We start from the raw sequence: 126,342 nt of genomic DNA, 5'->3' as shown, positions 1-126,342 counted from the left end.
TGCATCATCATACAGTTTAGACATTCGGCTATAATGGACTTTCGGCATTAACAGACCCCCCTTCCCCCATTAGTTTGGTAAGTCGAGCGTTTATGACTGTATGCGGCACACAGAGGATGTTTCAGTGATTGTGCTGCCAACCTTCATGTGCCACCAAGCCTCGAAATGACCCACAAACAGTTGGCAGGCAGAGGTAAACTGAGGCTGCTTTCTCACAGGAAAACTCTGTTTGGACATCTGCAGGTGAAACATTATGGAGCACATCCAGCCCTACTATAACTGGGCTCAACCAGCATTCCCCATAAGCTGAGCACTTTGGGCAGCAGCCCAGCTGATTATCAGAGTGCTCACAGCTACCCACAGAATGGGTTTCTATGAGTGGTGCACATCTTCACATGGCTTGGGGCACATAAAACTTATTCTGCCCATGAATGGAAAAAGTAGAGGAAACACTAGGTACAACTCTGCTGAAATCAATGCCTTTGCTTGTGCTTAGACCGGCCTCTGAACTGGGTCTCAACTCACCAGTATGGAGCAAGCCAAGAGCAAAGCACTTCGGTCAAGTTGGAGAATTTCACTGTCCTCTGGGGGTGTAGCAAGAACACCATGTGGTTAATTCAGAGGGACTGGGAAAGGAAATAGCCTCTCACACCAAGCCAGGAAAGAATTTGAGGATGGAAAAATGAGCCTATTGTAGAGAAGACTATGGTGAAGTGGTACCATACATAACCTCCGTATGTGTCTGAGTTACTGGAAGCCCAGTGAAAATCACTGTGCAAGTCACAGTTGAGCCCAGCTCCCTTATGGGATGTCCAGCTGCATGGGAGTGACAATGTGAGGAAACTGGGCGACTTAGTGGGCCGTTAGTGGAGCCAGCTCATGCTAAGGAGATTCAGTGGAAAACCTTCCCCTTGCCAATGACAAGCAAACGTGGGCTTTGGGGCCTCTCACAGTCGTGCAACAGAATCCAGTGGAGGATTACAAAACGGCAAAAGTGAAAAATGCCTGAAAGCAGCTGAGTGGGAAGGAGAACCGGGCACATAACAGCAACTGCAACAATATACTGTGGCCAGGCCTACCTGACGCCGAAAAATCAATTCCAGGTACGCGACTCCAGCTATGTGACTTGCGTGGCTGGAGTCGACGTATTGGAAATCAGTTTGTCCTGCCAGCCCCACAGTGGGAGGCGGGCATGAGAAACTCTTCCCCTTGGCTCCCCTTACTCCTCGTGACAGTGAGTACCACCCGGGTCGACGATGGAGCCCTGATGGTTTGATTTAGTCCAGACTCACTAGGCATGCCAAATTGAACCCTGAAAGATCGACCCCCACTGCATCAATCTTCTGGTAGTGTAGTCGTTCCCTGTGTCTGCAGCACCGAACATCTGTGGCTGTGTGCTTAGCAAACATTAGTGAGTTCAAATGCCCCTATTATGCCCCTAATTTTACAAATGGGGAAACTGAGGCTTGGGTGGTTAAGAGGCTCACCCAAGCCAGTGGCAGAGGTAAGACTTCACCCCCAAATACCGATCCAGGTTTTAAACACTAGTCCTAGCATCCATCTTGGACATATGCATGATGGATTATGGCACAGGTTCCAGAGACTCTCGCAGGGGGAACAGTCACCCACTGCTTGGTTCCTTTTCTTTTCAGAGGTAGAGAAGCTGTGAAAACCAAGGCTGTGTTGTACCAAATCAGCCTGGCTTATTAACCCTCTATTGCCCCCAAATCACTTGAAAGGCACATGAGCCACTGTGTTCACCAAGGAGTGTGTTCATCAAAAAATCCAGAGCCTCTGCCTCTTTCATCCTGCAACACAGGGCTTTCGGTTAAGACTTAAATCACCTGCAACAGCAACTTGTGTTCGAAACAGGATGCTCTTGATCTGCTGAGTCAAAAACTGGAATTCCTGCTAGCAGAAAACACCGGCCTCTCAGGCACTTTTGTAGCCCAGAACTGCTCTGCTTTTCAGCACAGCTATAGCTAGGAGATCTTTGCCTGTCCCTTCATCACAACACCTCTAGCGCTTCACCCTCCAGTTTACACTGTCTATGGTTTTGAGTGATTGTGAAAATCTGGGGGGTGGGCTGGGGTTAAGACACTTACTGTAAAAGGCAAGGACATTCTGCAGACATGATGGTGCTCTATAATTAAACAGATCCCAGCCTGGCACAGTTCCTCCCCTTTGGCATTGCTCAGATGGCTGGTTGAGCACTTACTGGTGAAAGGGGATCTCTGACTAGATGGCTCAGCGGATTGGCAAGGATTCAGTCACTTAGAATCACAGAACATTAGAACTGGAATGGACCTTGAGACATCATTGAGTCCAATCCCCTACCCTCACAATAGGACCGAGCACCATCTAGACCATCCCTGATAGACGTCTCTCTAACCTGCTCTTAAATATCTCCAGTGAAGGAGCATCCACAACCTCCCTAGGCAATATATTCCCACATTTAACCACCCTGACAGTTACGAAGTTTCTCCTAATGTCCAGCCTAAACCTCCTTTACTGCAGTTTAAGCTCATTGCTCCTTGTCCTATCCTCAGAGGCCAAGAAGAACAATTTTTCTCCCTCTTCCTTGAAACCCTCTTTGAGGAACTTGAGAACCGCTATCATGTCCCTTGAAGTCTTCTCTTTTCTAAACTGAACAAGCCCAATTCTTTCAGTCTTCCCTCATAGCTCCAGTTCTCTAGACCTTTAATCATTCTTGTGGCTCTTCTCTGGACCTTCTCCAATTTCTCCACATTTTTCTTGAAATGTGGTGCCTAGAACTGGACACAATATTCCAGCTGAGGCCTAATGAGCATTGAGCAGAGCGGAAGGATGATTTCTTGTACCTTGCTCATGACAGTCCTGTTAATACATCCCAGAATCCTGTTTGCTTTTTTGCCAACAGCATCACAATGTTGACTCTTTTTTAGCTTGTGGTCTGCTATGACCCCTAAGTCCCTTGCCGCAGTAGTCCTTCCTAGACAGTCACTTCCCAGTCTATATGTATGAAGCTGATTGTTCCTTCCTTAGTGGACCACTTGGCATTTGTCCTTATTGAACGTCATCCTGTTTACCTCAGACCATTTCTCCAGTTTGTCCAGATCATTCTGAATTATGACCCTATCCTCCAAAGCAGTTGCAACCCCTTCCAGCTTGGTATCATCTGCAGACTTAATAAGCATACTCTGTGTGCCAATGTCTAAACTGTTGATGAAGATATTGAATAGAACCGTTTCCAAAACAGATCACGCGGAACCCTCTTGTTATGCCCTTCCAGCATGACTGCAAACCATTAATAACTACTCTCTGAGAATGGTTCTCCAGCCAGTTATGCACCCACCTTAGAGTAGCCCCATCTAAGTTGTATTTGCCTAGTTTATTGATAAAAAGATCATGTGAGATTGTATCAAATGCAGCAACTAAGGGTCCTGTGGCACCTTATAGACTAACAGAAAAGTTTTGAGCATGAGCTTTCGTGAGCAAAAACTCACTTCATCAGATGCTGGTCATGGAAATCTGCAGGGCCAGGTATAAATAAGCCAGAGCAAGGCTGGGTTAGCTCAGTCAGGATGGATGAGGCTTACTATCAGAAGTTGATCCGGCGGTGTGAACACCAAGGGAGGGGAAGCTGCTTTTGTATTTAGCCAGCCATTCCCCTTCCTTGGTGTTCACACCTCCAGATCAACTGCTGGTAGTAAGCCTCACCCTTCCTGACTGAGCTAACCTTGTTATCCCCAGCCTTGCTCTGGCTTATTTATACCTGACCCTGCAGATTTCCATGACCAGCATCTGATGAAGTGAGTCTTTGCTCACAAATGCTCATGCTCAAAACTTTTCTGTTAGTCTATAAGGTGCCACAGGACCCTTTGTTGCTGTTACAGATCCAGACTAACACGGCTACCCCTCTGATACTTGTATCAAATGCATTACTAAACTCTAGGTATTCCACATCTACCGCTTCTCACTTACCCACAAGACTTGTTATCCTGTCAAAAAAGATTGGTCTGGCATGATTTGTTCTTTACAAATCCATGCTGGCTGTTACCTATCACCTTTATTTTCTTTCAGATGTTTGCAGATGAATTCCTTAATTACTTGCTCCATTATCTTTTCTGGCACAGAAGTTAAACAGACTGATCTGTAATTTCCTGGGTTGTTCTTTTCCCCCTTTTTATAGATCGGCACGATATTTGCCCTTTTCCAGTCTTCTGGAATCTCTCCTGACCTCCAGGACTTTTCAAAGAGGATAGCTAAAGGCTCAGAAATCTCAATCAGCTCCTTAACTATTCTAGGATGCATTTCATCAGGCCCTGGTGACTTGAAGACATCTAATTTTTCTAAGTCATTTTAATTTGTTCTTTTTTTATTTTATCCTCTAAACCTATCCCCTTCCCCCTAGCCTTTACCATGTTAGGAATTTCTTCTTGGTGAAGATCAAAACAAAGAATCAAGCGCCTCTGCCATTTCCAAGTTTCCTGATATTGTTCCTTCTCCTTACTGGGTAGTGGACCTACCCTGTTGGTCTTCCTCTTGCTTCTAATGCATTTATAGAGTGTCTTCTTGTTACTCTTCATGTCTAGCTGGGTTGAGCTTCTTTTATGCCTTTGCCTTTATAATCTTGCCCCTGCATCTATGTACTATTTGCTTATATTCATCTTTTGTAATTTCTCCTAATTTGCACTTTTTATATGACTCCTTTTTGATTTTGAGATCATGCAAGATCTCCTGGCTAAGCCAAGGTGGTCTTTTACTATACTTTCTATCTTTCCTATGCTGCGGTAGAACTTGCTTTTGGGTCCTTAATAATGTCCTTTTGAAAAACTGCCAACTCTCTTCAGTTGTTTTTCCTCTTAGTCCTGCTTCCCATGGAACCTTACCTACCAGGTCTCTGAGTTTACCAAAATCTGCCTTCCTGAAATCCAGAATCACGGGCACATGCTCATGTTCCTCAACTAACATCATATATGCCATCATGTGTCAACAATGCCCAGATGCTTTGTATATTGGACACACTCCAAACTCTCTTAGACAAGGAGTTAATGGGCACAAAACAGACATAAAAACACTCCTGATCCACAAACCGGTCAGCCAACATTTTAATGGAGTTGGGCCATTCTGTTAATGACTTAAGAATATGTGTCTTACTGAAGAAGAATTTTCACATTACTTTGGAAAGAGAGGCTGCTGAACTTTGTTTTATATTCAGATTCGACACAATACGTGGTTTGAACCGGGATGCGAATTTTCTGGGTCATGAAAGGGGCTCTTTTGCATACTTGGCTTAATCTAATTGTTGACTCTCCAACCCCCACCCCGCCCCTCTACTCTCTGATTTGCTCACCTTGATCAATTTTTTTCTGATTTGTCAACCTTGATTACTATTTTTGGTTCTCTGTGCCTTAAATATTGAGTCTGTTCTGGTATGGCTATGGGCTGAAGAAGTGGGTCTGTCCCACGGAAGCTCACCTAATAAATTATTTTGCTAGTCTTTAAAGTGCTACTTTACTGCTTTTTTGTTTTGTTTCAATTTTGCTATTCTCCTTTTCACCATTTCTTAGAATCAGGAACTCTTTGGTTTCATGTTTACTTTCTTCCAAGCTGCCTTCCATTTTCAAATTCTCAACCAGCTCCTCTTTGTTTGTTCAAATCCAATCAAGAACTGCTTCCCTCAGTAGCTTTTTCCACCTTCTGAAATAAAAAAAATTGTCATTAATGTAGTACAAGAACTTGCTGCAGTCCAAGTGATTGGTGCCACAAAGCTGCCATCTACTGGTAGTTTAGGTGTCTGGCAGAGTTCCTGACCTCACCCCAGACCCTCTCTCACATACAAATCTGACCACAGTGGTCCCCCTTGTCATTGTCTTGGCAGAGCAGACAAGGATCGAATGGGCGGGGCCACTGAGCACCTCACTCTAGAGGCACTGCGTTCAGACAGGGTGGGAGATATGTGCATTTGCTGTCTGGACTGTTACTGTTTTCGGGTAAACTTAGGCTGTAACTCTCCAGGGCTGTCCATCTGGCACCACTAACCAGCATTAAAAAACGGGAAATAAAAGAACACACGCAAGTACTATTTTTAGCACATAAAAAACATTTTCCCATCTTCATTTTGCATCTTGTGGTTCCTATCTGTCACCCTTGGTCTTTTATTGTTAGTGAAGCCAATACGAATATGAAGTATCTTGGTGTATTTCCTCAGCAGTGAACCCCCATTAACTGAGCCAGATTAGCCCAGAGAGCCACGTTCAGCAGATGGTGGCTGCATGGCGGATGGGCACGCCCACATCTTATGATATGATAGAGGTATATAAAATCATGAATGGTGTGGAGAAAGTGAATATAGAAAAATTATTTACCTTTTCCCATAATACAAGAACTAGGGGACACCAAATGAAATTGATGGGTAGTAGGTTCAAAACTAATAAAAGGAAATTTTTCTTCACACAGCGCACAGTCAACCTGTGGAACTCCTTGCCGAAGGAGGCTGTGAAGGCCAGGACTCTATTAGGGTTTAAAAAAGAGCTCAATAAATTTTTGCAGGTTAGGTCCATAAATGGCTATTAGCCAGGGATAAAGTATGGTGCCCTGGCCTTCAGTACAGGGGCAGGAGATGGATGGCAGGAGATAAATCACTTGATCATTGTCTTCTGTTCTCCTTCTCTGGGGCACCTGGCATTGGCCACTGTCGGCAGATGGGATACTGGGCTGGATGGACCTTTGGTCTGACCCAGTATGGCCATTCTTATGTTCTTATGTTCTTATTCTTTGCTCAGGTTCGACAGACACTTCAATTATTGATTTCTGTTGTGCCTCAGGGCTTGTCTCTCTCTTCTTCTTGGACTGTGCTGTCGATCAACACATCTCATCTTCTCTGCTTCCGCTGGTGAGCGACTAAACTGATTACAGAGCCGATTACAGATGTCACATAAAAAACCACCAACTGCAAGTGCTGTATGTTCTTTTCAGGTCCTACGCTTTCCTGTAATGCCTGGGTACTGTGGAAGTATAACATTGTATAAGTATAACGTTGTATAAGGGGACATGCTGGATACATTGTATATGAGAGGGCATGCCAAAACATGTTACAAACTATCTGAGGGAGCACACGTAGGGACAGTTAGCTTTTGAAAGGAGAAGCAATTAAGATGGAGCCAGCACGTCTAAGAAGCAGGCATCAGAATGGAAGGTGTGAAGGGCAATTAGTTAAGTTAACTGGAAGCTGTTAAAGGAGATTGTTAAGGGTGGCAGGTAATTGAAGATACGTGACTGGTCTCAGGGATCTCGAAGGGTGGTGACTAAAATCTTTTTCTTCTTTTGTCTGTAACTTGTCTGTAACTTGTTCTCCAAAAAACTGTATAAATTAAGAGACACAAGCCCCACTCGGGGGGCTCACTTCTAAATGTATTAGCAGAGCGGCTTCGCTAATAAAACAGGGTGGTCTGATAAATTGTGAGTCTGCGTCAAACTTTGACAATTTGGAGGTCCCACCGAGATGGCAAGCGGCTTCGCTGAGGCTGTGTGATCCCTGACTGCCTTGCAGGACGATCGTGGCAGCCGGCGCCTGGACGCTTAGTCCAAGCGATCCTCCACAAGACAGAAAGGTACACAGCAGCAGCGCAGTCTACGCCATTGAACTTGTTGGTTCCCACTCTGTTCGGGTAGGGGTCTTTGGATCCAGCTTCTGGAATCAGACGTCTCAGGTAATTATTATTTTTGTGCTTTAACCGGTTTGAGGAGTGTCTTGTCTTTGTGTCTATCCGTCTTCCCTGTGGTGTGTGTGTGAATCTGGGAGCCATCTCTGTCCGGAGACTGGCTGACCAAGGGGTCCCCATCCCCACAGTCTGAATAAGTGGAATCTGCACGGCTGCAGCCGCACCACGCCTTGGGTATAACCCCTGGTGTGAAAGCAAGGGCAGTTGAGGCAGTAGCCTGTGGGCTCCTTTCTGTGTGTTGCACCAGGTACCGCTCTGCCGAGCCCGAATTTCCTTCTTGTGTGAGTGCTGTGTGAAGTCCTCCTGGATGGGTAATCAGAAGTCTAAGGTAGAACAGTTCCCTAAGGGAACTCCGGCTTATTTTATGTATTTTAGGAGGGGTCCGGACTCTTGTAGGTTTCTTGAAAAATGGTCCAAATTAGCTCTAGAGAACCCCAAATTACAGTGGCCACTGTTAGGTTCTTGGGACAAGGATTGAGTGGATGCTTTAAAGAGCAAACTCGTCCTCCCAAAAACCAAATTGGAGAGAGGAGAAGTAGACTGCTTCATGCAGTGGTGGGAAGAGGCAAATCGTAGATGGACTGAGTCAAAACTCACCTCTCTTAAAAATTCTAGCAAAAAACTAAAAGTTCAATTGGATGCAGTCTCTCCCACCACTAGTCCGAGCGCTCCCCTTTGCCCAGTCCTGTGCAATGATCCAGATCAAACCCGACCCCCACCATACTCCTGCCCAAATAAGAAATCAGAAAAAGAAAAATCTTCAGTGACTACAGATAATGAAAGTGAAGAAGATACCTTCATTGGCCTCGCAGCTCTGCAAAATATTATGAAGAAGAAATCCAAAGCAGACTGCAAAGATTCTCTTGACATCTCTTCTTGGAGAAGAGAACCTGATGGGAGGTTAATGAGAGACTCTGATCAAACTGTTGTGGCACCCTTACGAGTCCTTAAGATGGGAGAAAGTGAGTCCATATGGGATTATAAGCCCTGGACTCGTACGGAACTTTTATCTATAGTTAAAAGTTTTCCCAAACCACAGGAAAACTCTATCAAATTTGCTGAGGAGTTTCTGTTAATCTGTGAAACCTATGAACCCTCTGAGACAGATCTCCTCCAACTGTGCAAATTGTTAGCTCCTGCCAGTTATTATGAAAAATGGTTGGCTGCTGCAGACTGGCCAGCTGAGGCACGCCACTCAACCATAAAAAGTACTGGCCCAGATTCGGCGTACAGAGACCGGTGTATGGCTCTTTGGAAGCGCCTGCATCAAGCCATTCCCAAAGTGTGGTCTGCTAAAACAAACTGGACAGCAATACATTGCTGTAAGCAAGGGCACGGAGAAAGCCCAGGCGACTATAGGTCCCGGCTAACTGATATTTTCCTACAACATTCAGGAATACAAGAGCCCGATGTAAACGGGCAGGGGGCCTTGGCACATGCATTTGTTGATGGTCTTCTCCCTGCCACAGGCAGCATGTTAAAACGAATAAGTGTAGGATGGGAGACTGAAACCATGGACAAATTGCTGGCAGTAGCAGAGCATTGCCACCGCACTTTAAAAGGAAAGGAGGAACAGTCCTCCCAAAAGTTAATGGCTCTGCAGATACAGCATTATTCAGGGCTAAGCAGACCACACCGGGGACAGGGATGGGGTTGCGGAAGGGGGCGGGGGGCTGGATTAACTGGGGTTTGTAACTACTGTAAACAGCCTGGACACTGGAAAAGAGAGTGTCCAAGACGACCTAATAATCGTATGGGAAACCAAGTGAACCCCCCGCTGGTTCCTCCAGCTGATCCCCAACCCTATTTTTCACCCCAACAATGACAGGATGCTGGGGAACCTCAGAAAGTTTTAGCTCCCTGATTACCTCTGTCCCCTACTGGAGAACGTGTCATGACTGTAAATGATCTCTCTCTCCCTTTCCTTGTTGATACTGGCGCTTCTCTTTCTACAATCCGCACCACTGACTTGCCTGTGGTTTCCCGATCTGGAAAATCTGTGTCTGCTGTTGGCATTACAGGGATCCCTACCTCTTTTCCCCTCTCAAAACCTTTGTCTGTTCAGGTCGGTCCCCTCTCTGAGGAGCACGCATTCCTCCTCTCTGATTCCACCCCTGCAAACCTTCTGGGACGGGACTTGCTATGCAAACTTGGCTGTTCTATTTACTGCTCCCCAGATGGTGTCTATCTGCAAATCCCTCAGTCTTCCTTATGTGATTCTGTAGCCTCCCTGCTGTCTGAAACTTCCCTCTCCACTCCGGTCCCTTGCTGTCCCTTAACTCCGTCCCTAGAGCACCTAATCTCTCAGGTTCCTTCCTCCTTATGGCCATCTCACCCATCTGAAGTGGGCCGATTAAATACTGACCCAGTTCGGATTACTGTAGACAGTTCCAAACCTCTGCCTCGCCTGTCTCAGTATCCTTTGAATCCTGAGGCAGAGGCTGGGATTGCTCCAGTTATATCTGCATTAAAAGAACAAGGAATTATTGTCCCTTGTTCCAGCCCCTGTAACACCCCTATCCTCCCAGTTCAAAAGGCTGATGGCAAATCGTGGCGATTTGTTCAAGACCTTCGAGCTATTAACTGTATTGTCATACCTTCTTTTCCAGTGGTCCCTAACCCCGCTACAATACTAGCGTCTATTCCTCCAAATGCAACCCACTTTACTGTTGTAGATTTGTGCTCCGCTTTCTTCTCTGTCCCAGTTCACTCTGAATCCCAGTATCTCTTTGCCTTCTCCTACAAGGGTCAGCAATATACATGGACTACCCTTCCCCAGGGGTATACAGAGAGTCCATCCTATTTTTCTCAAGCCCTAGCCAGGGATCTCGCTGATCTGGTTTTCCCATCAGGATCCACACTGATCCAATATGTGGACGACTTACTCCTGTGCTCCCCCTCTCTGTCTGCCTCAGAAACTGATTCACTAACACTTCTCACAGCTTTAGCGAACAAGGGTCATAAGGCTTCTCACACAAAATTGCAGCTCTGCCAAACCTCTGTCACATACCTAGGCTTCCTTCTCTCCCAGGGCTCCTGTACACTCTCTCCAGCCCGGGTACAAGCCATCCTTAGCTTTCCCCAGCCTTGCTGTCCACGCCAGGTCAGAAAATTCTTAGGCATGACAGGGTTCTGTAGGCAATGGATTCCCCAATACGCTTCTCTGGCTAAACCACTCCAAGAACTCACTCGATCCTCTGTACCTAACCCCATGCCATGGCCACTTGAAGCAAATGCTGCTTTCATCTCCCTTAAGCAGAATTTAGCCTCTGCCCCTGCCTTAGGGTTACCTAACTATGACAAGCCTTTTACCCTTTTCTGTCACGAACAATCTGCTTGTGCCCTTGGGGTTCTTACTCAGGAGCACGGTGACAGAAATCGCCCGGTGGCTTATTTTTCTGCAACCTTGGACCCTGTAGCCCAGGGTTTACCCCCTTGCCTACGCGCTGTAGCTGCTGCAGCGCGCCTGGTCGAGATGTCTGAGTCCCTTGTCCTCCGCTCTCCTCTCACTCTCATGGTTCCCCATTCTGTGGAAACTCTCCTTCTGCAATGCAACACTGCTCACCTCTCCTCTGCTCGCCTCACTAGGTATGAACTTTTGCTGCTTTCAGCCTCACATATCACTATTAAGCGCTGCTCCCGGTTAAACCCTGCTACCCTCCTTCCTTTACCTAGTGATGGTGAACCCCATGACTGCCTTGCAACAGTCTCTGCTATCACTGTCCCGCGCCCCGACCTTTCAGATGTACCTCTCCCTAACTCTGACTTGGTATTATTCACTGATGGGTCCTGTTATAGAAATGACCAAGGCCACCTTCTTGCAGGGTATGCTGTGGTCTCTCTCTCTGAAACCATAGAAGCTGCGCCTTTACCCTCTGCGACCTCTGCCCAGGTGGCTGAACTGATTGCCCTAACCCGTGCCTGCTTTCTAGCCGAGGGGCTCTCTACCACTATTTTTACTGATTCTCGGTATGCCTTTGGGGTTGTGCACGACCTTGGCACCCTCTGGCAGGCTCGAGGTTTTCTTACCTCTACTGGTACCCCTATCAAGAATGGCCCCTACATTGCCGCCCTCCTGTATGCAGTTTTACTACTGTCTCCCTTGGCAATTGTTAAGTGTACTGGCCACTCAGCGGCAGACACCGAGGTGGCAAAAGGTAATGCACTTGCTGATGCTGCTGCAAAACATGCCGCCACTATAAAACCTTCACCAGAAGCGTTTCTTGGTCCCCTCTCTGTCTCTGTAACGCCACCATCCCTGTCTCATCTCGCTCAGCTCCAGGATTCTGCCCCAGAAACAGAGAAAGACTCCTGGAGTGCTTTGGGTTGCTCTTTGCATTCTGATTCCCTTTGGCGATTGCCCACCGGTACCTTTGTAGCCCCCCTCTCACTCTACCTGTCTCTAGCCGCCCTGCTACATGGTGTTTCGCATGTCGGCAAGGAGGGGATGGTCTCTGCTATGAGTAAGGCGGGGTGGTGGGCTCCCCATTTCAGCTCCTTTGCAACCCGCCACTGTGCCGTCACACCTGGGCCACCTGTGTGCAGGTTTGTGACTAAATGCTTCCAGTGGTATCTCCACCTGCCTCCACCATCAAGCTCTTCACTGTAGGAGTTTCATCAAGAGGTAAGCCTTTCGCATCGAGAGAGAGACCTTCACATATGAATGGATTGACGTGAGGCTGGCGTGTAAGTTCCAGCCCCACGCTCTCCGCTCACATCAACCATCGTGCACAGCCACAAGAACTGTGACGTGCACTGGCAGGAGAGAGCATGGGTTTGAGATCAGAGATTCATTCTCCTCATATGATGCACTTAAAAAGGAGTAGCAAGCTCAGCCTGCCCCAGTTTGGAATCAGAGTTTCCTTCTCCTAGATACTGTTGGTCCAAGGCACCTTATTCTGAGCAACCCCTTAAGATGACTTCACAGAGGGCTTCATCAATCTGTCACCCTCAGGACGTGCCGCACTGCTGTAGAACCCCAGTGCAAGTGTTTGTCTATACTACATGGAAGATTGACCAGGGCAGGGTTGAGCTTCCAGAGTTTGATTTTGCGCAATCGTGAGGAGTAAGGGAGGTCAATGGGAGAAACGCTCCTGTCAAACTTCCTTAGTGAAGACAGTTGGGTAAGTCAATTTCAGACACATTGATCCCAGCTACACCATTGCCATAGCTAGAATTATGTATGTGAAATCAACTTATTCCCTTCCTGCACATCTGGCCTTAGTTACAAAGGGATCTCACAAAAAACAGGCAACAAACTAGCGCCGAACATTCAATGTTAAGGGCTAAGTACTGCACTTTGGAGAATATAATCCCAACAACACATACAAATGACGGGGTCTAAATTCCCCATTACCTCTCAAGAGAGGTCTTTGGAGTCATTGTGGGTAATTCTCTGAAAACATCCACTCAATGTGCTGCAGCTGTCAAAAAAGGTGGGAGGGGAGCAGCTAATGTTGTTAAGAAAGGACTAGATCAGACACAACATATAGTGCCTCTGTATAAAACCATAGTAGGTCCGCCCGTTGAATAGATATCATTCTGTACTAGTTGCTCCATATCAACACACACACATAAGACCTGGAAAAGGTCAACACATGGAACACAAGTGGAGAAGCAAATGGCCCAGCTTCCATAGGAAGCGACTGAAAGGAGCAGAGCTACTTAGCTTTGACAAGTGAGGCCTAATTGGGGGATATGAAATGCATGTACAAAGGTGTGAGTGGTGTGCAGAAAGTGACCATGGAAGTGTGATTTACCCTGTCACCTATCACAAGAGCCAAGGGTCACTGAAAAAAGTAGCAGGTTTAAAACAGACAGAAGGAAGTGCTTGTACACACAGCCAACCTGTGGAACTCCTTGCCTGTGGAGGTTGTAAAGGTATAATTGTGTTAAAAAAAAAAAGAAAAAGTGCTCACAGGGAAAGGTCCATTAATAACTATTAGCCAAGATGAGGAGAAATCAAGCCCATGTGGTTGGTGCCCCTGTGCCTCAGACAGCCAGATACTGGGACCAGATGGATGGATTACTTGATAACTGACTTTTTGTAGTCATTCCTTCTGAAGCATCTGGCTCCGGCCTTTGTCAGAAGAGGGGCTGTGGGCTACATGAATCAATGAGCTGACACAGCCTGGGCACAGGCACAGACTTCTCCAATAGCTGGGGGGTGCTTGCCCTTCACTCCTTCCTCCAAGAGCCCACCCCTGATCTGCCTCCACTCTTTCTCCCAAGCCTTCGTTTCTTCCCCCAAGCACATAGCCTCCATACTCCTTCCCCTCCTCATCCCAGAGCATCCAAAACCAAAGAACTGCAGCAGACGGGAGGCACTTGGATGGGGCAGAGTTGGTCAGTGGGGCCACCGACAGGTGAGGCATGCTGCAGAGGGTTGGGGGGACTTGCCCGACAGTGCATGCTGAACATGCCAACCCTGGACCACCCCCCGAGTCAAACCCTATGGGTGCGTCTACACTAGGAACTAACTTCAAAGTTATGCACTACCTCAAAGTAGCCAGAAGAGAGTCTATATGCATCTTCCCTTACTTTGAAGTAGGGAGCCCAACTTCCAAGTCCTTACTCCATTCCCGGGAATGGACTAGTGCCCTACTTCAAAGTTTAACTTCAAAGCAGGGTGTGTGTAAACACTCTACTTCAAAACTGCTTACCTCAAAGTTGTACTTCAAAAATAAGCAACTTCAAAGTTATTTTTGTAGTGTAGACCCAGCCTGTGTGATACAGCAGGGACATTCTTCTGTTCTTACCTTCAAGATCAAAGCGTGGCAACCTCAATATTCCCTTTACAATTAAGGAAAAAAAGTATTTCCCACCAAAATCTTCAGTAAACTGGGGCTAAAGCTGAAGCTGTGTATCTGTTAAACAGGTATGTCTTGATGCCCTTAGCTTTAGCAGAATTCTACTGAGGTAAGAAATTTTAAGGCACATTTTGAAAAGAGCGACTGAGGGAACCAGCTTAACTCTGCTTTTGTCCATCACAGACTTGCTTCTAAATGATCTCTTGATCTTTACCGTTTTGATCAAACGACAGGCCCATAGGAACTTAATGCTGGTGTCCTCTCGCCATCCATTGGATGGCATGTGCATGGCCAGCTCATTCTAAAGCTGCAGACATTTTTAACCCCATTTGACTCAACATCTAATAAATCCTATTTTCAGTTGATAGCTCTATGAATTTAATGGCTAAGATCCGTGAGAGATATGAATGTTTCATGGATAGTGTAGAGGTGCAAACAGAGTGGGACAGTAAATGGAGTCCAACCAGTAGCCACTGCTATAGCAAACTAGCCACATTACTCTGAAAATGGAAATTAGTTGTGAAACACTCTAACAGTGCTTCAATATTGGTTTTAAACAACAGAAATAATCACATTTTTTTAATGCAATGATTTTTGAGATTGCCTCATGTGGCTAGTGGCTACTGGTTGGACACCAATTTGACACCAGTTTAAACTGGTCTGCAAATACAAGTTGTACCTCTCTAACCCATAACTCTCATCTGCCAACATCCATGATCCCGTATGATCTTAGCCAGATGACCCCTTATCATGGGTGTGGCCAAGTTTCCTGTGGTCCCGTAAGGTTTGTTTACAGGCCCCAGTCCTGGCTCTCAATGTTCTGTGCTATTATTTTGCTGTAATTTACCTCTAAATGTCTTCTAAGAGCACAGTTAGCAGTGGAAGTGTTGGTAATGCTGCTAGACAACATTGCCCTCCCATGGTCTGGCAAATTCTCTCGTCAAGCACCAGTGGGGCCCTGAAGGTGCTGTATTAGAGAGGTTCAATCTGTAGCTCATTTGAAAAAATACTGAACTCCATTACAAACAGCAGAGTGACAGCATAATCCAGTACCAAGCACGGGGTATGCAGTCACAAGCACTTCGTTCCAGCTCCTGTTGACACTTTCACAGCTTTTGAAACATCACTCAACCCCAGTGGTAGAGATGTAGCCCCCATGTAACTGATGAAGGGAATAATCTCTACCTCATGCATACATTGAACATTAATATTCACACGGGACATTAAGTATTATTATTGCACAAGATAAAAAAGCCAGCTTTATCTGCTTTATTTATTTCAAGTTCACTACATAAATTAAGCTATAAGGCAACACAATAATCTGTCATTAATGGAGTTAACAGTGACAAAGGCAGAATGCTTCATTGTTCTCCAAGGGAACAAGTGAGATGTTTTTGCAGAAATATCCATGGAAAACAGCTAAAGTTATTCCTATTTCCTACAAGCTTTCAAAAGGAAAAGAAATTCACTGGACTAGTTAAGCCATTCAAAGCCAAAGTGACCTTCATTTTTGCACGCACCAAAGTGTATCTGATTTTCCGGTGGCACTAACTAGGTGCTAAAGAGCCTTTCTTGTCTAGTTCAGTAGAGCAACAAACCAACTCTAAACTCAGCTACACACGAACCAGTTTTCACAACTCCATTTGAAAAGATCAGCCAGCCAAAAATTAGCTTGGAAAAGAGGGCTTTGTTAGTGTTGGTAACTTGCTAGTCACTTTGGCTCCTGAAGAAAATGCAGCCAAAGCTTCAGTGTTGTTATCTGGTTACATAAGACACTAGCAGACACTTATTAACACTATACATTTATGAATAAATACTGGCTACACTTAAGCTCATGCTGTACATCTGTGTATCATCTAGGCAAATTTGTAAACATTACACCCCTCTCTGCTGCAATACCCACTGAACAAACTAGCAGACAAGGGTGCAGCTTCTTCCCAAAGGTTGTCAAACAGGAGGCAGGTGGATTTGACGGGTAGCAGTTCCTGCATGTCAAGGCACCCCAATCTAGTCATTACATTAAACTTCACTAGCATAAAGCTTTGTGTTTTTCTCCTTTCCCTGGTGTCCCACATTTTGCACTACAGAACAGCAGAGTCATCTATAGTACACGTTCCTTATTTAACCAAAAAGAACACATCTGGAAGGGCTTTAAGGCCACTTGGTTATCACCAGCTTGTGTGTCAAAGCCCCGCAATTAAGATTTTTCTAGCTTGTGTTTGCTGCTCAGTTGAGGAGATGCTTCATAAAGGCCACTGCTTTTAACTAAAAGCAACTGAAAACAAATCTCTGTAGGAAGAGAAATCCTGTGTTGGCTGCACTGTAATACTGTAAGTAGTGACAACGGTGGCACATTAGAACCAGATTCATAGACATGCTGTTTGTAACTGGTTTTAGATCTGATTTGTAGCCAAAATAACCCTAATGATAGCACATGCTATGCGAGGGATATACTCCTCAGGTGCGGAGGGTTGGGATAAGCCTTTCTTCCTTACAATTTTTTTCTGCTCAAGAAACCCCCAGCTTTATTTTGTCAAGTCAATGGTAAACACACAACACACACTCCTGAACCCTTTAAAGTTGGGCGTCCATTGAAATGATCTGAGTTGTCACATCCTTTGGTTGATTTCACCATTAAAAACAAATGACAATGCAAAATTGTCCTCAGTAGTGTCTTAGCCTCAATCAAAAAAGGAAAGCGGCAACATTTTCACTTCAGTGACCCACCGGCCCTGGGTCCCCGCAAATCCTAGATTACCAAGCATCAGAACCTACATTTTCCAACAAAAAAAGGTTTAAAATGAACAGACATTTTGGATCCTTTAGATACAAATTATAAACCAATCCCCCAAGAGCTCCATCATACTGTATTTCAATGTAAGAGGCAAATAAATCTTTAAGATCCATTTTCTCCCAAAAAAGGTGTATAGAGCAAAGCATTCTTTTTTCCTACACAGGGAAAAAAAAACCCAAACAATAACACTTGTGAGTGCCTCAGGCCAAAGAAAATTTTAAACTAATGAGATTCTAATAGGAGACAAAGCAAATGTGAATGTAACATGCTGCTGTAATAGATGACTATTGTAACAGAAGAAACAGGGCCTCTGGAATGTTTATTCATTAGCAGCTGGCTCTGAGGACCAGAGAAAGGATTTGTTTTGCTGAGTATTTAATATTGGCTTGATGGGACTGATACGGAAAAGGGGAAAAATCACTGTAAGGGGTTGGGAGATTTTTGCTGACAATGCTAATATGACTTCAGCTAGGGCTAACTCTGGTCTAGAGATGGCCTCCTCTGTGCTGAGCTTTGTGTGGCCAGTGGGACAAGCATGTGGTGTGGTGACAGAGCCACAGAGTCACACGGTGGACATTACAGAGAGCAGAACAAAACAACACATTTCCCTTCCCTCCACCTTTGCAACCACCTCCTCTTTTCTTGGCTGGAATCTGTGGTGTGTGCCCACATTGCAAAGGAGGTTTCCCAAACCATTTCAACAGGACGCATTCTGTCATGGCAAGAGTCCAGCCCATGGTGACCTTTAGGGATCCAGCTGTTGGAAGCCATTAAGGGAGCAGCGGGCCAAGGCTGAGCTCTACATGATGGGTGAGCCAGATGACTTCAGAACTCTGATCGCCCTCTTCTGTGGGCCGGATGGGAGCAGCAAGGTTTTTAAACTCATGCTTCATCTTAAAGCTCACGGTTACTTCACTCTCTTCTTTCTGGGGAGTGACCTTGATGAAAACTCCCACCTTGTTGGCCTTTCTAAAGGCTACAATGCTGCAAAGAAAGAAGCTGAGTGTCAGAACCACTAAGTCTCAAGCAACCTCCACTCTTAATGAGACTGATCTGGACAGATATCAGCATTATTCTAATACTAACTCGCAGGGAGACCATTTTCCAAGTGTTACTAGTCATAAACACTATTCGAAAAGTTAGCATGATTCTCTAGAGCAAGTATCAGAGGGGTAGCTGACTTAGTCTGTATCATCAAAAGTAACAAGATGACCTGTGGCACCTTGTAGACTAACAGATATTTTGGAGCATAAACTGCTGTGGGCAAAGACCCGCTTTGGCAGAGGCATGAGTGGGGGGTTTCCAGAGGAGGGTTTAAAGAGGGGGTCAAGGGGAAGGCTAGAGTTGACAAGGTCTGCATAGTCATGGAGGACGTGGCCCGTTATCAGGAGCTAAAGTGAAGGTGTGAACATCAAGAGTGGGGAGTTTGTCCTCCAACGAGAAACTGCGAAGCTGCAACGCCTTTGCAAATTTGATACCATCGACCAAGGGTTGAACAGAGATTGTGAGCGGTCGGCCAACTACAAAAGCAGTTTCGCCACTCTTGAGGTTCACACCTCCACATTAGCTACTTATAATGGGCCACATCCTCCCTGACTGAACTGACCTAATTTCTCCTCTCTTGATGTTCACAACTCCACATTAACTGCTGATAACAGGCCACAGCCTCTGGGAGTGAATAGACCTTGTCAACTCTGGCACTCCCCTTGACTGAGGTTCCCTCTTTAAACCCTCCTCTGGAAACCCCCACTCACGCATCTGATGAAGCGGGTCTTGCGCAGGAAAGCTTATGCTCCAAAATATCTGTTCATCTATAAGGTGCCACTGTACGTCTTGCTGCTTCTCTAGAGCAGTGTTTCTCAACTTGTTCTTTTGTAAAGCACTCCTTCAGAAACAAATAAATAAATACCCCCAGACTTCTCTCACGTACCCCAAGGGCACGCTCGTCCCCGGTTGAGAAATATGGTCCTAAGGTAATGTGAGGTCTTGGAACCAGTGCTATTCAACCTGTTAGCATACTGTATCCTTTTCAGGAGTCTGATTTGTTTTGCATACCACCAATTTACACCTCCCTTGAAAACTATTTGCTTACAAACACACCTAAAAATATCACAGAAGACGACTACTGAAAACTTACTGATTCACTACCACCTTATCATCAAGTAAATTAACTGGAATGGAAATATTGCACTTATATTTCACCATTAGGTGGGTGAGGCAATAGAAACAAGTCATTGTACTGACCGTACTAGTGTTTTATGTAGCCTGCTGTAAAACTAGGCAAATATCTAAGCAAGTTGATGTACCCCCTGGAAGAGCTCAGAGCACCCCCAAAGGTACTTATACCTCTGGTTGAGAAACACTGATCTGCAGACCTGACACCTGGCAAAGCTGCTTTCAATCTGAAAACTAACAAGGCAAAACACAACCTACAGAGAACTGAATGTTTTCAGAACAAGCCCTAAAGTGGACAGAAAAAACAGAATCTCTACATCCCTCAAGCCTGATAAAAGCCTATGTGCTGACAAGAAAATGAAGAGGAAGTTGTTAAATATAAGCAAGTACCATGTGTCAAGTTATCCCATACGTATGAAAGATGGACTACTCACTCAGGGTCATCTTGAAAATCCTGAGGTTCTGCCAACTCATCATATTCTGCAGCAGCATCTTTGCCAGCTAGGATAAGCTCCTTGGGAGGAACCACCACCTGCAAAATCATATGGAGAAGGGCAGTACTGAAACACATCCCATCACTGCACACCCAGCATCAGACATATGCACTCCCTTCTGAAGGCTAGTCAAGCCAACAGGGAGCACAAAGGCAGGAGAGAGTCCTCTGGTTTTCCTCCCCATCAAATGGTCCCTACCACACTTTTCCCTTGATTTCAAAAGGTACTTCTTCTGAGTTATGGATGCTGACAATAAACACACTGAAGGTGATTTATAACTGTTCTCAAATTGTACTATGGTGATATTGATGTAGCAGGTTTAAAGTCTGAACCTCCCAAAAAAGGAGAACATAAGAACAGCCACACTGGGTCAGCCCAATGTTCCATCTAACCCAGTGTCCTGTCTTCAACCAGGACCAATGCCAGATGCCCAAGAGGGAATGAACAGAAGAGGTAATCATCAAGTGATCCCTCCTCTGTCACCCATTCTCAGATTTTGACAGAGTCTAGGGACACCATTCGTACCCATCCTGGCTCATAGCCATTGACGGACCTAACCTCCATGAATTTAGCTCTAGCTCTTTTTTGAACCCTGTTAAAGTGCTGGCCTTCACAGCATCCTCTGGCAAAGAGTTCCACAAGGAGTGTGAAATATGGCTCAGATTGATGTGCTCGATTCCTCCTGTAGCTTACGAGCAGTTGGGTGCGCTCATATGAAAGCTCAGTGCACTGGGATAGGTTTTTGAGCTTCAAATTGTACAGCAAAAAGGCACAATACCTTAGCAGTACTGTTGATGTCATCAGGGTCTCCCTCCTCACACTCCATCAGGGTGACATGGGTGAGGTTTTCCACTGGATTGGTCAGAGTCAGAAGAACTTGGCTCTCCTGGTGAGACGCACAGGCAGGGCACGCAGTTTAGGAATTACCCTCAGAAAGCAGGTTTGACCTTTGGCGTTCTGCTTTACAGAGCAGACCTCAGGCTGGCTAATGTAGCGTTCCAAACTGCCTCACACTAATGCCATGAAGCTCTTCAGAAGGCTCCACTGACCTACACCGTCCACCATCCACATGGGACATAGGTACACTAAAAAGGATGCTATGCCGTGCTACTTATGAAGGGCACTTCCACCTCCCTCTTACATTCTTACAGAGAGAAAATATATGCTAGGAATTTACTCCAATTCTCATTCCCAACACATGGGTACATGTGTGACAGTCACCAGTAGCATAATCTACAGCAGTCCAGTCATTCACAGCGCAAAGATCCTAATCCCATACCAAGATAAGGCAAACCAGTGGCAGATCTCACCATCCCTTAGTTATGCTGCCTTCTCTGGATGGCACCAGTTGCTATTTAAGTCCATTCCATTTAGCTATATGACACAGGAAGTTTAAGCCATCAGCAAGCCTATTCCCTCATCCTGCCAAAGAATCTTTTAAAACACCAGGGAACCAACGTGCACGCTCTGCTTCTACTCTCAGGGAATCACAAAAGAGGAGCACTGACCTTCATGTAGCGAAGGTTGGGAATAGACATGATCCTGACCTCCGGGATATAGTTGCTGCAAAGGAAAGACACAAACATGAGCTGCGTCTCACTCTGTCCAGAGACCATCTACAGCAGAAGATACTCATCTGACTTGTTTAGACTATAGGCTTCAGTTTGTTTAAAAATGTACATTTCAATCGAACAGATTATACAGAACAGACAAATCCAGGGCTCTCTAAACAATGACCAACTACAACTTAATTTTTTTTAAAAGAAACCAGAGTGGAGTTTTTCAGACTGTTCAAACTCTTAGTGAATTTCTGTTTACTTTTTAGATTAGATTGGGGAAGTGGAATTTCAAAGAACTAACTTAATATTGTTCTACAACATTTGAAAGGGAATTAACAAACATTAAGATCACATACTTTAAAGAGATATTGTACACTAAAGTTCCAAGGAAGCCCCTCCTGATACTGCATTGAGAAGAACTTTGTAATATGAAGCCTCCAGGTAATTTAAAAAAACCCTAAGTGTGCTGAAATTGTCCCGGAAAACAACAGATTCTACCTGACACCTGTTAACATTGACCACTTTTGTGCTCCTTTCATGATGCTACCTCGATGGCATCTCAATACAGAAGCATGAAAGATCACAACGTTTGCTTAAGTTTTAAATTAAAAAGACACAGTTTTTCAGAGCTGGTGCATGTAAATCTTTGGCAACAATCTATCCACTATTGCAAACAATCTTCTGCTAGATAAACTTACAGGATTTTTTTGGTTGGGTTACTCAGCGAAACACTGCATGAGCACCTGTGTGCCCACAGTCAGTGGTAGTTACCGTGTTACTTTTTATACCCCTAGTTATTTCTGAATTTTTGACAAGATCATTGCTAGGCCCAAAAGAAGACAGGGTTTTAACTAGATACAATACAAAGCAAGATACTGCTCCCCTGTACCCTGCCCCATTCCCACCATACTCACACAGCAACCAGCTGGATTTTGAATTTGATTGATGTAGGATTAAATTCTGGTTTACTAAGATTATGTTCACATTTCTAAAACAGATGAAAAGATATTTTAAACATCATAAGCATCATGTACAACCACACAAGAAAGAATAAGAACTGCAAGCACCACTGTTCGGCTATTCCAGTTACAAATTCTGTCAGCCTAATCTAGACCAGAAGTTCTGAAGAACTGAAAAGGTCCCTTTCTGATGCTATCTTGAAAACCTAAGAATTTGTATTCTCTCCCCTCTCCCACTTCCCCACTTTGAAAAAACGTAATGGAGAAGCAACTACACCAGTGACTCAGACCTCAGTGGTTCAGGAGCCAAAATAGCATAACCCAAAAGACCCACGCTCATGTGAAATCATTGTTTCATTTACTCTCACGTTATACATTCACACTCGGCATGACAGGGGAAATATTTCGTTTATGTAAATACATGATTCTCACAGCAAAATAACTGGACAAGTACTATTAATCAATTACAATTGATAAAATAATAACATCATAAAAGCATCGTGATAGGTTAATAATTTAATTAAATAACAGAGGCTACATCTACACTACAGCACTTTTTCGAAAAAAGTTCTTCCAGGAGATCCCTTCCAAAAAGGCTTCTTTTGAAAGAGGGTGTCCACACACAGAAAAGTGGATCGAAAGATGGATCTGCTCTTTCAATAGTGTCCACACAGCCCCGGCTCTTTCGAAAGAACAGGCCAGGGGTCAAAAAATCTGGTGCCATGAAGACTTCTCATTTGAAAAGAGGGCCTATGGAGCATTTACATGAGCCTTTTCTCAAAAGAGAGCTTCCTGATCGGGGAGCAGAAGAGGGCTTCTGGAAGAAGAGCCATTTGCTTTGGAAGTCGGATCAAAAGAGCACATTTTGTGTGTAGACGCTCCGCTTGTTCTTTTGGGAAAGGGCCAGGTTTTTCAAAAGAACTTGCTAGTGCAGACGCAGCCATCATGTTTTAATAACACGTTCTGCAAAGAGCTGCAGGAGACTCATTAAAGAGCCGCTTGCAGCCTGAGAACCTCAGTCTGCATATCACTGAACTACACAGAGCGAGACTACAACCTCATCACAACTCTGCACCGGAATTACTGCAATCCCTTTCTTCCAAGGAAATTGAATTGTACTCTTGTTCATAATATGTAGCACTTGGATATCATTCTACATCTTCAAAATACCATCCAAATATTAACTAAGTAATCCTCAGCTCCTCTAGAAGTTAAGGATTATTCCCCTTTGCCAGATGGAAAAGCAGGTGTGTTGCCCAGGTCATATAGTGATTCATCAGCAGAAGCAATATAAGAATTCAAGGCTTCCAGGTTTCGAAGCCCATGCTCAGTCCTCTGCTTTTCTGGTGGGACATTCATTGAAATAGCCGCTTGCAGTCCATGTACTACAGGAATCGGTACTCTGCAGTTTCAGTGCTAACTAACATTCCATTTGGCGCCTATGTTTGTTTTTTAAAAACAAAGGACCAGCCACATAAGGCATTCCCCCAAGTAGGGTTACAATACCATCACACAACTACTTACAACATTTAAGACCAGATTTTCAAAGATATTTAAGCCCATAAAGATGCAAAGTGATACCTAGTGGGATTTTCAGAGGTGCCTAAGAAAGATATCACCAGGTATTAAGTGCCTATCTGCATTTTTAAGTGCATTTTTTATGCACCTAAACACCCTCAGAAATCTGGCCCTCAGTCTCCAGCCCTTGCCACATGCTGTCCCACAGGTGTATGCTTCACCAGGCCCTGATCTAGTTGGTTGTTGGGCATTTTCTTATTCATGATCCTTTAACTATTGTAGACTGGAAATTTCAGAGACAAAACACAGTTGTGAGTTATTTTCCAGCTGGGTCCTCATAGTTTAGGATTTCAAACCATAGGGAACTATACTCTCTGTCTCCTGTTACGTACCCGACAGCGTAGTGAGCGTTTGATCAGAAGGTGCTTATGGCGTGGGTAGAGCTGAGAAGCACAGATTGGCTGAAAGTCAGGCTGCAGAAGACGTTGGTGAAGGGTAGTCACTGTGCACACATATGAAAACAAAAAATCCAAATTCTCAGCTGCTGATAAACTAGAGACATACTAAATCAGGCAGCGTGTTTGAGATTACCACATACTTTTGCTACATTAAGAAATTTACATCACTCGTCCAGTAATTCAGTAGTCGTCCTGACCAAAAAAAATTAATGGTTCCATTAGTGCATGAATTCAAAGACTGTAAAATTACTTGAAGAAAGAGCAAAGATCTGGCATTAAAGACACAGGTATGATATCAATAACAGCCTCCTATAAAGCTAGGGACTTTTAAAGCCACTTTGTGATTATTCAAAATGTATTATGCATGAACAGGAAATAGCACATGATTACAACCTTGAAGAATTGTATTCCCCTCAGGGCAAATATAATTTTCTTAGCCTTTTCATTATCAAAGCAGTTAAGCAGTGCAGTGTACAAGACTAAGTAGACTCTGATCCAAGGAGTTTGCCCAGTTCAGTCTCATGTAAAAGATTACATAAAAGGTGTCTTCTTAAAGCAGTGCAGATTTCTTCAAGATTTCTTTTGTGGGTTTGAAAGAAGAGAGAGGGATACCTGGCACACAGTGTAAACAGCAGAATCAATACTCAAAAGAGACTATCTAGATTGTTCTGCTTTGACAGTTCCTCAAAAACTTCCCAACTGAGGTGGAATCCCCAAGAGCGTAACTGAACGATTTCAAACAGATGCCAAAATTTTTACTTTAAAGATCAGTGTGCAAGTCTACTTCTTATCAGCACAGCTATTTCCCTCATTTCCTGTTATTACTAACAAGGACGTCAGATCTTTTGCTCCTCCAAAGGCTGATGGTTTTCCAAAGCAAATAAAGTCATTAACAAAATGAAATCACAAGCATGCAAGGGGATGGTCCTGACTTTTCAGACTCTCACTTCAACTTCTCTTATGAGACAACAAAGTCTGATCTCAACCAATTAAACTTGCAGTTGAAAAAGCCAAAAATTCCATCATTTTTCGCTAAGTTGTACTGCTGTATCATCTCCAGCAATACAATGTTTAAAACCAGGCAAACAATAGAAACCCCCTAAGGATCACCTAATGTGGACAAAGTCCAGGCTGTTCTTGGTAGTTAGCTGGTGAAGAGCTCCCACATGAAATTAAATTGAATGTTCCGCCATTACCCTCTGTTAGATTTATTGGCCTTGTGTAATAATCCTCAGGAAGGGGTTCCACTTCTTCAACAGCATCAGCAGGTTCAATCTTTATCTCCTTCTGGTCCTCTCCTTCTTTCAGGCTGAAGTGAAAAAGTGAAGACAAGTTAGGGAGTCACCAAGCATCATATATATTCAATGACTGAAAATATTATGCCATAATAAACTGCCGGAATACACATAAAAAAACCCAACCAACGCTGCAGCTGAAACTCCCTCTTAAATCATGCCGTCATATGAAATCACTGCATTTCATTAGCTTCCATTCAGAGATCTCTGCAATATCTAGGAATAACAGAGCAGCACACAGAATTTCCAGGACCCAGGGCAAGCTGTGTGTGTGGGTGATGGGGCTCCATGCTCCAGGAAGGGGTAGGGCCTCAGGCACAAGGCCTAGGGTTGGAACTAGCCTCCCTCTGCCTGCCCTTTACTGCCACTTGGAGGGTGCCAGCCAGTGGCTAGTTAAAAGACTCCAGGTGGCATTCAGGAGTCCCAGGCCCTTTTGAATTACTAGTCCTTGGGGCAGCTGGCCCTTTGCCCTGTCGGCAGGCCTGCAGGAGGGTGAATTAATGGACGAGTGACAAGAGAGAGATTCATCAGAGATTCCACATTCTCTGCCATGACATTTAATATTTCTCCATCTACTCTAGAGATGAAGCCCTTTTCCAATACTATTGGACAACTTATCCAGCTCTCTGAATTCATATCTTTACTTTCCCATTTATCCCCTTTATTCCTCCTGCTGGTAACGAACCAAACCCCAAAACTCACGAGAGTCCAGCAAGAGCACTGAGGGGCGCCCCAGGCCTCTGACGCTGGAGTCTGGTTCCAAGGCCGTATTTGTCCTACAAAGAGGAAAATAATACCAACTAATCCAGATCTGCTATCTGTGAGGACACGCCCAACAGCAAACTTGAGCCTTCAGCAGCATGATGAGCACAGGGCGCCAAAGCAAATGAAAGCAAACTGAAAGAGTGCACAATTTGCGATTTTTCTCCACTAATCTTATTAGTAAAATATAAATAACTTTGCCCGTCGGGAGGGCCAGAAGTATATTGTGAAATACATCAAGCTTTAATTCTGTGCTGAACTTGGTTATATGCTTGAAGGTAACAGTTTATAGTTAATGCAGAACATGGCTGCTCGCTTACCTTAAAAATGTGGGTTAAAGTGAGGATATTACAAACTGAAACACTCTGCACTGCCATCAGAAGTAGACAGAGAAAGCGGAATATACACTAAAACTCTGTATGGTATGGAACCCGGCTACTTAAAGATAGGTCTGCACAAGTTTTTTCAAAATAAGACTTCTTTTTGAAATAACTATGCTAGCGTCTATACAATGAAACCGTTATTTTGAAATATTTTCGAAATGGTGGTTGTCACATTTCAAAATTGGTAATCCTCATTGCTATTTCGAAATAAGCACCGTTTAGGTAGGGAATAGACCCTATTTTAAAATAAGCCATAATGTGCTCAATGGCTCTGTTTCAAAATAGGTTCTGTGTGCGTAAATGCTATATTTCGAAATAGCTAAGGACTGTATCAAAATGTATTTTGTGTGTAGCAGCATTATTTCAAAATAAACTATTCCAGATTAGCTCTTCTGGAATAGTTTATTTCACAAGCAGGCTGCTGGGTAGACACACCCTAAATCTATCTATCAAGGCATGACTACAATGGGCAAGGACAACTGGAGGTGCTCATTGATTTACTAGCTCTCAGCTGGAGATAGGGTGTTAAAGGTGGAGGACTTGCAATTTTGGGCCTACAGAACCCGACTTCTCAGACCTTCAGGGAAATGCTGCAAGGCTCATCCTATCAGGTCAGAATTTGTTTCACCTGAAGCTAAAGGGAGAGGGTTTCAGCTGATGGGTTGGGCTGATTGGTGGGAAGCCGATTATTATTGATACCCATATTATTGATACCCACACCCGTAGCCCTGTTAGCCTATGCAGGGACTGTGTCTTACGCAGTGTGTCAGAAAGTGCTATTTTTCAAACATATCTTATGTCTGATGCTCCCTGCCCCCACCCCCCTCCAAAACAAACAAGTTATTGAAATACAAGCTTTATGATGAACCTCATAATGATGCTAAAATGAAACTCTACTGGTCTTCAGAGCCATCATAGTATGTGAGTGGTTTCTAGGTGCACTACAAGAGCGTTAATACCAGCAGAACCTGTGAAGCGACTTACCACTACGTGTATTGTGTGTTGCTGGGAAGAGCGCCCAAAAAAGCAGCAGGTAGCAACGGAGACAAAAAAATGCAGCCGTAAGACAAGAGCAAATGCACAGAGCAGGCTGGTTACACAGTTAACCAAAAGGCAGCAAGCATATAGAGTGTTATTTTGCTAAACAAATTAAGCTTCTCTCTAGCAATTGCAGTAAATGCACCATTCAGGTTTTAATAAACTCTTAAGCCCAGCTTCAGTTATGACTTGGAGCAGATAACACATGTCAATCCTGCATTAGGAGGGTATTTGGAGAACTATCTTGTGAACCTCTGGCCAGTTGTACAGAACCTGATAAAGAAGGATTAACTCTGGAATCCTGGCTAAATTCCAACTCCAGCATTTGTGTTTTATCTAACCACCCCTTAGACAGTTTCAATATAGATTCTTCCTATCCTTTAAAAAACATTGTTATGTTACATGGCGCAGAGCTGTAACCATGTCCTTACACGAGAAACGGCTGCATTTCAGAGCCGGCTGAACTGACCCCTTAACGCACAGTCTGTGCAGTACATTTTGAGATTCTCCATGGATCAGTGGCTGGAGCAGTTGGGAACTAGTGAAATATGTGGATGGAAGATTATTGATCCTACCACTGTCCAGACAGCCCTGAGTATAGGTTCTTTACATGAAATCCTTCTTGACAGATGTCCCTTTTTTAGGCAGGCATTACTATTCATCTAATCTTCAAAACTGAGGCATTTAGGAAGCCCTGCCTCTGTGCTTCACTGTTCCTACTGTTGGAGCAGCACCAACCCAGCTCACCGAAAAGGCCAGAGGCATGTAGTTTCGGCGTCGCACTAGCTTCTTACGGTCTCGCTCAATCTTCTCTCTCTGAGCCAGTTGCTGGTAATACTCAACTAGTTTGTTAATCTGAAGGGGCAAAAAAAGGACCAGTTAGGTATGGGGCAAAACACTATGGCACACAGGCCATCTATAGAACGTTCCTTCCCGTAAAGTATTTTCTTCCATTGCCAATACTGGTTTTATTCTGAAGGACGTACGCCGAGGATATGTAGCTGTCTTACAGTCTTATGACGCAATGAGCAACAGGAGCAGACATTTCATTGTTTCTCTAAAAAGCTCTACAATGACTCATCTCAAGACCAAGTCTACCAGGTAACATTACCCAAATTTCACTTCCCTGCTACCACGGTGACTGAGACTTGGCGCAAGCTATTGGGTGCAACCCCCGGCACTCTCCAAAGTCACAGACAGCACTGCCTGGCCAGTGGAGAAAAATTTGGTTGAAGTACAACTCGCAGCCTCCTTCTCAGTTTAGCGGAGGATGAGGCTAGTAAGATGTATTATGCTGAAGACCAGACGAACTCCAGGTCTAGAGAAAGGGATGATCAGAAAATCAATTCTGTTCAAACAAATGTTTTCTTTAAGACTCTGCAAGTTAATTAAAATAAAGGTGTTCCTGCCAAGTTCAAATCAGCCTGCAATCCATCCAATGTGTATTAAACTGTTTGGAACTTAATAAAATGACACACAGAAACTATGAAGCCCATGAAAGCAAAATCACACCCACTCTCTGCCATTAAAAATTCATGGTTGCAATGGCCTTGTAACCATTGGTCCCAAAACATTAGAGAAATAAGGTGAGTGAGGTACACATCTTTTACTGGGCCAACTTCTCTTGGTAAAAGAGAAAAGCTTTTGAGCTCATGCGGAGAATTTCTTCAGCTCAGGGGCAGCTGCTCAGAGTATCCCACCTAAATACAAGGTGGAACAGATTATTACCATACATAGTCAACATACCCTGTGAGAGACCAATCAAGGTAAAGTGGTCCATGAACATCTCTGTAGTCACGGCACTGAAAAAGGAGTTCATGGGTCACAGTCTGCTGTAGGAAGCCACATCCAGTGTCTTCATTAAGACCATGCCATTTAGCGTGTAGTAAAGTTATGAATTTAAGCTACCAGGCTCATCTTTTGAAGGTGTAGTGCAGGTTTCCTTTGAGGATGAGGACTAAGAGGTCACATATGGAGTGATCACTGTGTGAAAAGTGTCCATCCACAGGAAATAGGATGTTTCTGTCTTTTACCTTTTTTTGGTGTGAGTTCATTCAGAAGCATAGTAATTTTATTGTTTCACCTAGCTAGTTGCTGCACGGCCATTCAGTGCTTTAGAGGCGGTACACCCATATGGTGATAGGCATACGTAGGACTCATGGATCCTGAATGTGGCTTCTTCTGATATGGTCCTTGAAAGGTATATTGTGAGGAGGTATTGATAACTGTAGCAGTGGAGGAGCTGTGTCAATGGGTTTTGCATCTGTTGTGTTAAATATTCATGGTGTGTTTCATGAGGGTAGTGGTTTGGCCCTATCACTTCCCTCACTACAAGTTCCTTGTGCCAGCTGGTGGCATTTCAACACTGTCATTTGCACAGCACTTTGGAATCTTTCAGGAGAAGGATCTCGATAGAAAATGTTACAGCTATAGTTGGATTTGACAGTCTCCAAAAGACTTTCCTTCTGCTGAATTGAGCCAAGACTCTGCCCTCGTGACTACGTGCAACAGATGCTTTCTCAGACGTAACTGAGATGAAGAAAGTTGTTGATCTAAGAAAGCAAGACCAGAGTCTTTCTGTCGTATGTGACCTCCCTTAAGAGATTTATGCTCTCCCCTTCACTTACCCTCTGTGTATGCGGATTCTCTGGTTCCTGCCAACCACCGCTGGCTGAAAGAAAACAAAAAGGCAATAGTCCTGAGAAGAAAAAGAGTCTCATATTCCTTGTGCTTGGAACTAGAACAATTGGACCTAAGTCAACATCCGGCAAGATTTAACAGTAAAACCCCATGCCAGGGGGCTGCTACCAACAGCAGCACAGATGCTGTGAAACGTTACACAGAAATCTTGGAAGGATTCATGAGGATCCTCTATTTGGAAGGTGATGCATATGGAACTTCATGAAGAAGTAGCTTACTTGATCAGTTTTTAGATAACATTTAAAAACAATCTGCTTGTAAAGAATCACGTTCTCTACAGCAAAAGGAGCCTCAATTACTGCTATTTACACAGTAGACAGGAGAGGTCATTACTTTATAAGTCAAAATTTTTGGCAGTCTCAGCATCCTTCCAGATGAATTAATGTACGCTAGTTTGCATCTCTTCCCAACACATCCCTTAAGATATCTGAGAGTGAACAAGAGCCACTGATTACCACTTTCAAAATCGTTCCATGAATGAGTCCCAGATTTGTACATCACCTGCCAGTTTACATAAGATCACTAAAGAATCATAACTGATTTTGAACCTTTCACAGCATTATTAAATTTTCTTAGTCTAATCACGCAGTATTAAAACAATCATCTACAGTTCTCTAATCATGAAATGACACATGGGGAAATTAAATGACAGGGAAAAAAAAAGTAAATCCCAGGAAGGAGAAAGAGTGTGGTATTGATTTAGTTACATGAGAGCCAAACCCTACAGAAAAATAATACAAAAGATAGTTTAAATTATTGTTGGATGGTAAGACAGAGATACAAAAACAAAAAGTTTCCATTGCAAGACAAACTCAGCATAGCTTGTCCACCACTATAACATCCAGTATTTTAAAATGTAACACTCATATATGCTAGGCTATTCAATACAAGACAGTATCCCTGACTTCAGAATTTGCAGCTGGACTCATTCTAAACAACAGTCGCAGGAGCTTCGCATAGACACAGGGATCTGTCTGTGTAAAGTCATCTGCAGCATTGTGGCATAACAGTCTGACCTAACCTGTAAGACTGTGCAGATTCTGTATTTGTTATATTCCAGGCTGGGTAGGAGATTTAATTTATAAAATTGAAAAATGCCTTGAAGGGAAAAAACTAAATTCAAATACTGACCCCAAAAAAGGCTTCAAAATATTCATATTTTATCTTTTTTAATAAAAGTATCAGAATTATCAGTTTACAATAGTGACAGAGTCCTAATAAAGTACATTCCACATTTGCACTGTCAAGATGATCAGCTCACAAATCTGATTTAATACTACTGTTGTTTGCTATACAGAGAAATGTTCTTATTAAGAAAAAAAAGCGTTTTTAATTTGCCTGGATTTTTATTAAGCACGTGATGTTACTATAGAAGAAAACGAAAAGTACCATTTAACTAATCTTAACACTTCTCAATCCCGAGAATTCTTAAGTGGTAAGATCACTTTTTTACCAGCAGGATGAAGTATCTAGCTCAGACCCTGTGCTTAAATTTTACTGGGGTTACATGCACAACAAACCTGGGAATGATTTTTGTCATTCAATATCTGTGAACAAATATTCCCTTCCAACATTACTCACAGTCTTGTCTTTAATACCTACTTACTCACCAACAGATTTATCTGCCATTCCCACATCTCTGGAAGTCCAGCGGCAAAATCCACAGGCCAAGTAATATGCTTTCTTCATTGTAGTCTTGGCTGGGTCATCAGGAAGTGGAGCTGGAATGCTTGTTGCCCTGGTGGAAAGCGTGTGCATGCAGCATGGGCAGTCAAAACAGTTAGCACACCTATCAAAGACAAGGGGAAGTTATGAGATACGAGGGTACTGGTAGCATTTTAGAGAAATGTTCCTAAAGAACATCTTGCAGCATCTTTGAGAAACATTCTTCAAGGACAGCAGTTCAGAATTAAAAGGTGCCTTTTTGGTCTCACAGCAGTTTGGGAAAATACTCTGCTCGTGTAGATTGACTAAGGAAAGGAACAGAACTGGAAAAAGTCAGCCAAAGCATGGACAGAATGAGTTAGTAACGGGATATGTAAATTCACAACATGGAAACATGACAGAAGATGAACAAAACATTTACATTCCATTTCCACAACATTTACATTCCATTTCCACAAGGGATCACTACTAAGTAAGACAAAACCTAACACAGCAGTTCAGGAGAGGGAGATGAGAAACTTGGACATTATGGTGATGGTGCTGAACAGTACATACATATGGTAAGAGGATTATTAATGTTAGAGAAAAAATTGCTCAAAGTAAAGTGCTTTAAAAAGGACGCATTTGAAAAACATTGCAGACGTTGAAGTACTGGAGCAGCCAATCATACCTATTCTTCTTTAGCTTAGCTTCTGCTGATGGCATATTTTCCAGGCAACTGGGACAATAGTGAGAGTCCACCTGGTGAACAACAGACAAAGAAGTCAATGCATCCCCTCATGTTGTGTATATTTCTGGATAGGACAGGACAGCAGCAGCAGCTAAAACACTTTGCTGTATGATTTCAAGAAGAGAGCATCCATACACACCCCACTCTTTTGAAAGAATAGGCCATGGATTGAAAAATCAGCTCCATTGAAAAATCAGCTCCATGACTGTTCTTTCGAAAAAAAGGGCCTGTGGAAAATCTATATGTTCTCTTTTGAAAAAGTTTTCAAAAGGGGGTGTTCTTCTGCGGGAAAGGAAGAGCGATTTCGAAAGGAGCACAGCATTCTTTTGATTTACTTTTGACAGAATGCTTTCTGTGTGTAGATGCTCCCTGGCATCTTTTGAAAGAGCACCCTTCTTTCGAAAAAATCTTTTAAAAGAACTTGCCAGTGTAGACCCAGCCTTCCTGTTTTCCCATCTGAATGTGATGATTAGCCCAGTCACCATGTAGAGAAACACAACATATTCAGATAGTTTACTATCCCCTTTACATCATTAATATATGCTTAAAGATTTTAAAAAGCAGATGTTTTACTTACAAGTCTTTAGCTATTTCAGAATACAACCAAATCAGTAGCCTGACTTCTGGCAGAGAATCATTTTATGATTATATCTCTGCAATGCTCAAACTAGCAACCTTGAGACTGAGACCTCACTAATTAAAATAACTCATACAGGCTTCTAAACACATCTCTCTTGTGTTTTGTTTGATACAACTGTGATGATCAATGACGTGTTAGTAGTCTCTAGGCATACTCTCTATTCATCACCTCAGCTGATCACTATTTAGACCTTAAGTGTGAAAAACCCTTGATCTTGAATGAACGTTTCCACCCCTGAAAAACAAATTCTTACATGCAGAATCTATGCTGATTTCAAATACAAGAAGAAATCTCTAGTCCAGATGAAACTAAAGATGTTCCTTAAAAAAAAAAAAAAAATCTACAAAACTGCACCTCTGAATATGGACTCTGACCAAATCAGTGGTTTTCAGATGCCAATGACAGTTTAATGATGACCGAAAATTCATACCACTACCTTCTGTAAGTGCTTAGCATTCATTGCTTGGTGTTCGGAGGAAGTTTTATACCAGATAACTCCCTACTATCCCCCTGAGATCCTGGGGGACTATCAAGCCTCTTGCCAGCTTCACAACAAGGAAACCAGCCACAAAAGGCCTCACCCAGGGCCAGGGAGTGAGTCAGTGGCAGTCAAGACTCCTAGACCAGTGTAGTCAGACTACAGTGGATCTCTGTGGGGTGCCCACCTACCAAAGGGTACCCGGGAATTGTCCCGGGGTGCAGGGGGAACAACAGGGAAGGGGCAGCCCCTCATGGGGGAGGGGAGCAGAAAAAAACACTTCTGGACAGCTCAAACCAGGGGTGGGGGCCACCCTGGGCAAAGTGTGGGGGGAGACTGCACAGCCGCTGGCGAGAGGCTTGTTGGGGACTGATCCCTGCATACATATCCGGCAGAGGGAGGGGCACCCCACGTAGAACGCCAGGCTGTCAAGGGAGGCCACCTACTTACAGCCCAGAGAGAGCCAAGTAGCTTCCACCCCACGGGGCCTACTCCAGCCAATCAGGAGATGACAGACAGAGACATAAGCCAATCGATAAGCCAAACATGGCAGAAACCCACCCACACATGTATTCAAACCAATCGCAGAGGGCTCTAGGGCTACTTCGGCCTCTCGCAATCATAGGGAGTTAGCCAATGGGAAGAATAGAAGACTTGAGTGGCAGGCGCTGCGGCCAATAAACTTTAGGGACCTGCCCCGCTCGCGGGCCTCCTGCTCGGCAGGCGGCGGCCCGGCCGCTGGGGGTTACCTCGTGGGAGACGCATTCCAGGGATCGGAGTTCGCTGCAGTAGCGGCAGAAGTAGAGCTGGGAGAGCGGCGCGCGGATCTCCTTTTCTCCGCGCACCAGGTACGAGACCCGCTCCGACTGCAGCAACGACGCCATCTTGGCAGCCGGGGCCCGAACCACCGCGCCTCGCCCCGCCTCACGGGACGTGACCACTCAGCGCCCACGTGACCTGGAATACGCTTCCGGCGGAAGGAGGGAGGAACGAGGGGGTTTCCGGTTCCGGTCCGTGGTGCTGGGGCTGGTTCGAAGATGGCGACGTCTCTGGGCTCCAACACTTACAACCGGCAGAACTGGGAGGACGCGGTAAGGGCTGGGTCTAGGGGCCGGTCTGCTGTGGGGCTGAAGGGCCTGTGCTCCCTCCCGAGTGTCCGTGGGGAGCGGGGCCTCCCGCCGTGTGGTTTTAGCCTCCCTGTGCGGCAGGGCCCGGCCGAGGGAGACCTGAGCCGCTCGCCCTGCCCCGGGGCTGAGGTGGGCGTCCTCAGCAGGGGGCCACAGGATAGGTGTGTGAAATCCCGTGTAACTGTTGAGCTGATTAAATGAGATGGGGGCAGCTGGGGAGGCCTCTGCAGCTCGTCTGGGCTGGAGCAGCCCCCCGCCCTCTGGCCGGGCTGGAGTGCCCCGTTTGCGGCGGGTGGAGGCTGCTCCGGCACCACCGGACCAACCCCTGTCCGCAGGGGCCTGTCCTGGGATAGCCGCGTGCAGGGGTGTTCCAGCCGGGCCAAAGCAGTCACGGTCTCGGCTCACCATAGGTGAGGGCGCTCTGACCCAGCCAGAGCAGCTGTTGTCCATGGCGCGTAAGGGGACTGCTTTAGCCCGTATTGGGTAACCTTCAGCGTCCTTTGTGGGTGGCCTTGTGTGGCTCTGTGTGCTGTGAGGTTCCTAGCCCGGGCCCCTCTTCTGTGTGGAATACAAGGCTTTGTAGGGCAGTTCTTTTTTCTGCCTCTTAAATTTTAGCCCTGTGACAGAGATGAATACTGCCTGAGACCATGGGTGCCCTGACCTTGCTAGTGTCTGACCTGGACACGTTGTAATGTGGGATCTTAACGTATATTGGGAAGAGTGTTTATTAGTTAAAAATAACTGGCAGCCAGGGGCTCTTCACATGTCTTCAGCTAGTAACTGGGTGGGACATTGTGGGGGCCCCCACTTTGGGTAATCAGATCTTCGAATTAGTAATCTCTAGTCCACCCTTTAATCTGTGAGAAGGAGACAGCAGAAGTGTTGCTGTTGGTTAGAGATGTAATCTAAAGTGAGCTCTAAACTGTTTTTTCTGTCCTTGATGCAGGACTTCCCCATTCTGTGTCAGACATGCCTTGGTGAAAACCCCTATATCCGAATGGTATGTGATTATTTAAGTTATATGGTGAGATTAGCACTGAATTGCTGGTTTAGGGGACAAAAATGAGATCAGACAAATGAGGTATTAGAGAGATGCCAAAATCCATGCCAGCTTCTGTGTGCTGCTTCTTGAGCAGCAAATGCACTCATAAGGGAAGAAGGCTAGATCTTGGGATTAGCCAAGGGAATGGGCAACATGATCAAAACAAATCAATCTGTCAAAACCTTGAACAGACATTAAGACTACTTCTCTAATAGCCAAAGCATAAAAGATGGCAAAAACATGGCTTCTGTAATAACGTTGATGCTGATTCTCTTCTTGATTTAGAGACGCATGAGATATTGAAAGATTAATGATTTCCCTGGTTTTTGAAATGTGGTTTGACATGTTCGTTGACATATTTTCATGAAGGGTGCTTGAATGTCCTTTATATTCATGTTCTTTATTGAGTACATTGACCTATTCAGTGGCAGACGGTGTACCTGTCACCAGTCCGATTTGTACCTGGGGTTGGAAAAGATAAAGCAATCACACAATATATTGTCATTCTAAACATCCACTTTCCTCCACTCGTCTCCCTAAATATGCTTTAGTCTTTGTGAAATTCTGTTTAGCTATAGAGCATTTATTTTTGTATATGATAGACCTCTGACTGTTTTGTCATTGTTTAGAAAAGAGATATTAAAAGTCAAAGCTGAGGGTTTCTTTGAAGGATTTTATACTGAATATTTTGCCATCATAAAAATTGGAAAGGTTTGGAACAAAATTCTCTCCAAGGTGCAGGGCCTAATGGGAGCCTGTCAAGTGCCGCACGGGTGCTTGGGGCTGCAGTGGGGTGAGATGCCTCTCTCCCAGCCCTGCTGCAGTGAGAGGAGAGGTGCCTGAATCCAGTCCTGGTCATGACCTGCTGTGTCTGGCTCTCCAACCTTGGCCTGAGTCTGCTGCAGCTGTGGGAGAGGTGTCTATCCCAATGTCCTAGCCTTGGACCTGGACTGGAGGAGAGTCACCCACTATCCATGTGTTGCTGCAGGGAGAGAGGGAGATTGGAGAGCATCCTTTCTCTCTGCCATAGCCCTGAGGTAGCTTGCACCGCAGATCCCTTATTCCTGGCTCTGCCCCAGAGCCTGGACCCCCAACCAAAGCCTTCATTCCTCACGCTCCAATTCTTTGTCTCAGCCTTGAGCCCCTGATCATCTTCCTCGCCCCACCACTCACACCCTTCTGTCTCAACCTTCTTTCTCAGCCCTGAGCCCCTTCGCACGCTATGACCCCCTTGACCTCACCCCTACCACATATGTGTGGGAAATTAGAGGGAAAGCTAGTTCCAAGTGATTTCCTCCCATTTATTGTCCAAAGGCTCTCAAGAATAAATCAAAGCCATGGAGCATATTTCTCCAAATGCAACCACCACAGAGAGAAATTATGCAAAAGCTGTGATGGTGAAGCATGTGGACATTTGGGTGAAAGAAATGAAATCAAGTATTCCCTAAGGGATGTAATGCAGGAGATCATAGTGTTGACTGTTATTCTGTGGCTTTTTTATGGTAACTCTCATTTGATTTTATTTCAGACCAAAGAGAAATATGGAAAAGAATGCAAGGTATGTTTGTCTTCAGTAGAAGAGTTGACTTCGGGACTAACTCATAAGTTTCCATTTTGTTTTAAGATATAATGCTGAAAATAGCAGTTATCAATCCAATAGATAGTGTCCAACACTTACTTACTCATTTTAACACTTTTAAGAGTTGGATTTTGCGAACCCTTGAGCATGTGAATGCCATGATGCCTTTGAAAACTTGACAACAGTTAAGGTATTAGTATGCTCTCTGCTTCTCATGCTGACCAATATTGTTTCATTGTTTCTTTGTATACCCTCCCATCTCTTTCTATCTGTAGTCTTTTATCTAACACTCTTGTCTTAGCGTAGCTTATTGTTACTCTCCAGCACTTAGCACAGTGGTCCTTGACTAGAGTTTGTAGGCCCTACAGTAATACAAGAAATTAATAACTCTTGTGACTTATTCATTAAATCAGCAGTGCTGTTCATGTGAATGAAGTAACTGATGATTGTACATCTTTTTGGGATTGGACCCTTAACTATTAATTCTGATAAATGTTCAGGTTTATTAACCTTATTTAACTATTTAGTTGGTTATTCATTTTAAAAAACTGGTTTGGGATTGTTCAGGTTCTCTTATTCCACTCATTTTCACTCAGTCCCTTACAAGAGAGCAGCATTCTAAAATTTATATTTCAGACCCCACGAGAGAATAATTGCATCTGAAAAAAACAGTAACTAGACATAATTAGTATATATCATGAAAACAGTTCAGTAAGAACACTGACTTTATAAAATCATCTTTTGCGTGTACTAAACCCAAAATTTGGAGTGTACTTTTCTGTGTTACTTTTGTAATATGTACAGGTTGAACCTCTCTAGTCCAGCACTTTCTCATCCAGCAACATCCATAATCCAGTATGATTTTTACTTAGCCAGACAACCAGGCACTAGTCCTGCCTCTCAATGCTCTGTGCTATTATTTAGCTGTATTTTATCTCTAAATGTCTTCTAATAGCCCAGTAAGCAGTGGAAATGTTGGTAATACTCCTAGGCAGTGTTGACTTCCCATGGTCTGGCAAATTCTCTTGTTCAGCACCAGTCAGGTCCCAAGGGTGCCAGACTAGAGAGGTTCAAGCTGTATTAGTGGCTCCTAATAATGTAGTTGTCCAAGCTCCTTTCCTCTCGTCCCAGGATAGCGTGGTATTGCTCTTCAAACCCATCCCTTTTTTTGGTTCAGGGGCCACTGACCCGCAGAAAAATCAGTTGGGGGCTACACAAGTGAGAAGCAAAAGCAAAATCCACACTGTATGGTCTTGGGTCATGACTGAAAAACAAACGGGGTTCAGTGCAGGAGAGAGGTGCCTGGAAGTGGGCTTGGTGTCTGGCATCTGGACGGAACAGAAGGTGCAGGAGTGGGCAGGGACTTCGAGAACCTGGGAAGGTGGAGGAGCAGGCTGTGGGGTGGGCGATTTGGGTAGGAGAAGAATGCAGGAGGGGGCTGAGGTTGCGGGGGCTGAGTAATAGGAGCGGGAGATTACCTGGCACAGCTCTCCCACTTCTCTGGCTGCAGTTCTGGTCAATCAGGCTCTGACTATACAGCCGTATCCTGAAATAGCTGCCCTCATCTATGCAACACTCCTGTCATCTCAAAACAATATTTGAGATAATGGGTGTGCTATTCTGGCATCCCTGTGAATTTCATCACATGAGGAGTACAGGGATGCCTGGAAATAGGGCTTTGTTTTGGTATGTGACACCATTTAAACAGAGCCACATGCCAAAATAGCCTATTTCGAAATGTACTCAAAATGAGCTGTGCAAATTGTGTAGGTATTTTGAGGTTAGGGCGCCGTCTAGACATAGCCTTAGAGTGTCAGGGGAAAAGCCTCTCCAGGCAGTGCTGTGCTGCTCTTCCCCCAGATGAGGGAGAGGGAGTGGCAGCGCTGGCATGCAGAAGGCTGGAGCCGCTTCTTCCCCCGTCAAGCAGTGCTCCTGGGTTGGATCTGGTCCCAGCTTGCCCGACTCCAGTCCAGAAGGCTGGGAGCTCCGCACCCCACAGTGGACCTGATGCTGGGGATAGGAGCCCCAAGCCTTACGTGCCAGATCAAGGCAAGTTGCAGGGCAGATCCAGACTGCAGACCAAGGGTTCCCCATCCTGCCTTAGTGGATTTATGGATGCAGTGCTGAGAACTCCTGGTGGGAACGTTACTGACACAACTTTTGTAGAAGGTGTAGAGGGAAAGGAAAAGACATCTCAAAGCTAAATGTTTAGATTTATCAGGTGCTGTTACTCCAAAAAAAATTCATAACATAGTGGGAGTTAATGCGAGGCTGGATTACTATTGAACTTATTTAATCAATCTATCATCTTCCTGTTAAAAATGCGTTTACTTTTCGCTTGAGAAAATGGGTGGTAGATGATGCATTGCTTTCCTCTGGATCGCAGAAACTCACCTGCCAGCAAGTGGTTCATGTTCAGTATCCCTGAGATATGCCAGTCTCTGTGTTACAAAAAGGGGACAGTAGAAACCTTTAGTAATATCCCTTGAAAAGGTAAAGCAGCATACCTTGTATTGATTTCAGTTGGAGGAGCTAAAATATATTGTTTCCCTCTTCTCCCTCTCACCATCTCCTTTTCATAATGAAAACAGTTATGTTTTGAGAGCCAGCTGCTGTTTCACCAAGTCACATTTACAATGAAAGTAGAAATGTCCTGCCTATAGAGACTGTGTGCGTTACTTCACAGTAAGGCTATCCTTTTCTGGGCCTAAATCCCTGTGGCCAAATGGGCTGAACCTCCTACTGTCTTAGGAAGCGTGTAACTTGCAACCATATCCTGCAAATTAGCTTTAATGATCCTTCGGTGACATCTCTGTGGACAATGGAGAAGTTGTCCTTGCATTGTGCTTTGAGCATAGTTGCTTGACTCTTAAGATCATTGCAAGAAAGTCCAGCAATAACTTTTTATTGATATCATAATGGGGCAACCAAGAAAAGATTGGGCTTTTTGAGTACTTTGGAATATTGTGTTTTAAGTCATTTTAACATGTTAACCAAGTGGTTAAAAGGGAGGACGCCTGTAGTAGTAGTAGTGGAGTTTCCTTGAGAACTTGAATACTAATGGCATTGCTTGTTGCAGTTAGAGTAGTACAATTCACTGCTCTGTGTCTCAGATTTGTGCCAGGCCCTTCACAGTGTTCCGCTGGTGCCCAGGTGTTCGAATGCGCTTTAAGAAGACAGAAGTGTGCCAGACATGCAGCAAGCTGAAGAATGTGTGTCAGACCTGCTTGCTTGACCTGGAGTATGGTGTGTAGCTGGGGTTAATTTATCAACAACTGGAAGTACAGCTTGAGACATAACTCTCCTTGTCTACTGTCTCTCTGCATAGCTTTAATGAATCTTTAAATAAACATGTATTTCTATGACTCTGTGCACCCAGGACACAGAGATACATATTTATACAATGAAGTTTGTATGAGAAGTTGTACCAATCTAATTATGACCTCTTGTTATACACTAGAAGGCACATCTATATGCCACATGATGCTCCTGTCTGACCATAAACTTTCCAGATCACTAAAGACTAAATCATGTGTAATAGTTCTATCCATTCTAAAATAAGGTCTTCCCATACACGCTAGTGCTGTGGTGTGATTGACTGTGTTTATACTAATGAGTTGCTGTCAATTTCCAAGTATATTTGGACTTTGATACCAACTGGACCACACTCTGAATGTACAGAGGATTGGAATCATGGTGTTGCCCGCTTCTGTTGCTGACAAGAATAAAAATAGTTCCATTAATGACTCTAGATGTAGGAGGAATTATATTTGGGATTAACTGAATCCCACTGTTAAATATTTTTCGGTAGAATATGCAGAGGCTTTTAAAAATGATCATGAAACTAGATGAACTTTTAGTCTTACTCAGTTTGCCTTTCATGGCAGGTGAAGTAATACTATCCTGATTATACTAATTAATGCAGTGTAAAACAACAAATTAATACAGGTTTAACTTCCCTTCAGGAGTCCTTTCTCTGAATACAGCTACCTTAATGTATGCTTATAATAATTTTTTTTAAATTTCATTTTAGGTTTACCTATTCAGGTTCGAGATGCAGGACTCTCTTTTAAGGATGACATGCCTAAATCTGATGTCAATAAAGAGTATTACACCCAGAACATGGAGAGAGAAGTAAGAAAAGCATATGTAACAGAATCTCTTGGTGGCTTATTTCATTTGTGCTATAGCTTGAGTGAACTGAATAATCTTAAACTCCCTGGTTGGTCTGATTGGTGCATCAGTTTTCTGTCTCAGGTGATGAAATATGCATTCCTTGTCTGCTGCTTAGATTTCGAACTCTGATGGCACAAGACCAGTTGGTGCCCTAGGAAAAGCTACGTCTACCAGTGACATGTTGCTTAAGCTGGCTCGGACCACCCCGTACTATAAACGCAACCGACCCCACATCTGTTCCTTTTGGGTGAAAGGGGAGTGCAAGAGAGGAGAAGAGTGTCCATACAGGTACTGTTTTGTTGGAAAAGCTAACACGTTAACTGTGGTCAGATATATAGCACCCCTGTTTGCAATGTAGGGAATTCTCCAGTAAAATGGAAGTAATGCAGTGTATTCATAAGCATATTTTCAGCTGTTGCATGCAAAATTACCAAGGAATGGCCATACTGGTTCAGACTGGTCCATCTAGCCCAGGAGCCTGTCTTGTGATAGTGGCCAGTGCCAGATGCTTTACAGGGAATAAATAGAGGAAGCAGAGGAGTTATTGAGTGAGCCATTCCTTGTTGTCCATTCCCAGCAACAACATCCAGAGCACAGGGTTGAATCCCTGATCGTCTTGGCTAGTGGTTGTTGATGGAGCTGTCCTTCATGAATGCAACTAATTTTTTTAACCCAGTTATACTTTTCGCCTTTACTACATCCCCTCACAGTTTTGAGAGATCCCTTTAACAGTCTGTTTTGGACTTAGCAATTTTGAGTAGTTTTGTCTTGTCTTCCAGTTTTGCCATCTCAACATTTGCCCCTTTCCATATTTCATTTAAAAATACATTGAACAGACCTGGTCCCAGTACAGATACCTGGGGGGTCGGAGAGTCTCCTCTGTTTGTCTCACCATTCTGAAAACTGACCATTTATTTATATCATTTGTGTCCTGTCTTTTAACCAGTTACACGTCCATGAGAGGATCTTTCTTATCCCAAGGCAGCTTACTTTGCTTAAAAGCCTTTGATAAAAAGACCTTGACAAAGGCTTTCTGAAACTGGATGTTAACTTGATGTTTATCACCTGTATATGAATCCCTTTGCAGCAAGATCTTTCTTGATGATACTGCCTATATTGAGCAGTGAGCTGAAACATTAATACATAACAAGCGCACCTTTTCTCTGATATTGTTCATTCTCTGAGTCCTTGCAGCAGAAAATACTTCCCCCAGTCAGAGATCTGAACACCTCTTAGCAAGTGATTTTGTTTGAAATCTGGTTCTTGTAATTTCATATTACCCATTGAGCTGTCTAAACTGCCATTTGTTAAAACTCTAGGGTGTGTATGCAAAAATAAATGCGTAAGTAATTTGAGTTCTTAAGGCTCTAATTGTGTTTCATTGTGGTGTGATTTATTTGAATAGTTTTAGCTGTTAAGAGTCTGTCTGAGAATTAAGGAAAAGGTGTCTGTTGCAGTTATGTTAGTCTGCTGCAGTTGTGACAGTACAATGTTACAAAACGCTTTGTTGACCATACTTCAGACATGAGAAACCTACAGACCCAGATGATCCTCTGGCCGATCAAAACATTAAAGATCGTTACTATGGTATTAATGATCCTGTAGCTGATAAGCTTCTGAAACGAGCTTCAACCATGCCTCGTTTGGATCCTCCTGATGACAAGACCATTACCACACTATATGTAGGAGGTCTTGGAGACACCATCACAGAGACTGATCTGAGGTAGGTTGGTACATCGGCATTTGCATTTGCTTTCCAGCTTGATGCCTTCATAATAGAGAATGAACTTGCTGAGGTTTTTCTAAGTTGCTTGTCACAGGGCTCCTCTCTCACCATCGTCTTGTTAAGGTTGCTGTGCCTGAATGAGGGTGAAGGGGGCTGTTCACCCCTTGGTTATGCAGCCCCGTCATTTGCCCGTACCTGTCAGATGCGAGGGACCAGGCTTGCTCCCTTTTCCCTAACCAAAAGCTGGTTTATGTGTCTGTTTAGAGGGATGCAGGGTTTTTGGAGGTGGAAATAAGGTTTAGTTGATGCGCACAAGATGTTGCTGTGTTCCATGTAAGTTGAGTGCTGGTGTGGCCACACAGGAGAGATTCGGGTGCTTCCCAGCCGACTAGCGGACCACCCAACAATGTACTTTGTTTCTGTTGATGGTGCACATTTGCACATGCCTCAGTGCACATAAAATTTATTCTGCACTTGAATAGAAAAGATTAGAGGAAACATAGTATGTGTGCATGTTTAAATTCTCTTCCCCTCCAACCTCCACCAGAAATCCCCCAAGAGGGCATCATTGCTACTGGTGCCCTGAGGATCCCACTTTACTCTTTAATAATTAAATGCAACCTCCACCCTTCTAATTTGTGAATTCTGCAGAAACTGTTCGAGCCTGGCACTGTTGCTGCATAATTGTGTGCCAGGATTAAATTCTGTGACAGGCATTTCCTCTCTCTTTTCTAATGCCAGATTTGAATCAGTGGTCTAGAGGAGAAAGGGTGTGAGCTTGCGAGACTTATGTGTGTTTTATGGGGAATAGGAGCTGAATCCCACTTTGCTGCTCTTCCCTCACAGAAATCACTTCTACCAGTTTGGGGAGATCCGGACGATAACCGTGGTGCAGCGGCAGCAGTGCGCATTCATCCAGTTTGCCACGCGGCAAGCTGCAGAAGTGGCTGCCGAGAAGTCCTTTAACAAGCTCATTGTCAATGGACGCAGACTCAATGTCAAGTGGGGGAGGTGAGTGAGTGGGAGAGGGGGCAGGGAAGCGTTTGTTTCCATTTTGTAGGTTTTTGCCTGGATAGTGTTCACTGAGCACATCAGAGTCATGTACTGCTCCTTACTCAGCTCAGAAGCTGTCTTGGGGCCTCGAGCCAGGAATGCAAAAGAGCCATGTATTTATTGGACTGCCTGTCTCTTGCTGGGGAGTGAGGTATTGGAGAGTATTTGGCATGGGGTCTCTTTGAGAAATTCTGTTGTGGGATATGCTGCTGTCGGGGGAAAAACAACATTTGCTCCCTTTTGAGCCAGCTGCTAACATTCTGAAATTCCTGAACTTTGGCCTGAAGCAGTGGATCTGGATTGGGTGATGTGAAACTTTCTCTAGTGAGGGTCTGCCCACTCTGCCACTGCCCTCTTCAGCTGTAATGCACTTGGCTTGGATTGCAGGTCTCAGGCTGCAAGAGGGAAAGAGAAGGAGAAAGACGGTACTACAGAATCCGGTATAAAGCTGGAGCCAGTCCCAGGACTCCCTGGAGGTAAGGGAAACAGTTCCAGACCAATGTCTGGCCTCTCAGACTACAGACCAGCAGCTCACTTGCTGCCATGCGACAGAACAGAGTTACCCTTCTAGGTTTGGTCTTTGCACCACTGGGACTTGGGAACAGAAGTACATTCCACTCCCCCGGCAGTTAGTGAATGTGTGTTCACATAAGAGCTGCTTGGAGAGTCTTGTGTGTGTGCAGTGAAGGCATCTTTTACTAGAAGGAAATTCCAGGTGACTTGACCTTTTTACAGGGTGACTGAAAAGTTACAGTGGTTAGAATAAAAGCACTTAAATCTTGGAGACCTTCTGTGGTATAAAGTCGGGTTGTGTGGTGTTCACTCGGTGTCATCTATTGGCGCAGTCAGTCCCAGTTATTTGGGATTGGATTCAGGTGGCTTTGATGTGGAAGGGTCAAAACGTGTGGAGGGGATCAAAGCTGTTGTTCAGGCTTCTCATTGGCACTCTGCAGCAGTGTTAGATACACACCACCAGCGGGGAGCTGGTTGCAGCTCTCCCTTTGCCGTGAGGGGTGGGCACTTGGTTTGTATTTTGCCTGATAGCTTTCACCAGTAACCAAGGCTGGTTTGTGTCTTGAAGCTCTTCCCCCTCCTCCCGCTGCAGAAGAAGAGGCTTCTGCAAATTACTTCAACCTACCTCCCAGTGGCCCTCCAGCCGTGGTTAACATTGCCCTGCCACCGCCTCCTGGCATTGCTGCGCCGCCACCTCCAGGTAATTCTCCTTTCGTGGGGAGTGGTAGAACTGTGTCCTTTGCCAAAGAGTTCTACTAGCCAGAGCTCTTCCTGGCAGATGCCTTGTAAGGGTAGTCTTGTGTGGTACCTACTAAGTGGGAGCTGGGTTTAATAAACAGCTGGGGCTGTAGATCTGGCCACTTGTTAGCCAGACCTGCCTGTGCTGTAAATATGTTTGATGCAAAATTTTTCAGTACCTGGAGAATCCCATAAACTGTGCAGGGCTTATCTTGTAGCAGTGTAAACCCCATGTTGGTCCTAACTTTTAAGGGTGACTCTAAACAGGTGGAATGTTAGTGGCAGTATTTGACTACTTGTATATTCAAAATGTGAAGCCTTATCCCCGTGGAACTTCAGGGAGTGTTGGGTTTGTCTAGCTGCATGTTAGGTCTCATTACTTGAGTGCTTCTGGGATGTGCAGTAGTGAAATACAAAATCTTTGGAAGTTCAGCATATATTAGGCAGCAGGAGGACGGGCACTTGCAGAATTGCACTCTGACATTGACTAGCAACATGTCCTCTGCTAGCCGTTAAGCTCCCCCCAGTCCCCCCCCCCCAAAAAAAAAGTTACAAGGGAGTAAATTGGGATTCCCCAGGAAGTGGGGAAGGACAAAGGGCAGGGTCCCTTTCTATATGCACAGGTATGTTTTGCTTATCTGGCTTGAGTGACAAATAGGCAATAGTGTAAGACTCCAGTGGGATGCCTGGTAATCTGACACTTGTCTTCTGTGTCTGCAGGTTTTGGGCCACACATGTTCCACACCATGGGGCCTCCACCTCCCTTCATGAGAGCCCCCGGCCCCATCCACTACCCTTCTCAAGACCCACAGAGGATGGGTGCCCATGCTGGGAAGCACAACGCTCCCTAGCACCCCGTCGACCTGTTCTCTGTTTGAGTAGACATCATTTTTTTGGGGTTACCATGTTCCGCTGTGGGCAAGCTGGAGACTGAGCCTTGCTCCCTGCTTGCACCAACAGGGCAGGCCGAGCTCTGTGGTATTACCACTAGCGAATCTGATCATTCATATAACCTGAATCGTTCACTTACTGTCATGGGCGGGGGGAGGAGGGAGGGAAGGAAGAACAAGGAGAGCTGCGATTGAGGGTCCGTGAATGAATTGTGCTAGAGTTCCAATCCCATCAGTGTATTCAGTTTTGCACATTTTGAAATAAATTTGTCTTCTGGGGAAAAGAGCCACACCTTTTCAGCCAGTCTGATAGCCTAAGTAGGGAACACCTGGGAGTGCGTTGGGGTCTCTTATACAGACTTAATGGGAGATTTTGCTAAGAATATTCATTCTGGAGTCAAATAATTAGTGATTTGTTATTGAAGAAAGATATCAGTTTTTCTAGCACTGAGCGAGAATGGTCCAAGGGGACACAAAGGGAAAGAGAAAAGCCCGAGGCACACAACTGCCAAGGATTTCTCTTTCTAAGTAATGTAACTTTTTTTTATTCTCCTTTTTCTGCTTGCTGTTCTTCTGAGCGTGAGGAAAAAGTAAAGAATCCTTAGCACTTATAGTCAGTCATTTAAGTGTTAGATAATGCATACAGTTCCCCTGCTGCCGATTCAGACGTGACCCAGCTGCCTGAGCTGCCATCTATTTCAGATAAGCCCACTGGGACCTTCCTGCCCCTCACCTTAGGGAATGAACCTGTCTACTGAAACTGATAGGAATGAGGTAGCGCTCGTATTGCAAGCTTATCCAATCTGAACCATGGTTTTTTGTGGCCCTCAACCTGTGAAATGGACCAAACCATTTTTCATTTGACAGATGGTGTCATTCTTTTTTTAAAGAGCTCTGTGCTCATTATTCACCCTGGAGTATCTGTTCTCTGCATAAAGACTGTAATTGAATACAGTGCGTAGGAGTCCGGGTGGGGGATTTTAAGATCTAAAAGTCAAGTGCTTTGATGTACCTGATCTGTAGATATGATTTGATAAACAGAAACCATGTGATGAGACCTGTTCCAAAGCCTTATTTACTGTTTTTTGTTGTTCTTAATTAAAATGGGCAGATTTTCCAAATGTTTGGATCATGCTGCCAGAGGCACAATTTCTCTGAGTATTGGCTGACCTGGTTTAGCTGAACCCTCTGTCCAAGCAAAGATGAAGGTGGGTGTGTGGTAGCTAGAGTTCTGGGTCATTGCACTGCTCTTTGCAATGTAAGGATACGGCCTTGCCTAGGTGGAAGGGGAAGGACGGACATTGCAGGCGCCCCGGATGCTCCCAGAGGAGAGTACACAACTCCAGGGGGCGCACTTGGCTAGCATGCCGGCCTTTCGTCATTGGAGACTTGGGTTTCAACTTGGCATATGAGTTGAACAGCCAGATGAGTATGGCTGTTCTCAGGTTTAACGCTCAACAATCTGCGGTATCAAAATACAGCACAGCTTGGGTACTGTTTAGCAGTTCCCAGAATAGCGTGTTACAGACCAAGCTTGGCAACCCATTGACAGATCTGTCCAGGGGAAGCTTGGCACAGCACCCAGTTATACTAGGTTTGATTCAAGCCAGTCAGTGCCTCATTTTGTAAGCACCAATTTCATAGGTGTTGGACCAGGACAGGTTTTATAACAGAGCTGATTTATTTTCTCAAACCAGACTTCTGAATGTGAACATGGCATTCAGCTCACAGGCAAATGGGGGGCGGGTGGGCATTCATTGGCACAAACCTTTATTGGCACATTCATTGGCACAAACCTTTAAATGCTTAGACTAACTCTTGTTCAGTTTGCTCAGCTGTGCTGTTGGGGTGGGGGCAAAGAGGAATTAAAGTTCCTTGCTTGGCTGCTGCACTGCTGTGGTGTTCCCCAAATTGTAATTATCTGAGGTGCGTGCTTCTCCCTATGGTCTTGTTGGCAACATTAGAAACAGTGGTTGTATGTTGCATTATTTACAAATAACGTAGCTTTTTAAAACTGCACATTTACCAACCTGGATACAAAATTACTCGCCTAGCCTAACGATGATGAAAAAAATACCCATTAAACAGATGAGTTTTGCAAGGTTATAAGAGTTTAAAAAAAAAAACAAACTACTAAACAATGTAGAAAGTGCATAGCTGAGCTAGAGCTTTTCAGTTAGCCCCAGTGAGTGGCACTGTCTGGAACATACGCAGGTTCTGCTCTGCGCCTGTTCTGTAGCATTCTTTCTTTAATGGGTAGCTGTGTTCTCTGAGCTATGCCTGTGTGCTCTCAAAAGGCTGTGGCCAAAACACCATTGTTCGCTACTTTCCGCTTTCAGCCTTATTTAGAGAGATTTTTTACGTAGGATGTTTTTTTTTCTCCCCAAGTGGTTCCACTTTAATGTTTTCATCAAGCATTGATTTGTATGATCAGACTGACTATTATTTGCATACAGAATCTGGTGTTTTACGGCACTGTCGATGGTAAAATTGTGTCCTGCATCTTCAGTCGTCAGGGATTCATCCTTGCCATTATTGAAGTAAAGAAGAAAATTGAGCAGGATCATATACAATTTTAGCAAAGGGGGGGTAACTATTAAAACGGTGGTGTGTAAACTCGTAAAGCAAGCTGTTGGGAGAGGAACGGAAGCAGCAGCTCATGTGGAAAATGGTTCCTGCTGCAGTTTGAGTACTGGTGGTCACAAGCACTTCCCGCCCTTCTGTGCAGTGCCTGTTTCTGCCTGGTGGATCCCAGGCCCAGCCCCACGTCTGTTTCTTAATGGAGCCAGATGTAATTTCTTTTAACATGTTATCTGTTGTGCTAGAAAGCCATTAGCAACTTATTCCACCCATGCTCTTCAGTTACCCCACCGCCTTCTCGCTCCCTCTGCCCTCGCTGCCAAAACTAGATTTCTACAGCACTGCTCCTAAGCTGATTTTCTGAGCAGCCACCCCCTGTCAGTGCTGGTGTCATGTTTCAGCAGAACAGTTGCAAGGTGACTTGATGTGATGACAATGGGCTGTTCTGCTATTTGCCCCCCGTAGCAGAAAGCATAGTGTCTCTCCTCCAGTCAGATTGTTCCACAGTGTAATGAGGGAAAGGGAAGTTGACTGGAATCTCCTTGTTCCATCAGTGAGAATTTGGATGGTCAGCTTGTTCCCCTGCTACTATAGCAGGCACCCAAGAAAACCTTGCAACGGGGTAGTCCAGGAATGGCCCTTTGTGTGAGCTAGTTGTGGGTTGTCATGGTATGCTTAGGTCACTGAGCCTTCGCAGGGTGCCAAGGTAAGAATATCTACTCCCCTCCTCTGTTCTAAGGAGTATCTCTATGAGCAAATTAAAACAAAGCAAGTTGGAGCCTAGTAGATAAAGCATCTGGGGGACAGGAGAAAGGAGTACGATTACGTTACAGGTCTTCTGTCTCTGGTAAACGCTGGACCCAGCCCTGGGCTGCTCTGTTAAAGCTTGGTCTATTCCAAACGAGCTCCAAGCCATTCTGGGTGTCTGTCGGAGCCTCCTTTTCCAACCCAAGCACGGGGAATGTGTCACTGAGTAGTGCCCCACCAAACGGGATAGGAGTCCTGCATGCACAAAGGAAAATGATTTAGCACTTTCCAGGGGAGGGGTCTTAGGAATGGATAATAAAAGCACTCTGGCCCAGTTGCTTCTTGAGCATCAAACAGCCTGGTCACCTAGCAAGAGCCATCAGCTGCCAACCTGTCATGAACAGTAGCTGTACTGCCTCCAGCTACTGTAATCCCCAAGAGGCTGTTTCCCTCAGCTGATCAGAAGGGCCAACTCCTCTAGACTGAGTCTCCATCAGCTGGCCCTCATCCAAACACTGGAAGAGACATAGGATCGCTTATCTCAGCAGCCTTGGCTGAGGTGGAAAGGGAGAGCTGGGGGTCAGCCCCTGCACCTGCCACAGCCCACTTGTCCTTATCAACCCAGCTGCATCCATCTATGTGTTGAACAAGAAGAGGCAGGAGAGAGACCCCCACATGTGAAAAATCTTAGGGCAGCAGGTCTTACCCTCGCATCCCCTGGTAAAGCAGAGCGAAGCTTATGTGCAGCTAAAGTCTTCAGGAAGGGCGTGCAGCTGTGTCTACACCACCTCATGGTGGATGCGGCCATGCACATCCTCACAAACAATCTGCTTTTGGCCTTGGGGCAGCTTCTCTTGGAATGTGATGAAAGAGCATGTGGGGGCGGGGGGGCTGGTTTGAGCTGTCTCTTGTTCCTGGCGAAACGATACAAGGGCAGAGGTGTACTTCAGTGGAGCCAGTAGGGTAGGGCTGAATGTTAGGCCTTTGTCTAAGGGAGAGCAGTCTTTGGGGGTGGAAGTAAAGGCTGATGGGGGGTGTGTCTGCTTCAGAAAGCACGTGCTCTGGCTAACCTGTTACTTGAGTCACATGGCATGGTGTCTCACAGCAGCATGCCAGGGAGGAACAGGTGGGCTGAGATTGAAGGACAACAACTAGGATACTCCTGGAGTCAACCAGAAGTTTTGTCCAAGACCAAGTGAAGTGGAGGAGACTTGAAGATGACCTAGACTCCACTCGAAGTACAAAGGTTTGTCAAGCACGTTTGAGAACTGCTTCTGGGGGTAGCGTGGATGATGACGGCTTGTTCCAGAAATGCTCGGACACCCAGGAAATATGTGGGAAGGTCATTCTCAAAACCTAGGGTTACAGCTCACGTAGGGCACTACCATCTCAGTGAGCTTCTCCGAGGTCGTTCCTCACTCCTCTGCGTTTTGTAAATAAACCTGCCTGCTTGACATCAGTTGTTGGAGAGATCACGAACTTTCCACTGGTCTGTAACAAACATGAAATTCTCCAATGCTCATCTTCTCAAGCAGGATTTCTGGGTTCTGGTAGGACAGCTTAGTGCAAAAGGCAGCATCCATGCCCCTGTCAGCTTTGGAATGGATTTGTTTGAGGGGGGGCGACAGAATCAAATGCAAAGAGGTGATTTTCAAGAGCAGGACCTTAGATCGAGGGGCATTGTTTGTTTGTTTTTAGTAACTCGGTTTAAATCTGAGGGCTGTAAATTCAGCTTCCTGGCACTTTATGCCTCACTGAGGAGTTAGAATGAAGGTGAGAGGCCTGGCATGTAATTAGCATCTAGCAGTATTAAATATCAGTTTAGGGCTTTAAATAGAAGAGCAGCATTTCAGAGGGGAAATAACACAGAGTGAAGCTAGGCAGCTGTACGCGTCAGATAGAAGCACGCCCTGTTTGAGTTTGTCTAGAAATAAATACTGAGCCAAGGGCAGAGAAACATGACCAGGCCAAGGAACTGAAGAGCAGGTGACTGCAACAGCAGCTCCCCCAAGCTCCCTGTCCAGCGTATGCCTGAGGGAGCTGAGGATGGGGAAAATTCTTTATGTTTGAGTAAGTTTTGGGAAGGAGGTGGGTGTGCTAAAGAAACCCCAATAGAAACCCCTTGGCTTTTCCACCCTTTGCTTCTGGCTGCCAGCATTACTTCTACCAGGGCCTGGCTTTCTTCTCGCTGGCTGGTGTGCCCCCAGCTAGCTACCCTGGTTCTGTTGTGGGAAGGGTTGGCCAGTCCCTTGCTCATATATTTGTACACCAGCCTTCACCTCCATAGCAAAGCAGGGGAGGAATGGCTCAACTAGAGCCATCTTGCGGCAAGGAGTGAGGAAGAAGGCTGTAACCACGTGACATGGTATCAAGAACCTGTTGAGGCAGGAGACGCTTACCCAAATGGCAGTTTGTCCGGGGGAGGAGGGTGAACACCAGACCTATGCTCATGAGAAGGGATTTTGGCTCCTCAGTGACCAGAAGGGGTCTGGGTTTCAGTTTCAGCTAAAAGATGTTGCTATGCTAAGGTCAGTGCCACCAGTTACAGGCAAGAGCACTCGTCCTACTGGCTGCGAGGCGAGAATACCTCTACTGGGGATCTGCTCCTGCTTTCTGCACAACACAGGCACTCCCTGGGCGGTCTCCTGTCCAATTACCTTACAGCCCAGCCCTGCTTGAACTTCAAGGAGGCATAACAAATAGTGAGATTAATGCAGCATGTAGTGTCTGGGGCCGGGCCCTTTGCTGGAGCTCCTGGTACGAGGGTCATGAGAGTTCAGTCTCCGGTGTGTGGCTGGTGGGAGTCAGGTGACCTCTTAGCACCTCGCATAAGGATTAATTTAGTGTCCTAGCTGCTTCTGCAGCTATTTGTCACCTTCCGAAAACCAGAATAGCACATGAGCTGTCAATGAGTGCGGCCGTGGTCTAATGCATGCGGAATGTAGACTCCTCTGAGCAGAGGCACCAACACCGTGGGTGCTTCAGGTAGCAATCACCCCTGGGAAAAAAATGGCTGCTCTGCCTCCAGCAGCCTCTCTGGTTGTGGCTGTGGCAGGGGCTGGCGGCTGATCCTCTGTTCAGTCAGGCCTTGGGTCTGGTCAGGAAAAGGCGGGGCTTTGGGAAATGGGGGTGGAGTAAGGGCAGGAAGAGGCAGAGTGAGGGCTGGGCATCGGGGAAAGGGGTGGCACCTCGAAGGAAGTTGGGGGTGAAGCACCCACAAGGAAAAATACATGGGAGAGCTGGGCACTTCTACAGTGCCCTGCATCTCCCCAGCACTGTGCAACCACCAATGCCCACCTAACAAATACGGGCGCTCTCGTCTCAACCCTGTGTAACAGGTGGGGAAATGAGGCACCGTGAGGGCATCTGGCTAGCAAGAGGTAGGGCTGGCCTCAGAACTCAGAGGCTCTTTGAGGGAGGGGCTTTGCAAGGCATCCAGGAAATTCCCCATGTCCTGGTGAAGTGCCCCTCGTTCTAGTAAGTTTGCTTCTCTACGTAGCGTATAAAGGCAGCACAATCCCAATCTATTTTTTCTGTGCGGGTCCTTTCAGAGCTGCCATCTATCACCTATGGATTATTCCCTCTCTAGCCTCGCGGGCATCTACAGGCCTGCAATGGTGTAGTCATGGAGCCAGAGGGCAGGGGAAGGCAGCTGTAATTTCAAGAACCCTAGGTCCCCACGTGCCTCATGGTAGAGAAGTCAAGGGTGTCCCATCTTGTTTCTGCACTTCAAGAAACCCCTGTTCTGCTGTGCCTGTCCTAGGGGCTGCAGCTTTAAACAGCAGCTAGAACCGGTTAGGAGGAAAAATTGCAAATAGCAACTCTTAGCAAGGTCTTCAGCCACCTCCTCCTCTCTGAGCCTGACCAACACCCCATGCTGCGCCCTCCACCGATCAGAATCCCGAGCATCTCCCAGCAAACAGGTAACACTTACCTGTTGAAACTCCTCAACTCAACCTGTCTGGGTATCCTGGGCAGTTCAGGCAATTGGCTCTTGCTGTCCAGCCGGTAGTCTTCACTGCTGAGGAACTCCTGCCATGGAGAACAGTAGCCCTTGGGGATGGCAGTGAAGTTGAATTTCTCTGGCGGGACTTCTTTCAGCGGCCCAGAGTAGCCTGTATTTGGGAGACAAGGCTGCTGTTATTCCAGCAGGCATGCAAGGCAGCCACCAGCCAGCTTCACTGGATCATCAGGCTGGCCTGGGCCTGTGCAGACAGGAATTCGCCCCTCCAATGGGAAGGGCTGGGAGAGCAGGACAAACTGGCCAGGAAATGTTTTTTCCTATAAAAATGCAACCAAACCCTTTTATTTTTATCAGAATGTTCCTTGGGCATTTGTTTGTGCTATCCCTGACATTTCAGGCTATTGACTTTTTGACAAATGCCTGAAAAAGTTAGGCAAAAATGACTTCACGTGCGCGCGCGCACACACACACACACACACCATTATTTAAAGCCAAAAAAGTCCAACCTTTTCCCATTGAAAGAAACATTTTGGCAAGACAATGCCTGGTCATCTGTGCCAAGTAGGCTAGATGTGAAGCAGGTGATGGGGGCAGTCCTTGCTCTTCTCTACCAGTGGTTGGAGTAGTGAATTCTAAGATGGTCCCTTGTTAACCCTTCATTTGCGCCAGGGAGGGCTCCTCATGTTCTGCCACAGGGAATCCCGTGGGCCCCTGGCCTTCTATTGCTAATAAGCTCTGGAAGTCTGGCTCCTCATCAATTCCTTTCCATAGCTCCATCATGGTGTTCTTTTCATGTAGGCAGCTCCTTACCTGGGGCCAGGACATCAGGATTGAGGGCTCTGCTCATCTGTTTGACTTTGTCTGTCTTCTTGGGTGCTTTGGGAGGGGTCCCCTGGCCTGCTGCTGCCATGTGAAAGTCTGCGTGGTAGTTCTCCTTGCCCTCGGCAGACTGGAGAAGGAAGAGCAATGGGAGAAGGCTGTGAACTGGAAGAGGTTTGCTCCACTTGTCCCCAGCTGGTTAAGATCAGGCCTTGTGGAGAAGACGGAGTAGCAAAGGGCAGGGAAGGAGACTCAGTCACATCCCCTGACTGGTGATAAGCTTTTTACTCAAGAATGAGAAGCACGTCTTGTGCTAGCTAGAGCCAGTCAGGATGCAGGGCCAGGTGCTGTGTGGAGCTCCCCACATGCACCTCTGCGAGCATGCCTTAATGCATTGCAGCAGCAGCCCCTGCAGTGAGAACCTCTCACAGGTCCCTCAGGACCTCCACGAGAACCTACCAGCCCTTTGCTTTCTAAGCTTGGTCCTTTGCAAGCCGCTTGCATGGTGAATTTGTGATGAACCACTAGCATCTTGGAGGAAAACTACCTCCTTGTTTCACTTTGTGCTGGGGGAGTGTCAGCCCTGGTCTTCTGCCATGGCAGGTGCTTACGGAGGGTAGAGCAGCATGACAGCTGCCTCACCCAGAAAGGAGAACGCAAGATCAGGGTGGAATACACTTCCCTTTGTCCTGCCTAGCACTATGGCATAACTCTACCGGCTGCAGGGTTGGCGAGAGGGCCTGGCAGGGGCCTCCAACGCAGCAGCCGCTGAAGAGGCCAGTGTGTGCAGCAGGACCTCAAGTGCCACTTTCCTAGTGGCTGTGATGCAGAGTGCACAGCAGCCAGCCCCCACCCCTTGCGGCCCTTTCCAGCGTCTCCAGTGAGTGTGGGAAAGTGATAAGATGCCAGGCAGGGGGGATGACCCAGAGCTACCAGTGACGCTTCTGCAGTAGCCCAGCTCCAGCCCAACCGGCTTGTCCATCCAGCGTGTCTCTTTAAATACCCAGACCTCAGGGACAGGGACACACACCATCCACGCATCGGGTTGTCCAACCAGGTGCCCCTCAGCCACACCGTGCGAACCACCTGCCAACGTCGTGCTTGAGCTCTGCAGGGGGAGAGACGTCACTGAGGGGAGCAGGGCCCACGCGCAGCCCCTGTACCGGGTGCCTGCCCACAGCTTAAGAGAGAGTTTTTCTGCCTCTGCCAAGACGGCCCTGGTCTCCTCACAGGTAATGGCGCATGTGCCCACAGTGAAGACAGATGCCTGCACCTCACACCTTCCTGTTAAGCTGTGAGGTTACAGTAACCACGCAGGGCTTCCTGTTAACTCAGGGATACCCCTACCCGTGGCTAAGAAGCACCATGCCTTTTGGGGGGGGCCACCTCAAGTTACGCTCTGCTTGTGCCCTAGCAACGGGCCAGAGTGGTGGTGTAACCTCCGGTGGCTGGGAGTTTTATAGCTCCTGCTCTGGACTGATCTCGAGGCACTGCTTTATTGCAGCCCCCCATCTCCAGAGCTTCAGCTCAAGTGGTGGCAGCTCCAGCCATTAGCCTTGGAGGTCCCTGGTCCAGTCCCTGGACTGTCAGCCAAGAGGGCGACCGTCATACTCAGTCGCCAGTATCCCTCACGCCGTGGTGCTGCGACTCACAGCTCTGTAACCCGTGGGATGCTCCAAGACGAACTTCTGCACCCGCTTCTGCCTCTGTTGGAACAGCTGGGAGCCCCTGTTGGACTGCAGAGACAGCTCCTCCACCATCAGATCCTGGGGGACGCTGACCTTCTTCCCCAAGTCCAGCTGGGGGCCTAAGGACAAATGCAGAGCAGAGAGGAAAGCCCAGGCGTTGCTATGGGAAATACAATGCTCTGAGCAAGGAGCTGGCAGGGGAGAGCGAGCGGCTGTGCATGGGGCTACCAGCAGAACCTCGCCCTGGGGAGAGGGGAGGAGATGGCCTGTCTGACTCAGCCCCTAGGACCTCTCAGCTCTGCAGTGCCCATCAGCCTGGTTCGGAAGCTGCTCTGATGAGAGCTGCAGTGTCGGGGGGACCAGGGCCTTATGGGGGGAATGACAAGGGAGGCTAGTTGGGGACCCCCAAGGCTGAGAAGGGCTCAGAATAACCTCTGGTCTGCGGGCTCCATTAGTGCTAATTGCCAATGTATTTTTCATTCACTTGACAAGTCCAAGGATAACACCCAAGAGGAAACCAGTAGCACTAATACCCCTGAAGGCCAGGGCAGTTTTGCCAGTGACTTCCTTTGAATAGGATCAGCCCACCTGGATGGCATGCAGCAGCCTTCACAGGAATAGCGTTTCTGGGGCTACTCTGTGAGTCGAGTTAGCACCAGGCATTTCTTACCATCTCCTGCCGTGTCCCTCACAATGGCCAGCACCTGCCTTTTTCTCTCTCTGGTGGGGTCCAAATCTGGAATTGGGAACATCTTCCCACCTGGAAAAGAAAAGAAGCGGGAGCCCAGAAGGGCTTGCAGGTCAGAGCAGACCCTCACTACTGCTTGCACGTCATCCTGAGCATGCCAGTTGCTGGGTCCCTGGGAAGAGCTGATCCCAGGTGGAGTTTTGAGACTTGTGTCCTGGGGCCCAGCTTTGCCCCCTTTTGGAAAATGTGCACAAGATCAGAGCGAGTGCAGCTGGAGAAAGGGGATTCTCCCGTCCCCTTCATGGTCATAGGAGCTGTATCATGCAATCACGTCTCCCCCACTTCCCTGCAGACGTTTGCCATTTGCTTCAGGACCAGCCTCATGCTTCTCAGGCTAGAGAGCTGTCTAGGCAACCCCATTCTGGCCCTCTGTACTCTCAGCCCCATTGCCTCCTCTCCTCTTGGATGAGCTTCTCTCCAACCCTGCACAGGATTCACCACTGCAGGTGTGAGCCTTCTCCTTGGCAGTACCTACCACCTCCTGGGGCAGCTCACCACCAGCAACTGCTCAGCTCCCTGCTCTTCCTCTTAATTCTGCCCCTGCCTCCCTTGCCAGCTTTACGGCTGAGTCACTTCATGCAGTGCCCTAGGTAGTTAAACTGCACCAAGTCTTGTCTGTCTGGTGGGAAAAATCCTGTTCAAAATATACAAGTTACAGTTGCCTTGTGTCCTATGCCAAGTGTTGTGAGCTCAGCTCCCTGAAGCTAGAGACCTCGTGCCTGCTGGGTAACTGGCATGTGCCCTGGTTATTCACAGATGTCTGTGGGTATCTCAGGAGGGAGGGATAGCTCAGCAGTTTGAGCATTGGCCTGCTAAATGCAGGGGTGTGAGCTCATTCTTTGAGGGGGCCCTTGAGGGATCTGGGGCAAATAGATTTTAAAAAAAGGGATGGTGCTTGGTCCTGCCAAGAGGGCAGGGGACTGGACTCAATGACCTCTCGAGGTCCCTTCCAGCTCTATGAGATGTGCTCCTTTGGTTTTGCTGAAGTGTCTGAATTAGTACCTCGCAGGGATGGGTTTTACAGGCTAGAGCAGGGGTCAGCAACCTTTCTGAGGCAGCGTGCTGAAACTTGGCCTTTTGAAGTGTATGTACAGGCCGAGTGCCGGTGATACTTTTTAAAGTCACTAATAGTCCTGCTTACAACAGCTCCATTAATAAATAAACTCAGATTCAGAACTTTACTGTTGAGGTGGTGATTGGTAGCATTTAGCCGGTCTTTTGTTAATCCACGGGTAGCCTGGCACTGAGCAAGCTCCGAGCTGCCTGGGGGAGGAAGGGTGGGACTCAGCTCCCCTTTCGCACGCCGATGAAAATTGGCTTGTGTGCCACTCTTGCCGGGAGTTGCTGACCCCTGGGCTAGTGAAATGACATTGTACATTTCCTTGTATGCATCATAGGGCCAAGTCACAGTACAAACCCAATGCTTGGAAGCAGGTTGGATGAGGATCTGCCATTTGAGTAATGGATCGTATTTCTAAGGTTTCCTGTGCCATCTGCAACTAGGAAGCCACTCAGATCAGTCACTTCTGCTGTATGCAATTCATCTCTCAGGAGAGCCTCAACTAGGCACTTCTTTAAAGAGGGAAAAATAATCCTTGTCTCCTTCGCCCATGCCATCCCCAGGGACTCACAGATTTATTGAAGCGTTGGGATAGACGGGATCTCAAGAGCTTATCTCATCCACCCTGTTGGCCTGAGGCAGGGTGAGGTGGTCCATCCCCTTAACACATGCCCACCTCTGTGGTGCATGATGCGGGCAGCTGCCCGGGCCAGCAGCCCCTTGCTACGCTCTGTGGTTTTCGGTATGCAGCCCATGTTGGCTCCTCGCTGCTCCCTGAGCTCCCACTTTGCCATGATCTATTTTAATCTCCTGATCTCGGTAGAGTGGGGCGCTGTAACCAGGGTCCATTGGGCAGCGAGGATGGCGTCAGCGAGCTTTGCTGATGCAGGGCTCCCCTTAGGAGAGTTTGCTGGGAGTTTAGGCCCCTGCAGGTGCAGCAGTATTCCTAGCAAGAGACCCTGGCTACAGCCTAACAACCGCAGGGAAGTGGGGAACTGAGTCTCCTGATGGGTGGTAGCAACTCCTTTTGGACTCAGCGACCGGGGGAAATCCTGGCCCCACTGCAGTCAGCTGGAACTTTGTCCTTGCTTCCAATACTGCCTTGGCCCCACCCCAGCAACCAGAGGGCACACGGCTTCCTGAAGGACGAGCCCACGGCAGTGCAGCTGGGAAGGGTGAGCTGTCCGCCCCCCCACCCCCAGTCCTGCTTGGTCCTCGCCTGGCAGGATCATAGCATGGGTTTGGGTTCCACACCCCATTTCTAGTGTTGCCAAGCCTTGGGGCAGGGCTTTGCCATGGCCCTTCCAGAGCCCAGCCAGCTGCTTACCGGGGCACGGAGCAAGCTCCTACCCCACCCCCATTATCCAAGAGCTGCAGGCGCTCCAGGGAACTAAAAGTCAGCAAATAAAGCAGAAAGGAAGCGCTTTGCTCGCTGCGCCCTGTGGCACTCACTGCTGCAGGGTGTTATGGAGGCAGCAGCCCTTTTCCAACAAGCCTAACTCTCAGCCGTGGCTGAGACTAGCCTCTGCAGTGGCCTAGCAAGGAAAGGAGACACCTCCTGCTCGAGGGCATAAGATGATCACCCTCTGGGTGCAGGAACCAACTTCCTCTCCATTGCAACTGGGAGCGTCTGTCTCTGCAGCATCCCATGGGAGCTGCTGTGAGAGGCGGGGAGGGGGGCGAGACAGCCCCTTGGCCGACCCCTGCATAGGGACTCCCATGCGACAGGCCCTTTCCCCATGGAAGGTAACCTATAACTCCCCACCCACACACCCAGCCCAGCACCGTGCCCTGGGCTGCTGCCCACAGCAGTGTCTGGCTGAGAGCTGCAGTGCCCGCTTTCTGAGCCACCAGGAGGAGGGTTCCCCAGAGCCAAGCACCTCCCCTCTTCCTTGGCTTCTGGGATGGAGGGGCAGCTCGTGCCCATCCCGGCTGAGTGGCAGCCCCAGAGCCAACGGCTGGCATGGCTGCTTCGGCTGCAGCTCCTCACCACATGCATTGGCTCCCATCACTCCGGTTCCAAGCCCTTTGTCTGTGCTGGGTCTTTGTGGCTGTGAACCGCCCAGGGCGGGCACTGCCGCTGTTCTGGGTTTGTGTGGTGCCTGGCACAGTGAGGCCAGGGCCCAGCTCCTACTGAAGTAGTCATGGGCAATAACATTCCCACCCCAGCTGGCTGTGGTGCTGCTGCTGCCTCAGCACCTGAGCACACAAATGAAGGTGGGTCCAAGCCCCCTCCTGCCCAGCTGTCACGTTTCTCCTGACCAGCAACAGCGCCAGCTCCGCTGACCACAGTGAGTCTGACCTGCCACAGGGCTAAGTAAGCAACAAAGGGAGCCGCCTGCTCCTCGATGGAGCCATGAGGGGGTCGAATACCCGGGTGCTGCTCAGCTCCTTCCTGGCCCTAGCAATATTCCCCGCCCCCTGCTCCCCCTGCGTTCAGAGCCAAGCGCTGCCTACCTGACTGAGCGACTCTGGGACTGTCTGGGTGCAGTGCTGTGGGATGGTGGGAGCTTTCCTGTTGCGCCTGCTCTGCCCGGGTAAAGCCTTGGCCTGAGTGTCCTTAACAGCGTCCACAACCTGCCTCCTGCCCAGCGTTTTCCAGGCGCCCCTGTGGCTTTCTCACCCACCCTGTGCCCTCTTGCACACAGCCCAGTCCACAGCTGAGATTCCTCCGTCCTAATCCAGGTTACATCAGACGTTTATTTCGGGCTGAGAAAGGGGGCGGAGGCAGCACAGCCCCTTGGTGAGCCAAGTGCGGACTCACACACAAAGGTGCACTCAGACACGCTCACGCGTACAAAGCCACATGTGTACACAGGAAAGCCACTGGCACACAACTGCATGCACACAGGGAGGAGGCATTTACCTACTGTGTGGCACATCAGAGATAAGACTTTCCCAGGGAAATGCAGAGTGCCCTCGCAGGTATACAAAGCAACGCAGGCACTAGAGAAGCAGAGCCTGGTGTTTTCTCCAGCAATGCCAGCGTAGAGGGGTATTTCATTAAAATCAAAGGCAACCCAGTTAAGTCAGACACAGGGAAATGCACTGATTTGCTCTTATTTATTTTACTTATTTATTTTCATTATTTTTGGAGCACCATAAGTATACAGAGACCTTTGCAAAACACGGAGCCAGAAAAGGCCTCTGCCCCAAGGAGTTTACTCGAGAATTCAGATGAAGAAGAACCACTAAAGCCTGTGGAACTCACTGCTACAGGATAGTGTGGTGGTAAACAGCTCACAGGCACATTAGTAATGTTGAGGGGTCAGACTAGCATCTGCAGGGATGACAGTTAGGCTCAAATTACAATGAGAATTTATCGCCACCCATCAAGCCTGAGCTGCTCACCGGCTGGGCTGAGGAGGAGCGGCTCCCACGGCCAGCTGGGCGGCCGATAGCACTGCATCGCGCAGTGCAGACCAGGAGGTTCCTGAAACATCGCAGGGACCTCTTTGGGCTCCTTCTTAGACTCCCAGCTGTGTAAGAAAATCCAGGGGGTGCAGCTCACAAGCCCCCCTTGGGGACCCTTCTCCGTTCAGCTTCTAGGAGAGAGCAGAGATCCAGCACTGCAAGCACACACGCTGCCATGTTATCTCCCGCCAGCCAGCTCTGCCCTACATCTCTGCTGTGCCCTAGGGGGCCCTGCCCAGCTTGGAGGCCCACCGCGTTCCAGCCAGGTCAGCTTTCGCCATCCCCCACGAGGCACCTTGAGCAAAGCTTTCCCTCTGCCGCTGACATGGGTTCAAATCCAGCACTGCCCATTTAACCCAGAGGCCTATGTACCCTGTGTGCTCTAGAGAGCTGCTGGCACTCGCTCCAGCAGCTAACAACAGCGCGGGGGTTAGTTCCCTAGTGTAGACGAGATGCCTGTGTCTGCCCACCCTACTGTGCGGGGCCCTGACACTGACCACCCAACTGGAGCAGCAGGGTAAACCGGTTCAGCTCTGCTGCCACCTGGTGGCTGTTCTTTATCACGGCAGGTTCAGCGTAGGGAAGGGGCCCATCCATTGCCGCTAACTAGCAGTACAGTAAGTGCTAGTGTGGGTCCCATAGCATCAGTTCTTGGGTATCTTCAGCCATAGCGATTGGCTGTGTTCCCCCGGCAGGGCTAACACCTCTCCCCATGGACACAATCGGCGAGGCAGAGTAGTGGCCCAGGCAGAGGGGCTGGGTGGAGATAGTAAGTCCCACGCAGTGCACAGGGGTCATTGCCACGCTGATGATGAGTGTGTCTGGAGGCAACTCTGGTTGCCCCCAGCCCCAGCTCCTCTCTGGTGCCATTAGATCATGCCAGCATCTCGGGTTAATGTGCCACCTTCTTCCTCCCCCAGATGTGCCCTGCAAGCAATGTGGGGTCCTGTTACGGCTGAGTGGGGCATGATGTGTCCAGAGTGGGGCTGGTGCCTGAACCAGCAGATGAGTAGAGCCTGTACAGCCACGGCTATCCGCCTTACACCTGCGGGTACCCCCAGCCGCAGCTATCCACCTTACACCTGCGGGTACCCCCAGGCGCGGCTATCCACCTTACACCTGCGGGTACCCCCAGCCGCGGCTATCCACCTTACACCTGCGGGTACCCCCAGGCGCGGCTATCCGCCTTACACCTGCGGGTACCCCCAGCCGCGGCTATCCGCCTTACACCTGCGGGTACCCCCAGCCACGGCTATCCGCCTTACACCTGCGGGTACCCCCAGCCGCGGCTATCCACCTTACACCTGCGGGTCCTCACAGCCATGGCTATCTGCCTTACACCTGCGGGTACCCCCAGCCACGGCTATCCACCTTACACCTGCGGGTCCTCACAGCCATGGCTATCCGCCTTACACCTGCGGGCACCCCCAGCCACGGCTATCCACCTTACACCTGCGGGTCCTCACAGCCATGGCTATCCGCCTTACACCTGCGGGCACCCCCAGCCATGGCTATCTACCTTACACCTGCAGATACATCCAGCCGCGCCTATCCGCCTTACTCCTGCGGGTACCCCCAGATGCACCTATCCGCCTTACACCTGCGGGTCCCCACAGCCACGGCTATCCGCCTTACATCCGCGGGTCTCCCCAGCCGCAGCTATCCGCCTTACACCTGCGGGTCCCCCCAGCCGTGGCTATCCACCTTACACCTGCAGGTATCCCCAGCCGCAGCTGGGGATGCAGACATCCATGGCTCATTTCTATGGGTACAAACACAGCTGTGGATGCGGATACAAAATTTTGCATCCATGCAGAGCTGGACGGATGACATGCTGTTAGCCAGGAAGGGGGCACTGAGATGTATGGGACAGGCAGCCTCAAGCCCCTGGTGGTGCTGGGTACCAGACCCCGGCACTCCTTCGAATGGCACACAACATACCTGTGGTGTGGGAGTGGGAGCTGAGCAGCGTTCCCTGTTGTAGCTGCCCAGGAGCAAGTCACATGCTGCCCGGCTGATTAGCAGTGCACTCACAGCTGGGTTATGTGATTCTATTGGTGGTGCACACTCGCTCAAACCTTGGTGCACACAAAAAATTTATTCTGCCCAAGGATGGAAATGAGTAGCGAGAACATTGAGCCCCTAAATTTTCACCCTACCCCTGCAACTGGGACAGGAACAAACCTGAGAGCCTGGGGCAGGGGCCACCTTCATCTTGCCACACAGTCTATGCTGCCCCACCATGGTGGCAGCGCTATTTGGAAGCAAAGCCCACGTTGCCCTGGCCACAAGCAAGCTGCCCAAGGTGCTGCTTAGTTACCCTTTAACATCACCCCCACGGCAGCAGAGCCCATTTGCTGCTGCAGTGTCCATAGTCAGCTGGGACACTCAGCCTGCCTAGTGCCCTGAGAGCTGTGGCACAAGGAAGCTGGGGAAGGGTCATTGCAGCTGGCTGGGGACGCAGGGTGGAAGGGCACAGGCAGGCCAAAATGAGTGAGCTAAGGTCGGTTTTATCTCCGCCTGCGATGCACAGCAATGTGGCCAATCACACATTGCTGATGAAGCCGAGGAGGCGCACACCGGAGGCAGGCGCTCCCTGGCACTCGTAGCCAGGCGTGAATGGCAGCAGGTCATTGCTGCCAGTCACGTGATGCAGCTGGGCCCTGCTGGAGCAGGTGCCCTTTGGTTAGCAGGTGGTTCCAGAGTGCCTCAGCTGCCCTGGGACGCCTGCTCAGTGGGGTCACCCAGCACCGGGTTTGGGACAGGCTATAGTGCCTGCACCCCCCCTGCTTCCTCTGCAGCTGGAGTGGCACATGCTGAATGGAGTGGGTCCAGCGCCTGCCCCTCCACCTTCCAGGGGACAGCTACCTGCCCAGCCCCCTCTGACTGACCCCGGTGAATGGGCCCAGGCTGGCCTGTGTGCAAGGCAAGCTCAGAGTCAGGGCAGGATGAGCCGCCCTGGGAGGGGCACAGCACATAGAGATGGTCACCAGGGGCCCAATCCAAAGCCCATTGAAGTCAAGGGGACTCTTCGGCTAAGCCCTTAGCTGCAGGGCTGGGAGCTGGTCCCCAGTGGGGAACGTGCAAGAGCCAATGCTGATCTGACCCTAGGAGCCATTGCAGCCCTGGTTAGTGAGCCAGTTGCATCCCTGCACTAAGGCCTGGCTGCCCACGTACCCTGGGGCTGCTGTGTCGGAGAGGGGCATGAGGGCCACATCCTTCCACACTTCCTGCACGTCTCACATCACGTCAGTATTCAGCTGACCTACAGCAACTGGCTGGCAGCAGCCCAGCTCCCCTGGCTCCGCCCCAGTGCCAGGGTCCCAGTTGGCTTGTGCTCGCTCTAGTGGCCAGGCTAAAACACGCCCCATTTCACACCTCCCTTCACTTACAACAACCCCTGTGGTGCCACAGCTCCTGCTAGCCCTCCTCGCCGTGCTGGGGCGCCGGCTGACCAGCTCTCACCACCACACACGCTGCTCAGCCCTCCTCTCCCACCGCCCCATCTCAGCACCTGTCTGAACACCTCCCGGTCCTCTCTCTCGCCACACTCATTTCCCGCCCCCCCCCCCCGCCCCCCCCAGACATGACATGGCCAATGCCCCCCGTAAGCTTTTCCAGCCAGGTGTGGAATATTTTTTTCTGTGCGCTGAGGCACGTGCGAATGTGCACCACCAACAGAAACACAACACGTAGCTATGGGCGCTCTGCTAACCAGCTCTGAAATGGAACCCAAGTGGCCGCACAAGCTCCCAGGGAACACCGGACACATACCAGACCCCCCCCCTCCATGCCTACTCCCAGCTGTGTGTGCCTGGGCTGTGCTAGTGCCCTTCCTCTTCACGGTGGGTAAGGCACCATCAGCCACAAGGGCTGCAGCTGTCAAGCCCCCGCCTGCCCAGAGGCTCCACCAGGTCCTAGCAAAACCTGGGCCCACTGCCTGTTTGAGGGCTTGGGTCTGTGCTTCGCTGGTCCCTGCTCTGTCAGATCCCTGCTCTGTGGACTGAACTCTGCAGCCTCAGAGCCAGCACTGACCTAAGCTTCCCCCATATGTTGTGCGTCTCTTGGGGCCTCCTCTAGGAGTGATCTGGTCACCAGGGCCTTCAGGTGAGGGCCGACAAGTGGGACCAGCAGTAGCCCTGTGGCTTGAGCAGCTCTCCATGAGAAGTCACTCTGGGACACGCAATGCCTTTTAGATAAGCCACTGACTAGCTCCCTACTGGAGTGGGGGGTGCCTTGCCTGGGTCTCCCCTAAGCCCCACGCCTCCCACATCTCTGCAGCCTGGGGGTGCGGGCGCTACGGGCAGGGTGAGCTGGCGCAGAACAGGAAGGTGTTGCCTTGAAAAAGAAACTTTTGCCAAACTTTTTCTGATTAGTTTTGAGATGAAAAAGTTTTTAAAAGCCTCCTGTTTCCAGGAAAGCTTCTCGGAGCAGTGAAACGGGGCGTTGCCAAAGGCTGGAGTGCTGGAGCTCTGTGGGGTGTGTGCTCCGGGGCTGGGACGCTGGAAAAAGTCCAAGTGAGTCTACCGGGACAAAGGGATTGTGCCGCTCGCCAGCTCACCCCTCGTGGACGCCGCTGGCCTCTGCCACACTGTACAGTCTGTTGCCAACTGCGACACAAGGGCAAAGGGCCGGGGCTGCTCCTTGACTGTCATCCTCTGTTGGGTTCGTTGGTTTCCCTGGGCAGCGCAGAACGTGGCATGTTGCATGTGATTTGCACACACACCCCCCCCCCGACCCCGGTTTTCCTTCAGTGACACCAGAGCAGCAGCCAAGCACCCAGGGGGCTCTGGGAAGCCAAGGGATCTCGTGGGGGGATCCAGACCCTCCTGTGCCTGTGCACCGGTGTGCTACCTCCTCCAGAGACGGTGCTGGCTTGCGCTGGGCACCGCTTGGGCCGTTAGGGTTGCAGGGGCAAACCTTTCTGCAGAGTGGCCTTCCCCTCCCGCCCAGGCAGCTGCCCTGCTTTGGCTGTGTGGCGGCAGCAGCCTGCACTCCCGCATCTCCCCACTGCCCCACCAGCCCTTCAGTCAGCCCTGGCGTGGGGGAGCGACACAGCTGCACACCTCCGGCTCCCGCCTGGCCCCACCGTGCTAGTGTTCAGCAACAGCCCAGCACCCTGGGAACATGAGGCAGCCGACTGCAGCCCAGGGCTCCCTGCTGCTCCCCCAGCCTGCAGTGCCTATGGGCAGAGTGGGGGCTTGAAAGCCCAGAGCTGGGCATGGGGAGGGAAAGCGAGTGTGCTCTGTGCTGAGTGCAGATGGCAACCGGCCGCCCTCCCTGGGCTGCCGTGGCAGTAACGCCAGGAAGGGCTCGGGTGCTAGAAATAGGTCGGCTCCCTCGTCGGGCAGGGAGGGGAACATCTCCCAGCCCTGGGCCCCTGCCAGCGCCCAGGCCGTGTGCCACGCTGCCAAGCATGCCCGAGAGAGGGGGGGCAACCAGCCTGGGCTGGGCAGGGGCTGGCTCGGCCAGGGAAGAAGCAAACGGGCGAGGGCGTTAGTTTTCTTTCCCCGAGTCGCTGAGCCTGGCCTGGGAGCATGACGCTGTGCCTGGGAACCCGTGGCAGTGGGGCAGCCAAGCTGCCCACAGGCGAGGCCGGTGGGCAAACTCAGCGGCCCACCCCTCGAGCCTGCAGGGGCCTCTCTCTAGGCCGGCTGTCGGCTGATGATTCACCCAATTACTCCTCACCAAGAGCCCCGGAACAGCCGTGCTGCTGCCCCCGCCAGAGCCTCCCGGCCAAGGGTGGCGCAGTGTGCGCACACCCACCTGGGCATTCCCCTGACGCCAGCCAGGCTGGGGCTTGTACCTCCCCAGGGGCCTCCTCCCCTAAGTCCCTGCAGCCCTGCTCCAGTGGCTTTCAGCTCCTCCTCACAGCCACGCGGCGCTCGGCAGGGCAGAGGCGTCCTTCAGGGGGGCCCGTTGGCTCCATCCACTTACCCCCATAGGCCCCTTGCCAAGAGGGAGCCCATCTCGGCCCGGCCGCTCCTCCCAGCCCCCCATTTCACCCCCACTACTTGGTCTGGGGGCTGAGCCCCGAACGACTCCAAGACCTGAGTCCGGGGCCAGAGAAGTCGGCGTGGGGCACGGTTCGGAACCGCTGGTGGCTCCACCAAGGCCTCTGGGACGGGGCCTCTGCAGCAGCTGTTCTCGGAGAGCCGGGTTCCCCCGCAGCCCACGTCGTGTGCGGCGGGAGGGAGCACGGCAACGGGGCGGCGGCATGGGGAGCAGGCTGCACTCGGTCCTGCCAGGCTCCCCCGGGCAGGCAGGGGATGGCTACTCACTCCCCTAGCTGCAGCCCTGCCCTGCGCTCCGGGAGTGGAACCAGCCGCCAGATGCCACTGGGCTCCCTCTGGGCTGCTGGGAGGCAGGAAAAGCCAGGAGCAGCCACCACGCGTGCCCCACCGCCCTTCCCCTCAGGCGGTCGGAAGCCGGCCTGGTCCAGGCCTCTGCCGGGCGCACAAGGGAAACAATGGGGTGCACAGGCAGCATGCTGGGAAGCCCAGGGCCAGCAGCCGCCCAAGCCAGTCCGGCCGCTCGCTGTCTCCCTCTGGGGATTATGCAGCCGGAAGGACAGTCTTGGGGCGGTCGTTGGAGGCCCCCTCGCAGCAGGCAGGAACAAAAGCAACGCCAGGCTCGCTAGTCCCGAGATGTCATTGCTGGCACCGGTCCAGGGATGGAGTTATGGCGTCGGTGGAGGCTTTGGCTTGGGGTGGGGTCTGGATTGGGCAAAGCTAGACGCCTGGCATCCGCAGGGTCCCCTCCAGCAGGTGTGTGGCCTTCGCACTAAGCCCCTGTCCTGTTCTAAGCCCGCTGCAGGTTTGGGGAGAGGAGCCCTGGAGGTGGAGGCTGGGGGAGGGAGGACCTTGCTATCACCCCTCCCCACAGCCCCCAGCATCCTCCTGCCGCCACTTGGCTTGGTTGGCAGAACCAGGCACGGCCAAGTCCAGCCATCTATTCAACAGGCTCCAGCCGTGCTCTGGCTGAGCACCCTTCCCTCGCCCTGGCCTAGGAGGTGCAGGACGCTTCCGAGGGCAGGCGCCCTGGCTTCAGCCGCATGCTCCCGGTCCAGCCGCGGGGACAGATGTTAAAGCTGTGGATCCCAGGAGACTTGAGCCCTGAGTCTTCTGAGTCAAGGGATACATCGGAGTCCGTGGAGGACCTGGAGGTGTACCGCTTCACGGGGGCCCTCACGCCCCCCTGTGGCGACTGCACGGGGCGAATGAAGGTTGGCGAGAAGGACGCCAGGCTCCTGGGACTGGTGCAAGAGGAGGGGTTGCCTGGTAGTGCCCCAGTGCTGGGGGATGTGGTCGGAATCCTGTGGCCATCCGGCCACGTGGACTCTGGGGCTGGCGCTGGGTGCCTGCTGGTTGGAGAGGAACTGCCTGGGCTGCCGGGGCTGCTGCCAGCTGCGGCGTTGATCACCAGGGCCCCGGTGCTGGTGGGTAACGTGAAGGCCCTGTGCCCGTCCGGCCTGGCTGCTCGCGGCGACTGCAGAGGGCTGATGTAGGTCAGGGAGTGGCCACTGAAAGCCCTTGGGCCGATGCAGGCCGAGGTGCTGAACTGTGGGGTCCCGGAGCTGGAAGGGCTGTGCCCAGCCGGCCACGCGGCTCTCGGAGACTGCGGACTCAGCGAGGGGTTGTCCAGGGCTCTGGGGCTGCTGCAGGGTGATGCCCTGGAGCCGCTGGGGGGTGGGTAGGGCCCGATGCCCTCTGGCCCCAGGGCTTTGGGGGAGGCGCTCTTTCTCCTGGCAGCATTGATGATGTTCCTGGCGAGCAGGGCCTGCATTTGCCGGCTGGCCCTGGGCTCCGCCTCAGGCCGCAGCGGCGAGAGGGACCGCTCGCTCCATGACGGTGACATGGGAGGAGGGGGGCTCCTCACGCTGCCGTCCTCAGGCTCTGACATCGGGGCTGGGCTCAGCCACCCATCCAGGGGGCTCGAGGGGGGCCCCGGGCGTGGGCTCCAGGGCAGGGAGGCAGGCAGGGACACTCTTCTCTCCTGCAGAGGGAACACAGAGCACAGTGTCTGAGCGTCAAGCTGGAGGGGAGGCCGGTGGCTGGCTGGGACAAAGAGCCAGCAAGGGACCTGGAGACCAGAGCTTTGGACCGCCGACTCGCTGTGTGACTGCAGCCACAGACTGCGACCTCCCAGGGCCTCTGCTGTGCCGCCAGTAGATGGAAACGAGCCCTCCACCCTGGCTGCTTAGTAACTGGGAAGGGCTTTGAGATCCTCTGATAGCCTACAGACCACCCTTCTGTCTCCTTCTCCCCTAACCCCGACCCCGATCCCTCTCCGCCAATGGCGGGTGCCATCTGTTAAAGGTGATGCTATGCCAGGAAGTCTCACCTTCAAAAGGTGGGGCTTCCTGGAGTGAGGCCACATACTGAGCCAATCAGCACTTCCCAGCAAGGCAGGCTGGGTGTCTAAATACCAGCCTCACCCTGCTGACCCCTGCTGTCACCGGCTGCACAAAATCCTTGCAAGGTGATCGGGGCTGTGGCGCTAACCAAGCGCCTGCTATCCACCGCTGCCATGAAGCACTGTGTTCTCAACAGCAGAGGAAGGCTGTACGGGGGGAGGTGGCAGCCAATGTGCCTTCTAATTTTCCTCCATTTGTGTGTGGAATAAATTTTGTCACGTGCACCAAGGCATACACAAATGTGCACCACCAGCAGAAACACACACTGCCGGCTGTGGGCGTTCTGCTAATCAACTGGGCAGCCCCTGAACCTCTCCTGGGTGGCCACCCAGGCACTCCGCTTACAGGAGACACGGGCAGCAGCTGGGGCGTGACTGGGTTGTTAGCACCATGGACCCAGCTATGAGCAGCAAGCCACACGCCCTGGCACTCTTGGCCACGTACAGCCTGCCTTCTTCTGCAGCCCCTCGGTGCCCAGCCAGGCGCTGGGTCTGACCAACACTATGCCCCTTACTCACCCTGAGCAGTGTTTGCTTTGACCTCCGTGGGACGACTCACCTGAGTCCTTGCTGCCAGCATGAGCGAGAGCTGCAGTCCTAAGGCCTCAGCAGTGCTTAGTCCTTAACCCCTTCCTTTAGGTCTTCCTGCCCCTTTACACCTGCTGCCCATTCACCACTGCCCTTGTCCCCTGGGCCCCTGCGTCACCCTCTCTCCTGCTCCCATTCTCAGCAGGACAGTTGGCTTGGCATGTGCCAGGCTGTCCCCAAACGCTCAACAGCGCTCTCAGCGCCGTCAGTGCATGGGGAGGGCAGGTGGCCCCCTCCCGGCAGCAGGGGATGGAGCCAATGCAGTCCTGTTCCAATGGCTGGTGATGGTGCTCAGCCCAGCTAACAGATGGGGGAGGCAGAGGATGGGCTGGCCAATCACGAGGCTGCTCTAGCGCGGCTGGTTCCTCACCCTGTGTCGCCCGTGCTGCTCAGCGGCACGGTGGCTGTCTGATGACAGGAAGCCGGGGGAGCCCTGTCGCACAGGCTGGCCGAGGGGAGGGGAGGCCAGAGACAGGTCAGCAGTAGCCTGGCAGGACAGCTCCGATCAGGGTACAGGTGCCCGAGGGAAGCGGCCCTGAGGCAGGGCTGGCTGGGGCCTGGAGGGCCGGGTGTGCCTGGGACAATGCCTCCTTGGTCCAGCAAAGCAGGAGGAGGCCAGGTCTTTCCCACGCCGTGACCCGGCTCCCTGGGAGCTCCTGGGCACCAGAGCTGAGCTCAGCTCTTGCCCCCTGGGCCTCAGCCAGGGCCCAACAGAGACCTTGCACTCACTTCCGGGGTCTTGGGTTTGGTCTTCTCTAAGCCGCACTGCCTGGTCTTTTTGCAGAGCTGGATCAGGCCTGGCCCCCCAGGTGCCCTACCTCGCTCACACACATGCCTCCTCCTCCCTCGGCCCAGGGTGTGCTCCAATGCTGTTCCCAGCCTGGGTGCTGTGCACGGTCGCTCCAGTACCCTCCATGCCAGCCGAGACCACCCCAGCGGCTGGGGCTCAAACCCCTGCCACAGCAGGGCATCGCCAGTGGGGATGGGTTGATGCTGGGCTGTGCCACGTGGGAGCTAACGAGGAACATTTGGGTCATTCTCCCCCATAGTCCTGCCAACCCCCAGGTCCTTCCTGCCACCGTCTACTGCTAGCATGTGTTCCTGGCACCACACAACTTCTGCTGTGCTAGGGATGACCAGCTGCTAGACCGAGCACTGGACCCTCCTGGGGGTGGGGGCAGGTACCTCTGCCAGCAGTACCACAGCCCCGGGGGAGTCCTCTCACCACCCCCAGAGCTGTAGAGGGCACCGGGGGTCAGGGCTGCAAGGCCTATCTGGCCCGATGGGCCTTGGCTCAGCCACACTCCTGACAGCCTTTGCCAGCCACTCTGACTAGACCAGTGCTGGGCAGTCTGTGGCCTGCAGGCCACACGTGGTCCACTGGGGCTTCACCTTCAGCCCGTGGAGCCCATCTGCCCCCCCCAACCCCACTCCTTCCCTCCCTCCCAGCACTTTCAGAGCACCACGACCCTGCTGAGTCCTGCTCCAGCCCTGCGCCTCCCAGAGCCGGAACTCCAGGAACAGCTGATTCGCAGGGTTCCAGGGCCGAGCAGCACAGACAGAGCCCGAAGAGGCGGATGCCTGGTGCTCCCAAGGGGCTGGAAGGGAGTAGGGCGCGTGGGACTTCAGCGCCCCAGTGCACGAGAGGAGCCTGGGGAGGGTGGATGGCAGAGGGCCTGCAGGTGGACCCCCAGCGGGCTGTGGGTTTCTGCAGCCCATTGAGATGAAGGTTGCCCATCACTGGACTAGCCTCCAGCTAACGCAGCAGAGATGCTACAAGTGGCACCTCCTGCAGGGGTGGCCGTGTGCCACGCCGGGCAGAGCGCAGACTGAACCATTTCACTGAGCCATGCAATTAAAATCGTCCCTCCTCCGCGTCCTGCCCCCCCCACGCCCCCTGCAACAGCTGGCCTCTGCCAGCCCAGAGGAGCTCCAGAGGCACACACTGGGGCACACCTGCCTCTGCAAGGGCAGCGAGGCCTGGATTTGCAGTGGGCGTGTGCAGCTCAGGCACGGAGCGTGCTGAGCAATCTCCCTTGAAGCTGACAATACGCCTTATCCTTGGGCCACTGCAGGGGCAGCTGCTTTCCAGCAGACTAGGGGAGCCATTCCAGTGACTACAGCAGAGCCTGTGCCTAGGTGGAGGTAAGTGCCTGTCTGCGTAGGGGCACACAGTGGCGTGCCTGCAGCCTCACCAACGGTTGCCAGACTCGCTTGCTAAAATAGCAGGGAAGCCACAGCTGCGTGGGTGGCATCCAAGGTAGCCACCCGAGCCCATAGGCAGCATCCCAGGCAGGAGCGTGTCTGGACAGCAACCCTAGGAGCTGCAATCCTGCTAACTTCCCATCTCACCCTCCCTATCCTTCCCATGCCAAAGGCTCGCCAGGTGTTTTACACCCTTCAGGACAACCCCGTGGCAGGGGGGTGGGGCAGTAAATCAACACGGCTCAGATGACTTCAGTGGAGCCTTGCTGGTTGACACCAGATGAGGAGCTGGCTCCACATGTACTGAGTGACGTGGCAGAGGGGTGGAGAATGTAGCCAGTCACTAGGCATGCTCCTTGGGGCAGGCAGCCTCTTTCGATTCGTTACCTGTACAGCACCTAGCACAAGGGCTACTGAGCCTGGCCTGCAGGTGCTAGGCATGCCCACCATGCAGATCCTAAATAGGAATCCCAAGGGCACGAGACAGGCCGGTTCGGTTTGCTACATGGTGTGTGGAGATCGAAGAGGAAAGAGCAGAGACAGATGGCAGATTTGTGAGTGTATTCGGAGGCAGTAAACGGACACAGAGGAAATAAAAGCACAGTTGACAGTAACCTGTGAAAGTGGAGAGATCAAGTGAGCTGCCAAGCTTTACTAGCTTCCTTCCCAAGGTGAATTCAGCAGCTGGGCTTTCCAATACACATGCTCCAAAGGGCAGGGAAAGCACCAGACTGGTAAGTGCTTCCTCTCCGCCCTGTCTTTTTCTCTGGACTGCTCCTTAGTGCATTTGTTCCATGAATCACTGGCCCATTCCTTCCCCAGGAAGAACCCGCTGATCTGCCCAACCTGACATGACACCACCCCATGATCTAACCAGGAAATGAAGTTTGCCCAAGTGCTGCAGCAGCTAGAGACCCAAGCACGCCTGGGCTTCCTCGGGTCATGGTTCTGGCTAGCGAGCCTGGAAATCAGCCTGGGAGCATCCTCTCCTACTGCAGGCTCTAAACCATGCTGGCGAGGTCAGTGGGAGTTACCTGCCTCTGCAGCAGAACAGTCCCCAAGTGTCTCACTCACTAGCGGGGGCAGTGCTCAGCCAGCATGGGGAAGTGGGACAGGCTGTTGCCTGCTGCTGGAAGGACTAGAATGAGAGGGCTGTTCCCAGGAGACCCCACAAATCCTTGCGTGCGCTGGCGTAGCTACAGGTCCCCTTGCCCTGGGCTGTGCTTACAGACACGATCGACCCAACGAGCTGCCATGCGCTGTACAGTGTCTCTCTTGTCACTGGATCTGACTGGAGCAGTACACCCCTCCCCAAAGGATGGGCCGAATATATTAGCTAGCTCAAACTCCCCAGGCAGCCAGTGGGCATTTGGGCTGAGTAACGACTGCAGGCTGAGCCACTTCCCCTGCAGCTCCTCCATGACAGCCAGTCACCCTCTACCTAGCCCATGAGACTAACCGTCTAAGGCTGTCTACACTAGCTCCCAACTTCGACGGGAGCATGGTAAGTCGGGTGTCAGGAGATTGCTACTGAAGTGCTGCGGTGCATATGCAGCGCTCCATTAAGCTAATTCTCCCCCGCGGCAGCTTCAAAGTAGCACACTTTGAAGTGCCGGCTTGTGTGTAGCCGCGGCTAACCAGCCGGTACTCCAAAGTGCCCAGGCGACTTCGAAGTCCCTTTATGCCTCAAAATTCTGGGAGTTGGGAGCTAGTGTGGACACAGCCTAAGTGGCCCACTCTTCCATGACACTCTGTAAACACCCAGGTGGCTCATGAGATTTACTCCGTGTGCCCTCCAGCCCATACGTACCAGCCTACTCCACAGGCACGGCCTTCTAAATCAGTTTCCGTGGTATAGCATTCACCCTGTCGACTTGGGCCTATGCCGCTACATGGGCCTCTCCAGTGAAAGGGGAAGCAGGGAGCTGTACCGGCAAATTCCCATGGACTGTGAAGCTGCGTCTACACTACGAGATAAATTCGAATTTAAGGCAGTTAGCTCAATATTACCACGTGACTGTCTTTATGGAGCACTGATATCGAGATTATATCGGTGTCATAATATCGTCAGAACCGGGTGGGTGGAGCATCAAGTTTGAATTTAAAAGGTCGAATAAAGGCCTGGGTGGAAGCGCCATGTCTTCAAATCGAATTTATCAGCCTCCAGAGGTTGACTGGAGCAGCTGCACCTGGTTCCCGCCTCCTGTTGGTGGGAGCCAGGAAACTGACCAGAGCAGCACCCCTGGTCAGTTTCCCAGCTCCCTCAAGCTGCAGGCAGCAGGAACCAGGCAGCAGGGTGAACGCTGCCAGCAGCAGGGGTGCAGCAGGGCTGAGGGAACTGTGGGATAAGGAACAATGAACACCTGCAACAGTTGATCTTTGGCCATTGAGTGTAGCAGCAATAAGTCGAATTTGTGGGGAGCCTGTGGGAAGGTGAGGGTCCTCACATTCGAACTCATAAACCCAGCATTACAAAATCCATTTTAATAAATGCAAATTTATCTTGCAGTGTAGTCGTAGCCCGCATGGCACGTTGTTGTGTTGCCCTTTCTGGTAACATCTCATTCTCCTGTCTGCTCCTGAGGCTGATGTCAAACCAGTAGCTGTTTCACCAGTGTCCCAGCTTGGGAATCCTGGCTCTAGCTTTTCACCCAGGCCTGGCAAACAAGTGTCTGTCGGGCGAGTGGGATCACAGCAAGACAAAGCAGACTGGACTGCAGCCCTTGGGGAACAGTATAAATAATGCTCCCGCTACTGGGGTTTTTGCATGTTCATTGTACTAGCAAATCGCCTAGTAGAACCGGGCTGTAAATTACAGTGCACATCAGAGACACACTATAAAGAGCTTGGCGCCGGTTTCACCGGAGACCTTTCCTGCCAGCTGCTGTTTAACAGAACAGTTCTTGGCATAGCTCTACGTAGCTGTCAGTTTCCTATTCTTGAGGGATATTTTGCAGGTAGCCTGCTTGCCCCTGTAGCAGCCTGTTCTGCTGTGCCCAGCTGTTAAGGTGCTGTCCCCGTGTGGGTGGACTGTCCCCGTGTGGGTGGATAAATCTCCTGTGTGACTAGGTGTCTGGGAAAAGGCTTTTTCCTTTGCATTCTAGCATATGAAGCTGCAAACTGCCCAGCATGGGGTTCTCACGCCAGTGGAGAGTGCTTGGGAGGGAATCACTAACGGCAATGCTTGCAAATCTCAATCCCTGCAGCAAACCCACTAGTTAGGCAACTAAATATATGGCCTAAAGGAGGCTGAGTTTCCAGAAGTGCTCAGAAAGAGGCTGGGCACAAATCAGCTGGCCAAACTGGCTTTTAGCAGGAAATTGGGGTTCTGCCTGAATGAAAGTCTTTCTCATCAGTGTCTCCCCTGCAGAAAATGGAGAGGAAAAAGGCTTGTCCCCACTTTTTCCAGCCCCTCCTCCCATTTTCTGGCCACTTCTACTCAGCCCCTAACTCTGCCCCTGTTGGCTGAGAGACTTGTGGGGGCTCATCACCTCTGCAAATCAGACCTCCCCTTGCTTTAGGTGCCTCCCTATGGATTTAGGAGTCCAGCTTTCAGCACTGAGCTCCCGCTCTGGTTGGAATATTTTGGCTTAAACAAGCATGGGGCAATGTTAGGTTTCGATCCCGGGCTAGCACTGCTCTTGGCCAGCTGAGGAAATGGCTGGAACCCCCTTCCTGGACTCTCCTTACACGGTGCTGGCAGCTGGGAGATACGAAGGCCCAAGCTAGCCCAGAGCAGAGGGATCACACAGCCCAGCGTGCGCTGACTCCCCCTCACCAGTTGACCCAAAGCCTTAGAGACATGGGAAAGCCCCACCCAGAGGCACCAGCGATCTCTCCGGCCAGGCCTCCCACAGCTGCTGTGCTGTGTTCCACGAGGAAGCACCGTGCATCTCCCAACACACCCCAGCTGGCCAGGGCTGAGAGGCTCCAGCACCATGGCCCTGCTGTGCTGCCTTGTCCCTCCTGCAGAGCCTGCTAGCACTGACCCTGCTGAGTCCTAAGGGAGAGCGAGAGGATGAAGCCTCCTTTCTCGCACACTCAATAGGTCCGATGCTAACTCTTTGCCAGCAGGAGAGCTAAAGGCCACATGGAGACCAGCAAGGTTCTCCTGTCATCCCAGTGTTGCAGTGGCCTCTCTGGTTCTCCCTGTGCTCTGGGGAGACCTTGAGCGATGCTCTTTAAGGCAAAGAACAGGAGAAACATAAGGAGCAGGCGAAGAAAGGAGACAGAAACAGGTGCTGGACAGAAATGCCACCAGCCCTCCTGGGGGAAGCCCTTTGGTACGGTAGAGTCGGTGGGGAGGAGAGGCTGGATGGCCAGGGAAGTTGCAGAGAGGACACAGAAGAAGGCTTTGCGAAGCAGAGATGGGAATTCAGAAGGCGAGAAGGCTGAGCCCCAAGTTTGATGCTCCTTAGCATTGCCAGAGAAGAGAAAAGAAAAGGCACTCGTGTTCCTGCCGTTTCAGCAAAGCTTCAAGCAGGGCTCTTCTCGGGTCTGCACACTCGGGGTCCCCTTACCTCTCAGGCAGAACTCCACGCACACTGCTGCCCTCTCCTGCTGCAACCCACTCTGCACAACCGTCCCACTCCCAGGACACAGATCCAGCTGGGCTGGCTCGACAAGCAGCTAGCTCTCTTCCACACAGCACTCCTCCTCCCTGGCCCAGGCCCTGCACCAGATACAGCCCAGACTCGGCTCTTGCTCAATTCAATATCCTCAGGACCACAAGGCGCCAACAGCTGGCGGAGAACGGCTGCCTACGGAAGGGCACATTCCTTGCATTCAAAACCTCCAAGCTATTTGGGTGGGTTGGTTCGTGTGGGTTTGTTTGGTTTTCGGCCCATCGATTACCCATCAGAGATGATCGTGGCCTGTTGAGGATACCCTAAAACTGCACCTTTTTAATCCCATTACTTGAAGTAAAAAGAAGGTTTCCACACCTGGGGCTCAATCCCTGCGTTCCTGGTGGAATAAGCAGGTCTGGGAGCTTGGAAGACTCCTTTGGCTCTTGGTGACAACACTCTGGAAGGGGATGCAAAGGGGGCACTCGTTCTGATGTCTTGGGCAAGGAGCACAGTCCCTGCAGGTGGAAAAAGAGGGCCCGATGTTGGCTGGCTTGAACTTGACAGAGCCGGAGAATGCAGAGCAGGGGAAGGTGTCAAGGGAGACGTTGGGCAAGAGGTGTGTCTTATGTGCGAAGGAGAGTCGGGAAATGCAGGTTGTGGCGGTGGCGCCCCCCTTGGCAAAGACCTCACCGGTTCTTTAGCTGGGGAGAGGATGAACAAAGAGGATTGGAGCTGGTACGGCTTCTGCTTTGAGATTTCCAGCTCCTTTTGGGCAATCTCACTCTCCGGGATGCTGCTGTTGTACAAAGATGCGGGGGGAGTTTTGAATGACCTGGCTGGACTCTTGGGTGAGGGCCTGAAGGGCGCAGGTGTTGCATGAACATTGGAGGCATACTTCCAGGAGGGTGGCAGAGACATGGTTGGTGAAGGTGATCTGCCCAAGGCCGGATGTGTCGGGGACTCGATGACGTATTTCTCCATCCTTGATTGCCTCCTGGCAAACAGCTCAGCTCCTTTTCCTTTCGCTTCGGTTAGGGTTTGATTTGGTTTCATTTGAGGCTTAGGCTGTAATCTTGGGGACTTCAGGCATGAAGACCACTCCGGGGCATCGTCTGCAGACTCCATGTGAGGCCCGCTTTTCAGTGCATTCTGATGCAGGAAGTTGGACGCTTCCGCCCCAAGAGCAAATGGTTCTTCCTCTGGGACTGGTTCTCCTTGCTCCTTCTGCTTCTTCCTTATATCAGCACTCTGCACCAAATTCAAAAGGTCTGGGTTGGGAGCCACCTTTGGCTTTTCAACAAAGGTGAACATGGGTTTCTTAATTGCTTTCCGGGCCACGGACTCCTCCAGTATTCCTGTTTTAGGCAGAGGTGTTGATTTGCTTTCTCCATGAGGAGGCCCTTGCAGAAGAGGAGGCTTCTGTTCTGCACTGGGATACAAGGCTGAGTATGCAGGAGGTGACCTGACCCTAGTAACTGGAGGTGGACTGAACAAGGTCTCGGCATAGGTAGGGGGTGGAGGAAGTTCAACCCCAGCACTTTTCTCTGGTGGTTGGCTTATGGTAACAGTTGCTTGCGTTCCAAACGGTCTTGCGGTTCTGTTCTTCACCGGCTTGGGTTTAGCCAAAGTGAGGTGAACTTCATAATATTGCTTATTGGGGACGCCATTCCACTCTTTGCTCACAACCGGAACGCTCGACTCTTGGCTGCTAACCGGAACAGTCACCTCTTTGCTCATAAACGGAACAGTCGACTCTTGGCTGCTAACCGGAACAGTCGCCTCTTTGCTCATAAATGGAACAGTCGACTCTTGGCTGCTAACCGGAACAGTCGCCTCTTTGCTCACAACCGGAACAGTCGCCTCTTTGCTCACAAATGGAACAGTCGCCTCTTGGCTGCTAACTGGAACAGTCGCCTCTCTGCTCGCAACCGGAACAGTCACTTCTCTGCTCACAACCGGAACAGTCGCCTCTTTACTCGCAACCAGAACAGTCGCCTCTTTGCTCGCAACCGGAACAGTCGACTCTCTGCTCGCAACCGGAACAGTCGACTCTCTGCTCGCAACCGGAACAGTCACTTTGTCAATCACTGGCACATTCTGCTCTTTGACAATAACATCTCCGTTCTTCTCCTTGTCTGCCACGGAGGCAGTCCATTCCCTGTTGAGCACGTTGTTCTCACTATCACTCGCTGGTACTGCTCCATGCCCATTGGTGCTAGGCTCATGCACTCCATTGGCTGATGGCACTTTTATGTTCTCCTTTAGGTAGATAGTTAGTGGGACCTGCTGTAGGTCTCCATTCGGAGAGTCCTTGAGGGGAGGCACTGGGTTGGTTTGGGGAAGGGTCTCCTCACTTCTGATTTCGTTCTTTGGCAGGGTCTGTGTTTTCTCTTGGTGGGGGTTTCCTTCATAGTCTTCCATGCTGCCTTCAAAGTTGCGCCCTCCAGGGTCTTGCGCGCAGAGTGACTCTGTCAGTTCTTTGCTGGCGTCTGAAGCCCTTTTCAAAGACAGTTGTCTCCCATGGTTTGAGATGCAGGGCTGAAGAGCTCCTGGGCTGCCTCTTGCAGTTGCTTCCTCCCCTCTTTCCCCGGTGCTTTCCAAGGTGAACTCCTTCACTCGCTGCTTGCGCCGGTTGAAGAGCAACACGCCTTTGGAGTTTGTGCTGGGGGGGTTCGTTAGCTGGGCTGCGATTTTCTGGCTCCTGGCTTTAGCCTCTTTCAGCTCCTTCTCGGACAGGCTGGCACTCCTGGAGAGACCTGGAAGGAGAAAACAGAAGAAGGACAGAATTAACCAGGAGCCCCAAGAATGCAACACTCCCTTTATCTCTGCTTTTTTACTTGACCTTACACCCACACCGCTCTTCTCTGCTCACGCAGGACAGGCTGAATCCTGGATTTGAATCACTTTCCCTACTGCTGTAACTCTCTAGCAACAAGTTCTCCAAAGCCCGAGACAGTTGCCAACCCATCAAGTGGGGGCGCAGCTGGCAAGAACTCAACACACCTTGCAGCAAGAGGCTCTGAGCAACTCAGAGAAAAAATCCCCCCTCATGGTGTCATTTAGCAACAAGGAAGTTGAGCAAACAGGCTCCGCCCTAGGGCTGTATGGAGTATAATGGGGATCCCTTTGCAGGGCTGAGAAATAAAGGGCTGTGGAGGAGATCCTGGGAGATGAGGAAATTTGGGAGAATTAGGGAGATCGAGGTGGAACCTGGGGTAACCGCTGCAGATAACTGGGACAGTTGTGGGATAAAGGACTGAATGGGAGGTGGGGCGGGGGGGCAGGGTATGTCTTTCCCTTCCAGCACGGAAAAATAAATCTCCCCCGCAGCAATTCAAGCAGTGTCTCTTGTTGGGGGAGGATGTGGAAACTTTACTGTGGAGCCTCAGAGATCCTCTTCGGCGCCTCTCCTCCTAGCCCTCTGCTGTGATGACGTATTTCTAGGAGAAGAACGCGGGCGAGGGGCCTAGGTCCTGTCCGTGATGTTCCTGCATTCACTAGCATCTTCGGTGCAGAGCAGGGGCTCCCCACCCCCGCCCCCCATGCAGTCAGGTGCAACCAGCCTCTGCCAACTTGGGATTCAAGGAGGAGCTTCCGTTCTCCAGGGAGACCTACTGGTGTGGTACCTCCCGCTCCGTCCCCCGGCAGCACCCCCACAATGACAACACTTCAGAGCGCTGATGAGAAAGAGGGTTTGGAACAGAAGGGAGGTTGGAGCCATCGGTGTCAGGCTGTGCGGTGCTGTGAGCTTATTCAGGCTGGCTCTGAGGGGAGACAGCGCATGGTGTAGCAGCCTGTAGGGCCTGACGTTCCCACAGCCTGGGAAGTGGCAGGGGCAGGCAATTGCCCTAGGGCAGACTCCACGCCACCATTGGCCTGGGCTCCTATGCAGCCTCTTCTCGGGTGTGAACCAAGTGGCAAGTGGCTGCTCCAGCCTCAGGAGGGTCTGTAGGGCCGTTCCTTTCACAGAGAGGGATGCACACAGAGGAACTAGCCTGGAATGAGCAACACAGGCCTGGCAGGTGCTCCTGCCTCATCCACTCCAGGCTACTGATACTGCTCAGTCACAGAGCTCCCTTCACTGAGGTCTGGACTCCAGCGCCCTGGGAGGTGGGAAGTCCCTGAGGGGGCTCAGGCTGCCGCCGAGGTCTAACGATGGTGGAGATGTGCCCTCAAGGCCTTTTCTGGCAAGGAGAGAAGCGGCAGCTGCAGGTGCTGAGTGTCCTCAAGGTGGTCGGCGTGGGGGGTGCACAAGGGGTCACACGCACCCCACGCATTCAGCATCAGTGCTGCAGCGGGCAGGGTGGAGCAGGGAGTGGGTGGGACATGGGCAGAGCAAGAGAAGGAGGGGCCTGAGGTGGAGAAGGGCTGAGGGGGGCACGTGGCCTGTGTCCCCTCCCCAGACCCTCCCTCGGTGGTTGCCACTGCCTTCAGTTCGTGCTGAACTGAGAGGTCCCCAGAGGGCCCCTGCTGCCTGCAGTCCTGAGGTTCACCCAGCACCAACCAAGCTCCGTTGCTGCACAGCCCTGTCAAACCTGGAGTAGTTTCTCACTGTGCATGAACTTGTCCTCCAGCATTACAGTAGGACTTTGCCCTCCACACTGCAAGAGGAGGCAACTGGCACCTCATGACTAGAGCTGCCCACATGGCAGCGGTTATAAATAAACATGTGCCTCCGCCCCCACAGAGATTAACCTGCAGGAGAAGCTCCAGAGCTTTGGGCCTGAGGGCTCATTGGCCACTATTGGCTTGGAGATGGGCTTGGAAGGTTAACCACAGGTGTTTTTTCTGGGGTGCTTCCCAGTGAGGGATAGCTCAGTGGTTTGAGCATTGGCCTGCTAAACCCACGGTTGTAAGCTCAATTCTTGAGGAGGCCATTTAGGGATGGGGGCAAATAGACTGCAGGGATAGGGCTTGGTCCTGCTGAGAGGGCAGAGGACTGGACTAGATGGCCTCCTGAGGTCCCTTTCAGCTCAAGGAGATGGGTGTGTATCTCTGATTAGAATAAAAGAAGCATTCTCTGGAAGCTCCCTGGCTGCAGTGGGATCTGGAAACCTACAAGAGCAGCTGCTCTCCAGCTATTATAACCAGGTCTGTGCAGAAAACATGTTAGCTGAGTGGGGAATCCAGTTAGAAAACATCCTCCAAGGTTTTGCCAACCCTGGAAAACTTCAGTTCAGGCACCATTTCACCCACTCCTACCAGTGCATCACTGGGGGCTAGCATCCAAGTGATGGATGCGGGGGTTACTATACACTACAGCAAAGCTCCTGAACCAGACATCCACAGCAGCTGAGATCCCTGGAACCACACAAGCAGACAGAAATTGGAAGGGAAGCCTTCTGATCCCGGGAGTGTGCAGCAATGTGGTACCTCCTGCTAGCTCTCATGACTTTCCACACCTTCCAACACCATGCATTCAAGTACCTAAAAGGTTGTTACAAGGAGGAAGGAGAAAAATTATTCTCCTTAACTTCTGAAGGTAGCACAAGAAGCAGTGGGCTTAAATTGCAGCAAGGGAGGTTTAGGCTGGACATTAAGAAAAGCTTCCTAACTGACGGGGTGCTTAAACACTGGAATAAGTTGCCCCGGGAGGTTGTTGAAACTCCAACATTGGAGACATTTAAGAGCAGGTTAGACAAACACCCACCAGGGATGGTCCAGCCCTGGGGTCAGCAACCCCTTGCACAGGTGCCAAGAGTGGCACATGAGCTGATTTTCATGGGATACACCAGGAGGGAGCTCAGCCCTGCCCTCCTCCCCCATGCTGCCGGGAGCTTGCTCAAAGCCATCCTGCCTGTGGATTAACAAAAGACTGGCTAATGCTACCAACCACCACCTCCAGGGTAAAGCTCTGCACCTTAACATATTTATGAATGAAGCTGTTGTAAGTAGGACTACTAGTGATTTTAAAAAGTATCACCAGCCCTTGGACAGTCCTTAGAGGTCAAAAGGTCAAAGTTTGGCACTCTGCCTCGGAAAAGTTGCTGACTCCTGGTCCAGGTGGTGCTTGGTCCTGCTCTCAGGGCAGGAAACTGAACTCAGTGACCTCTCGAGGTCTGTCCAGTTCTACTATTCTATGATTCTGTGATACTGTTGCCTTTGAGAAGACAGAAAAGGCCCATTTCCTTCACTCCTAGCGGCACAACAGCAATGTCGAAAACCAGACGACAAAGACAACTGCTGGGCAGTGGGGTCTGCCTTCTCCTTAGCGTGTGGGTTGAGATTTGCTTTCTGGTTGCAGTGACCGTACTGGAAAGGAATTTACTGAAGGACTTCAAACGGTTTCAGGTTGCAGTTCATTTGGTTCCCTGCACAAACATGCTCGGAGCAGGAAGTTGGCTGGCTCTGAACCATCTCCCCTTGCTCTTTAGGCAGTCCAAGCGTTGGCTAATCACAGTGAACGCAGCAGGGACAGCGTTAGGAAAATAAATCCTGCTGTAGCTGGAAATGTCACAGCATCACCCGAGGGTAACCCCGTGGGCGGCAGACTAGCCCAGCCGGGCAAGGTTTAGCTTGGTTTTGAAGCAACACAAGATGGCAGCATCTGCCAGGAAAGCCGCCTGCATTTTGGCCCATAAGATGCAGCCTGAAGCAGCAGCTCAGCCTCCCTGGGCTAGCACCCACTTAGCATTCCAGGGATGTGCTGAAGACGTGCCAACGGCATGACTCTGAACCCATCCCAGAACCATTCGGGCGACAGTGGGCTCTTCCAGTGTTGGACAAAAGGCTGGATCTGGAGCAGAACAAAAGCAGTGAGCAAAGTCCAAACGGATGTGGAATTACATGGAATGCATTTTCTTTGGCTGAGCCATTTCCTAGGAAGGAACATTTTGAAACTCCCACGACCGAACACATCTGATTAGAGGAAACATCAGAAACAAAGCAGAGTCGTAAAAAAGTTTACAGCCGAAGGGACGACAATCCTTGTCTGGATAGCGGGACAGGAGCAGGGTTCCCTGTAAGCTGAGCATTTGGGCAGCCACCCAGCAGAGATTCGGGTGCCACCCAGCTAATTAGCAGAGCACCCACAGGGGGCAGCCTGTGTTTCTATTGGTGGTGCACATAATGAATTCTATTCCACCCATGGATGAGGAAAAAATAGAGGGAACCCTGGACAGGAGGACGTCGATCTGGCTAAAGACTATCCCACAGTGGGATCAAAATCATGCTAGCCACAAGGAGGGCTACATTCAGCCATGGTTAGCAAGGTCCCAGCACAGTTCTCATGGAGGGGGAATTTCTTCAGCCAAAACATGCGACCAGCTACCACCCTAGTCCAGGAAGCCACGCTAGGAACTGCCGCAGCTGTACGCAGTGATGTGACCACGGCAGCAACCCCTGCTGTGCTGATCCCAGCTTGGCTCCCAGAGCCTTCGAAAAGGAGCCGAGTCAACCTTTGTGTAGCCACTGGGTCCTCTCCTCACAGGTTGCTTTGGCTGCAACTGCTCCAACCTCCCTGGAAGGTTGAGTCTGAGGTGGTGCCTCAGGGCATGGAGGCAGAGGGATCTCAGAGGGATGGTGAGAGGGAGCGGAATGTAAATGGAGGGAGAGGAAGAAAGAAAGAGGGAGGACAAGAGAGACTAGTGGAGGGAATGGGAAGGAAGGCCAGGAAGAGATGTGGCTGCTTCCAAAAGGCACCTACCATTATCGTGGGTTTGAAAAAGGCCGAGCGGGAGCTGCCCTTCTCCGGAGCTCGCAGCCATTTGATCTCAGGGCTCCTCTCAGCCAGGGAGGCAAACCGTGTGCCCCGATGTCACCAGACCTTACACTTGTACCGGCACAAGCTCCTCCTCGTCATGCCATGCCACGGTGCCCTTCTACCCTGCGGCTCGGCCCGGTGGACCTTGGACCCTCCTATCTCCCTGACATCGGCACTCCCGCACAGCAGCAGGAAGAGCTGGGAAACCACTCAGAACCGGCCTGGCAGCCACCCCTGCCTGGCAACCAGTGGCTGTGGGTGTCGGAGAAGCAACGTCTCTCGAGATGAACATGCACCTAATGCCGGCTGACAGCTGGGCTCCCCTCCCCTGGGCTGGCTCTGCTTGTGCCCATGCTCTCCATTGGACAGAGCGGCCAGCTGGAGAGGCACCAACACCACCAACTCCAATCCGGACGACTAAGGGATGGGCCATCCCAGCAGCTGGGATGTTGCTTGGTATCTGAGGCTTCCAGCTCAAGGAACCATCACACATTCCTCCCCTGCTCCCTCCACCCGGCACCCCCTGGAGAATCTCCGCTGCAGAGAGGGGCTGGCTCCGGTAAAGACACCACTCCCTCTTCGCCCAGCCAGAGATGCTGGGGGAGGAGTGGCACAAATGGGCCTATCTTGGTGGGACCGGCTGGTGGAATCTTGCCCACCATAATATTGGTTTTCCTTTGATCCCTGCCCACTGCAGGGGCCTGGAGGACCCTACGCCATGGGTCTGCTGGACATTACAGACCCTCGTTGTAAAGGGAGGAAAGTCCTGAAGACCAAGGCTGGGTCCCCACCACGTGTTACCCCTTTATTAGCCCCCTGGCAACCACAGAGTGGCCACCATGCTCCAGCCGAGGGGGCGGGAAGGAATTCCCTCAAGCCTCGGCAAGCTGGCACGAGGCACCACAGCTGAGAACACGAGGAGACCACCCGCTCTTTCCCCTCGCAGTGCAGCGGCTCCCTCACCTCAGGGATCTCACTGACCTACCCACAGAGCTAACGGCAGTGCTGGGGACCCAGCCCAGCCCAGCGCAGCGCAGCACAAAGCACCAGAGCGTCTCTGGGAGTAACCCTGCATGCTGGCCAGCTGCTGGCTTTGTGTGCGCCTTCCACACTTCACCCCTCTGGGGGCGTTCCCCGGGGCCAGCTCAGGGCTGAGGTTCAGCGGGATGCCTGGGAGCTGACAGTCACTGAGGAGACTGAAAAGCAGTTGCCTTTGAAGGCCTCCTCTCAGGTTCCCTGGGCACTGAGCCTTCCGCCCTCCTTCTCTCGCCACTTGTGGGCTTGTTTCCTTCAGTTTTCTATGGATGACTTGGGTGCTTACTGGAACAACACGCTGTGACAGCTGCCCAGACCCAGGCACACTCTGCCAGGGCCCCTCAGTCCTGACCTGCCTCTCCGGCTAACACCCCTCCCGGCGATTCCACCCCCAGTCCCTGCGCAGCAGCTTTGGCTAGGACCGTCCTTGACACTAGGTTTGTGCAGCACCTGGCGCCATGGGGTCTTGAGCTGGGTGAGGCTGGCTGGTGCTACCGCTGTTCAGCAATACCAGCTGCTGGGCTGGGCTGGGCTGGGATCCTCGTTTGGGCCGGGGCTGAGGGACAATCAGTTCGGATGGGTGCAACACTCAGGCCGGCAGCTGAGATCACCAAAGGAGAAAGGCAAGTGCATCCCCTCCTGCTGGCTCCAAGCTCCCAGAGATTAACAGCAGCCAAGGAGCCAAACAGGGCGGCCCATCGGCGCTCCCTGGAGAGCACAGTGTCTCCCTAGCCCTCCGTGTCTGCCTGCAGCAGGGAAAGGTGACGGCTCTCCAGCCCGGCCTTTCCCACCAGGCTGGGGGAGTTTCAGGCACAACACTGCGTGTCCAGCACAGCAGAAGGGCTCAGGAAACAGCCACGAGCCGGCCCCTGCCAGGAGCCCCGTGGGCGCTCAGCTGTTTGCTCTGGAGGCAGCTGAAGGCTGACAGACGCGGTTTTGCGAACCAAAGGGCCACAGCCTCACAGTGTCACAGGCCGGGTGCTGCCCTCTCCCCCGGGGTTCTTCTGAGCAGTCCGGGGTCATGGCCAGCACCGCCGGCCCACGCAGGGAGCAGGCGCATGGACTGTACATCACCACCAACTTGGCGCCCCCGGCAGGGAAGCACTTATGTGCCCATCCCATGGTACGTGCTTAGTGGTTGCCGAGGGCGGGTCATTTGGGGCACACACGCCCCGGGGTAAACCCCCGCCTTGCTCTCAGCCCTTGGAAGAGACCAGCTGCCCAAGGGACGGGGCTCTGGCCATGCTTGGGGGGGGTGCACCTAGCCCAGAACGAGCTCCCGGCAGCGTCCCACCTGTGCTCCGCCAACAGGGCTGCGTCGGGCAGGGGCTTGGCAGCCCTTGGCTCGTGCTCGGCCGCTGGCCCAAAACGGTGCTTTCTGCCTGCCCTCGCGAGGGTGGGGGCTGACAGTGAGCATAAAGCCAGGGAGGCAGGGAGCTCTGAAAGTGGGGGAGGGGCACATGAGGGGCTCACCCAGGCTCGCCCCTTCCAGTCCGTGCACCCCAGATCAGGGAGGGCCTGGACGAAGAGGTGGTGCAGGCCTGCGCTCCCCCCTCCAACTCCAGGAAGCAGCTGTTACGGAAAGAGACACACACACCCCGTGTTACTTCACCCCTCCAGCACTTTGCACCCAGCTAGCTCTGGAGACTAGCATATGTTGTGGGAGGGGCGGTTCACCTCTCTCCCACCTCTCCCCTGGCCCCATGCTCTGCCCAGCTGCCCTGCTCACCCCTCTGCATTAGCCAAGCAGCTGGTCCCTGGGCCAGCAGGAAGCCAGGGGAACCTTCGCCCCCTCTTTAATTCACAGCACAGCTGATCGGCGCCTGGGGACAGTCTAGCCATCAACCGGTAGCAGCTTATTCTGCGTGCTGGGCAGAGTTTGACCTATAGTGTGTGTGCAAGGTAATTCTAAGTGTGTGTGTGTGTGTGTGTGTGCACGCATGCAACAGGATGAGTGTAAGGGGCTGTGTGTCTGTGCAGCAATGCAAGGGGGTTCCATGTGGGTGCACGTAGGAGTGTAGGGGTGGGCGGTGTCATCCTGTCTGTGTAGCAGTGCAAGGGAACTCCGTAAGGCAGCGTGGGTGTGCAAAGGGGCCGTGCTGCGTGGTGTTGGCAGGGGTGCACTGGGCTATTGCTGACACGAGTCCAGCGCCTCTGCTCAGGTCTGCCACTAACTCCCGTTCATTTCATGTGTTTTTCACTCTCTCCCCTTCCGTGCTGGCTGGGACCCTTCCAGGCTATTTTAAGCAATGGCCCACCGGCCTACCAGCGAAGGCAGGGCTGCCTTCCCGAGCCAGCGAGCTCACAGGGGAAGGCGGGGAGCTCCAGTGGGGGAACGCCAGTCTGAACTGAGACCTTCCTTTCCACCCCACACCAAACTGCCCCTCGATGCTGCGAGAACAGAATCCCTGCCACGGCCAGGCCTGCGGAGACCTCGTTTCCTACCAGGAGACGTCCACCCCCGAGGAGCTGCGCAGTCACCACCAAGCCACAGCCAAGCTAGGGCACGGGGCCGGCTGACACCTCCCCACTGGCACACAGGAGACCGAGCTTATTCATGTATTATTCACACCGCAGCACTGAACTACACAAAGCTCCGAGTGCAGCTCTCCAACAACCCCCTGCTGCGGCTCGTTTTAACTCCGGGCTGCAGGAGCAGCTGGAGGAGCAAGGAATCAGATATGCCTCCTCTGTGTGTCCTGCACCCCACGCCGTGGGGCCCTGATCCTGGGCTTTGTTCGTGGTTCCTGCCACTGACCCAGTGTTCCCTGTAAGCTGAGCACCAGAACAGCTTCAGAGGCCGCCCAGCTGCTGAGCAGAGCACCCACAGGGGCAGTATGGGTTTCTGTTGGTGGTACACATCCGCGCACACCTTAATGAGCAGAACAAAATTTATTCTGCCCTAGGGCGGCAAAACTTAGAGGGAACCTTGGTCTCAATCCACCTGTCCACATGGTACGTGGAGGCGGGTGTCCTGTGAGCCGATTTTCTAACGGGAGGGATGAAAGCGCCTATCCTGCAAGTGGACTTTCAGCACCTGGATCCCAGGAATGACACCAGCCTGCCTTTGCACAAGTGCCAGTGAGGGACACGGCTGTTACACAACAGGGTCCAGGGCATGCCTATCTGTGCACACCAGAGCCAGGGCACGCCTATCTGTGTGCACCAGAGCCAGAGCACGCCTGTCTGTGCGCACCAGAGCCAGGGCACGCCTGTTTGTGTGCACCCGAGCCAGGGCACGCCTATCTGTGCGCACCAGAGCCAGGGCACGCCTATCTGTGCGCACCAGAGCCAGGGCATGCCTGTCTGTGCGCACCCGAGCCAGGGCACACCTATCTGTGCGCACCAGAGCCAGGGCACGCCTACCTGTGTGCACCAGAGAAGCAGGATGAAATTAGGAACATATTTGAAAAACTGTGGTTGACAGCGATGCCGATTAGCAGAACACCCCCAGTGTGTTTATCTATTGGTGGTGCACAGCTGCATATGCCTCAGTGCATATAACAAAGTTTATTCCGCCCAGGGATGGAAAACAATAGAGAGAATGTTTGCTGCCAGGGAAATTTGGCTTCAGCTGAATTTTCCCAACTAGCTCAAATACACACAAGGATGCCCAGACCCACTTCCCATTAGCCTCTGTTGTACAGAGACTAAAATCTGCTTCCAGTGGCGAAGGGAAACCCAGCATAAATACATCCATGCAAACTCACAGCTCCTACAGACACCCCCTCCAACCTGCATCCTCCCACACCACACCCCCCACGTCCAGCTCACAGCCACAGCGTGCATCCTCCTACACCCCCCAACCTGTGCCCAAAGCACACCCCCACGTATATTCCGCCCACACCCCACACAGCCTCCAGCCTGACGCAGCTCGCTAATCGGATGGGACGAGAAGTGCACTCTGCTGTCTGCCTTTCAGAGCAGGCAGCTCCGATTCCTCACACTGCAAATCGGGGGGGGGGAGGGGCGTCTCCCCTTTTCCCCACACTCCTCTCCCTAAAGGGCACAGCTCTGTGCACTGCATTGTGGATTGCAAAGCTCCTCAGCCAGAGAATATAGAGTCTCCGTCGCCATCAACACCCGGGGAACGTCCCCCATCCTCTGTACTCGGGTTCTTTGCACCCTTGTGGTTTGTCAGCTTCTGCACCAGGCAAAACTCGAAGCAAACTGACTCCCAACCACCCTCCTCCCACGATTGCTTCATTAATGGATGCGTCTGAGGCTGTTCCTTCGGACGTGCGCTCCTTGCCAAGGGAAGGGTTGAATCACTTGGCCCCTCTCTGGCAGGAGGAGGAACCAAAGCCCTTCCTGAGTTATTTTAGCACATGAAAGCACGGTCTCGCTCCCTCCGTCTCGCCGCAAGAGGCAGATTTATGGGGAGCTGCGAACGCCAGAGGCAGGGAGATGGGGGGGCTTTAGCAAAACTTCCATGCTGACACCCTCCGTCAGGCACTTTGCAGCTGTGTCTCGGCCCCTCCCCTCCATGTCTCCAGCTGAACTACTTCTGTTTGACAGGCTGCACATTCCTGCCCCAGGTCTCACGAAAGACTGAGCTCTTCTTTGGGAGCGCCCCTGCCCCAGCGTGGCACTGCCTGTCCATCAGCACTGCCATGAGGGCTGCATCCTTCATTCGAGCAGAGGATCAGCTCAGGGGCTAGTGAGGATGGGCGGATGCAGGGTGGGGGGCATAGGTCAGATGGAACTGATTCAGCCATGGTGTCTCCTGCCTGGGCTGGCTGCTTACACGTGCTCCTGTACCGCCAGCTCGGGACGGTGAGCAGAGCTGTCAAGGGGTGGCAGAGGTGGCTTGGCACCAGTGACAAGGAGAGCAAAGAAGGAAAAGGGGCACGCGGGTCTCCTGGAAACGCTGAGCCTACAGCAGGGCCACTGGGGGTCAAACGCTTGTTTAAAAAAAAAAAAAGCGCCGCAAACGTTTGCTTTGGCAACAGCACAGAGGCGGGAAGCAGCGTTTCCTCGGCCAGCAGCGAAGCTGACCCAGGCCGGAGAGGGGCCAGGGTGGGTCTCTGCTCCCTGTTCAGCAGAGTCGCCCTCCGGGGGGTTATTTGGGAGGGAGAAAGGAGGAACCTGGCTGCGGATGCTGGAGCTGCTGAGGAACGAGGCGCAGGCTCCAGATGTTGTGAAGTTCATGCCGAAATTCACGTCCCAGATCCTTTGTGTCCAAGGCCGCCGGAGGAGTGAAGCCCTCCAGGGAGTCTCGCAATCTGGCTACGGCCTTTCCATAGCAACCGAGGGGCCTTTTGGGCTCGCTCTCCGGCTGTGGGGAGGAATCTGCTATTGGCCAGTGACATCCTTGCTCGGGACAGTTGGCTGCTGCCCTACAAAGGCCTGTCTCTCCCCCCGACCCATGTCCAGCATCAGCAAGATGTGTGGGCGCATCACTCTGGTCGATGAGGCAGAGAGAGGTGTTCCAATGGCCGCCGCAGAAGGCCAGAAGCCAGCAAGCCTGCCAGTCGTGGGGCAGCGAAAGGGGGCAATTGCCCCAGGGCCCAGAGCTCTGGCCACTGCTGCTACTTCATCAGCAATGGTGGCTGGCCCTGGGGGCCCTTTGAGGTGCTGGTAGCGCTTCTCTGAGTGACTGGGGACCCAGCACGGTGGGCCCAGTGGTGCTAAGGATGCCTATCTTGGACATGCCCCATTGTGGTCCCTTTTGCCCTGCGCCCTGCCCCTTTCCAGGGCACAGAGCCCCCCCCGACTCCGTCAGTCCTGCTGGGAGCCAGGAACTCCTGACCTCTAGCTCTGGTGTGCTACGCCAACTGCGCTGGTGGGCATCAGATCTGGGGCCTTGCACAAGCCACTCTCAGAGGAATTCTGGCCACTGGCCACTGATTCTGGCAGGTCTGAGTTCAGAGCATCCAAGCAGAGACCTCCAAGGGCCTGGTTTCCAAAAGTGCAACGCTCCAGGCGTCTCCCATCCACTCCCACTGGAGACAGAGGAGACCGGCTCTTATGAGACGCAGGCCTCGGGCGTCTCCACACCGGCACATTGCACCCACGCCTGAGCAGGTCGCCTTCTCTTCTCGGGCGTCGTTTTCCTCGCAGGGAGAACAGCACCCATGCCTTACGCTGGTGGAGGATGAATGGGTTGGTGCAAGTGTAACCCACACACCTAGCTGTGAGTCATTGGCCCATTGAGCTGCACCTAGACCACGTACAGAGGAAGAGTAAGTCTTCTCTGTGGCCTTAGCTGAGCGCCTGCCGGTGTTTTGCGCAAACTGCAGCAGCTCCTACACAGAGGTCCCAGGTTTGAGCCCGCCTGAGGGCAGTGACACAAGCTACTGATGGGAGGACGAAAAGGCCTGTTTAAGCTCTATATATTATTGCATCCTGTACTGGGAAAGGGGCCACAAGACATGGGACACTGGCTGGTGACCCTGCTTGGTGCAACTCCCCTCCCTGCACCAGCTCGGTCTCACTTTGTACTTTCCCTACTGTTAAAAAGGTACCTTCGGTGTTCTCCCCACGGCCAGGTCTATTTTTAAACGGCCATTATGTGTCATTTTCCCCACACCACTCTGCCAGCAGTGCCTGCTGGGTTCTCTCTTCACAGGTCTTTTCCATCCAGAGTCCATTCGAAATGCTCCTGTTATGACTAATAATCACCCCTGCTGTGGCTTTTATTGCAGCACCGCAAGGCCTCCAGCAACGCAGGGCAATTATAGCCAATAAAGTGATTAGCTCTTATGATTACTCCTCTGCAGAAGTGCGGCCGCACCCACGCCGCCAGCTCCGAGCTGCTGCCGCCGTGCTTTCCCCTGGCATCGCAACTGGCACCATGGGACTCAGCACGCATGCCTCCTGCCCTCCCCCAGCCCAAGGCTGCACTCATTCTGTCACCGCTCAGCGCCCTGTCTAGCTCCGGGAGGGGCTTTCCCCTTACCTGCCTCCCCTCCCCGCTCCACAGCTCAGACTCAGCCATGGACTGTGGTTATTTAACTTGTCGGACAAAAGAGCAGCATCTGTTTCTGGCCCGGGAATAGTTTCTGAGGACAAACAGGGCATCTTGACTCCTCCCAGCGCTGCACAGCAATCCCTGCTTGCCAGCGGAGCTTTGGGTCGGTTGCTTTGTAGCCAGTAAATCACGAGGAAGGGGTGTTTATGATGGGAATGTGGCCAGTCCCTGAGATGCAGCAGAGATTGCTGGGGAGCTGCTGGGTTACAGAGGCACTTGTCCTGTCACCAGCTTTGGTTTCCAAAGGCCACAAGCATGAATTCCAGCACGGCCCCCACAGCTCAGGGCTTAGCAGTTTTTACTGCTCCAGCACAGACAACCTTCTGCAGCAAGGGCATGACCTGTTCCTGCCTGGCCGAGGAAGGGCTTTTTTGGTCACCCTCCCCTTCCCAGACAGGGAGAAAACAGAATTCCTCCCTGCTCAGCTTACCCAGCAGTGGAAGGGTCCGGTTGCAAGGGGCTGTTTTGCAAAGGGAAATGAACTTGCAAACCCTCAGGAGACTGACAACACAAGCCACCCGCTGGGGTGGGACAGCCCACCTTCCCCAGACCGGGACCTTACATGCCAGCCGGGCGAGCCCCGGTGATGTACTATCACAGGGGAGGTCCTGGCCCCACTAAGTTGGAGTTTGGTTGGTTCTTGGCACCGGTGGGTCAAGTGATTTTTGTTGGTTTTCTGCCTATCCTGAGCCAAAGGTACCTTAGAAATAGCAAGGGAAACTCTGCCCCCCCTTGTGTTTAAAGGGACCACAGCAAACCCAGACATGAGAATCCCCGAAAGAGATGAGCGTGTGGCACATTTGGGGAAGAGAAGAGCTGACAGGATGGATCGAGGCCATGCTACACTCCAACCCCACAAAGGAAGGACCTTGCTCAGAGGCAGCCAGCGCCAGGACTTTAATAGCTTAGGCCAGTGGTGCTACAGGAAACATCAAGTCCCCAACTCAGGATCTGGCAGGTGGTTTTCAAGGTTTGACGTCAGTTTCCCACTTATCGATATCGCGCTTCCCATCGGGTGCCTTTGCCCTTCCCGAGCTCTGCAGCACTTCTCAAAGCCATTGAGAGGCCCCAGTGCACGGAAGAGGGCTCAGGAAATGACACTACTCGGAAGAAACCATCTGACTCCAAACACCCTACAAGAGGGGGCATGTATCCAACTCCAGATATGGCCCTGTTCAAATGGCACAACAATGGAATCATAGAACACCAGAACTTGAAGGGACCTCGAGTGGTCATCAAGTCCAGTCCCGTCCTCACAGCAGGACCAAGCACCGTCTAGACCATCCCTGAGAGGTGTCTGTCTAACCTGCTCTTAAATATCGCCAGTGATGGAGATTCCACAACCTCCCTAGGCAATTTATTCCAGAGTTTAACCACCCTGACAGTTAGGAAGTTTTTCCTAATGTCCAACCTAAACCTCCCTTGCTGCAGTTTAAGCCCATTGCTCCTTGTCCTCTCCTCAGAGGCCAAGGAGAACAATTTTTCTCCCTCCTCCTTGTAACACCCTTTTAGGTGCTTGTAAACTGCTATCACCTCCCCTCTAATTCTTCTCTTTTCTAAACTAAACAAGCCCAGTTCTTTCACTCCTTCCTCAGAGCTCATGTTCTCTAGATCTTTAGGACCCAGGAAATGCAGACTCACCCTTGCTCCAGAGCAGCAGCCAACTCATGCCAACGTAGAGCCATTTTTCCAAACCCAACAACCCTACCACCTCCCAGCACAGGCAGGAGACGCACAAAGGGAGGTGTCCCTCCCGGCCGGTGGAACACAGGGACAATGCTTCATCTGCCACGTAACCCATCAGGGCAGAATTCTTCCACGAGACACCAGAATGAAACAAGAGGAATCCATCTCTCAGTTATGGCGCCAATGGCTACAAAGGAAACTGTTCCCCTGGACGAGCATCGGCAGTAGGCCCAGCCCTCCTGAAAGGTTCAGGAAATGCAACGTAGTCCCATCCAAACGCACGCATGTGCTCACGCTCTCAGAGAAGTACTGTTCAAGCGAGGCCTGTTTTCCTCCCTGTAGATTATCTCGGCCATTGTGAGGTGGTGGCACAGCAGGGGCCAGCCAGCTTATTTGCCCCAGGTGCTGGCAATGCCTGCACCAACTCTGACATAGAGACACCTCCTAGCCACCGCCAAGAAAGCAGAGCCCTGGGAAGCCATTCTGGCACCACGACTGTATCAGGTGTGAGCCGCCCTTTGTGCCACCTGGCCAGGAACATTCCCTAATGCGGCTGAGCGATCTTATGACACAGCTCATAACCTGACACCAGGCAACCGAGCCAGCTCAGCTCACAACCGATCTGCAGTGGGACCCCTCCAGTTCTGCCTCACCAGCAGGCTGGACAGCTCAGTGGTGATCCAAGCTCCGGAGAACTGAGCTAAATCCTTCCCACTAGGCACCCCGGTCAGGGAAAGAAGCTGTGTTCCTCCACGCCCTGCTGAAAATCACCTGGGAAACTTTCACTCCAGCATTTGGAGTGTTTGACAAGGAGGATATGAAGCAGATTTTCTGGCAGGAAACTCAACTGACCTTTCACCTTAACTCCAGTGACATGAAGGGTTCTGCCCACAAGCCAAATCGATACAACTGTTTTCCAGTTCTGCTTTGGGTATGAAATTTTGGCCTCTTTTTGGGTCTCAAACCTTCCTCCTCCCCCAGATGCCAAAACTCCATGTGGCCTAGTGCTTGTTGGCACTACAGACCCAAGGGAACACCAACCCTGCCTTGTCCAGGGGTGCCTCACCCCCCACTGCCCTTCCTGGGTAGGTTCTCAGTTTCATGGTGGGACACACCCACGTGTTTCTGGCACTCTGCTTGGAGAGTCAGTGGAATCCAGTGACCTGGCAACCTCTCCTTAGGGCCAACAGTGATGCACTCAACTGAAACACCTGCCGGAGCAGCCAGCTTCCGTTTCCCCCTGCGCTACAGGAGCCAGGACGAAATATGAGGTGCTGGAGGAATATTAATAAATGGAGGAAAGCTGGGGAGTGTGTCCCACTGCAGGCAGGAGCTTAAACTTCTGAGGAACCAATAAAACGACAGCTACCACAACACACCTGCGGGACTGACACTGGACAACAAGAAATCCCTGCCCCCCCCCTTCACCTCCAATGCCTCTGTCCTGACCCATAAGTGTTCCAGGAAGCCTTTCCCACTGGTGCCAAGGTGCACACAGGCCAGATAAATCTGTGGGAAATTGCCATGCAGGGCACAACTGTTGTGGAAGCAGCAAACTTTGGGTTTCTGGTGGGCAGTGGCCACAGCATCTGCATTTTTATTGGTGGCAGCTGTGCTCCTCCAGGTGTTGAGCCCCAGATGCCCCTCTCCACCCTGAGCATGGCCGCAGAGCAGCCTATCTTGTCTGTATCTGTGCATAAACATGTACCCGCAAGCACAGCGCTGGTTGGTGCCAGGAAGCAGCCCTGCAGTCCCAGCCAAAGTCCCTGGAAGGGGACGAGGCCTGATTGGCTGCCGCCTGCTGAGGTCAGATGCCGTGCTTTAAAGAAAGAAAATTAAACTTCCGCAAAGATAAAGGAGCCAAGGGGCAGCTGGGGCCAAGGTGGAGGGCAGGGAAAAGGGGACCGATGGAGATCCCTGCAGCATAGCCAGAGCTGGCTGTCTCAGGCTAGTCCCTGACACAGCTGGGTCTGCACCCTCAAGCCACCACCGCTGCAACTCAGCAGAGAAGCCCAGGCTGAACAGACCATGGTGGGCGATCCAGGCCTGGAGCAGGCCCTCCAAAGCCAGGGTGAGGCCCCTGCAGAGCACTCAGGTCACCCTGCTTGTGCTGCAGTGGGTCTGCAGCATACCAGAGAGCATCTCGCTCTGGGCTGGTCGATCCAGTACCTCCCACCAGCAGCTAACACACTTCCCGAAGTACATTTTAGCCACAGCACTGGCAGGGCCTGGCCCCGGGGGCAGTGGAGTCAGCCTCCTTTGGAACTCAAAAAGCCGCCATGGGCAGACCTGGAGGACGGGCCAAATGATGAGCACAGGTGGAATCCAACAAGCAGGGGGTGTGAGACCAGCAGGTGTCTCAAGGGGTCTCCATCCTTGGCTCCAGCTTCCCAGAGCCACCAGTCCTGCTCTGAGCCACAGACACATCCCAGGCACAGCTGGCGAGTGCCATGGCCTAAGGCAACAGTATGCAACCTGAGGCTCCACAACTGCCAGCTGCTCCTTCCTCTCTTTCCTGCAGCTCCTTGCAGCACATGACGTCCAACCGCTGTGGTTTAAGTATTAGCCAGTCTAAGCCATTAGGCAACCAGGGCTTTTGCTATGCTGTGTGCTAACTGGACCTGACAAAAGAATGATGCTTGGCCCCAATAACGAAGAAAAAAATACACACGACCCTGGCTCCTTAAGGTAATGCTGATTGCTAATGGAGCTTCTGAACCACCGAGGTCTGAGCATCACAGGGCACCCGAGTCAGGGGCAGTGTTCCCTGTAAGCTGAGCGCTTGGGCAGCCCCCAGGAGAGATTCAGGTGCCACCCAGTGGAGTAGCAGAGCACCCCCAGTGTGCAGCCTGTGTTGCTCCCAGTGGTGCACTTTGTGCATGTAACAAAATTTATTCCACCCGTGGATGGAAAAAAACAGAGAGAACCCTGCTCCCGGGAGTCACTCCTGGGGAGTGGTTCCTTTGCAGGAACCAGGGATCGGGCTGGGCAGCTCTGCTTGCTGGCAGGGGCGCCTGCTGCCTGCTGGGGCCTGGGCCCCAAGGGGGACTCGGGGTTGGTATTTCTGACTGCCCTTGGGACAGAGCGAAGGCGATCTGCCTGGCAGCGGTTTGCAAGTGGGCAGACCGGCTGTCTGCAGCGCCAGGCTGGAATCCCCTGGCAGAGGGAGCCGGGGGGGGGCGGGGAGATGAATTCTCCTGGGGGGTGAGCCCAGGGGGTGCAAAACCTCATCAAATCAACCAGGTCCTTTCACACGGCCGCAACTCACCTTGGGCAGGAGGAGGCACATGCCCCCGAATCGCCCCCCGGGAGGTCCCCCACCTCGCACACCCAGGACCACCTCCCGCATCGCTGCGCCGGGGCTGGGGACAGCCACCCCGTAGGTAGGCAGGGAAGGCTCGGGCACGCACCTGGGGCCCGCAGCCCGGCCAGGCTGGAGCGAGTTGGGGGGGCACCGCTGCCTCTACCCGGGCGGAGAGCCCCGGGCCGCTTCCCAGCTGGGCCGCCCAGGGGCGGAGAACAGCCCTGGGGAGTTGGGCAGGAGGCGGCGCCCGGGGCTGGGCGAGTGGGAAGCTCCGGAAGCCCTGCGCAGGGGCAGCAGAGGTCCCCGCCGGGGCTGCCCGGACTGGGCGGATCGGGACGGATCGGGGCCACTGCCGCTGCGCCACCCCCTCCAGGCTGGGCGAATTGGGACCGCTGCCCCCCTCCAGTCTGGGCGGATCCGGGCTGGGCGGATCGGGGCCGCTGCCCCCCTCCAGGCTGGGCGGATCGGGGCGGATCGGGGCCCCTGCCCCACACCCACAAGACTGGGCGGATCGGGACCGCTGCCCCCCTCCAGGCTGGGCGGGTCGGGGCGGATTGGGGCCCCTGCCCCACACCCACAAGACTGGGCGGATCGGGGCCGCTGCCCCGCTCCGTGCTGGGCGGGTCGGGACCGCTGCCCCCTCCAGGCTGGGCGGGTCGGGACCGCTGCCCCACCCCCGCAAGACTGGGCGGATCGGGGCCGCTGTCCCCCTCTAGGCTGGGCGGATCGGGGCCGCTGTCCCCCTCCGTGATGGGCGGGTCGGGACCGCTGCCCCCTCCAGGCTGGACGGATCGGGGCCGCTGCCCCACCCCCGCAAGACTGGGCGGATCGGGGCCGCTGCCCCCCTCCGTGCTGGGCGGATCGGGGCCGCTGCCCCACCCCCGCAAGACTGGGCGGATCGGGGCCGCTGCCCCCCTCCAGGCTGGGCGGATCGGGACCGCTGCCCCCCTCCGTGCTGGGCGGATCAGGGCCGCTGCCCCCTCCAGGCTGGGCGGATCGGGGCCGCTGTCCCCCCTGCCCGGGGCAGGACTTCCCCAGCCCCCAGCCCCCTGCCCCCCTTACCTTGGGTCCGGGCGGCTGCCCCCGGGGCGCGCCGTGCTCTGAGCCCGCCGCCCGCCGCCGCGGCGCTTTAAGCTGCCGGGCTGGTCCCGCCGCTGCGCCGGGATCGGGTGTCAGCAGCTGGGCGCGTCTGTCACAGCGGCGCCGGGACACCCCCTGCCCCAGCCTGCGAGCACCTCGGGCTCGGCCGGCCGGCTCCCGCGGGGTCCTAGCGCTGCGCGGCCCGACGGGGCGGGGCCGTGGGGCGGGTTCGGCTCCCCACGCCGCTGGTTCCTCAATGGCGCCCGCGCCCTGGCCCATGCGGCGGGGAGCAGATGTCCCGCTTAGAGGGACAGGCCCCACATGCGGGGCTTTGCCTTACAGAGGCGCTTTCACACTTGCTCAGGGTCACCCTGCCCGGGTGGGGGGGGGGCACTGACCCCTCCTGCAGGCGCTGGGTATCATGGAAACCCTTTAGGCCAAGCCCTCTGCGCTGCGTTAGCCGCCCTCACCTGTGGGAGCAGGCTGAACCCCGGAAGGCCCCCTTGGGTGAGCAGGGTGAACAGGCCACGCTGCTGGGCCTGCGCTCTGCCCTTCCTCTGCGGGGAGATGGGGCAGGTGTGGAGGGTGGCTTATGGCTTCCACGTGTCTGACCGCTGCTCTTGGTAAACCCTGGCCTGGAGAAGAGTCTGCACCCCAAGCTTTGAAGTTCCCACCCCCTGTCTCCTGGCTTGCTGGGGTGGAGGGAGACCAGCCTCCCTACCTCTCCTCCCATCTCTGCTTCTCCTTCAGCAAGACCCTGCTGCGAGGTCATAAGCCTGTCCCCGTGACATCACAGCCTGGTGCCGTGGCCATGATGTCACAAACTCAGCACTATGGCCCCCCCTCAACTTCAAATACAGATGCAAGTAAACGGGTCTATGTATTTTCCCAGGGCTTAAGGGAGTCAGACACTTTGCATTTGATCAGGGCAGATGCACCCAATTCCTCTAGGCTCCCGGGTAAACCGCAGCTTGGGAACCTGTTGGAAAGAGCAGCAAAGCCCCCTCTAGGGCCCAGTCCTGCTGCCAGGGACAGAGCAGCCCCTGAGGTGAGTGGTTCAGGCTCAGGCCCTAAGGAGAAGGGAAAAGTCACTTCATGGTGAGTCTCTAGGGGGGCCATGGCTGGGGGCCTTGAGACAGGAACCTGTGGCCAGAGCTGGTGAGATGCTCTTCGCACTGGCCCTGGAGCTGGGGGTGGGCCATGGATTCTCAGCACTGCCCCCTGGGGGCAACAAGGTTCGGTGCCTCACCTGCCCACCCTGAGCAGGTGGGCATTGCTTAGCCTGTCAGCTACACCTTGTGCAGCACAGGTGGGGGAGGGGAGTACAGCCTCCTTGTGCTGTAGGAAAGGCCAGGAGTGCTCCCAGCTAAACAGAGAACAGCTGATCACAAAGCCCCCCCATCTGCAGTCTCACAGGTGGGAGGCAGGGCAATGCTAGTACCTCCCTTCTGCAGATGGGAAACTGAGGCACAGAGCGACTATGTGACTTGTACAGAGTCCCCTGTGGCAGAGCAAGGACTTGACCCAGACCTCCTAAATCCGAGACTACCAGTGCCCTAGCCACTGGAGAACCTTTCCTCTCAGCACGTGAGGCGGCTGAAGAGCTGGATTTGATTCCCTGCTCTGCCCCCGACTTCCCATATGACCTTGGGTCTGTCAATTAGGCCCTGAGCCGCAAAAGGTACCTAAAGTCACTTGGAGTTGGGAAACTCACTGCCTCTGAGGATCCAGGCCTTACCTCTTTATGCTCCTAGCCCCTGGCTGTAGAATGGGCAGATCTACTGGGGGTCAGCAGTTTACAGACTGTGCATGAGTCCAATCTGATGGCCAGGGGAGGTCAGCGCTTTGAGCAGAAAGGACTTTCCAGCCTGTGTGAACGGAAGGGTTAAGGACTACAGGACAACATATAAATCAATCTAGCCTTGGCTCTGTTGCCATTTCTACCACGTCGATGGCCCCCCCGGCCCTGCCACCTGCACGGAACAGCGTGGGATTGCGTCAGGAGAAAATCAGCCCCCTGGGCAAATAGCACTGCACCTCTTTCAGCTGGTTTTCTAAAAACATTCTTTAACTAGTGGTCCCGGCTGGGGGCACGACTCACCTCGCTAGCATTCCTGCCTGTGTCCGTCTGAGCTGGGGGATGGGCGGGTCTGGCTCCTCGCCTTTATTCCTCCGGTGGTGGGCTGTCCTCAGCAAGGGTTCGTGTGTTTCCATTTTTAGGGGAAGTGGGGGCAGCTAAGAAGTGTCAGTGCCACAGCCCCAGTAAGTGGATGCCATGCAATGAGCATCGTCTGCTCCAGGTGTGGTACAGTCTTCCCCCCATATGCTGCTCCACCAACCAGCCTCCAGCCAGAGCCAAGAGGAGGGGCCGGTTGGGCAGCCGCCCAGGACAAATTCAGGTGCTGCTCAGCTGGTGAGCCGAGCGCCCACAGCCGGCAGCCTGTGTTGCTATGGGTGGTGCACATCCGTACATGCCTCAGTGCATATAACAAAATTTATTCTGCACGTGGATGGAGCAAGTTAGAGGGAACACTGACCATGACAGGCTCTATCCTCACGCAGTCCCACTGGTCCTGATACTGCCACCAGAGGGGGCCCCGCAGCATCGGGGTGAACATCTCTCTGCTGGGGCTTGCACTCACACCCGTATGGGCCGCGCACAAAGGCCTCTTACGGGACACCGGATGGCAGCAGGGCTCTGCCTGTGTCCAGCACTCCTTGGTCTGTCGAACGCTGCAATTGGATCTGAGCCCATAGGCATTACTGGGAGCCTTGTCTTCTGTAGTGCCATGGATCGGGACTATGGCCCCTGGCTCCTCGCGGGAAACTTTGAAAGCTACCCGTATCTCGGACAGCTGTGCTGCCCACGCCGAGCTTTCCTCACTCTTTACCTGCTTGGTTTCATTGCTGGGGGCATCTGGCTCCATCCCGGCCTTTGCTTTCCAAGGCTTCAGTTTCTCCAGGGGTTTAGTCCCCACCTGAAACAAGAGGGCCTGATCCTGTGCCCAAGCCCAGTTCTGTGACCTGACCTCACAGTGAGTCACCTTAGTGTTATGATGCCTCCCAGGCAGTGGCCTCCCCTGGCTTTGCGTGGAGGGGAACGAAGGCACCAGGGTGGAAAAAGTGCCACCAATAAAACCCCTGCTGAGTTGCTTTAACAGTCCAGACATGCGCTTGTGTTTGTGGCGTGTGTATGTACTGCAAAGGCAGGAAACAATAAGCCCTGAGCTTCATCAAAACAGGGTTGCTGCACTCAAAGGAGAATGACAACAGAGCAGGACATGATCTAGAGCTGATTGGTCTGGCTCGGGGTCCCCTCCACAACCATGTCTCTGCTGCCAACAGAGCAGCTACAGACTCAGGCATACAGATTGCACGGCTGTGACAGAATGGGGCTTGCAGGGATTTTATTCCCCTTGCTCTGTTGTGGGGGTTTCCTACTGTCCTGTAGCAGCTCCATGGGAGTGCCTCAGTTTCCCTAGACACAGCATCAATGCACAGGTGGTGAGGGCGTTTCGGCGCGAGGATTTCTCACATACTCAGTGGCTATGCCCTTCATAAGCTAGGCAACCAAGGGGTACCTTTGGCCCGGAAACCAGCACAAAGGCAGTAGGAGGGGCCTGGGGATTGGGATCTGAACTGGTGAGTGCAGGGGAGTGAAGCAGTCTCAGCTGGCTGGAGAGGAAGAGGGGAAAGCCAGGGGCTTGGCTCTGCTCCCCTCTGGGCCCCTCTCCACAAGGTGGAGTGTGCTGATGGCTTCTGTTTTCTGTGCTGACAAGTCTGTCCTACACTGTGGCCCTGTCAACTAATAAAACTTCTGGTCTACCTCCTGGCTCCGAGTCACATGTGACTGAGGAGGGGATGCAGGGCCAGGTGACCCCCCACATCTCTGTGCAATGGCCGAGGGTTTCACAAGCAGCTCGTGATTTGAGATGCCTCCCTTCTGGGGGCGTATATGGAGGGCTGCACCTCTTGAGATCTCTCAAAGGGGCTTGATTTTAAGAAGCCACGTGCTCTGTGCTTGCTGAAGATCAGGCTAAGTCATTTCAAGCCAGTCCCCGAGCCCAGCACTCCCCCGATCACTAGTGCCTTGGAAATCCTAGCGCCTATTAGACAGACATAATAAGAAGGCAAAGGAGTCCTTCCAAATAAGGCACAATCAACACAGCTGCCTTTGCAACATTTGGGAAGTGGGACAACCCATCAAGAATAAAAGGTCAAGAACAACAGTTAAAACAACGGTGCCCAGGGCTGTAACCCCACAGGCTGGCTCGAATCGGGGGGGTGGGGTGACTGCAGGCGGCTAAGCGAGGTTACCGCTAGCCTACAAGGGTGGAGGTGTCACTGACAGATGGATTGTTGCTGTGTAGTGCATTGCAAGCAGTTGCCTTTGGATAAGGTGGTGGGAAGGGTAGTTAGAGCCAGAGAGGGGAGACGGTGATCACCAAGCAAAGACGGTGCTGCCTGAACAAGCAGGGATGGAAATGGAGCATAGAAAATGAGGAGCGCCAAAGAGCAGGAGCTGGAATGAAAAGCATTGGATGTGCCACTCTGGCTACAAGCGGGCAGTGGGAAAGCCATTAGAGTTGGCTGGAGCCAGCCTTCTTCCTGCCAGCCTCAGCAAAGGCCCCTCAGACCCACCAGATCGTGGAGAATGGCTCATTCTCTATCCCACCAAGGTCTGTGCTGGGACTAAGGGGAGGGCTGCAGCTCTGGGGAGTGTTACACTGAATTCACACACGCTTGGCCAGAGAAGGACCCAAGAAGCTCCAGCAGCTCTATCAACCAACCAGGAAAAGAGATGTCTGCTTCCTGCAAATCACCCCCTCCCCTCCCTGCACTTGGAAAGGTTTGGGATTTCCATCTATTCCCACGTGCGGTAATCACCCAGCTCCAGGCAACAGGATGTCCCGGAGGTTTTCCCCTGGGGGAGACAATGAGGGATGTTGGGAGTTTCCCTGGGTCTGACTGGGCAGGCAGGCCAGAGGTTGTCCTAGGAGGAAGTGTGGGAATCACTCTCCTTACAGTGGATCGCACGCCAGCCCCAAGTCCCTGGACGTAGCCTGCGTGAGGCAGGGCGCAGCGCGGACGGTGTGAAGAGCTGGGTTGGGAAGGGGCAAGAAGGCCCTTTGCTTACCTGCTTTCCGGGACGGGCCAGCAGGGGAAAGGAGGACGCGTTTCACCTTCACCACTTGCCAGTCCTGGCTAGGATCAGCTCTGGTGCTTGCCCCAGTATGCAGACATTCGGGAGCAGACTTCAGGGGTTCTCTTGTCGCTGGGTACCCACCTGTGGAGGCCAAGCTAGAGCTGCTGAAGTTGGGTACCAGCACATCTCCATTGGTGTTCCTGCTCTGCTGCTGGAGGTGCAATCTCCATTTTCCTCCAGACAGTCCACTCTGCTCCTTGTGCTCTTTGGGCTTAAAAGGGGAAATGGCTCCTGTTGGCTGCCCCCTCCGGTTGTCTTCCTTCTCCTTCTCCTGCTGCAGAGTGAAGCAGCCACAGCCCTCTGCTGGGTCCACCTTCAGCCTCTCAAAGCTGTAAGAAGGGCGGCTCCTTTCCCTGGACCCATCACAGCTGGGTTGAGGGTGGAGACAAGGCTGCCGAAATGTTGCCTTGAGCATTGTGCTTGGCATCTGCAGTCTGGCTGGGCAGAGTTCAATGCCTCATGGATTGTCAAGTGTTTTAAGGCTCACGCTATTGTTCCTATTCTGGGGACACCTGGATAATCCTACAGAATAATCCACTGTTACAGGGCAGAACATCAAGTGATCTGAGGGAGTTGAGCTGTTCTTCTTTTGACCTGGGAGCTTTCAGGTACATTGGGGTGTGGGTGTTCCTCAGAGCAGGGGCAGTTTCTCCTGTCAAAGAGGAATTTTTAGCTGTGAAGTCTGAGTCCCTGCAGAACATTTGAACGTTTGTCCTTTGCTGCAGTTCCCCTGGTCTCCTAGCGCAGGGGAGTGGAGGACCAGACTGAGGAAATGCCCAGGAGGAGCCTTTTCTAGGGATTTTCCTTCTCCCAAGGGGCATCAGGCAGATGAGGCAGCTTCAAGAAAAGGAACCTGAGGAACAAGACAGAAAGCATAAGTGTGAGCGGGCCAGCAAATACAGACCTGCTCTGCTCTGAATCAGTGCCGGGTCGCCAATGCTCCTAACACTGCATGCTTCCTCTAGGGCAGGGGTCAGCAGCCCCCGGCACGGGTGCCAGGAGTGGCACACAAGCAAAATTTCATCGGCAGGAGCTCAGCCCCACCCCGCCTCCCCCATGCAGTCGGGAGTTTGCTCAAAGCCAGGCTGCCTGCAGCTTAACAAAAGACCAGCTCATGCTACCATCAACCACCTCAAAGGTAAAGTTCTGCACCTTCCTTTATGTAGTAATGAAGTTGTTGTAAGTGGGACTATTAGTGACTTTAAAAAGTATCCCTGGCACTCGGACCGTACACAGAAGTCAAAAAGTTGCTACCCCCTGCTCTAGGGAGAAACTATAGTGACCCAGAGGGGCCACTCTCATTCGCACAAGGTAAGAGCAGGACTAAGAGAGGCAAACTCTGCCAGGATCCCCTCACAGCATCCCCCCATGTCACTCTCGTGGCAAAGGCCACATGGCCCATCGCGGAACTTCCACGAGCAGATCTTTGAGGCGTGGTGTGGGGGCCTGACAGCTGTTGATGTGAGAAAAGGCGAAGGGCCCCGGAGACAGGTGGGGACTCAAAGTGCCCTGAGGGACCTTGGAGACAAGAAAGTTACATTCTGGAGGGGAGAGAAGAGGAAGAGTGGATTAATTTATTGCCAGGGTTGCTGGGGGGTTGGATTCCTCCCTGCCCTGTGAGGAAACTATTCATTCCACTCCCCTGCCAGGGCCTCTACTAGGTCTCTGATTCATCCCTTGTGCATTTTTGGAGAATGAGATGACAAAGCCCCGCTTGGGATTCTACTGATGACTCAAGACCAGCGATGAATTCCACACATTCTGGGATGGCAGCATTACTGCAAGCTTCCTCCACTCCCTGGCCAGCTCCATCCCCAGACTAAGTGTCAGAAGGGGAGACAACAGAAAGGAATCCACCATGCAAAGAGGGAAGGTGACTGGGGGCTCTGCATTGGGACTGTTGGGAAGCCAGGGGAGAGCATCTATTCCTGCCTGTACTATACAGGGCCAGTCAGCATAAGGGGAGTGGAGAGATTTCTGTCTGCTCCATCTAAAATTCAGCCAGGGAGATACCAGCTAGGATGTGTTAATGTTTTAAACAGCCTGGACCACTGGTGGGCAACCTGCAGCCCAGCAGGGTTCTATGGAGGGCCTGTGAGATGTTTCATTTCTCATTGTGCAGCATAGCCGGATTCTGCTGGGTTCCCTCCATGTAAGCTTTTTCCGATCAGTTATTAGTAAAGTGACACACACCTAAAGCCAGAGCACCTGATGTGCCCTGTTCATTTCAGGGCGGGGTTTATTTGAAGGCAATATTGCAGTGCAAGGTGAAGTTCATGATCTGAGGGTCTGTCTCACTGCAGCGGAAAGGTGCTTCGAAGCTGCTATTCCTGCTGCTCAGACAGCATCTAACTTGGCTGAAGTTTGGTCACACCAGACAAGGAACTGCACATTTAATCCCACTCCAACTAATGACACAATGCCAAAAGGCTCCCTTGGTCAGCAGCCAGCTCAGCCAGGCTGTGTTGAGACATGGGTTGACTAACATAGTTCCAGGGCAAGCATGGAGAGGGTCTGAGGTGCTTCCCTCTCCTACCGAGCAGAAGCATTGGTGGAGAACGTGGGCACAAAATAGCACAGTGTGTCTGTTAAAGGAGAGGGATACCAGCACATGTGGGGCAGGTTGTGGGTTACTGTGTGCATAGCAGGAGAGGAAATGGGGAAGGGGCAGGGTGGAGACAGCCCCAAGAGTGAGTCCCCTTTGCTCTGTTTAATACCATAAAATCCCAAAGTCCTATCACTCAAGTACCATTGCTGAAGGCACTGCCATTCAGAGATCTTTGCCTCATTGTGATTAGAGCAGGTCCTCGGAGCCTGACTGGAGATACGCACAACCAAAGGACAGCCCTGCCCCAAGAGCGGGCAACCTAAGTAGCTAACCCCATGCCCAGGGGTCTGCAACTGCAGCTCCAGAGCCGCATGCAGCTCTTTAAGGACTTTGTGGCTCCCTCTGCTGTAATTACAAAGTAAAAAAAGAATGTCAAAAGCCTCCTGATTATTTTCAGTAAACAGTGAATGTCTAAAAGCCCCAAAATGAACAACTCCTTTCTAAATAGCAAATCATATGTGATCTCAAACGGTTGGATAAGCCCCCCAGCGTCCTCCAGAGAGCGAGAAGGTTCAGGAGTGAAAATCAGGAAGACATTGGCACAAACACACACATAAAGTGTGAGGAAACAGAATACATAAAAGGTTTGTGAACACCCTGCAGTAAACATCTATCATATTACAAATCATTGTGTGTGTGTTGTTCTTAATATAGGGGGTACAAAGATTACGGTTTGGTGTTATTTATTAAGGATCGTCTCCTATTCACATGCATTGCAGCTCTTGAATTACTGACGTTTTTTACCGAACTGGAAAAAAATGGCTCCTCTTGCTGTTTTGGTTACCAGCCCCCCGCCCTTGCCCATTGTATCTGGAAGGTCATTTACACTTTCACCAGGACATTTTCGAAGACATCTGGGGTCTCTTGAGCCACTTGGCACAGCTGAAGAAGGCTCTACGCCCCTGATTAATCTGAGATGTGGGTAAAGGGAAAGTTGCCTACATTAACCGAGCCACCCTAGGTTCCACTGCTCAGCTGGTTGTTTGACAACTAGAAACAGAGGGGTCTCCTTCCAAATTTCCCTGAAACAAATGTCTCCCCCTTCCCTGCCCACATCACCAGAAGGATGTTGTCATTAACAGGCTGGTTATAAGGGTAATATGCTGCCAGGAAAAGCATAAATAATCTGTGCCCATGAGAGCCCATATCAGTCTGAAAACCATCAATCACAGGTTGCTGAGCACTTCAGCACTCTGAACGCTTTCCAGTTCTCCTTCGGGCCAAGCCCATTTGCACAAGGAAAGGTAAACTTCCTGTGTGCTTCATGTAAGGACAGGTTCTGGCATCCTTACAGAGTAGTGTCTTACTCAGTGAGTTTCAACAGGGCTTCTGATGCAGCAAGGAGACTCTGACCAGTGTTAACACTAGCAGAAGTTAGCCTGAACTGGTAAACTGCATAGGAAAAGTATCAGAGGTAGCTGTGTTAGTCGGTATCTTCAAAAACAAAAAGAAGTTCTCTGGCACCTTATAGCCTAATGGATATTTTGGAGCATGAGCCTTCTGACGAAGGGGGTCTTTGCCCACGAAAGCTCATGCTCCAAAATATCTGTTAGTCTATAAGGTGCCACAGGACTTCTTGTTGTTTTTGCATAGGAAAAGAATATTTAACTCAGCTCATCCATGGACAACTTGAATCTCTTGGATCTGGCTGTCCAATGAATGTACGCATGAAGTGTGTTTGTGGTTGCAGCTGGGCCCTCAGCTTCCAGGGGGTTTGCTAAGATTTCCTCAATAGGGCAAAGATAAGAGGTACCACGTGAACTCCAACTGCGTGAACTCTGCAGTCTGGCCTGCCCCGCCGCTTGCTGCACAAGGCAATCTCCATGGGCACAGCAAGTGGGGCTCAGCTTGGGGCAAGAGCAGAGGAGGGTCTTGCTGCTCCTCTCACTCTCCAAAAACTCCTCACTGCCCAGCAAGAAGGGAGCTCCAGTGTCACGTCTCTTCTTCCATGACAAGCTGCTGCTCTGCTCTTTAGAAACACGCTGTGCTGGCCCATACCGCCTGGCTGGCCCACCCAATCAGAGCCTGCGAACACAAACGGGCCACAGCCTTCCCTCAGCACAGCACCTAATGGCCGTGGCCACCCCTGCTGCACGGCAGGGAGAACGTACATAGAGCAGGAAGAATTGAACCAAGCACGGAGCCAGGAGGGCAAGTCACCTGTTTCGGTTGCCGTTTGGTGCCATCGACAAGGACAAGGACCCTGAGAGAGACCAGGGGCCTCTGTGGCACTCAACAGCCTGTGATGGAGTGGGGGTTGCATGTGAGAGAGTCAGGCTCTGTGTGTGTGAGACAGGCAGAGCAGCTCCCAGTGGCTAAGGATGACCCCCTGGGGCTGTAACCTAAGCTGGCAGGTAACACCTCTGACCTGACCAAAGAGCAGGGAGGAGCCAAGCTGGGTTTGAATCGGAGAGGGCAGCTAGAAGCTGGGGGGCGGGGGGAGGAAGGCAGTTGGAAGGCAGCCAGCCTGGCGAGGGGGGAAGCTACACCCCAAATGGGGCACCCCTCGGGCTCCTCTCCCCAGGATGGGTTGGAATGACTGTTTCTGTCAGCTGTACTGACACCTCTGTGCCTGTGTCGACTAATAAACTTCCTGATCTACCTGCTGAGTGAGAGTCACTCCTGCCTGAGGCCGGGGTGCAGTGCTTGGGGACCCCTGAACCCCATTACACAACCCTCAGACATTTAAGTGCCAGTCGGAGATTTATCCAAGGAACTCAAGTAATTAAACTTTAATGGCCCAGATCCAGTTTGGGGCTGGGCTGGGCTGGGCTGGGCTGCCAGAGATTTCTTCCATACCTGGGTTGCAACTGGAGGGTTATGTAGCAAATTTCCCTTAACTGCATGTTGGAGATTTGGGATAACTCAGTGGTTTGTGCATTGGCCTGCTAAACCCAAGGTGTGAGCTCAATCCTTGAGGAGGCCAGTTAGGAAGCTGGGGCAAATAGAGAAGAGGGAAAAAAAGAAGGGGATGGTGCTTAGTCCTGCCAAGAGGGCAGGGGACTGGACTTGATGAGGTCCCTGCCAGCTCTATGAGATGTGATGTGTGTTTCTCCCTTTGGCCAGGCCCCCTCCATCTAATGGGGGCCTGATCCTACACCCTCATGGACTGCTCAGGTTTGTACAGGCTGCTTGGGTGAATATGGCAAGCTGGACTGGGCCTCTATATCACCAACTTCTCAAGGCACAGGCTTCTCTATCCAAATTGGCCAGGTCCCCCCCAGGGCTCCCAGTGCCACCTTCAAGGCTCCTGGCCCTGCCATCCTCCACACCCTAGGGGCTCTACCCACAGGGACCCCCAAGCCAGCCCACCACCCCAAGAACCCTGTTCAACCCCAACAGATACTTATCAGACCCCGAACAGTGTTCTCTGTAAGTTGGGTGCTTGGGTGGTCCCCCAAAGAGACTCAGATACCACCCAGCTGATTAGCAGAGCACCCACAGCTGGCAGCATATGCTTCTATTGGTGGTGCACATCCACACATCTTGGTGCACATAACATTTATTCTACCCATGGATGGAAAAGAATTAGAGGGAACCCTGCCCCAATCCCTCCCCAGCAGCTCCTTGCCCCACAATTAAGGGGCTTCTGGCTAGGTCACAGCGCCATTCCCACACTCACCTCTGGCATTACAGGAACAGTTCAATTAACAGCAACAATAATACACTCTGTATGGGTCCCAGGGACCAGGTAATTGACGAGTGATCTTGTGACTAACATTTACTCTCTGCAGCTACATCTACACTGCAGGTGGGTAGAACAGGCTTTGGCAAGAAAATGTCAAGTTTTAGACTTGTGCCTGGGGGCTGGAGCGTGGGGGAGCCACTTAGTGCTAAACACCGATAGGAAACAAACCTCTTCTTGGTGTATTTCTCTTCTGCCTCCCCTGCACCTGACCCAGACCAAACTCCACCCTCCCGCCTCCCCCACGAAAGTGAACATCCCGCCACCCCCACAAACATTTTTGGCAGGCACTGGCCGCTTTTGTGCTGCCAATCCCGGGGAGCGGGGCCTGATTCGAGCCTCCCTTACAACAGCCCCATCTGTTGGGGGGAGGGGGAGCATGCGGCTTGTCAGCACAACTCCATGTGCCCAAGCCGCCCCCTCCAGCATTGCTGGATCCTCCGAGCCTCCCAGGAGTCCAGTCAGTGGTGATGCCACGCTCTTAAAAGAGGCCCGGAGGTGCCCAGGAGCTAAGGGGCGCACCTGCAAGGCAAGCGTCATCAGGCTTGTGAGCCCCCCAGGACAAGGAGTGGCACAAAGCAGTCAGGGCTGCATAGCCCCCAGCGTGGGTCTCTCCTGCACAGGAGTCGGTGGCGTATGTTGGCACTGGAGGAATTACTTCCGCCCGGCTCTGTCAGGAGCAGCTGGGTTTGGCCGCAGGCCCCTAGACCCCCTAAGCACCCTGCAGATCGCAGGGTGCCGACCCACACATTAACGCTGTGCCTCTGTGGCTGGCAGACTCACTGCCATGGCGCCTCCTGCTGGTTGCGCTGGGAATTAGCTCTCTTGGACCACTCGGGCGCCTTCTCCGAGCAGTCTCTGGCTCTTCCTTACTGCAGCTGTCTCCACCATCTGGACCTGCATTGATCCCACACTGTGGCATCCTCTCGGGAGCCTGGCCCTCCCACTGTGCCCAGCCCACGGTCTTCTGCTTCTGGGGACCAGCAGTCCTCAGTCCCATCACTCACTCAGGGTCTAGATTCAGACCCCTTCTTCACTGGCAAAGGGGGCTGGGGGAAAGACCCAGGCCTGCCTGCTTCTCTGGGCCCTGGCCCCAGGACTCCATAGCTGGCAGTCACTTACTGCTCCTCCTCCTATTCCCACTGCCTACTTTCCTGGGCCACTCCCCCATAAGCCTAGCACCTCTCCTGCCCTGGCCATTGGGCCTCAATCTGGCCACAGTCAGCCAGAGCTCATGCATTGCTTGCTACCCAGCCCAGCAGTGCAATATCTCAGGAGCTACTCAGCAGCCAGGCTAACGCTCTCCAGAGATGGACTAGCCATCTGTTCTGCCACCTCAGTCCTTTATATATGGGCTGCTTCAATGAGCTTTCTCCTGATTGGCTCTTAAGAAGTCCTTTCTTAAGTGGCCGGAGTTCTGTACAGCCACTTTAAGGCTGCTCTAACCCTTCCCCTGCTGCCCTCACCACAGCCTCTCTAATGAATTCTGTGTTCCTCCTCCCTCTCCTGGCAGCAAAGACCTAACGGAGGCTGGATTTCCCAGCCACTCTGCTCCAGGTAGCCCCACAGAGAGAGCCAGGCATCAGGAAGCTTATCTCCCAAAACCAGGGGTCGGGAAAGGTTGATTTGGGGGTGACTGGAAAGTTTGGCTAGTGATGAACAAGTCTTTGAGGGTCTGTCTGAGATTATCCTGCTCCAGCCACTGTCCAGTGCCTGTATTGCTCCCAAAAGATCACACCATTGTGGGCAGGAGCAAAGGGGCACATCTCCCCGCTTGTGGTCCTTAGCAGGCTGGGTCCCACCAGCCAGCTACAAGGATGCAGGAAGCTACTGGCCTTTCATTGCACTTTCAGCCCAGGATTTCCAAGCCTTTTCCAAAGGGGAGGTATGACTGTACTGCAGGCAGGGTGGGACTATTGTCCTTTGTTTTGTGCAGAGAGAGACGAGCAGAAGGCTGTTCTTTATGGTAGTTAAGGCCTAACCCAGGACTGACACTTAGATCCACTTCTCTGAGCCTCCTTTTTGGCCTCTGTAAAACAAGGAGCATGGTATGGCCCTGGCCCCCTGAGAAAGGCCTTGTGCAACCTGATTCCATCTCGCTGGCTGCCCTGGTGAGCTCCTCTGAAGCAAGGTGCTGCCCAGGAACAAAGTGGTGTTAAGTTACTTGCCCAAGGTCACGCCTCTAGTCAGTGGAAGGGGCCCAGGAGCACCAAGAACGCAGCTCAAATCACAAGGTCCCGCCCTGCCTTTTTAAAACATCCCAGCAGCGCTCCAGCCAGGAAGCCTGACCCTGCCATCTGTGCCAGCCCAGAGCTGCAGGACTCCAGCAGGCTGGTCACAGCCCCTCCTCGCTCAGACATCCCAAGCTCTGAGGCTGTCCCCAGCTGGAGTTCAGGGTGAGGAAATGGCTCCCTCCTGCCCCCTACTTCTACTGGGGTGAAAATGTGCCAGCAGGGAACCCTCCTCCAAAGGGAAGGCACGAGAGCATCCCTCTATAGCCCCAGGTGCCAGGCCTGCAGGGCCCATTGGAAGCAAACAAGAGACTGTGGTACGAGAAAGGCTGTGAGCAAAACGAGAGACAGTGGCCAAGTTGCTTCCTCCCCCTTGCCCCCGACAGCTCTGCAAGATGGGTCCCAGATCTGATGCACCCACAAACCCTGAGTGAGGCAACAGCTCAAGCAAAACCTGGCAGCCAGAGGGGTTTGGCTCTAATTCCAGCTGGATCACTGGCTCCTTCTGCATCTTTGCCCAAGTCGTTGATTTCCTCTGGCCGTGGTCCTCACAGTCCGGCTAGACAATGAGCCAGAACCTCCGGGGAAACCAGAGCCAGCCTTGGAGTGAACAGCTGGCTGGCCCAAAAGAAAGCGCCTCACCAGGAGCGAGGCGGGCCCAGAAATGGGGGCGGTGTTCCTTTAAGAACGCTGCCCTTGCCTGGCGTACCAGCTGAGCCTCCCAGATGCCATTCTAGGTATAGCTGTAACCGAGTGCAGACTGGGGCGGAGCCAGCGCTGACGATGCAGCCCCATGCCCGGGCGCCCTCCACCTGTTGTGATCTCGGATCACATGCCCACCTACCTCTGCGTTCCCGGGGACCCAGCCAAGACTAGTCGAAATGCTGCCGGCTGCGGTGGGGCATTGCACATCCTGTGAGCCAGCCAAGCCTCCCTGCGCGGGATAAACCCGCCTCGTCCTCAGCCTTGCCTCCTAACGCCGCCTTGCCCAGAGTGGGACTGGGCCAGCTGTGTTCCACCAACGGCCTGCAGCTCGGTGGGAGGGGTAGCTCAGTGGTTTGCCTCTTAGCCTTAGAAACAAGAAGTTGGGAGCCCAGCCCCTGGGGAAGTCATTTAGGGGGACGAGGCAGATACATTGATAAATAATAATCTGTGAAGGATGGCACTTGGTTGTGCTGAGGGAACTGGACCAGATGAACTCGTGAGGTCCCTTCCAGATCTACGAGATATGTGTATCTCCATCTGCAGTAGTTACCCAAGGGCTGTGGTCCCACACACCCTCACATAAGTCAGAGGTGGCTTTTTCTCCCTGGCAGAACACACATTCTGCAGCCAGAGGAGCATCTGGAGCGCCTTTTAAAGATAGGTCCTGGGGCTGGGGGGGGCAGTGGGGGTGGGTTGAGCCTGGCAATGGGAGGGGGCAGGAGGGTTAAACCTTGGGGTGGGTTAGGGCTGCAGGGGGGTGGCAGGTGGAGCTGAGGCAGAGCCACATGTGGAGGGTGGTGTGAGCAGGAGCCATGTGGAGGGGTGAGCCGGGCCACCAGGGTTTTAACCAGGGCCTGGGGGGGGGTGTTGACCCAGGGCCAGGGGAGGGGATTTTGAGTTGCCCTTAACTTGGGTTAATGCGAGTTAAGTGCAATTCAAAATCGTGCATTTCAAGGGTTTACTGTATAGCTGAGCCGCTGGGAGAAGAGGGAATCGGCCAAACACCCTGCAGCAGAGACAAGACATTCCTGGTGCAAGGCGTCCGGAAACTGCTCCCTCCCTCATGGGAGACCGGTCAGTTCCCTCCCTGTAGGATGGGGCTCTGAGAACAGCTTATGCCAGCCTTGGACGGGGGCTCCTTACCTACGCTTTGGGCTATTTCACTTCAGGCACAGGCTGGCGGGGATTTTATTCTTCCTCTAGCGTCGCCCTGGCTTGCTGTAATCTCAAGGAAGGACCAGAGCAGGGCTGGCCTGGACGGCCTGTCTGAGCCCTGGGTGGGCGCTGTCCTCTGCAGTTCTTGGTGCATTATGAAAAACAACAAGCCTTTCCCGTCGCTGACTGACTACCTCCGAGGAAACCAGGATGATAGAAACCACGCTCGGGTGCTCCTGTCCTCAGTGGGCGCCTCGCAGCCAGGGACGCAGTGAGCCCCCCACTCCCATGCTGGGCAAACCACTGGCACCTAAGAAGAGCCCTCCTGCCTTGCGCCGCTGAGAGAGGCGTGGGCGGACAGGAGGCAGGGAAAGCAGCTGTTTGGCAGGTGTTTTGCTAGCCCCATGCTGCATTTTTCGGCTGAGGTTTGTGCCAGAATGGAGCTGAAGAGATGCTGCAAAGCCGGGGTGGGGGGGATAGTGAGGGTGAAGGGAGGGCTATATGGTTAAACCCCATGCCCTTCTCCCCTCCTCCTCCACCCCCTGCTTCCCTGCAGGAGCCCCCAGGCTTGTGGGCTCCACCTTCAGGGCTATGATCCCCACCCCGCTGTGGCCTCCCTCCCCCACCTGAGGACCCCATGGCATGCTGTTAGCCGAGCGAGAGATGAGGATCCTCATCCAAGGCCTCTCGGGCCCCCACTGCATCCACCCCCTGCAGCCCAGTCTCAGTTCCCTCTGCTGGCCTCGGCCCCATGGTTGTGGGATAAGAAGTCTCCTGGGGGACTCAGTTAGGGGCATGGGGATGGGCCTGGCTGACCCATGGGAGCTCCCTCTGCCAAATTGGCCTAGAGATGATTAAAACAGAGGGTTGGGTGGGATACTGGGAGGCTGAGTGCCCTGTGCATGAGCCTTCCAGAAACAGGGCAGGGGATGCAGGGAAACATGGCCTCCTGCAGGTTCCCCTCGTCTTTTCCTGGGGTGCCTCATGGAACTCTGCCCGCAGTGGGGAGGGAAGAGGGTGGCCAGTCTGTACTTTGTGATGAGGCGCCTTCCTCCCACGAACCCCACAGGGCGCTCAGGCACGCACACATGGGTAAGCGTCACACAGAGTGACTCCTGAACAGCATTCCAAATCCTCCACCTTCGCATGGTCCTAGCGTCCAGCTTCAGGTCAAGCCCAAACATCTACCCAGCGATTCTTCAGCTCCAGAGCCCAGTCAGTCAACTTCCCCAGGCCAGGGGTGAGGTTTTAATCCTTGTAGAGATGCACTATGAGCAACCTGGCTTAGCTGCTCAGGGCAAAAGTGGAGCGTCAATCAAGCATCACCCTTGTGCTTATCTGCTGCCCAGGAGAATCCGGCTCCTAAAGCCCAACCCAGACAGACACAGAGCAAGAGAGAGCTTGCAGTCTGACACGGCCAAAGGGCAGAGCAGAAACAAAAGAAAGCACAAAGAAGCTGAGTGACTTGCCCTGGGTCCCACAGCAGGTCAGAGGCAGAACCAGGAGTGGAACTCATATCCTATTGCGCTTAAAAACAACTGTGGTTTTTACACTCTGTGTTTATGAGCCAGAGGGGCTCAAATCTGGGAACTGGTTTGCTCCCTGCTCCTGAACACAGGGGAAGTTCAGATCCTGAGCCAAATGCTGTGACTTGAGCGGAGCTCTTTCTGAGCCAGAGCAGAAGGCCAGCTCTGGACACCAATGAAACAGGCAGAAGTTTGGAGTCTTTTCAGACTCTGAAGTTTGTGACTCAGCCTATAGCTGAGACACAGGGAGAAATTATGACCTTCTTACACACACTAGGAATTTTGCAACATACAGCCTTGTAAAATTTACCAGGCCAGGCACCTGCCCTTAGCCTGATAATTCAAAGAACAAAAACCTTATATCTTACTCACCTGCCCCCAAAAAAACAACTCAGCCTGAGCAAGGAGGATTTTGAAAGGCTGTGTATCTACAGATATTCATAAATGCCAAATACAGCCAATCTTCTCCCCCTCTTTGCTCACTCCCCCTGCCCCAAAACCTTCTCGGCAAAGATTTAGCAGATGCTGTACAAAGGTCTGCCATTACCAAGACTTCAGGACACATAAAATACACAGCAGAACATCTGATGAAGGAGCATAAATAACAAAAGCTAAAGTACCTGTCAAATAAAGGAGCAAGGTGCATTTTGTGAGGCTTTACTCCCATTTTGTTTTTTAACAGATGTTCCCAATTACCTGGCAATATTCAGCAACTGGCAGTGGGTTTCCCAATCAGCAGTGTGAAAGGGCATCATGGTTCATGGCACGGTCATTAAAATCCCGCCAGCTGCTGCAAATCAGTCTCCTCTTTTGTTCACCTTACCACCATGGTCCTCTATTTCACAGCTGCAATCTGGTTGATACAAGAAGTCCTGTGGCACCCAAACACTGTGACTTCTTGAACTGAGCTTTATTCTGAGCCAGAACAGAATGCTGGCTCTGGACACCAATGAAACAGGCAAAAGTTTGGAGTCTCTTCAGACACTGAAGTTTTGACTCAGCCTATTGCTGATACAGAGGGAGAAATTGTGACCTTCTTAAACTCAATAGTTTTGCAACTTACAGCCTTGTAAAATTTACCAACCCAGGCACCTGCTCTTAGCCTGATGATTGGTAAGAATGAAAGCCTGATGAAGTGGGTCTTTGCCCTCAAAAGCTTGTGCTCCAATAAATCTGTTAGTCTATAAAGGTGCCAAAGGATTTCTCTTTGTTTTTGCAGATACAGACTAACACAAAAACCCCTCTGGTACTTGGAACCTGGTTGATATGAGCGATGACCTGTAAACTACGCAAAACACCCAGGTAACTTGAAAAGCCAACTTGCCAGCAAGCCTGCAATATTCAAATTAAGTACATTCAACATTCAACAAAGTGATAATTGGCAACAGAGTTGGGCAAAATTTTTTAGCCTGAAAAAAATTTTGGCCCAAAATGTAGACACTAAAATGTTGCATGAATTCCTGTGGATTTTATCGAATTGAAACTTGCATTGATTTTTGTTTCGAAATTTAAAACCATTCAAAAAGGCCAAAAGGAAATACTACTTTTCAGCTGAACAAAACATTTTATTCCACCAGAAACAGTTTTCGTCCTACTTTTCAGTTTGCCAAAAAAGTTTCACTTTTTCTGCAACCCGAAACAGGTTTTTCCCCACACTTTTCGAATCAGCCAACAAACCCAAACAGCCATTGTTTGCCCAGCTCCAACTGACAGTTCCTTGTGGCATCACAAGCCCATCACCCAAGCATTGTTAAAATCTCTTGACAATCCCTCTTGTCTCGAAATCACATGGTTAAGGGTGCAAAACATCTGGAGGTTTTTTCTGTTGTCATTATTACTTATATTACAGTAATGCGGAATGACCCCAACCAGGCCCACTGATGGGGTAGGGAGGCTATGGGGGCAGGCACTCCATAGCCCGGCATTTGAAGTCAGTGACCCAGGGCCCCTGTGGAAATCGCTGGCAGAAGGAGTAAAAGTGGAGTAAACTCCTCCTCCACATTTGGCCCGGTGACTTCCATGCCAGCTAAGCTGTGGTTCCCAGCCCAGGGTCCCCTGGCAGGGCCATGAGCAGGTTTCAGGGGCTTCAGCCAAGCAAGGCCAACTTCAGACTCACTGGGGCCTTGGGCTGAAGCCTGAGCAGTTTAGCTTTGCAGTGGTGGGGGTTAGTTGAAGCCTGTTACGCCCGCTGGTGTGTAGGGTAGCAATGAAGTTCCTCCTCTTCTGTCTGTCTTTGATCATTTTTTTTCTCCAGTGTGTGCCAGTTGCGGTTCATCCTCTTCATGTCTGCCTCAAGAGTACACAGCCATAGTGCCTTGGGCCTCCCAGGTTTCCAGCGTCCTTCAGGAGGCCAGTGAAACACTGTCTTTATAATGGCATCTGCCTGCCTTCTCATCACATGCTCTGTCCATCTCCAGCATCTCCTCATGATGATAGTGGCCGTGTCCTCCAGGTGGCATCGCAGGAGCAGGTCGTGGTTGGAGATTATCTTTGGCCAAAAGATGGAAGTGTCTCGTGAAGGCTGGTGGTGTGAGAGGCTGCGAGCTTGGCCGTCCGCCAGCCCTCTGCGCCGTGTAGAAGTGCTGGCATGACACAGCGCTGGCGCACTAAGCTTGATGTGGACCCTGCACTGTGTAGCTCTCCATACATTGCTCATGCTGCTGAGGACACTTCTGGCCTTGCTTAGTCTGCTCTGGATGGGCCTTCTTGGTGCCTCCATCGTGGTGGATGCTGCTGCCTACGTACGTAGTGCTGTCTGGGCTGGGTGAGTCTGCATCATCTATCTTGATTGGTGCTGGTCGGGGGGGCCTGGCCAATTCCCTGCTTGCCACAGGCTCCCAGTCTAGGGCGGCTCTGGGGCTGGGGCACCCACGGGGAAAGCCTAGAGGGAGCAGAGCACCCACCGGCACCAGCCTCCCCCATTCTGCCTCCCTCCCCTCTCAACACTCGCCTGCTGGTGGCCCCACTGCCCTCCGGAGCACAGCAGACAGCAGATACGCAGTGTTCAGGACGCTCCAGAGGGGCAGGTCCTGGGCACGCTCGGGGGAGTGGGGAAGGCAGAGCAGCAGGGACTGGGGAGGGCTTAGGAGAGGGGTGAAATGGGGGCCGTGTGTCCAGCCCTTCCTGGCCCCAGGGGAAGTTGGTGCCTATGCTGCTTGCTCCCCCTCAATGCCAGCCCTGGCTTGTACAGGCAGAAAACCAGTTGTTATGGCCCCGCTGGGCAGTGGTGTTCTTATAGCAGGTTGGGAGGGGGCACTCAGAGAGGAAGGCGGATGCCCCTGGGCTCATCCTACAGACGATTAGACAGACAGACCCACGGCCAGGCTGGGCTCATCTGTGAGAAGACTGGGAGTCACTCTGAACTTGCAGCACGTCCCTGCGTCGGGAGCTGCTCTGTGAACACCCTGCTGATACCGGGGGGGGTTCCACCGTAGCTTGAGCAATGGAAGTGATGGGTTCCTCCAGTGCAGGAAACCAGCCAAGCTCCTTTGTTTCCCAGTTCCACTCCCAGCAGTAACTGTTCTGGGCAGCTTCACACCGGTAGCCTTGAAAAGGGGAAGCTGGTTTGAACACATCCTGTTTTGTGAGCCACACAGATGGGGTGATGCGATGTGGCCTGGACTTTGTAATGAGTGACTCCGGTGGTTCCCCCGGCTCTCCCCAGCACAGTCATGTCCTGAGCAGCAGTAAGACGGTTGCACAGCCAGAGGGGCTGCAAGACAACCCTGGCACTCCTGCCCTTGTAGCAGGACCATGGAGCCCTCCCAGGGGCGCGGTCTCCCCATGAGATAGCACTGCTCTGAAAGCCAGAGCTAATCTCAATACCGTTGCATGTCAAAGCCAGCGCAGGGGGATTTCCACTAGATGCCTTGCACGCGGTGACAAGCAGTTGCTAGGCTGTGACGGGGATGACTGGCATGAAATACTTTCAGCTTCCAAAGGAAGTGACAGAAATGTCTGGACGCGTTTGTAACGGGGAGAACTCTGCAGAAGTCTGTTGGATGGGCTGCCCGGCCAGGCCTGGAACGTGAAGGCCCTTTGGTGCAGTGTTTCTCATCCCTTTTCATAAAGCCCCCCCCTTTTAAAAGAAATTATAAGTACTGCCTGGGGTGCGGGGGGAGCCCAGGGAGGGGCAGCACCTCTGGTGTGGGGACTTGTCATGTCTCTTCGGGGCAGTTCGTGCACCTTTGGGCCCTACCTGGCACCCAGCTCTCACCAGTGGCTCCAACAAGCTGTAGCCTGCAGCCGCCAGACCCCGATAATCTGCTCTGACAGGCGGGCGAAACCAGGTGAGGGGAGCCGGCAGGTCTGGAACCTGCGGTGAGATAAGGAATTGCCTATCCCAGCATGCAAAGCCGGCCCTGGCGGACTGGGCGGATGAGATCAACAGCAAGATCCAACAACCAGGAAGGCGGTTCTGCAACGCTCTGTGGAGAGCGAAGGGCATGACGAGGCACCAAAGCTGGCACGGCCATGCACTGCAGCCTAGGCAGTCCCAGCCGCGACGCATTTCCGTACCACTGGAACCAGGCTGCTGAGGCCGAGAGAGTGGAACTGCCCCTGTGCAATGGATTTTCCACTTTAAACATTCTCCCACACAGGTTCTTTGCACAGTCTCGTCACATAAGTACTCCCAGACCTCTCATACACACCCCTAAGTGTACACAAACCATCCATTGAAAACCATGGGCCTAAGGCAATTGGAGGTCTTGAAACAAGCAGCATTCAACCTCTCCAGCTGACTGTCCCCTTTGCAGGAGTCAGATTTGTGTTGCAAAGCACCAAGTTACACCTCCCTTAAAAACTACTTGCTTACAAAACAATGCAAAAATATCACAGAGGACGCCAGCTGACAGCGTGCCGCCTTTCCGCCAGCTTATCATCAAACACATGAATTGGAGTAGAAATACTGCACTTACCTTTCAGCGTATGGCGGATAAAGCAGTGGAAACAAGTCATTGTCTGAGCAAAATTTTAGATTGTATTGACTGTACTAGTGTTTTTATTTGGCCTGTTGTAAAACTAGGCAAACATTTAAATGAGTTGATGTGCCCCCTGAAAGACCTCGGTGTACCCCATAAGGGTATCTGGACCCTGGCTGAGATACGCTGCTTTGTGCACGTGTGTGTGTGTGTGTGTGTGAGAGAGAGAGAGCGTGTCAGGATCCAGTTCTTGCACAACACCTGTGCAATAGAAGTAACACACTGAAGGCACAGGCACACCAGTCTAACCAGCCCCTGGCCTATCAATTCACTCCTGGATTTTCTGTTTCCTTTATTTCCCTCCTTTCCTGCTCTCCTTAACCCCTCCGGCGCCTCCATGCAGGACACGGGATAGGTGGAGGCAGCTCTGTGAATGGCAAGCCCTGATGTACTCCAGCTGGGCCAGCCACACACCCAAAGATGCACCACTAAAATTCTGTGGTCCCAAGGCCTGAGCCTCCAAACTCTCCGAGCTTCTCTGCCCTGATGGAGGTGCCTCTCTGCCCTGCACCTCCCCAGTGAGCCCCTCACACTCCTGCCCCCAGGCTAAGCCACCCTTTCAATGCACAGCTAACGCTGTCCCACCAACCCCTCCTCGCCTTAGCTTTCATGTGCCTCCAGCACCTCCACCACTCCCCTGCGGCGCCCTAAGACGGTCCCCTCCGGTGGCCACCTGAGCTGTCCCACTCTGCGGCTGGGCCTTGAAGGTGCAGCCAGGAGGGCCCAAAGCAGTATCTGGAGCTGAATAGGAACAGGATGGCATGTGAGTGCTGACTGCAGCTACAGGTCACTTCCACCGCCTGCTTGTTGCCCTGGTTTGGGAGGACTGGGACAGCCCTGGCTCTGTAGTCTATGCAACACAGGACCCTCTGGTTGGGAGTATTGGGCCAAACCCCAAAGCTCCTTCTCAGGCCCAGCTCCCGTTGTACCAGATCCTGACGGAGCGCTGAGCCCCCCGACACCCAGGGTGCTGTGTCTGGGGGAGCAGCTCTGGGGAAGGACAAAAGGAGGATTTCTACAGTGGGAGCCTCATGGGATCGGCCATTTACACCGAGACTGGAGAGCACCGCATGGGAAAGAGCCCTGCGCTGGCAAGGGCTGGACTGGGTCACCCACTGCTCTTTGCCAGAATGGGAGCAGAGACAGCTCCCTGTGAAGGCAGCAGGGGACGGTCCAGTGATGCCACAGAACAGGACTTGCCTGGGCTCTCCCACCCAGCTACAGCAGGAGTTCTACCACCTGGTATTTCTCATCCTCTCCTTCCCTCCCCATCCCCTGGGGACCAGCTGCCCCTCCAGTAGCCTGGACGCCCACAAAGAGAGCTCGTCTCTTCTGCTGGATTCTGAAGTGGGAGGAAGGGCCTTTCAAGGGCCAGACCTGGCCACCTTCACACATCCAGGATCTGGGGGAGCCCCAGATCATCCATCAGCCACGGTTATTTCACTCCTTCCCTCTGTGGGGGGATGTCCGAATCCGGGGAGACCAGCAGCTGGGAGCATTTTTTCACAGAGAACCAAGACAGATAAGTGAAATCAAATCCCTTGGCAGAAGATGCTGGCCTCTCTGCGCCCCCCACTCCCAGTCACAGCTCTGCACTTGTCCCCCAGAGGAAAAGGAAAGGGCAGTGTGGGGAGAAGGGGATTGCTCCCCCCTCTCCAGCCTGCGCACAGCGTCAGTTTCGTGTCTTTGCCAGCCTCAGACAGCAGACCCCAGCGTCCCTCTGCCCAGGCTACGCCGACTGGCTCCTCCTGGATCGCTCTACTGGATTCCCCAGCCCCAGAGTAATGAAAGCAATCCTGTTCAGAGCCAGAGGAGCCTCACACAGCCTCCCCTGCAGTAGGTTGGAGGTGACTCCTTGCGGCCACACAGCCTTAGAGCTCAGCCCTCGAGCACACACACATGGACCTGGCCAGCATCCCTCAGCCCAGCCACCACAGACCTGATCCATGAACAGCGCTTACAAGTCACGGCCTGCTGTTGTGCACGAGGGGGGACAGGCAGCTGCATTTAGGGGGCAGGAGAGACTGCCTTGCCTCTGCCCGCTGCCTAGCTCCGGGGCACAGCACCGTCAGGGCGCCAGTCTGCAGCCAGACCATCCTGCGGTAGCGTTAGTCTGATGAGCTCACCCTGGGCCGTCTCTGTCTCTTCCCTTGGCCTTGCTTTGTGCAGCTTACTGTCTCCCTTTCCTTCCTCAGCGGGAGACCCCCCAAACATCTGATTGCCATGTGGCTTCCTCACCCTCTGTTCATCCACAGCCATCCCCACCCTACTGCCTCCTGAATTTGCCATCTCCCCTTCCCTACAGGCCCCCACTTACCTGCGTCCAGAGAGAGGGGGCCCCAAGGCAGGGTGGGCACTGCCATGCCCCGAATCCGCCTTCCCCAGCAAGCATCTCACGGAGCAACTGGGTCTCCTCTGTCTCCTTCAGCAGCCTGAGCCGGAACGGAGGAGGACAGGGTGAAAAGCGGGGAGAGGGGAGGCGGGGAGGGAGGGAGGGGGGAAGGAAACTTTAATAGCACAGAGCCCCTTTTGTTTCCAGCATATGGTATATTTCGGACATACTGAAGGCATTAGCCACCTCTGTTTTGAAAGGGCTTGCACCAGAGACTCAACGCAGCCTGTAGCCGACTCGCCGGGACAGCATTCCAGCCGAGAGCTGGAGCCTGGCAAAAGCCAAACAAAGGAAACACGGGCAGCTTACAAAGACCTTTCGAGACCTCTGGGTTCCTTTGCAAGCTGGTGCCTGCGCCCAGCCCTTCCCGGTGCTGCGGGATTTGCCCAGTGATCAGAATTACCAGGTACTGCTTGAGCAGAACAAGAGTCTCAGAGAGCCCTGAAGCAAAAGGGCCCTGGCCATGGAAAAGTGCAAGGACTGTTAAATTACCCAGAGAGGTGGGACTTCGGGCCTCTCCTTGAGGCACCTTTGCCAAGAGCCAAACCCAAAGACTGCAGCACAGGGTGATGGGGCGTGTGAGCGGGGGCAGGGGCGCGCACGGGGCTATGCACTGATGGTGCCAAAGGCAAGGAGACTTCTCCTGTTACTGCCATTGTCACAGAAGTCCTGTTGGGCTCCCCAGAGCAGCACTGGGCAGCGCAGGTCAGCGAGTGGGCCACCCGAGGGGCCCTACTTTGGCTCAGTGGCCCACAAGGGTGCGGTTAACCAAGAGGGTCTCCTGGGCGGGGGCAGTTTTGCTCCCTGCGCTGGCGTTCCTCCAGCTGGCGGGGTGCACCGACTCAGCCACAGGCCAGCACGGCTGTCAGCGTCGCTGCTGTGTGCGCTCGGCACGCCCCTCCCGTCGCTTGCCCTCACTTTACGTGCATGTCACTTTGGTAACACCGGGAGGTAAAAACGACAGGGGAGCTGGAAACCCTGAGTTGAGCTGCACCTGCCCCAGGTAATCCCCCACCCCGTCCAGAGGATGGCTGAGGCGGCCGCTGTGGGGGCCCCCAAAGCACAGGGGCTGATCAGCTGCCCCACCACATCCTACAGCTGGGACAGCTCCGCAGAGGGCCTAGGCCCTGGTAGGGGGGCTGGTCAGAGCCCAAACCCCACGAGACTTGGTTCCAGTGCAGCTGCAAGTGAAGCTGCAAACCTGAGTCCGGTCTGTGTAGTGCAGCATGGATGTGTGAGCATGGCTGGGACCCCGGGGCCAGCCCAGGCTTCCAATGCAGTGGGGGTGCTCACGCATGGGGCTGGAAACACTGAGCCAATCACCTAGGGTCCCAGCGACCTGGGCTTAGTGTGCAGTGCAGAGGTACCTGCCGAAGCCTGAGTTCCCAGTGTCCCACTGCTCCCTGTTTCTGCGTCACCTCGCCTAGTCACTGGAGGGTAACAGTGAGCAGCCAGGCGCGTAGGCTGCTTACACACAAACCACTTGCGAACTGGCAAGGAGCAGAGAAGGAGCACAGTCCAGGGCAATGGGAAACACACACTGCCTCTGTTACAGCATTCGCTGTGAGCTGCGCACTTGGGCGACCACTCCGGAGAGATTCAGGTGTGGCCCAGCTGCGCAGCAGAGCACCCACAGGCACACGCAGCCGGCAGCCTGTTTCTACTGGTGGTGCACAACCGCACATGCCTGGTGCATGTAACAAAATTTATTCCACCCCAGATGGAACAAATGAGAGGGACCCTGCTTGGGTAGCGTCGCCTTTACACGGTGCGCTAACACAGCCGGGGGCGGGGGGGGGGGCTAATGTGCAATTCATTGTTCAAACGTGACCCACAGAATTTTGCAGCACAATCCATGGGAACCTTCCTCCAGCACAGCGCTGGGCCCAGTGCAAAGGCCCACAGGTTCCATAGGAAATCCTCCTCCTCCGTGCAGACAGCAGGCCCGGCAGACCCCTGCTCTGTGACCCAGTGCATGCTGAGGTCGGGAAGGAACGGCTGCCATCTGTGCCACTTTACACAAATGAGGCACACGCCTGGGGCGACTGGAAAGTGCCCAGTGTGACCCTGGGAGGGACAACTGGATGTGACCCTGGCGGTGTCCGCTCAGGGCATCCAACCTTGTCCCCCCGGCTGCTAAACCAGCACACTGCCAAATGTGCATGAAACCAATCTAGCTCCTACCCTCGGCTCAGCAGGGCCCTTCCCCCCCACCCCCCACCCCCCCGCGCCAGTGACCACTCCAGAGTCTGAAACAGGGCGTCTCTCC

The 126,342-nt window shown here is 52.0% G+C and overlaps 4 protein-coding genes across 8 annotated transcripts; 1 reads left to right on the top strand and 3 right to left on the bottom strand.

Moving 5' to 3' along the window:
• Positions 1–15,769: 15,769 nt before the first annotated feature.
• Positions 15,770–35,173, bottom strand: DCTN4 (dynactin subunit 4). The gene is made up of 13 exons (XM_075009742.1): positions 34,913–35,173; positions 32,986–33,056; positions 32,261–32,439; positions 30,578–30,621; positions 28,698–28,805; positions 26,470–26,543; positions 25,669–25,781; positions 24,407–24,516; positions 22,452–22,525; positions 21,487–21,541; positions 20,757–20,864; positions 19,919–20,016; positions 15,770–18,293 (listed from the first exon to the last, which is right to left on the bottom strand). The coding sequence occupies exons 1-13, from the start codon at positions 35,045–35,047 to the stop codon at positions 18,080–18,082; spliced, it is 1,383 nt and encodes a 460-aa protein (XP_074865843.1). The 5' UTR covers positions 35,048–35,173; the 3' UTR covers positions 15,770–18,079.
• Positions 35,076–48,160, top strand: RBM22 (RNA binding motif protein 22). 2 transcript variants are annotated; one of them, XM_075009744.1, is made up of 11 exons: positions 35,076–35,254; positions 36,237–36,290; positions 37,861–37,890; positions 41,025–41,157; positions 41,945–42,045; positions 42,203–42,375; positions 43,610–43,810; positions 44,660–44,824; positions 45,254–45,342; positions 45,948–46,079; positions 46,838–48,160. In XM_075009744.1, exons 1-11 carry the CDS (start codon positions 35,201–35,203, stop codon positions 46,966–46,968), a joined length of 1,263 nt encoding a protein of 420 aa, XP_074865845.1. In that variant the 5' UTR covers positions 35,076–35,200; the 3' UTR covers positions 46,969–48,160. The 2 variants fall into 2 exon arrangements, with proteins under 2 accessions (XP_074865845.1, XP_074865844.1); XM_075009743.1 differs by lacking the exons at positions 35,076–35,254; positions 36,237–36,290; positions 37,861–37,890 and adding an exon at positions 39,349–39,960.
• MYOZ3 (myozenin 3) lies at positions 40,033–65,567 on the bottom strand. Of its 2 annotated transcripts, none has more exons than XM_075009746.1 (7): positions 61,071–65,567; positions 57,476–57,565; positions 56,770–56,924; positions 56,148–56,225; positions 55,109–55,247; positions 54,269–54,449; positions 40,033–40,352 (listed from the first exon to the last, which is right to left on the bottom strand). In XM_075009746.1, exons 2-7 carry the CDS (start codon positions 57,555–57,557, stop codon positions 40,208–40,210), a joined length of 780 nt encoding a protein of 259 aa, XP_074865847.1. In that variant the 5' UTR covers positions 57,558–57,565; positions 61,071–65,567; the 3' UTR covers positions 40,033–40,207. The 2 variants fall into 2 exon arrangements, with proteins under 2 accessions (XP_074865847.1, XP_074865846.1); XM_075009745.1 differs by lacking the exon at positions 40,033–40,352 and adding an exon at positions 48,727–50,589 and having other exon boundaries at positions 61,071–61,609.
• A 66-nt stretch (positions 65,568–65,633) lies between these two features.
• Positions 65,634–105,219, bottom strand: SYNPO (synaptopodin). 3 transcript variants are annotated; one of them, XM_075009304.1, is made up of 3 exons: positions 104,721–105,219; positions 78,179–80,559; positions 65,634–70,022 (listed from the first exon to the last, which is right to left on the bottom strand). In XM_075009304.1, exons 1-3 carry the CDS (start codon positions 105,214–105,216, stop codon positions 69,033–69,035), a joined length of 3,867 nt encoding a protein of 1,288 aa, XP_074865405.1. In that variant the 5' UTR covers positions 105,217–105,219; the 3' UTR covers positions 65,634–69,032. The 3 variants fall into 3 exon arrangements, 2 of the variants coding, with proteins under 2 accessions (XP_074865405.1, XP_074865406.1); XM_075009305.1 differs by lacking the exon at positions 104,721–105,219 and adding an exon at positions 95,155–95,197; XR_012647582.1 differs by lacking the exons at positions 65,634–70,022; positions 104,721–105,219 and adding an exon at positions 99,566–99,701 and having other exon boundaries at positions 80,421–80,559.
• Positions 105,220–126,342: the final 21,123 nt, after the last annotated feature.

Source organism: Carettochelys insculpta, chromosome 15 (genome assembly GCF_033958435.1).
Source record: "Carettochelys insculpta isolate YL-2023 chromosome 15, ASM3395843v1, whole genome shotgun sequence".
In the NCBI taxonomy this organism is placed as follows: Eukaryota; Metazoa; Chordata; order Testudines; family Carettochelyidae; genus Carettochelys; species Carettochelys insculpta.
Note: the sequence above shows the minus strand (reverse complement) of the source record. Positions and strands in the feature narration are given on the sequence as shown.

Bases quoted from the DNA above. Each gene is read 5' to 3' on its own strand.
- SYNPO (XM_075009304.1), bottom strand. From the start codon at position 105,216: ATGCCAAGCACAATGCTCAAGGCAACATTTCGGCAGCCTTGTCTCCAC. The intron at 80,560-104,720 runs GTAAGCAAAGGG...TTCTCCTTCCAG, and splicing joins TGGCCCGTCCCGGAAAGCAG to GTCTCTCCAGGAGTGCCAGC. The intron at 70,023-78,178 runs GTGTGGAAACCT...TTCCCTCTGCAG, and splicing joins ACGCAGGGATTGAGCCCCAG to GAGAGAAGAGTGTCCCTGCC.
- DCTN4 (XM_075009742.1), bottom strand. From the start codon at position 35,047: ATGGCGTCGTTGCTGCAGTCGGAGCGGGTCTCGTACCTGGTGCGCGGA. The intron at 30,622-32,260 runs GTGAGTAAGTAG...GTTTTCTTTCAG, and splicing joins AATGGCAGATAAATCTGTTG to CCAGCGGTGGTTGGCAGGAA. The intron at 28,806-30,577 runs GTAAGTGAAGGG...TTGCCCCTTCAG, and splicing joins AGAATCCGCATACACAGAGG to ATTAACAAACTAGTTGAGTA.
- RBM22 (XM_075009743.1), top strand. From the start codon at position 39,772: ATGAGGGAGAGGGAGTGGCAGCGCTGGCATGCAGAAGGCTGGAGCCGC. The intron at 42,046-42,202 runs GTAAGAAAAGCA...TCTGCTGCTTAG, and splicing joins CCCAGAACATGGAGAGAGAA to ATTTCGAACTCTGATGGCAC. The intron at 42,376-43,609 runs GTACTGTTTTGT...ACCATACTTCAG, and splicing joins GGAGAAGAGTGTCCATACAG to ACATGAGAAACCTACAGACC.
- MYOZ3 (XM_075009745.1), bottom strand. From the start codon at position 57,557: ATGTTCCCAATTCCAGATTTGGACCCCACCAGAGAGAGAAAAAGGCAG. The intron at 56,925-57,475 runs GTAAGAAATGCC...ATTTGTCCTTAG, and splicing joins GAGGGACACGGCAGGAGATG to GCCCCCAGCTGGACTTGGGG. The intron at 55,248-56,147 runs GTGTGTGTCCCT...TTCCTTCTCCAG, and splicing joins GACAACCCGATGCGTGGATG to TCTGCCGAGGGCAAGGAGAA.